The sequence below is a fragment of the Ammospiza nelsoni genome, chromosome 12 (assembly GCF_027579445.1).
Source record: "Ammospiza nelsoni isolate bAmmNel1 chromosome 12, bAmmNel1.pri, whole genome shotgun sequence".
In the NCBI taxonomy this organism is placed as follows: Eukaryota; Metazoa; Chordata; class Aves; order Passeriformes; family Passerellidae; genus Ammospiza; species Ammospiza nelsoni.
This window is the reverse complement of record NC_080644.1, coordinates 7,234,083-7,353,928: the sequence shown is the minus strand read 5'-3', so window position 1 is coordinate 7,353,928 and position 119,846 is coordinate 7,234,083. Positions and strand designations below refer to the sequence as shown.

The 119,846-nt window shown below is 58.4% G+C and overlaps 11 protein-coding genes across 13 annotated transcripts; 2 read left to right on the top strand and 9 right to left on the bottom strand.

The window, feature by feature from the left end:
* Nucleotides 1–1,102: 1,102 nt before the first annotated feature.
* REM1 (RRAD and GEM like GTPase 1) lies at nt 1,103–3,964 on the bottom strand. The gene is made up of 4 exons (XM_059480851.1): nt 3,549–3,964; nt 3,323–3,405; nt 2,145–2,349; nt 1,103–1,965 (listed from the first exon to the last, which is right to left on the bottom strand). Exons 1-4 carry the CDS (start codon nt 3,847–3,849, stop codon nt 1,688–1,690), a joined length of 867 nt encoding a protein of 288 aa, XP_059336834.1. The 5' UTR covers nt 3,850–3,964; the 3' UTR covers nt 1,103–1,687.
* Nucleotides 3,965–9,735: 5,771 nt separating this feature from the next.
* On the top strand, nt 9,736–11,260 carry SOX12 (SRY-box transcription factor 12). Its single transcript, XM_059480850.1, has one exon. It carries the CDS (start codon nt 9,736–9,738, stop codon nt 10,633–10,635), a length of 900 nt encoding a protein of 299 aa, XP_059336833.1. The 3' UTR covers nt 10,636–11,260.
* Nucleotides 11,261–15,388: 4,128 nt separating this feature from the next.
* TBC1D20 (TBC1 domain family member 20) lies at nt 15,389–25,888 on the bottom strand. Its single transcript, XM_059481050.1, has 8 exons — nt 25,742–25,888; nt 23,319–23,504; nt 22,119–22,202; nt 20,495–20,681; nt 19,632–19,733; nt 18,621–18,762; nt 17,867–18,054; nt 15,389–17,733 (listed from the first exon to the last, which is right to left on the bottom strand). The coding sequence occupies exons 1-8, from the start codon at nt 25,782–25,784 to the stop codon at nt 17,460–17,462; spliced, it is 1,206 nt and encodes a 401-aa protein (XP_059337033.1). The 5' UTR covers nt 25,785–25,888; the 3' UTR covers nt 15,389–17,459.
* A 1,311-nt stretch (nt 25,889–27,199) lies between these two features.
* CSNK2A1 (casein kinase 2 alpha 1) lies at nt 27,200–49,562 on the bottom strand. Of its 2 annotated transcripts, XM_059480857.1 has the most exons (14): nt 49,477–49,562; nt 37,781–37,974; nt 36,659–36,770; nt 35,671–35,772; nt 35,199–35,249; nt 34,472–34,531; nt 33,792–33,875; nt 33,283–33,393; nt 32,369–32,470; nt 31,372–31,472; nt 30,545–30,693; nt 29,181–29,267; nt 28,378–28,530; nt 27,200–27,539 (listed from the first exon to the last, which is right to left on the bottom strand). In XM_059480857.1, the coding sequence occupies exons 2-13, from the start codon at nt 37,879–37,881 to the stop codon at nt 28,415–28,417; spliced, it is 1,176 nt and encodes a 391-aa protein (XP_059336840.1). In that variant the 5' UTR covers nt 37,882–37,974; nt 49,477–49,562; the 3' UTR covers nt 27,200–27,539; nt 28,378–28,414. The 2 variants fall into 2 exon arrangements, with proteins under 2 accessions (XP_059336840.1, XP_059336838.1); XM_059480855.1 differs by lacking the exon at nt 49,477–49,562 and adding an exon at nt 40,224–40,592 and having other exon boundaries at nt 27,200–28,530.
* A 6,042-nt stretch (nt 49,563–55,604) lies between these two features.
* TCF15 (transcription factor 15) lies at nt 55,605–58,419 on the bottom strand. The gene is made up of 2 exons (XM_059480874.1): nt 57,819–58,419; nt 55,605–56,034 (listed from the first exon to the last, which is right to left on the bottom strand). Exons 1-2 carry the CDS (start codon nt 58,293–58,295, stop codon nt 55,960–55,962), a joined length of 552 nt encoding a protein of 183 aa, XP_059336857.1. The 5' UTR covers nt 58,296–58,419; the 3' UTR covers nt 55,605–55,959.
* Nucleotides 58,420–63,800: 5,381 nt separating this feature from the next.
* On the bottom strand, nt 63,801–67,061 carry SRXN1 (sulfiredoxin 1). Its single transcript, XM_059481124.1, has 3 exons — nt 66,985–67,061; nt 64,842–65,391; nt 63,801–64,699 (listed from the first exon to the last, which is right to left on the bottom strand). The coding sequence occupies exons 1-3, from the start codon at nt 67,059–67,061 to the stop codon at nt 64,496–64,498; spliced, it is 831 nt and encodes a 276-aa protein (XP_059337107.1). The 3' UTR covers nt 63,801–64,495.
* A 1,758-nt stretch (nt 67,062–68,819) lies between these two features.
* Nucleotides 68,820–71,813, bottom strand: SCRT2 (scratch family transcriptional repressor 2). The gene is made up of 2 exons (XM_059481087.1): nt 71,646–71,813; nt 68,820–69,526 (listed from the first exon to the last, which is right to left on the bottom strand). Exons 1-2 carry the CDS (start codon nt 71,767–71,769, stop codon nt 68,820–68,822), a joined length of 831 nt encoding a protein of 276 aa, XP_059337070.1. The 5' UTR covers nt 71,770–71,813.
* A 3,526-nt stretch (nt 71,814–75,339) lies between these two features.
* Nucleotides 75,340–78,321, bottom strand: SLC52A3 (solute carrier family 52 member 3). The gene is made up of 4 exons (XM_059480928.1): nt 78,227–78,321; nt 76,406–77,476; nt 75,896–76,019; nt 75,340–75,770 (listed from the first exon to the last, which is right to left on the bottom strand). Exons 2-4 carry the CDS (start codon nt 77,431–77,433, stop codon nt 75,558–75,560), a joined length of 1,365 nt encoding a protein of 454 aa, XP_059336911.1. The 5' UTR covers nt 77,434–77,476; nt 78,227–78,321; the 3' UTR covers nt 75,340–75,557.
* A 3,941-nt stretch (nt 78,322–82,262) lies between these two features.
* FAM110A (family with sequence similarity 110 member A) lies at nt 82,263–86,429 on the top strand. 2 transcript variants are annotated; one of them, XM_059480887.1, is made up of 2 exons: nt 82,263–82,349; nt 84,624–86,429. In XM_059480887.1, exon 2 carries the CDS (start codon nt 84,684–84,686, stop codon nt 85,683–85,685), a length of 1,002 nt encoding a protein of 333 aa, XP_059336870.1. In that variant the 5' UTR covers nt 82,263–82,349; nt 84,624–84,683; the 3' UTR covers nt 85,686–86,429. The 2 variants fall into 2 exon arrangements, with proteins under 2 accessions (XP_059336870.1, XP_059336871.1); XM_059480888.1 differs by lacking the exon at nt 82,263–82,349 and adding an exon at nt 83,444–83,531.
* A 2,393-nt stretch (nt 86,430–88,822) lies between these two features.
* ANGPT4 (angiopoietin 4) lies at nt 88,823–97,847 on the bottom strand. Its single transcript, XM_059480730.1, has 9 exons — nt 97,417–97,847; nt 92,841–92,996; nt 92,308–92,429; nt 91,779–92,011; nt 91,198–91,313; nt 90,665–90,766; nt 90,421–90,587; nt 89,485–89,615; nt 88,823–89,398 (listed from the first exon to the last, which is right to left on the bottom strand). The coding sequence occupies exons 1-9, from the start codon at nt 97,714–97,716 to the stop codon at nt 89,238–89,240; spliced, it is 1,488 nt and encodes a 495-aa protein (XP_059336713.1). The 5' UTR covers nt 97,717–97,847; the 3' UTR covers nt 88,823–89,237.
* A 2,231-nt stretch (nt 97,848–100,078) lies between these two features.
* Nucleotides 100,079–107,075, bottom strand: RSPO4 (R-spondin 4). The gene is made up of 5 exons (XM_059480964.1): nt 106,966–107,075; nt 103,884–104,072; nt 103,493–103,636; nt 103,223–103,408; nt 100,079–100,338 (listed from the first exon to the last, which is right to left on the bottom strand). The coding sequence occupies exons 1-5, from the start codon at nt 107,042–107,044 to the stop codon at nt 100,265–100,267; spliced, it is 672 nt and encodes a 223-aa protein (XP_059336947.1). The 5' UTR covers nt 107,045–107,075; the 3' UTR covers nt 100,079–100,264.
* Between the last annotated feature and the right edge of the window lie 12,771 nt (nt 107,076–119,846).

Below are 119,846 nucleotides of genomic sequence, written 5' to 3'. Positions count from 1 at the left end.
GCGCTCACCGTGGCCCCCCTTGGCCTCTCCTCCCACTCCTCCCATCCTCCAGCACGGCCGCATTTTTCTGGGTTTGAGCTCATTCTTTCCACTCCCCTCTCCGCCGGCTGCCAACTTTCCATGCCGTGGCCCCGCTCCCCCGCCTCCCGCCACAGGGAAACACCGGCTGCAGCTGCGGGAAGAAGCACAGCAGCCAGGAGCCCCCGTCCCCGGGGTGCAGCCCCCAGCCGGGACGCTGTGTGAACCTCGGCATCGCCTCCAGCAGCGCCAGGAACCGGGAGCTCCAGGGCAGAGCAGCAGGAGCAGAGCAGCAGCAATGCCATGGGCTAAGCAGCATGGCAAAAAAAAAAATTAAATCTGAGCACCCACGTCCCCATTTATGAGGGCAAAACTTGGGATTTGCACCTCTGGAGAGATCAGTTTCCCATAGGGACAGGGCACATTCCAGTGTCCCATCTGTGCCAGGCACTGCCAGTGGTTCCCCACGGTCTGCCCACAGAGTGAGTGGAAATTCCCGACCCGAGTAGGAGGCACAGCTGATCCTCCCTGGCATCGGGCCCGGGATGCTGAGCAGGTTCCCCCATGGTATCCCAGCTGCTGGATGGCAGCACAGCCTAAAAACAACAGGCAAAGCCCACACAGCTCCAGCATTGCCTCCCTGCGTGCCCGGGGTCATTCCCTGCTGGCTGCAGCCAGGCACGTCCCTTCCTGCTGTGCCATCCTGCCCCCTGCCCCTTCCTGGAGCCACCAAGCACCCACCTCCCTGCCCAGGCTGCGGCTCCCACGGTGCCCAGGGCTTTAAACTTGCAGCTCAGCACAGCTCAGCCCTTCCCACAGGCTTTTCCAGAGCTGGGAAATGCAGGGGGCTTCACAGTGGACAATGCTGGACCAGTGGGTGAGGAACTGGGACCTCCACCAAGAGTGGCCAAAGGAAGCCCTGGTCAGAGGTTCTCCTTGCCCCAAGATGGTCCAGCTAATGAAGGAGCCAGCCAAGGCCTGGCCCGAGCAGGAAGCAGATCCTCAGCCCTGGCACAGGCGAGGAACAGAGCTTCAATCTGACCATGTGGCTCCCCAGGGCAGGGACCCAGCAGAGAACAGCACCTCCCTGATGTGGTTTATTCTGCAGATCAAGGGTTTCCCCATCACACCAGTACAGAGAGAGCACAGAAACACACTGGTGCCAGTGAGACATGGCACAGAGCCCTGGCACAGCAGGGTCAGGGTGCCAGGTGATGCCGCTGGTGCTCCCCTGCCCCCTCTTCCCAGCCAGGCTCCAGGCTGTCCAAGGTGGACAATGCCACGGTGCCCCTGCCAGTCCCTGCTGCCCTGTGAAGGACAGCACTGTGAGTGAGACCTGCCACACTCCTGGCAGCCTCCAGCCCAGCTCTGGGGCACAGCCACCCCTCACCTCCGGCTCTGCAGGAGCAGCTGTGATCCAAAACCTCACCACTCCAAGTGCAGGTACCCATCCCATCCTCCACTCCACGGACCTGATCCCACTTATCCCCTCTCCTGGCGGGGAATGGCTGGATCCAGAGCACCTTCTCATCCCTCAGCACCAGTGAAAACAGCTCCACGTGCTCAGCATCACTGCAGGCCAGTCTGAGCTCTGCACTGGCCACTGGCCACGCTGCTGGCAGAGAGCAGAGTCCCAGCCGGCGCGCGGGGTGGGACAGGAGCGCGGCTCTCAGAGCACAGACAGGTCATGGCAGGACTTGGAGCGGACTTTGAGGGCCACTTTGCTGCTGTTCCTGGTCACCAGCCTGTCGAGGAAGTGCCGGGCTCTGCTGGCGAGGCTCTCCTTGTGCTTCTGGCCGGGCGGGGGGTGCAGGTGGGACTTTTTGCCCCCTTGGCGCAGGCGGATCTGCCGCACCACGCCCTCGAAGAGCTCGTCCACGTTGTGCTGCAGAACCGCTGACGTCTCAATGAACTTGCAGTCAAAGACAGCAGCACAGGCCTGGCCCTCTGAAAGGGAAGGGCAGAGAGAGGGCACGGCCCTGCTGGCACCTCAGGTGCTGTGGGACGGGCACTGCCACATGCATGACAGCAGCTGCACATCCAGGGACAAGGAGACAGATGAAGGGGAAGCAGCTGGGCACGGAGCCCCCTCAGGGGTCTCCACCAGAGCCTTCACCCTTACTCACCTTCCTCAGACACCTCCCGGCAGCGCACCAGGTCGGTTTTGTTGCCCACCAGGATGATGGGGATGTCCTCGGCCTGGCGCGCCCGGCGCAGGTGGATGCGCAGCTCCGAGGCGCTCTCGAAGCTGTCCCGGTCAGTGACAGAGTAAACGATGATGTAGGCGTTCCCTATCTGCAGGCAGTGGCTGCGGCGCTGGCTCTCCTCATCCTGTCACCACACGGGGAACGAGATGTCACCAATCCGTGGCCACGGCCACTTCCAGGGGACAGCAGAGCACCCCGGCATTGATGGGAACTGTCAGTGCATCCCATAGCCCCCACGCTGTGGTGAACAAGTGTGTTACCCTATTAATTAAATGCAGATTAAAAGCTCTTGATTTTGAGGGGAGTGTTTGGGAGTTTTCCTCTCTATCACCAACAAACTGGAGCTGTGGGCTTAGCCTGGTGGGAGGAGGTGAGGCTGAATCCCCTGGGAATGCCCTGGGACAGTGTGGTGGGTGCTGCACCCTGGCACTGCTGGGCAGTGTGGGAATAAGCCATGGTGGAAAAAAAGGGGGCTTGGTTGGGGTGTCACAGTGCTGGGGCACCTCTGGGCATTGCAGGTAAGTGCCAAACACAGCTCAGTCCATGTGGGTGCTGCACCCCTGTGCACAGCTTGGGCACTGACCCTGTCCTCAGTGCCTGGTGGCACCTACAGGAATGCAGGGCCCTGGCAGGAAGGGAAGGAGGGAGGCAGTGACAGCAGCAACTGGTATTTCTGCCCAGGAGATACCTCATGTTCTGGGCATGAGGAATGCCCTATGCCAGGCACTGTTCTGTCCATTAAAGTGTTCTGGCTGGCAATACTGACTCGTGGATTTACCCAGTTGGATCCTTCAGCCCCATTCCCAAACATTTCCATGCATTTTGAAGTTGGTTATCATATAAGAGCCCACACCAGTGAGAACATGGGGGGCAGCCTCCCATGCCTCAGGAGGGTGGGCACAGAGCTGTGCAGAGATGTGACCCCAGCCTGTCTTGCCCAGTGTGTACCCTGTGCTCCAAGGTGGTGAGCCCCAGAAATGAACAGGGGGGCACCAAGTTGCCCCTCAAAGCGCTCAGAGGCCCCAAGACAGCATTTGTGCCCATGCAATGTCCCCCGGGCACATCCCAGCTCTCTCCAACGCCCAGCCCTGCCGTACCCGCTGCTCTGACTCCCAGGTGTCCAGCACCAGCAGCGTGGTCTCCTCGCCATCCACGGTCAGCCTGCGCTCGTACGCGACCCCTGCGGGACACCGGGATGGAGAGCTCGGTCAGTGCCACCTTTCCCAGCCGGGTCCCGGGCTCCTCCGCCTCGCACATGGCTTTGTCCCACCACGGGATGCCCCGCAGGTGACCCTGCAGCAGATCCCCCCAGCAGACACCCACCTCCGTGCTGGTCCAGCGGGTCCCTCTCCTGGACGCCGGCGAAGAGGTTGACCAGGCTGGTCTTCCCCACGCCGGGGTCCCCCAGCAGCACCACCCGGTACCGGGGCTCCCTGAGGCGGGGGGAGCCCGCGGGGCCGGGGCAGCCGCTGCCGCGGGGGGCCCTGCCGCCCGGCTCGGAGGCGGTGTGGCCGAGCTGCGGGTGGAAGGGCGAAGCGGCCCCGGAGCCGCCCGGCCGCGGGAGCGGGGTGCTGGCCCTCCGCCGCAGCGGGCTCCTGCTCCCGGGCTGCGTATTCAGGGTCATCACCAGCACCGAGGGCACGGGGCCGCAGGGCGGGCAGGGGAGGGGGTGTCGCCCCGAAGGGCACCCGCACCCGGCAGCCCCGAGCGCGCCGCTGCCGCTCCTGGAGCCGCTCCGAGCCGATGGCAACACGGGCACAACTTTCCCGGGACACCCGCCCCGCCGTCCGCCCCGGGCTTTAAGCCCCGGGAGGTGGAGCCCCTCGCCGCTCCGATCCCTCCCCCGCCGGGCACATCCCCGCCCGCGCTGGCCTCGGTCCGGCCCAGCCGCCCTGGCCCGGTCCCCGAGGTCCCCTCGGGGCTTGCGGTGCCGGGGAACGGCGAATTCCCCCGGGAGCCGCGCCTCGGTCATGGGGAGAAGGGTTACATCGGGATGCTGCGGGATGCGCCTCCGCGGGCGGGGGCTGCACCACGCTCCGGGCCCGTGTGGAGCTGCATCAGCCCGGTTCCCGGCCCTGGTCTCACTACCCCAGGCTCAGTTCTGCCAAGAAAGGAGCGAGCCGAGCCCGGCCCGGTCCTGCCCTGCCCTGCCCAGGGGAAGATGTGCTTTTTCAGGACCTAGAAGCCCCGGCTGTGCAGCTCTGTCTCCAAGATGCAGTGGTGGAATACAAGGCTGGGGGTTTCCTGGCACGGGCAATAGCAGGAGCTGTTTTTATTTGAACCTGTCTGTAGATCCCAGACACTGGCAGCACTGTCCCAGTGTGGATCACCCTGGATCACACTGGATCACCAGTCCACCCACAGTGGGATATGCTGGCAGAGCCTCATGGCACCAGGGCTGGCCCCAGGACATCCCTCATGATCAGAGCACAGCAATGGGGAGGGCAGGAGTGACAGCAACACCTTTATTGTGCCATAAAACCACATCTGCAAATGCCCAAGGTGCTGAGCAGGATTGGGAGGAGAAGGAAGGGCTGAAGGCAATGGAGTCAGCTTGGCACCTCATCCAAGCCTGGCTGCTCCAGGCTCTGGGCTGGCATGAGATGAGTGTCCCTCCTCAGTGGGAGTGCTGAGGACAGTACCACAGTACCCAGCACTATTTGAGAGAGAGGAGAGGTATGAGTGGAAAGCACAGAGGGGAATAAGCCTCTGTGCTTTGGCTGTTCGGGTACTGGAGGAGCAGAAGCAGGAGCAGGGTGACTGCTCAGATGGACTGTGCTCAGAGCTGTCCAGTTCCCTGCGTGGCAGTCCTGTCATCAGGGGGCACAATGTGGCTGGAGGGAAGCCTGCCTTGTGTCAGCTGTGCCACCCTCTCTATGTCCCCAGGATCCTGCACTGGCTGTCAGTGGAGTCAGCCCAAATGCTTGTTCTGGGATCCAGGACCATGCAAGCAGTTAGGGGAGGAGGGAAACCCTTTTAAACCAAGCGAGGGTAGTGCCCAGCTCCTGTTTAGGGTAAACCAGAGCCAAACCTGATCCCTAGTAAACCCAGCAGTATTTTCTCATGCCTCATGGTCTGCCACAGTCACTGACCCCTCTGCCAACCACCAAAATCGATTCCAGCCCAAGCCCTGCTCCACCACCCTCTGTATGGCAGGCTCAGCCTTGCCAGCCTTCCCGGAGCAGCAGAGCTAGACACAACTCCTGGGCCTCTGAGAGGGAGAAGGAATGACTTCAGCTGCTCTTATTGTCAATCCTGAAAGACAAACAGAAGCAGAGCAAGCCCGCTGGAGCAGCCAGGTACATCTGCTTTCTCGCAGCGGGGACAAGCGCAGCAAGCTGAGCTGCCTCATCCATCTCCGTCTCAGCTGAGGACAAACTGTGCATCCAGAGTGTCCCAGCATAGGTCTCAGACCTACCAGCAAAATCCACCCAGGGACTCTGCAAACAGGAGGGTTTTTAAGGAGGGGAAGCTGAAAAGCAGATGGGAATGGATACAAGGGGGTCACAGCTCTTCTGGGCTCCAGCGACACGCAGGGACCAGCAGGAGCACTGTGCTCCTCTGCATCCTCACGTTCCCAGGATGAACAACTCGTGGCTGGATTTGCTCTTTCAGGATGCAAGTCCAGTGTCTGGAAGCAAAGGGTTAATTAGCAAAACGAAGGGCTGGTGATGTCGTGTGAAAAGTTGCCGGGAGGTCAGTGGGAAAGGGCTGAGGATGGTGGAGAGGGCTCTGGCACAGGCTCCCGCCTGTCAGGGCGGGTAAGCACCAAATGCCTGACTTGTGATGTTACAGAAACTTTCCACTTGGGCCTTCCTGCTATTTTTAACTCTTCTCCCATCCACCCTCAGTAACCCCAGCCCCACCAGCTGCCGAGGCTAATTAATTCCCCTTTTTTATCATTTTTTTTAAAACAGAAAAAAATGAAGTTCCACTAATCTATCACGCAGCCACTCGCCTCCTCCCTCCTGACATGTTCCAGGCTTTTCTCCTCCTTCAGCTTGTGCCTCCATAGCTACAGCCATACCTGTCTTGCAGCTAAAACCCAGACCCTGGTGCAGGAGATGGAGCCTCCTTGACACCCACACCACTGCTGCTCTGCTGGGTGAGTGTCTGCCTAACAGGGTGAGATTTTAATGAAAAATAAGCCCTGTGTGGACCTGGGATACACCAGGAAGGAATGATGCCATGAGCAGACCCCCCCGAGCACAGGTTGCCGTGTGTCACAGGGCTCTCTCCCTCCTGGCAGGCTGGTGGGAAGATCCTCCCCACAGAGCAAATGGGATTCATTCTCAGAAATGGAATTGTTTGACATTTATAAGATCAACACAGTGTCTTTAGCCGAGGATGGAAAGCAAAGGTAACATGACTGTATAGACTCATTTCACAGGGATGTGTGCAACCAGCTTCTCAGATTATTTTCCATTGTTTTTTCTATTTCCTGGAGTTCTGCCCTCACTGTGTCCAGCTGGTTCTGACAGCAGGTCTGCACCACTGCCTTCACCTTCTGCTCAGGGAGAAACACAGTCACTGCTGATTCCTCAGAGCTGGGAGATGTCCCCTTGCACCAACCCTGACCTTACCCTCAGGCGCTGCTGCTTGCACTGGCAGCACGGAGGAATCTGTCACCGTGCCTGGTGCCATTCCTCACAGGAGTGGCTCTGCGAAGCTGAGTGGTGTTCCAGCAGCCAGCTGGAGCCAGGGGCAGTATGGAGGAATGGATTTAGTAGGCTGTTGCAGGGGTGATACCGCTGCTGGTCTATGGAAACCCCTCCCGGCTCGCTCTTTTGTCCTTTTGGCAGATTCTGTGCCTCGCGGGACACCTCTACATCCCATTGATCCTCACCCTCCAACCCTCTGCCCTCCGGGCCCCATCGCCCTCCAGGAACCCCTGAGGTGTCTGGGGATGCCCGTGATCCCCGTGATCCGAGCCGGTGCCCGCGGTGACAGCGGCCGGGCTCGGGGCCGGGCGGGGCCCGGGCTCCCGGCGACGGGCGGAAGGGACGCCCCCTGCCGGCTCCGCCCCGCCACCGCACCGGGCCGGGATCACCGGGCCGGGATCCACCGGTGCTTCCATCTGCGTGTCCGGGATGGAAGCAGCTGTGGCAGCCCGAGCAGCCCGGCAGGACTGGCCCTGGGCTGCTTGAGGAGAGGCCGGGGCCGGGAGGGAGCAGAGGAACGGCTGTCGCGGGGAGCCCGGGTAGAGGCGGGCCCGGTGCACGGGACCAACGGGGATGGACAGAGTTGCTCGACGGCAGGGGCGTTCCGTGGTAATGCGCACCCAGCCGGTTCTGCCGGCGCGATGGCAGCTAAGAACGGAGGTGTTTGGGAGCGGCCGAGCAGGTTGTCCCTGCCAGGGCCATGTGGGTGACCCGTGCCGGGCATGACCTCCGGCTGTACCGAGCGGGAGCGGCTCGGGGAGGCGCCGCCCGCAGGCAAAGCCGCGGTGGAGAACTGTGCGGTGTTCTCCGCGCAGTGCGGCTCCGGGACGGCGTGGGCAGCGCCCGGGGCTGCGGGCCGGGACGGCGGGAGGGAAGGCCCCGGTGTCCCGGCTGGCCGCAATGCCGGGGCGGCCGGCAGGGTCGGGACAGGCCACAGTTCCCGCTCAGAGTGAGAGACGGGGAGAGCCCGCGGTGCCCGGTGAGCGGCAGTGCCCGGTGAGCCGCGGTGCCCGGTGAGCGGCGGTGCCCGGTGAGCCGCGGTGCCCGGGCGGGTCGGGCGCGGCCCCGCGCCGTCCCCTGTCACCACAGCAACTGCCGGCGGCGGCGCAGCCAATGGGCGCGGCCCCCGGCGGGCCCGCGCGCGGCAGCGACAGCCAATGGGCGCGGCCCCCGGCGGGCAGCCCGCGGTCTCCGGAGCAACAGCCCCGCCGCCGCTGCCCCATTGGTGCCGCCCAGCGGAGGGGGCGGGGCGTGACCGGGAGGGGCGTGGCCCCACCCACGGCACCGGGGAGCCGCGTGTCCGCCTCGTGGGCTGCGCGTTCCCCGCCCGGCGCTCCCGTCCCCGCCGGGGGCCGACCCACGGGGAGATAACGCGCTGCAATGAGTGGCGGGGACGCGAAGGCGTCGGTGTTACCACAACGCGTGGCGCGAGCGCTGCCAGCCCTAGCGAGCGCCCGGGGACTGTTCCGGGCCGGGGCTCTGCCCGGATGACCGGGAGCAGTGGGCGTCCCGGGAGCCCGGTGGGCCGGCAGGGCAGGGTTCAAGCGCATATTCCGGGGTGATACGCGGTGCTCCGGCCGGTCACACCCGTGCACAGGCTCCCGGCGAACCGCGAGGGGCGGGGGTGCTCCCGAGGGTGTGGATGTCAGGGTCACCGGGGACATCGGGGTGCCTAAACCGGGGGAGCGGCGGGTTACTGGCAGGAGCTGGAGCATCCTCGGGTGCGTGCCTGAGGGCGCAGAGCGGTACCGGCGTACCGGGATGCTTGTCTGAAGGTACCGGGTGTCACCGTGGGTGACTGCTCGGGTCGGGGTACTGGGGACTGCCGGGTTGCCTTTGGGCGGTATCCGGGATCGGTGTGCCCGGTTACCAGGGGGTAGCGGGGCGTGCCGTGTCTAGCGGGGGGTACCGGGGAGTACCGGGGTACCGGGGCGTGCCGGGTAGCCGGGCGGTACCGGGGGTACCGGGGCGTGCCGCGCTGCCATTCTCTCCAGCAACCCCTCTCGGCGGGCGCCCATTGGCTGAGCGGGATCTGCCCCCCCGCCCTGCAGCCAATGGGCGGCGGGGGGCGGGGCCGCCCATTGACAGACCCGGCGCGGCGGTGTTTACCGGGGGCGGCGGGGGCGGGGCGCCCGTGTCTATAAGAGCGGCACCGGGGGGCGTGCGGCTCCCGGGCTGCCCGCACCGCCCCCGCGCACCCCCGACCCGCACTTGGACCTGCCGCAACCACCCTACACCATTCCCGACCGAAGCATCTGCCGACTTAACCGGGGAGGCATCACCGGGGCGGCGGGGAGAGGAGCAACCCCGGGGCGGAGCCCTCACGGCGTGCAGCATCCCCCGAGCCGCTACAGAGCATCTCGGAACATCCTCGAGCCGGCGGCGAACATCCCCGGGTTGGTGTGGAGCATCCCCGAGACGGTACAGGGCATCCCGAAGCATCCTCAGACCGGTACCGAGCATCTTCGAGGTGCTACAGAGCATCCTCAGACCGGTACCGAGCATCCTCGAGGTGCTACAGAGCATTCCGGAGCATCCTCGGACCGGCGGAGAACATTCCGGGACAGAACCGCTGCAGAGCATCTCCGAGCCGGAGACCACCGGGCCATCCCGGGGCCCTTCCGGAGCATCTCCGCGGCCGCCGCCCCGGCGGAGCCGGCCCCGCCGTGCGCCCCCGGGCCTCGTCGCGGCCGCCTGCGCCCCGCCCCGCCGCCGCCCGCTCCGCACAATGGGGGCGGCGCGGCGCGGCGCGTAGCGGCGGGCGGGGAGGCGGCGGCGGCGGGCAGGGAGGCGACGGCGGGAGGGGAGGAGGAAGAGGCGGAGGGGGCGGCGGGATACCCGGCTCCGGGATGGTGCAGCGCGGCCCGCGGGGCCGGGGCGCGGAGGCTCGGCGGGAGCCCTGCGCCCCGCTGCCCGCCCGTGACACCGAGCCCGCCTGGTGCAAGACGCCGAGCGGGCACATCAAGCGGCCCATGAACGCCTTCATGGTGTGGTCCCAGCACGAGCGCCGCAAGATCATGGACCAGTGGCCCGACATGCACAACGCCGAGATCTCCAAGCGCCTGGGCCGGCGCTGGCAGCTCCTCCACGACTCCGAGAAGATCCCCTTTGTCAGGGAGGCCGAGCGCCTGCGCCTCAAGCACATGGCTGACTACCCCGACTACAAGTACCGGCCTCGGAAAAAGGGCAAGGTGGGCACCGGAGCAGCCCGCCCGCGGCTCCCAGTGAAGATCAAGCCCTCGGTGTTGGGCCGTGTCTCTGGCAGCCGCAGGCAGCCCGCCAAGCTGCCCGCCGGCCCCGACACCCCGCAGGAGCCCGCAGCAGAGGTGCCCGCTGAGGACAGCCCTGTGGTGCCTGGCACGGCTGCCTGGCACCCGGCACCCGACGGGGAGCAGAGCCCCCAGGAGCCCCCTGCACCCCTGAGCCCTACCACACCCTGCCCGGAGCCAGGGCGGTCCCCAGAGAGCGGGTCCCCCTCTCCCATGTCGGCTGGGTCCCCTCCCTCTTCCTTCAGCTCTTCTGACGAGGAGCTGGAGGAGGAGCTGCTGGGGATCATGCCCGGGCGGGCGCCTGCCAGTGCCACCTGTGGTGCCCTGGACTGGTCCGTCTTCGACAAGGACCACGACCTCTACCCGCGGGGAGGCTCCTCGCACTTCGAGTTCCCGGACTATTGCACGCCCGAGGTGACGGAGATGATAGCAGGGGACTGGCTCATGTCCAGCATCTCAGACTTGGTCTTTACCTACTGAGTCCCACGCTCTGCAGGTAACACTCATTTTTATTTTCACCCACAATCAGGTCATATCAAAAAAACAACCCAGGAAAAAAAAAAAAAAACAAAAAACAAAAAAACAAACCGAAACCAGCTGTTTACATGCAGGAATCAGGTATTTTGCCTTGAAGCTGCTGGAAGGCAGAGCCCCTGCTCCCCCCATCCCCTGGCACACACCCATTCTCCATCCGTCTGTCTGTCCGGCTCTCGCCTCGTGCCCGCAGGACGCATGGCCGCCCGCTGCGGTTACTTGCCCGTGAAATGCATCTCATCGGGTTTTCATTGTCACACCCGGCCGCTTTCCCCCACGGCCCCGGCGCTGACAGCCATGGCTGCTCCCGGCCGCTCCCGTCTGTGCCAGCACCGTGTGCCCTCCCGCTCTCCAGGAAGCAGGAGCATCCACGCCACCCCAGCTCTCGGTGCCCGCCCCACCTTCCCCATCCCTCGGAGAATGGCTGATTCCGTTTGCTTTTTGACTGCATTGAACGCATGGCTTCAATTTTCTCCTCTTCCTCTTTGCAGCCCTTGGGGAGGGATGCCGAGCCATGCCAAACTGTCCCTTCCCAACTCCCTGTTTTGTGAGGGGTCCCTGGTTTGGGGGTGCAGTGTCCCACAGCAGTGACTCGTTCCCGGTGGCGTGTGCTCCGCGCCACTCGCTTTGGGAAGAGTGAAGTTGCGCACACGTGACGAGCACGTGGGCGCGGGAGGCTGTGCTGTTTCTCTCGCCAGGCAGTTGTGCAGGGAAAGCTGTGCCACCGAGGGGAACCCCTGTCCGAAGTCACCCCGAAATTGTGCGGGGACCAGCCCTTCACTAAGCAGCCAGCCCTCATTTTAACCTTGGAGCCCGTGCAGGACCTGCTGCTGTGGGCTGGCTGACCTTGAACGGCAGAGCCGGGTTTCACCGTGCCCAGCCGGGTGTCACTGTGCCCAGCCGTGGCACCTGGTGCTGCCGGGATGGCAGGGAGCAGCGTGGAGGGGCTGGGTGGCAGCGAAGGGCAGCTGTGGGAAATCTGCCTTAAGAAACCACCCAAAGTGGTCCAAGAGCAGCTGCAGCCGGTGCTGGTGGGCGTGTGGGTGATGCTCTGGCACAGAGCTCCTCCACACAGCACCGCGCTGGGCTCCGCTGCCAGCCACGCCAAGAGCAGGGAGATGCTGGCAGGGAAGATGCTGCTGCAGCGGCTCCTCCAGCTGGGATTTTCTTTGCTTTTCCTAATGGCTCCTTCCTGCGCCAGCCGCCTCCTCCCACTGCCGGGAGCACGTGGCTGCAGTGCTGGCTCGGCAGCTGCCGCAGGCTGTGCTTGGGGGGCAGGGGCTGCGCTCTGGTACAGCTGTGCTGGGTGGGGACCCCACACATCCCCGGGGACGCGGTCATGGTTTGGGCTGGCAGCGTCTGCAAGAGCTGGACTGGGCTCGGCAGCAATCGCTGCTTGAAGCAGCCCCTGCAGTCCCCCACGGCCTCGATTCCCCAGGGACTCTGGATTTGTGGGGGCCCCTCGGATCCTTCCCTGCCAGTGGGGTGCTGGCAGCAGCAGAGCACCCGCTGCTTGGGGCTCTGCCTCCCTGTTTTGGGGCTGCCGGTTCCCCCAGTCACAGGCCACCCCGTGCCTGCCTCTTGCTGGCAGGCTGGACCGAGCCGTGACCAGGGGAAGGACATCCCTCCCTCCCTTGTTCTGGCATCCCCCGAGGGTGCCTCGGAGTAGGTGCCTGGCCCTGCTGCTGGAGCTGCTGCTGGCCCTGGCTCAGCCGTGGGGATGGGCCCTGCAGCGCAGGGAGAGGTGTGTCCCTGGGCCCTTTGCAGGGATGTTTGATGCCCCCAGCCCAGTCCCTGGGGACCCCTCGAGGCCCCCCGCGATGGTCAGCCATCAGCAGTGTAGATGTGTCGGTGTGTAGCGGTAGCTGTGCGTGTGTGTTGGCATTAGCCACGGTGTTTCGGTACCCCCGTGCGGGTGCCAGCCTGCGGAGCCAGGCGGGCATCACGCATCAGACACGTGTTCCCTGGATAGAGCGCGTCCTCTTCTCTGCGTCCCCTCCCTCCCCGGCCGTCCCCCACCGGATCCAGTCCCGCCCCCAAAGGTGGAAAAGCCAAATAAGCGCCGGGACAGCCGTGATTCTGGCAGCCTGCTCCCGCCTCACCGCCGCCTCGGGGGGACTTTGCCTTCCCACCCCCTGGGCAGCCCCGCTCCAGGAGCATCTGAAACCGCCTCCCATGTGTGAGCCGGGTTTGGGGTTCCCGTGGGGGCCGGCGGCCCCAGAGCTCTCTAACACACACGGATCTCACCCAGCACCTCGGTGCCTTCTTGGGGTGCACAGCCACCCCGTGCTGTGGCCAGGGCTTCTCAGGGAGGGCGCTGAGGCTGACAGTCACCTGCCCTCCATCCCTGTCCATGGGGAAGCCAAAGCCCCCAGGTACCAGCAAGGCCTGAGGCCACACTGAGGGTCTCGCATCACACGTGTGCTTTGCTGACCCTGCAGCTCAGGGCTCAGCTTCCGTTCCTAGGGGGGACACGGGTCCCAGTGGTCCCCTACGTGCTGTGCATCACCCTGGAGCCAGGGTGATCCCTCCACAGACTGTCAGGCGAAATATTTCCTCAGGAGCAGGTTCTGGGTCGCTGCCAGAACCGGAGCCAGTGCCGGGGTCTCCTGCCCTGGCCGCAAGCACAACATCATCCGCTTTGTCCCCGTCCTCACCCCTGTCCCCCTCCTCGAGTCTCGCCGGGTGTGTTTGTCAGGGAGAACCGTCGTGGACAGTGGTGGATTTTCTGTGCCGTGTGGTTGTAGTGCTTAGAGACCCCCCCAGCGTGCGGCCCCTCCCGCTGCGCCCCCGCTGCCCGGTGCTGGCTGGCGTGCGTGTGCGAGCGTGTGTGCGTGCGGCATCCCGTCATCACTCCAGACAAAGCGAATAATAATAATAATAATAATGATAGTAATAATAAATAATAAAAATAAACCAAACCTCTCTCAGGAAGCAGCTGCCCTGGCGGCGGCCGAGTGGGCCGGGGGTACCCGGAGCTGGCGGGGCCCCGGCGCAGCCTGCGGACGGGCGCCAGCGCTCGGGGTCACCTTTGTAGTGTTGTGTTAGTGAAGGGTCCCTGTGTCTGTTATCTTGGAGAAACAGGATTTTAGCCGAGGGGCAGTGACGACCCCATCAGGGTCTGTCTTGGGGGTGTGTGACATGGCTGGCCCTTGCTCTGCAGAACCTCGGCTAACAATGATCCTGACTGTTGTGATTATGGAATAAAGTGTGTTGGTCTGCTCTCCACGGCTCTGGCTCCTTCTGTGCTGCCTCACTCCTCCCAGGGGAATTTGGGCTATGTGAGGTCTCCAGGGAGATGTGGGATTTCCAATGGCCAGCATCCAGCTTCCAGGCATATCAGTTCCCACCCTGAGCCCGGTTCCTACGGGCTCTCCTGCAGCCGGGAGGTTCACCCTCATCCGTCGGAGTGGGCTGGGCGTCCCTGGGAGCAGTGTGAGCATGTGCACGTATGTGCACGTATGTGCTGCGCACATGCAGCCCCTCGCCCCACCCGAGTGTGTGTGGGCAATCCCGGCGCCGCCCCCGGTTCCGTTCAGCCGGGGGAGGGGAGCGAGGGTAATCGGGGAGGGGGAACTGGAGAGGGAGGGAACCGGGGGTGCTAATCCAGACCCACAGGAGGGCCCGGGGGGGCCGGGGTCACGCGCCACTTGCATCACACGCAGACCCCCGCCGCCAGTCTCACCGCAGCTGTTGCCACGGCAACAAGAGGAGCCCAGAGCATCCCCGGGTACCGCCAGCCCCTCCCGCTGCCCTGGCGCTGCCGGGGACCGGGCTGTCCCCGAGGGAGGGAGAAGTGCAGGGGTTGCCCATGCCACGGTGACCCCCCAAGTCTGCAGGCTGCCCCCAGCACCGCCCAGGGCTGGGCGGTACCACAGGGGCAGCAACGTTCCAATGTGGTGTCACTGCAGCCCCAGCAATGGGATTCCTCTCTGTGCAGGGCACTGCTGGGAGCAGGGAGGACCATGGGACAGCCACAGTCAGAGCTCACTGGCCATCACCAGTGCCCCCATCACTCTGGTAAGGTCAGGGCCACACGGGGCTCTTGTCTAATGTCCAACATGGCCCACACAGGCACATGCACCCATTGCCACTGGCCTGCTTCTGTGTCACATGAGGCAGTGGCTTCTTGGCTACCCCAAAGGTGCCACATACCTCCTGCCACCACTCTTCCAAAGGATGTTCCTCCCAAAGGGATTCAAGCACTGTTGAGAAAATGGTTCCTGGGGAAGCCACAGGCAATTAAAATCAGCCAGCAGGACTGCCAGCCTTGAGCCATCCAGACAAAACCACTTCCAGCCTGGCCAAGGCGGCTGCACCACCCCAGCTCAGCAGAGCGTGCCCTGGCAGTCGGGCACCGTGCCCGGGATCTCCTCCTGAGCCGGGCACCCAGCCTGGGGTACAGGGCAGCCTGGCAGGTCAGGCTATTTCCAGCCCCACGCTGCTGATGGGGGGGACACCCTGGAGAGCCAGAGCACACACAAGGCCTGGCACTGGCCCAGAGGGAGGCAGATGGATGGAGAGCAGTGACCGGGGCACGCACACACCCTTTGGCTCTGCTCCTGCTCCTCTTCCCACGAGGCTGCTGGGTGTGAGGCCACACTGAGCTGGCCTGGCCACTGCAGGGAAGGTGCCAGTTCTGGGCCCCAGGGTGCCACAAGAGCAGATCTGGCAGCCCTGGTCTGTGGAGGGCAGGAAGTGTGTTTAGTAACTGTTTATTTTACAGTTTTAGGGCTAGTAGAAATCTGCATTTACAGGGGGTGTATAAGTCTTTGTACAGAGTAACTGAAGCACCCTGGTCTCCTCCCAGGCCTTTCTCCCCCCACTGGGGACAACACAAGAACTAAAGTGCATCATGGCCAGGGAATGAAGGGGCTGCAGGGGCTCCTCTGGGGAGCTCCAGCCATCCCATCCTTCAGTGTAGTGTACAGAGCAGTCCTGGGCCCTCCAGCAGCATTCCCAGGTCACCACACTCTCCTGCACCAATGGTTTCTAAAGTGCTAAGTGGCCCAGCCCCCAGTCCTGTTCTGCTGCTCTGGGGATGCCAAGGGGCCAGGAACGGGCTCTGCCTTCAGCCACACTGGGAGGAGCCCCTGAGCAGCCCCAGGTCTCTCCAAGGCCACTGGCACCACTGAGGAGAGGAGGGAACAGGTCTTGCTGCCTGCCTGGACGAGGCAGTTTCACCCACTGCACATTTCACCTGCAGAGGCAAAGGGAACTCCTGCTCAGAGCTTCGTGGGAACACAAGTCAGGAATGAAAACTGCCCACCTGCCCTCTGGCCAGAAAGGCACATCCCTTCCATGAGCAAGGGCCTGGGGGCAAACCAGAACACACCCAGGGCGGTTATGGACCAAGATGGGTGGGAGTGGGGGGTGCTGAGCTTTGCAGGGCATGAGTTTTCTTCTCTATCCCAAAATCCCTTCCACCAACACCTCCTTTTCAGGTGTGCAGCCCCTGGGCATGGCACAGATGGCTTTGGGCACAACAGAGCAATGGTGGGGCAGCGGGAGGGAGATGTGAGGGACAGGTAAGGACACTTGAGGGAGATTTAGCAGCTTGGGGGAGAGGTAGAGGCATAGAGTGTCTATTGGCTCTGTCTCAGTGGGACACTCAGTTGTCTAGAAGGATTTGCTGCTTAGCTTGGAGGGCAGGGAGCGCTGGGACTGCCAATGGAACTGGTGGGGAGATGGGAGCTATGCAGGGGTCAGGGTGCCCTTTCTGGGAAACCCCTCATGTTATTTCCAGAGGTCATGCTGAAGCCTGATCAGCTCGTGGGGGAGGTTTTTGTCACATTTCCTAGTGCAACAACTTCTATCCTGTGTAAAGTGTTTCACAAGGTGGAGAAAGCCTTTCTCGCCATGGGCATGGTAATGTCCACTTCCAGAGCTGTTAAAGAAGTCTGCAAAGGGTGTTTACAGTGCCACTAAGGCTTGTGGTAGCATAACCTGGCACATGACACTGCACACCTTTGGCAGGGTGACCACACTCGTGCTCACTTTACTGACCCCAGATATGGTCACAGCACTGCCAGCACAGCAGTGGCAGTGCCTGAGAGCTGGGGGGAACTAAGATCTGCTCCTGGCCCCTACAAGCAGATCAGGCTGCAAAAATGTGGGAGCAAAAAGAGCCAGGGAGTGTTACACACTGAAGAGAAGCTGAGAGCATTGTGCTGGCCAGGGTGTGGGAAAGGTTTGGCTCTGCTCAGAGGGTGCTCAGAGGACAGGGAAGAGCTGGAGCACCGGCAAAGCTGAAGGCAGATCGTGGGGCACACTGGAGCAATGAAGAGCCAAAGGGCTGCCCTGTTCCTCAGGAGTGCAGTGCCCTCTACCCTCACACACGCAAGCACCCAGAACAAACCCTGTTGGACACTCCTGCAGGCAAAGATCTGCTCTCACTCCCACTGGTTTTCCCCAGTGGAGTACACAGGATCATTTGGGCACAGCCCACACGCAGCTCTCCCTCTGTACAGTCACCTGAGCACAGCCTGAACTGCCAAACTTGTCCATACCTCTGGTTCCTCAGGAGACAGCAGGAGTGCCTGTCTGCTCACCCTTGCACAGGGAAAGGGGAACAAGGTGAGCATGGTGTGGGGAACCGTCCTGCTGGGCTGGTTCCCTCAGCCTCTGTCACAAAGGCCAAAAGCGTTACTGGACGCAGTAAGAATAAAAAATAATCTTCAGACAGGTCGTTTCTGGGCACGTCCTTCATCACACATCAGCCCTTCCTGCTGGGGGTGGATGCAGTGACAGCAAAGGCCCTTCCTCCGGCTTCAGGGGAAAATCTGCAGCTGAAACTTGGGTGCCCACTCCAGTGCACTCTTCACCATGGCCAGGGCAGCTGCTCCCAGGGCCACCGTCAGCCCCATCACTGCCAGCTTGACAAAGCGGTTGGTCCGGGGCTTTGTCAAGAAGGATTTTGTCCTCTCCTCGCCCCGGAGCCGCTCCTCCCCTCGGAGCCGCTCTCTGAAGCGTTGCCTCAACACAGTGTCTGGTCTCTGCTGCACTGATGCCAACTCAAAGTCCTTAAAAGTGGAAGCCGCAGTTCTGCAAGAGAAGGAACAGGTCAAAGAGTGTCCCCTGCTCACCCCTGGGAGCAGCCTCTGGTCAGGAAGATCCCCACAGGGAGGCCAGGCCTGGCAAGGGGATGCAGGGAGCACACGGGCTGCCCAGCACTCACCGTTCCGCCTGAGCTGCCTGAGCTGCCTCCTTGGCGAGCTCGGATGGTGGGAACTGGACAAAAAGGTCCCCGGCTTTGCTGATCAGAGACTCATAGGGAAGGTCCTGTGGGATCTGGGACAGGAGGTGGTGCACAGAGGCCATGTCACACTCACAGTCCAGAACTTCCTGCTCCCGGTGCAGCACGATCTGCAGAAGAGTGAGAGGAGGACAGACAAGGAAGTGGGGACAACTCCTAGGCAGATGCTGGCACTTGTTTCAGAGCCAGAAGAAAAAAAAAACACTTTACTTCCAGCTGAAAGACCTTCTTCAGGAGGACACACTGCAGTGAAGCATTCAGTGGGAAGACAAATGCCAAACCCCTTCTGAGACTCTGAGGCCATGGAAGCCTCTTTCAGGGCACTTAGGTCTGTCTGCTGAGCAGAGCCTGCTATTGGCAGGTTGGAGATGGGGGCAGAAGCTCAGCAGGGTTTGACTTCATGACTTGCCCTCTGCTATAGGAGGATGGGCAGGATGGAGGCATGAGAGGAAACAAAACCACTGTGTCCTGCTGCCTCCACAGTACTGAACTGGTAAAGCCTGCACATTTGGACACCCTCAGGCTGCCCTGAGTTCCCCTTGATCCCACCTGCCCTTCACCATCACCAAGGACATCAGTGCACCAGCACTGGGTTTGCCAGCCTCCCTCTGCAGCCCCAAACTCCTACCACCTCAGAACAGCTCATTTAATCCCTGACCATTCCATCAATACCTACCACAGCTGCAAAATAAATGGGCATCAGCGGGTGGCAGGCCAGGAAGAAGTCATATAATCGCACAACGTGCCTGAAGTCAGACAAAACGTGGCCAAACCAGGTGATCAGCCAGCTGAGAGCAAAGATGGTTCCCACCTCCGCACTACACACAGAAAGAGCCATTAGGTCAGCCTGGAAACAGAGATGAAATGCTCCCAAGCCAGCCCTGTGCTGCACAGCCATGCCTGGGGAAATAGAGCTGGCTGTCAGTGGAGCACTGAACCCCCCCAGAGCAGGAACTGCACCTCTGACAGAAAAAATTGTTTATCCCCTGTGCCACCCATGTGGCAAAGTGCTGCCACTATTTGTGTCACATCCAGTGGGGCCACAGCAGAAGCCAAATGCTGCTTTCAGGAGACCCTGAATTTGTCATGTATCATGGCACTGTCTGGCTTGCTGGCCTGAGGGCAACCAAAGTCCTGCAGCACAGACTGATGTGTGGGTTCCTTCCTACCCTGAGGGCTTACTAATTCTGGGAGTTTGCAATCAGGGTTGGTACCCAAGGACATTCTGGCTGTGAAAAAAACCACACACCTGCCCGAAAAAGGGCTCTGAACTGACTCTTCCCATTCACCTTCCTGCTTCTGGTTTGATCTTCCCACACCTGTGTGTCCCTAATGCAAAACCTGGGAATTATCCCCAGAACTAGCAAGGTCCCACCAGCCACACAAGTGGTCACATGAAGCAGTTGTAGCATTTGTACAACACTGTCCCCAAATCCCCAGCCCTCCCAACACAGACTGCAGACAAATGGGCTGAAGATGGCACCATGTAACACCCCTCCAGACAGGCATCACAGGGTTGAGTCTGCTCAGAAATGAGTGCCACATGCCTTTGGGGTGCCACCATCAGCTGTGGGACAGCTGTTGACTCCCTGAGGAAGCCACTGTGGTGCTGGGGATGTGTGGGTGAAAATGGCCCTGTGAACAGTAACCAGGAGAGCCAGGAGGCTCAAAGGGAACATCTGCATACCTCTGCATGAAGTCATGCACCTCAGGGTTCACCTGGTCTATGATGGGCATCAGGTAATTTAAAATGTGCTTGGTATTATCCATTGTTGAGTCCATAAAATCCCTGAGGAAAGATTTAAAAGAAGCTTTGTCAACATCAGCGAGCTCCCCCTCTAGGGAGACAGCAGAGGTGAAGCACATGCAATAAACAGCCTTGCTGGCAGGGTGGCCCCAGCCCCCAGGAATTCTGTCCCTTTGGAGCAGCCTCCTTCCAGCTTGTCTGGGACACACAGGGCTGACCTGCACACAGAACCCAGGCCCAGACCATCACACTGCTGTCAGCTGACACTTCTTATTTTGCTGCAGTGCACACAAGAACTGTAAAGCCTTTCCAGTAACCAAAATCTGACTCCTGCCTGGGAGAGGAGAGATAATCCCTCCAAAACACACAAGCTGGAAGCTTGCTCTTATTTCAGTGCACAAACAGGAAAGACTCTTCGTGTGGGGTACAGGACACTGGTAGTACAGACCATGCTGCCCAGGGCTATGCAAGGACAAGAGAGAGGCAGGAGCTGAGCCAGCCCAGAGGACTGGAGAGGCTCTGACAGCCACACAACCATGGATAATGCATGTGAGTTGGCTTTTCCAACTCCAAGAGATGCTATAAATTAACTGACAGCCTTCAATTATCCCTTCCCCAGGGCACATCTCCCTGCAAAGCCACGTGCTGTTGTGTGGTCAGGCTGCTCTCAGTCACCCTCTGGGTACAGGCATGACAGGCAGCTGCTTTAACCCAAGGCTCTGCCTTCCCAGCTCCCCTTCCTCTACCTGCACAGGCGTCCCCACAGCCTGAGGACACAGAGCTCCTCTCCTCCCACTGAGTACCTGAGATGATGTGTTGAGAGCTTCTCCACCAGTGCTGTGGCCAGCCTGTCCCCCACCACCAGCAGGAAGGTGACCACGATGTCATGGTAGCCCTGGTAGTAGTGCAGCTGGGGGTTGCGCTGCAGGACGTGCAGGATGATATCGATGAGCTCCTCCTGCAATCCTTCCCTCTGGTCATCTGGCATCCCTGTGGGAGGAACAGCAGAGGTGGCACAGCTGTGGCACCTACCAGTGCCCGCTGTGGTGTGCAAGGAGAGCACCTGTGCATTTACTAACCTGCCTGATCCCAAGGGATGTGCTGCATAAGGGGAGGGTGGTAAAACTGGCAGAAAAAACTATCCAAAGCCCTAACTGTCCTCCAAAACTCTGCAGGGCCAGGGGAATCTGGCCAGTTGCTGAGAGGTTTAATATTTAGATCTGCAGAATCCTTATCTGCAAGGAAGCCACTGTGGAGGACAGGAGCAGGGTTTACAGATGTTTGCACAGTGCTGCTGTGAAGAGAGAATTGTTCTACACATGCAGCACAGATGAGGATGTTTTAGTAATTTTTAATTTCCCGGGAGTTCTAGAAAAAAATTCAACAGGACCCATTTTCACAGAAACTATGCCAACTGCATCAGACTGCGAGGCCTCCACCAGCACAACTTTCTATCAGTCCCCTGCTAAGAGCACGTGTTTAGGGACAGGATGTCACAGGGAACATTGTTCCTGCCTTGCACAGCTGCAGCCAGCTTCTGGCAGCTCTTGTCAACAGATAAAACACCCAAAGGCCAAGCAGAGAGTCCCAGCAGAGATCCTGCAATGACAAAGTTCTCCTTTTCCTCTGCTTCTCTAATGCGGCTAAAAATAGGCAGGAGGCTGCCATTCAAGGGCAAAAAAATCCGTAGGAGCAGAGCCTCCAGGAATCAGGCCTGCACACAGCATCCATGCCTGCAAGAATCAGAGTGAATCAAGTGTTTATACAAAATAAAAGTGGCAGAAGGGGGAGGCAGATTCTGGCCAGAAATAACGACTGCTCTACACAGAGAGCTGCTGGATTTAGCATTTTATAAATAACACAAGGCACCAGCCTCCCATTAGAACTAAACAACTGCAAAACCATTTTGCTTCTAAATATTTTAAGTTCTGTTAAATTTGGTGCAAGAACCTGATTTTGAGACTGTTTTATACCAGAGGTTGTTCTAAGCACAGACAAACCCGCCTTCCCTGCCCCTGAACAAGACCATGGACTAAAATAAACTGAAGCAAATGGTATGTTTCTCAAGCTTTCCATCTGTCCTAATCTCAACAGGTCATGGTGCACCAGATCCATGCAGGATCCATCCTCTCTCTGCTGCAACTGCCTGCCAATAGCAGCCTCCTGGCAGAGGGGCACAGTGGGGCAGGGGAAGTGGAACGTTGGAAAAGCCACATCAAAAACCATCTGTGCAGAGACAGCTGAAGGAAACTGATGGCTGCAGAAGGGCTTCACTGCAAGAAGCAGCTGCTGGGAGCTCACATGGAAAATGTTTTCTAGAGGTCGGGCCCTTGGAGTAATAATGGAGTGTCACCTTCTGCAGTGTCCCAGGGAGGTGTGGGCCAGGAGAGCCCCATGGCAGAGAGGGAAGAGCAGAACCCCCCTCACCTGGCGGGAAGCGGCGCAGGGATCGCCGCACATCCAGTAGCACCTGCTGGTAATCCTTGTTGTCCTCTCGCAGCTCCTTCCTGGCTGAGGAAAAGAGGAACAGGATTAACATGAAGCACTGCAATGGTCCTGGGAAAGAGTGAGGTGAGGGAGCTGGGAAGATCCCTGCTCAATATGGATGTGAAGCTGCACACACCCCCTACTCCATTGCATATCCCCTTTTTCATGTCACACCTCAGCCCTGTTCCTGCACTTTCATTGCCACACACTGACACTAACAGCAAATGAGACAATTATTTCTTTAGACAACACATGCTAAAATGCTTAAACTGACAGCAGCACTCCCAGTACTCCTAGAAACATCTCTGCTCCACAGTTTTGCTGTGCAATTCAAAGTGTACTCAGCAGCAGCACTGGAGGAGTGCTGCGGAGACCATAAAGAATCCTTTATAAAACAGAAACAATTCAGAGGCAAATCTCACCCAGGGTTAGCTAAGGCAGTTAAAATAGAAAAGTTCAGTGGGGCAGCAAATTCCTTCTATGTGATCATGCAAAGTTAAACCTTGTCTTCCAGCAGCTCTGGTAAAGTCACATCACCCTAATGCCACCCAGCTCTGGACTGAGGTGGGGGGGATGCACATTTCCAAACAACCACAGAATCAAGAACAACAAAATCTGTCCTGGGTGACTCTAAAGCTACAGGACCTAGAGCTCCTGCATTGCTAAGGTTTAACAACCATGTGGGTACTTCACCAGGAAGGTTGTTGTCCCTGTGCCTGTTCTGACCAAAACACCACATGTGCTTCACACAACAAACTGCTGCCTAGGAGAGACACATCGGGAGAATTTTGGCCACACCAGGGCTCAGCACAGCCACCTCTTCATGGGAGCAAAACAAATCAAGTCTGATCCTTTCTGCTGCATGTAAACTTACTAATGCCCAGGGCCACACTGACTGCATCCACAATGAACTGATTCCATGACTATCACTAAAGAAAACAACAAATGTTGTGTTTAGAAGTCGTGTATTGTTTACATACAACCCAGTACTGGTGCTGCAGTGAGTCCCCTTTGTACACGAGCTTAGTGGGAAATACAACACACACAGGGAAAAGACAGGTCAGAAAGCACGTCCCTCCTCTAGGGACAAAGTTCACTGAGCTGTTCCTCCCAAGCAGGTGAGCCCAGGCTGTTCCATACCTGGAAGAGGGGGCAGGTCATCTGTGTTAACACTGAGCAGCTTTGGCCACACTTTGCGCCGGATCTCGTCGGTGAGCAGCCCGCCCTCGCTGATCGCCATCCGCCTCAGCTTTGCCACGTTGATGGGGTCGCTGTTCAGAGCCTGGTAAATCTCTGCCACTTTTCTTTTCTTCTTAGCATCAAAGTCTGCAAAAGGTCACAGAGACATGAGCTGACAGGCAGGGGCAGCACACAGTGGGGGCTAGCAATAGGCACTCACAGTGATGTCACACAAACACACACGGGAGATGACACAGGACAGTCACCGCACTGCCAGGACAGGGATGACTCTGGTGGGGACCCCTCCAGCTGAGTGTCCCCATTTCTGCAGGCTCAGCATTGGGAGCACCTCAAAGGGCACTCTCACTACTTCCCTATCCTGGGGGTCCCACTGTGGGGGGCACATGCTGCTCCTCCTGACACTGGAGCCACCACCAGTGCCCAGACAGAGCCCTTGGCTCCTCTCCTTCCCAACGGCTCACGGCTCCACACAGGATCAAGACAGCCCTGCAAACCCATCCTGAAACTCTTTGCTCTCTGATGCAACTGCCAGCTCAGATGTCAAGTGTTTCCTAAGATCAGCACTTAGGAAAGTGTTCAGAAAAAGTGTTCCCAAAACTGTGTTCCTACCGACTCCCAGGTGCAGCCGTCCTAGGAAGAAGCCTGAGTATTTCCACTGACAGCAACAGACACAAGAAAGGACATAATTATACCAGAGTTAAAGAATCATAAGCACATTGACTTCTCCTACAACAAACACATACCTGCCAGCCATCAGTACACACACAGCTCAGCCAGTAGGAAATAATTCCCACTGTTTTGAGGAGCACAGGAACTCAGGGCAGGGAGGGAAGGGGTAACACAAAAAGCACACAGTGCTCGGGTTAGACACACTTACAGGACACCAGAGAGCTTCCCAGGGAGCGGAGAAGGGACACTACTTCACACCACATGGTGGAATTTGTCACCGCTGCCTCATGTGAGGAAAGAGAGAAGCAGCCGAGAGCCACTCGATATCCCACACTGGAGGAGTTCCCAGTAAGGAGGCTTTGCTGAGCAGCTGTGGGAGCGGAGTGCAGGATGAGGCCACAAACACTGCCTTTCCCTAAAGGCTTTTCCCATAGATGCAACAACTCTTGGGATCCAAACAGGATTCGTTCTACAAGGGACGTGTCCAAATAGGATTTGGGGTGGGAGGAATTCAAAGGATTCCGATGGAGAAACAGCTGTTTCCCAAGGCCCTGCTCTCCCGGCAGATAGGGGAGCTCGTTCCTCTGCCCACGTGGCACCTCAGCCACTGCCCCGGCCCTGATCCTGCGAGCTCCTGGCTGGAAGTGCCGCTCTCAGCGAGGTCTGAAGGCAGCCGGCAGGTCGGCAGGCTGTTCACACACACGGACGCTAAGTAGGTCGAGCAGTGGATGCTGTTCCTTCTCAAAGACACTTTTAAAACACTTCTTGGATCAAAACAAGCTGTAACAGCCTAGGACAGAGCTCCACCTCCCTCCGAATTCCAAGATCCTGGTAACATTAAATCTCCTATCGCTCACACAGTGACTACAGTTTCTTTTATTTCCTTTCCGGCCCCTTGTGCAAGCAGAGTTATTTGCACAACAGAAGGCAGCTCTGCTCAGCCGGTTCCCTGTGCCCAGCCAGTTCCCTACCCCCAGCTGTTCCTGATCCCCTGCCACACGCACACACTGGGCTGTCACATACCGATGCCTGGGGAAGGAGGAGACAAAGCCTACGGGAGAAAGAACTGTTCAACACAAAGAACTTAAGGACTAGTGGCAAGGAAGAAGCAAATCTTGCGGGCTCCTCCTCTCAAACTTACTAATAAAGACCGCAATATTTACACTTTTCAAACACACAGGGGACAATAGCTGCGAGTATTACCAAAACCAGTGCATTGTAAAAAATGTTTTATGCAACCACAAGACTTAACTCGCAGGTTCACCCTAGGAAGAAGAGACACAAACGCAAGGTGAGGGCGGTCTAAAACCCACATGAGTCCGTGGGGGGTTCTGCACCGCTGCAGGCACCGGGCACGGACACACGGCCTCGCCAGCTCTGGCCAGCCCGGCGCTGCCGCAGAGCCCCCGGTCACTGCCGGGGACCGCCCTGGGGTATCAGCCGGGCCCGGCTGGTTCCTGTCCGCCCGAGCCCGCGGCGGCCGCACAGCCGCAGGGTGGGCCGGGCCTTTCGCTCGGTGCCGGGACCCCCGGGACCCTCAGCGCCCCCGGCCGCTCCCGCGGGGCGCCTTCGAGCGCAGCGCCGGCCCCGCCCCGCCGCCAGGGGGCGCCGCCGCGCCCGCAGGGGGCGCTCCAGCCCCCGCCCCCTCAGCGGAACCACCGCCCCCCGCCCGCCGGGCCCGGCCCAGCCCGTACCGTGGCCGCCGACGCCGTTGCGCGGCGGGCTCTGCCGGCCCATGTTCCCGGGCGCTGCGGCGCATTCCGGGCCGGACACCGGACCGGACCGGGCCGGGGCTCCGCGCTCCCCGCGCCGTCCGGTCCCGTCCCGCCCCCGCCCGCTCCCCCCGCCCCCCGCCCGCCGGCGCGCGGGCGGTACGTCACGGCGCCGCAGTGCGCAGGCGCGGCGCCGCTAGGCGAGTCACACGGGCGGAAGCAGCCGCGCATGCGCGAAAGGGGGCGTGCGGCCCGGCTGTGCCCGCCCCGAGCGCGCCTCAGGGGCTGCTTAAAACCCACAAAAACCAACCCCGAACCCTCCCGATGGCCGCCGGACGGGCCATTCCCAGCGCTGCCGGGGGCGGGTAACGCACCCACAATGGTGCTGCACACAGGGGCTGCTGCCACCACGCAAAAAAACCCGAAAACCCTCCGAACTCCCTCGTCAGTGCTTGCAGGGCACTGCTGTGAGGGCTTGTCCAGGCCACAAAGCTCCTTCCGTGCACAGTCCGTGCAGGGCCTGGCAGGCACTGGGGCCATCCACCACTCCCAGCTTCCTCTTCCATTCTTATCCTTATGCAAACCTCCCTTGCTTGGAATAACGAAAGAACTGGGTGCAATGTCCTGCATAGCTCAGAACCAGTGCAAACAAGCTGTATTTTGTCATACTGGGTGCTTTTACGGTACAGCACATTGAGGTAACAGTCAACACAGTCCAACTTTCACATCACTTTAGGATATAAAAGATTAAGTACAATGGATTTCCACTGGATGAAGGCATGGAGGAGAAAGCTATCCTGGTGTATGTGAAAAACCTCATCTCCCTGCTGGCAATCCTCACAGCAAGGGGCAGTGTTCCATGTCCCACAAATCAGTTTAATCCAGCCCACACGCCCCATCCTAAAATGAACTAAGCAACGTGGAAGCACATGTCCATCCTCTCCAAAGAACAGATGAGGGATGGGTGCCTGGGACAGGCAGGAGCTGCAGGCCAAGGCATCAGCACCCACTGAGGAACGCGAAGATCACTCAATGTCCACGGGAACAACTGCTGCAATGGCTTTGGGATGAGGGGTCACTGAAAGGGACAGGTGCCACTGTGCCTGCAGCCACACCAGCTGAGCCAGCCTAGTGTTAGGTGACTGAAAACAAGTCACAGAAATCCAGTGAGTTGCAACAGGCAAACAACTAATAATTGGTTCATCATCTCAATTCCCCACCATCATGGCTGAGACAGAAGAGGGTTTTTTTGTTATGGCAAAAGATCCTTCTCCCAGGAGATACTTTGGCTTTGTGACATCTGTGTAAGGCTTCTCTGCACTGCTCCCCATGGGTGTGACAGGGACATGGCCTGCCCAGGGCACATGTGGCTGTCACCACTCCTGTGTCAGTGTATGACCACCCCAGGGAGGCCTCTACACAGGGAACTTAAATCTAACCTCGATAAATAAAACCAAATGTTTATTTACACCAAAGAATTCCAACACTGGATCTTTCACATATGAAGGACAAAGTATATATACACAGCAAGGGGTAGCAGGGCTGTAACAAGGGTGCTTTTCCGTTGTCAATGATAATATTTGTCCACAATTACTGATCTACCATTTCAGTTTAAGTTAACGTCTCCTGGCTCCTTCCTCTCAGTGCATATTTACAAGACTGTGAGGTAACTGGTATTCTCACCACATGGCACGTGAGGGAGGGGATGGTGGGTGAAGATGTGGGATCGGACTTGGCGCAGTCTGATTTTTCCAGCTTTAAGTAGCCACCAGCTCGAAACCTATAGAAACAATTTAAAAACAATATACCCAATAACAAATTAATTCCAGAGATCCAAGCCAAGCAATGGCTGGAAGAACCCTCCACGAGAAAGGGGCTGATGAGAGCAGGGCTTACTCTACAGGAGCACCTGTCTCAGGAGGTGCCAAGGACTCCAACTGGATCAGTAACTTCATTTTTAAGACTAAAATTACATGCAAGGGGTGAGTTAGCATTCTGGTTGACTCCTAAGGAGACATTATCCAATCCAATTAGGGTTTTGGATGCTATCTGCACTTATTCCTTTTAAGCTTATCCCACCTCTCCCTACTGGAATTGTCTCCTCAGTGTACCCTGGCTGGGACATATGCAGGACATGGGGTTCAAGTGAGTGGTACTTTAAGAATCCCCTCCCCTGCCTCATGAAGACTTGGTTTGGTAGTCTCTGGAGAACAGCACAATCCCCCAAGGCTTGTGGAGGAATAATGGTGGGAACATGAAGAGAAGAGATTTCCAGCAGGATGCAAGAGCTTGGAAATGCTGTTGATTCATCTTTGTTATTACATGAAGAGTTGTTTTGTTGGTGTTTTTTTTTTTTTGGGGGGGGGGGGGGGGGAAAGAAAAACTGTCCAAGAAGTATTCCATCTGTAGGTATTTTCAGGGAATCCCCTGAGTTACGAAAAGTTCAAGTAAAAAAAGAAAAATCAGCCTATAATAATTTTGTATATAATGACTGAACTACTATAAATCCACAAGCAACAGTTCAGACACGGTGTCTCCAAAGCGTTCATCCCCTCCCTTCCCCTGCCAGGCACGAGCTGCGTCCTGAGGAGAGGTGGAGGGGGAAACCTCTTCCCCACCTGACTCAGCTCAGGCAGCAGGAGACAGAGCCCGTCACTACTGCTGGGCGCCCGCAGCAGCTGGAACCGGCATCCCCAGGGTGGTGGTGGCAGAGATGACGGGGGAGCCTGCTAGAGGTCCAAGGGGTGAAGGTGTTGGCACTGAAGAAATCCCTGAAGAGAGACAGGTAAGCAGGAATTAGAGTAAAAACAGCACACTGCTATCCAGGACAGCTTTTGAAGTCAAGCGGGAGCTTTGTGGGTCAGTTATGTTTTCAGAGCTGCCAAAATAATTAAAGAGAGAAAAGATCTGTCACTGTTCTCTGCAGCTCTGGGAAGGGCACAGATTTGCACACCCCTGAGTGTCACTGATGGGCAGAATCACAGAATGCTTTGGGTTGAAAAGGTAACCTTAAATCTCCTCTTGTTCCAACCCCTCTGCCATGGGCAGAGACCTTCCACTAAACCACGTTGCCCCAAGCCCCGTTCAAGCTGGCCCTCAAACAATTCCAGGGATCTGACAGCCACAGCTTCTCTGGGCAGCCTGTGCAAGTGGACTGTCCTTCAAGATGCTGCCAGAAAATCAACTGCAAAGAACTTCTTAAAATGAGACCAGAAAAACAGGTCAGGCTGCCCACGGCCTTACTTATCAGACTCTCCCACCCACTTTGCAGCTCTCCTTGCCCTTGTCCCCAATCCTGGGAGATGACCCAACACCGCCCTCCCTGCCTGCTGAACTCTCCCTCCTGGGTCCTCCCACCCACCCACCCCACACACAGAAAAGCTTCAGCAGCCCAAGCACCAAGAGAGTTGGCAGAACTGACCTGACATCATGCTCGCACTGCTGACAGGAGTGCTGCCACCCGCCATGTTGGACGAGCCCATCCGAGCCTGGTCTTTCACAATGGGGTCTAGGAAGAGCACACTACCAGTGAGTGCTGTGCTGCCAGAGAGCTGTTGAGGCACACACACTGCCTGTGGCCTCTGTGCTCAGCCAGTCCTGGCACTCTGCCTGTGCCAAACAACATCAACCACCATCTACTGAAATACAGACATTTCCACCAATGCCAGCGGGAAGCACTCAAGAAGGTACCAAGGTCACATTATATCAGGGAAAATCAGCTAAATGATGTGATTTGGGGTTCAGCAGGACTGTCTGATAGGAAAAGACAAAGGTTATTATGGCATAGTTGATCTTCCTGTGCTAAGCAACTGTGTAATTGCAGAAAGCCAAACCCAGAATATGGGTGCAGCAAGCAGAAAGATTATCACTGATTACAATCGTGTGTCATGTCTCTGTACACATCTTACATCTCTGTGAGCTGCCAGGTGTGTCACTAGAACCTGTCATCCATGAGATGATCACAACTTACTAACTCTTGATTTTCAGCTGCATGTAAATAAGGCTCTCATCTGAACAGGGACAATCCCTTCCTGCCTCCCAGGCCTTCTGTGTCAGACAAGGGAATTCCAAACTTTGCTGAGCTCAGCACTACGTGTATCTTTTTGTGAACACAAGTTAATGAACTGTTTGTCCAGCTCTCACATTCCAAGCTGTTGGCTTTTCTAATGCTCATACTTGCAAAACATTCCCCTGGGATTTTTCCAACAGGTGTAACACAGATCAACAGTCTGTTAATTACAGAGGTCCCCTCAGCAGCAGCTAAAACAACCCCAAAACCAAACCACCTGATCAAATATTGACATTATGCATTGTTGCATCTGCTTCAAACCCCCAGATATCAGTATCTGTGAAGAACAGCAAGCACTTAAAAGCATTTACTAGTGAAAATAACATTTTTGCTTGCAAAATCAAGACCTTAATATAGCAGTAGCTAAGCAATTTAGCAACAGAAGGAGTGAAAACATCTGTTTATCAACAAACCAGAATTCTCTGGGTTTATCCAAACAGAGGAATCCATGCACACCTGCAGAAAGCAACCCCAAATCACATGAGTTAGGTGACTTTCCTTGATATCACGTGCTGATTCACGGGCCTGACACAGGCACCCAACACTGATTCCTTGGCTGGTGGAGGTGGCAAACAGAGAGCAGCAGCCTGAGCTCCAACACAAATTATTTGCAGACCAGGCTTATCATTGTTGCCATTCTCAGCTTCCATCCGCACAAGGCATGGGAACAGAGATTTCCCAGAGGCAGAACTCTCAGGACAGCAGCTGATACTTACAGAAGTAGGGGTGTTCCATGGCTTCTCTTGCTGTGAGTCGTGACTGGTGATCATATCGCAGCAGCTTGTCTAAGAAATCCAGAGCTTCTGGACTCACCAGGTGTTGGTTCTCACTGTGGACAAAGCGCTCCCATCGCTTACGGGAGTGTCTGCAGGGAAACACACCCAGATCAGGCCAGCCAGGGGACAGCAATGCCAAAACTCACTCTCTTAAGGAGCAAGAGCTGTGACAGATGTCTCCCTGAGGGAGGCACAGGACTGAGACATTCCAGAAGATGAAGCAGTGTCACTGTGTTTCCACGTGGTGGCACAGCAGACACAGCCCCAGCACAGCCACCTCAGCCCCTGCACGGCCCTGCCATGACCCCAGACAGCAGCAGGACTAATGCTCAGAATGGATTACAGGCCTAGAATTGCAGGTTCTGTCATCTCTTTTGCACCCAACGTGAGTTCCTTTAATTTTAGTCCCACTATGAGGGGAAAAAAACATATAAATGCCATTTTTAGCAGTACCTGACTTTCTGTACTCTAATGCTAAGAAACACCATTTTGTTTTTTCCCCTCCAGACTGAAGAGAGCATTTGCCCTTCATGCTTTCTGCTCCAGTAGCTCCTTTATTGCCTGAATGACATTTAAAAATCTTTCCTCAGGTCCATTTCCATATAAAGGACTATGGAAAGCACTGGCAAAAGGGACCAAAGGCACAAAGTGTCAGTTCTCCAGAATCCTGGCTCTGATTTCTTGCACAAATTTTTGTTCATTTCAAGGTCTGTTGACAAAGCTGTAACTGTCTGGATCTACCAAAGAGACTCCAGACCTTGGCTCACCTGCCCAAAATGTCATTGAAACGTGGATCCAGCTCAATGTTGTATTTGTCAATGTAGTCATACAGATCTTCTGTCCCCAGAACCTTGGCTATCCTCACCAGCTGGGAACAAACACAAAAACAAGTCACTGCTGTGAAGGGATGATAATACCAGAGCCTGCATGAAGATACAGCAGCACATTCCCATGGGAGCTGGAACCTGATCCCAGCAGTATGAATCAGAGGCCACAGGGTCAGCCTGTGGCTCTGGCTTCCCCAGCCACACAGTCCCAGGCATCAGGAACATGACTGAACTCACAGCTGGAGCTCAGTACCCCAAGGCAGCCAGGAGGGAGCCACAGACCCTAAAATCTCTAAACCTGAGACCCTACAACACTACCTTCCTTAGTAGCATGAAAATACTCAAATCCAACAGAAGGGAAGGCAAGAATAACTGGTCAAAAAAGCAGAAACTCTGGATCTTGCATATGAAAGGTGAAGCACCACCCCAGAGAGCTCCAGAATAAAGGTTTGAGAACAGAAGGTCCCTGTTCCAGAATATTTGCATGGCAGTCACATGCTGAGCATGTGATAAAAGTTTAAAAATAAAAATTTTGGCCCAAAGGCAACATATCAAAGATTCCAGAATCTGTATAAACCTGTACCTAATTCACAGTTTCTATACAGGGGGGAGAGTGAGTAGTGGCAGGGGCTTTCCACATAACATAACCTCAGGAATAGTCAAACTACGTACTAGAACACACCAGCCTTAATATAACTATTTCCACAGCTTTTCCCAGACACCTACTGAGGAGCTCCTAAGTACAAAGCTCTATAAATCCATTTCTATTTAATTGGTTACATAATCTTGCACACTTGAGAAAAGGAATGTGGCTTCAAACTGAGCTAAGAAGCCATTAGAAAAAGGCTTAAAAATTCTCTGGATGACTTGATAGAAGCCTAAGCAGGAAACCTTCATGGTGCTAAGAGAACAGACATTGTACATGACCAGCTCTCACCTGATCATAGTTGTCATGGCCATGGAAAAATGGCTCCTTTCGGAATATCATACTAGCCAACATGCAACCCAAGCTCCACATATCCAGACTGTAATCATACATCTGTACAAAACCAGAAGGACAATTCAATTTCTAATGAATTAAGCAGAACAGACCTCCAAAACTAACAGGGTTCCCCCACCCCACCAAGGTGATATGAACACAGCCATGTCATGTTGGAAACAAATTGAACTATCTTCATGTATCTTCATCCCTAAACCAGTGTTCAGCTCAGTGTTCCAGTTACTCAAACTGGGATAGAGCAATTAGCAGGACAGCAGGTATCCTAATTCCATCCCTGTCTGCCAGGATATTAAAAACCAGAGCTTTCTTCTATTTTCACTGCAGACTCCAATGTTACAAACCATAGAGAAATGTGTGCTGGGAAAGGAAGCATTGGAACAAACAACAAAAGGTGTGGAGTCCCCAGGGTCTGTGGACAGGTGAGGATGTGTTTTTTTTCCAGAACCAGCATGGTCTGAAAGTCACCAGGAACACTGTGATTTCCATAATGCAAACTGCCATCAGATAAGGGGATGCTTTTATGGCTTAATTTAGTTCATGCAGTACTTGCTGTTCCCACAGGGGCTTTGTTTCATTCCTGTACCTTACTGCAAACACAGCCTTGCTAAAAAAATATTCAACATTTGTATTCCAAGATCCATAATGACAGTTCTGCAGCTCTTCCTCAGGTCCTGAGACTACTCATTTGTTTCCTTCATTCAGTGGCTTTATGGCCACTGCTTTCTGCCATACATTTTGGAACAGACTGTCTTTAGCTTCAACTCTCTAGACATCTGAATTTTGGGTTTATTACCTTGAAATGGCACTGACTTTCCATATCAAAGTCAGTAAGAAGTACTGGTAACTCTTACCTGATAATCTACAAGAAGTTCAGGTCCTTTGAAATATCTGGAAGCCACTCTGACATTGTACTCCTGGCCAGGGTGATAGAATTCAGCCAAACCCCAGTCTATTAGTCTAAGCTAAAAATGGTAGAAAACAAAGAAAAAAGGCTCAAGGGATGCTCCAGCTTACCACTGGCTGAATGACACTGGTGAACTTAGCATGAACTTAATTTATAAGTCTTCCATTTTCAATTAATTTGATCAGAGTGTCTGGTTACATATTCTCCTCAAACCCATATCACCAAGCAGAGTAAATAAAATATCTCTCCTTACAACCCTGCCTGAGGGTTACATGTGACCAAGTAAAGCCTCAGAAAGCAGCACAATATTCTCATTTTACATTTGTCCACACCATTAGAGCAGAGTTCCCCTCAAAGAGGTCTGCTAGTACCACTACACAGGAGTACCCAAAAGGGATCCCAGTTTGCCAAAAGAAAAGCAGAACCCCTCCCTGCCCCCCAGCCACCCCACACTACCTTTCTGTGCTCATGGTCAATCATGACATTGTGAGGTTTGACATCTCTGTGCATGATTCCCATGCTATGGCAGTAATCTAGAGCCTGCAGGTGAAAGGAAACAGATGCTGGAGTCACAAGAATGGGTCAAGTTAACCATATTCCAAAGTATTTCCACACATATCAAGTCTAACTAGATAACAGGACTGTCCAGTGTTAGATCCTGGACTAGACTCACTGATCACAGAAAATGCTTCTAGAGCCCCCTCCCAAAGGGAGGCCCCAGCAACAGAAGTCTCTTGACTTTATTTAATGTGCTTCCTCATAAAAATTGGAATTTCAGAGTCTCTAAGAGAATAGTTACTAGGCACTAATGATCACACAAGCCCCCTTTCTCCAGACTCCTAAGGAGAAATTACTTAGTTCAGAAGAACGGATGAAGACATTTGACTCACATTATACCTGAGCACAAACTCAGCCAGTAACAGCTCACAGTTTTCTTTTTTCAGAGGCTACATGTACTCTTGATTTAGGATTTTAAGGTACCTCAATGTACCAAAATGCTGTAAAACAGATACTGACTTGGTATTTTTCTGCCCAATTCTTCCATGGACTCTCCTTCCCTTAGTGATATGATGTCACTATCATCAGTGATTAGCTGAGAGCAAATAAACCCACAAAACAGCAAAGCACCAACTTACCTTCAAAATCTCATACATGTAGAATCGAATATCATAATCTGTTAATGTCTGGTATAATTGCTGTGGGACACAAACACATCATGTCAGTGTTCAACATCCAAAAAACCCTGTTCAGGGCTGCTGGCATTCTCCAAACCCATCTGAAGGTACAGTCCAAGTTTCTCAAGTTACTCTGATCAGTCTGTTCCTCTCCCTTTGCAAATCCCATACATAGTTTACTTCCAGCTCTGCTCAGACAGCACATCCTGGTTCCTGTCACTTTCTCCCTCTGGTTGTACCCACCCAGCACAAGCATGATGGATGGCATTGCACAGCTTTTCTTCTTTTGAGGCAGGTCAGTATGAAGGGACAAAGAAACATTTAAATCCCCATTCCCAGGAGCATGGAAGGCCACAGAAACAGCTGTCCACACTTAAAGTGGTTTCAATAAATAGTTGTACACATATAAGCCAAATGCCTCAAAAACACAGGCACTGATGGACCACAAGGTAACAGATTCATTTGCTCTCAAGGTTAAATGCCTCTTGGAATCTGCATTCTCATCTTGTAACTTTTGTGGCAAAATGGTACTGATGGGCCAATTACAAACTTTTGTCCCAACTGCATTTACCTTTAAAAGCATTTCCTCTGCTGGAAGGAAATACCTGTCCTATGTACTTGCCCTTCCCCAGAAAGTATGAGTGGTGTTCAAACACAAAAAAAAGAAAAGTTACATCTCACACTGTACCTTAAAGTCTGTGTTGTTTACATGTTCAAAAACCAGAGCGGGTGTTCGAGACTGAAACAGAAAAAAAAGTATTCAGCCATGTAAAGTTATGTTTCCACTTAGAATAATGAATTGCATCTTTTTTTTTTCTACTAAAACTGCACAAAATCCCTCTGACTTAGACATATTTATGATTCCCCTCAGACAGAGAGAGCAGAGCCTGAGCCCACAGCCTCCAGCAGCACTGTTTGCAGAGTGAATTAACTTGACTCAGCTTGCTGGTATCTCTTCCTCACAGAGTGAGGGGCTGGAGGGACCTGTGGGGGAAGGGCCCTCTAAAAGAAGTTTATCAGATTAAGAGCTGATCTGATCAGTCAATTCAAAAGCAGGATTTAAGAGCAGGGGAAAACAAAAAGCCAGGTCAGAGCTGAAATCAAACAGAGCAACTTCACCCTTAACCCCAGTGTACCCCTTGAGTTTCTCCCTTACTCACCACAGGATCTTTTACTATATCTGCAAGGGTGATTATATTGGGACCGCCTCGCAAGTTCTCTAAGATCTTGATTTCACGCTTGATTTTCTTCTTTTTAACAGGCTGAAGAAGAAAAACCCAAAGTGTAAGATAAAGCCCTGCAGTAAAGTGAGGCTAATAGCTCAACAGCCAGATGACAACACCCAGGTGACTGCAGATCAGCAAAATATATTGAAACATTTGAAATTTAACCTGAGTATGCATCACACCAGTAAGGGCTCAAATATCTGCTGTCTCCTTTCTAACCACACAACCCTGACAGCTACAGACAATAATTCCAAGTGAAGGAGAGGCTGGAAGATGGCATTTTTTTAAAAAAGCTCTCTGAACATAATCTGATAGGCCAAGAGGAAAAGGCCTCAAGTAATGCCAGGAAAAAATTTCTTCACAGAAAGGGCTGTCAATAGCTGGAACAGGCTGCTCCAGCGGTGAGGACACCATCCTTGAATAGATTTAAATGATGTGGCACCTGGGGACATGAATGCTGGGGTGTTGCCTGGACTTGATGATCTTTGAGTGCTTTTCCAACCCAAACAGTTCTGTGATACTCCAAGACTTCTTAACTGGCATGTGGCAAATGTTTAACTATGAGAAGTCTATGGGCTATTGGAGGGTCACTAAATGAAGGCCAAGGCCATGACAGCCTGCCAGGACACCAGCACTTAGAGAAGCTGAGAATTTTGTAGTCACCAGCTGAAATGCTGTTTAGTTCTAAGTAAAAAGGTGTTGCACATCAGGGCTTCTTTAAGACAGAGCCTAATCCCTTACAGGCAGAGATCTGACTTAACTGCAGGGCTTATATCAGCAGGCTCAAACCCATGCCCTGTTTCACTGAGTGACACTCCAAAGCTAGGCTTTAAGGATTTCAGTTTTAGAACATCAAAAAGCCCTTTCTGGCCTCCTGATCACCTCAAGACAGATTTTATCTTTTGCCCAATCCCCAGCTCACCTTGAGAATTTTAACAACTACTTTTTCGTTATTTGTAATGTTGATGGCTTCAAATACTTCACTGTATTTGCCTCGGCCTAATTTTCGAACTAGCTGGTAGTCATCTTGATTTCTGTGGAGAGAAAAGGTTAGAGTTCCAAAGGGCTCAGTCATTTCCATCACAATTTATAAACTGCTCCTTAACACTCAATCACTGCCTAACTTCACAGACAAAGGGGATTAACTAGTGCCTTACCTCTCCTGAACCAGATGATTTAAGAACTAGGAGAGAAACAGGGAACTTCTATTTGCCCAAGATTCAATCCAAAAGTATGGATTGAAAGCCTAACTATGTATTTCAGCATTAGCAAACTTGAACTATCCCTTCTCTCTATATTTGGAAGCTCCATTTTTCCTTGTATAATGCTGGTAAAATTCAACAAAGCCAGTAGGAGGAAAAATCTAAGTGCAAGGCTGTTTAAAAACAGTCTGGGCACAAAGCAGCACTTATGCTCAGACGACTGTGTACATTCCAGAAACTGGGAACTGCACAGCTGAGGGCAGAACTCTGTCTGGGCCCTCCATATCCCAGCAGGAACGCAGAGCTATGAAGCTGCCACCACTGCTGTCTGATTCTGGGACACTTTAGTCATGAGCTCAATTTAGACACCTCCTTCCTTCAAAGAGAGGCAGCCATGTCTTTTCCGGGCACTTGGAGAGAGCTGAGCAACAGGTCATAAAATAGCATGTACTCATTTAAGTCCGTGGAGTTTCTTCACTTATCCAAGTCAGCAGCAACTTCAGCTTGAAAGTCTTTTCATTTCTTTTCAGCCCTGCACTCAAGGACTGTTTGGATTGTTTCAGAAATACATTTTCTTCCCTCTGAAAGGGGATGTTTCTCGACTACCTGGCAAAACTTCTTCAAACTTTTAAGGAAGCTGCTATAAATGTTCTTTCACAACTGGGAATTTAAAAGTTTGATAAGAAACGTTTTTCTGAAGAGAAGTTGTGATCCTTTCCCTTGCCATCTGCCAAGAAGCTGCCATCACGCAGCGCAGTTGCCTTAACTCCCCAAGTACCACTATGCAGGATCCACAGGGACTGATCCTGGTGCAGGGACATGCAGAGGCAGCCCAGACTTACCCCCACTCAACCACGTGAGACTCATAGTCCCAGTACTCCCGGGGTCTGTGTGTGTTCACATCCGTGTAAACTCTGGCCCTGCTCGGCACGGGTCCCGACATATCAGACAGCTTGGCAGGCGGAAGCGCGATGTGAAATCAGAGGCGCCCTGCTCTGCAGTGCTGACAGAGGAGAAAGGCCTCAGATTCCTCCACCTGCAGACAGAACAGAAACCAGAGGTTAAATTCTCAAGGTACTTCAAAAGTATTTAAGTTAATCATTAAAAGCTGCTGCAAAAGCTGGAGCCTGCCCAGCCATAGGCCTGGGATTTCTTGAAAGCCATTTGTCTGCTCTCCCTCACTCAGGACTGGCCCATAGCAAATCAATGTGCTGACCTGGTAATTTTCGGCACCTTGTTTCCAGCTGCTGGCTGTAGAGGTAACTTTCCAAAAGGAAAGAATGCCATGTGCTCTGTATCTGCAGACTGAAAGCAACAGCTACAGTCTCACCCCTATCACAAGTCTTGGGCCATCCAATGTAACAAAATCAATTCTGCTGGGATGGAAACCAGCTTTAGTCACAACTTCCTACAGTCAAAGCATTAAATCTGACTGTCCAAAAGACAGCAGCATCTGTGTTGGATTATGCTTTATTCAAACATGAAAGAAATGCACTGCTGCAAGGGTCTGAAGATATTCCTTTGCATTGTGCTTGCCCAAAGTACCTTCAATCCTTCCTCCTTCCAAGGCAATTTTTGCAAATCTTCTGATTAGTTTTATCAGTATTGAGACTGGTCAAAACCACTCAAAAGAAAGTTACTGTATGTCAGAGACAAACACTGTATCTTTATCCTATATGTCTGAATACTTTATCATCCACATCTGAATATTTAGGACAGCAGTAACTCACTACAGTTCTGTATCAATATTGTCCTACCCAAGACAAATATGGTGCCTTTACATGTCTCAAATCCTTCACAAGGGGAAGATGTTTAAATACAAGAATCCCCTTGTTAGCTTTCAAAATAACTTAGAAGAAAGGGAGCTGTATTGGAGCAGGGACCAGCACTGTTTGGTGTAGCAGCACATGGCAGGGTCATCCAGCCCTGGGTTTGTGCCCCAACAGTGGGCAACACTGTTATCTAAACTAATACACTTATTTGTTGTGCCAATCTTATCCCTTCAGAGAAAATGGGCAACTGCCAGCCTGCAGAAGGAAGTAACAGCCCCATTAATCACACATTAATGAGAAAGACCAAGAAATCTGCTCAGAGCAGTTGGCTTAAGCTACTAAGGCACGTCACAACAGAGAAAACTCCAGAAGCAAAATCCTGCTCTACAGGCACAGTCCTGTTGTTTATTTGAGGTCTGCAGCACTTCAGCTCCTGTGAGGACCCACTGGCTGTGGAGGACCTGGGGGACACAGGTCTGATGTCCCTCGCTGTGTCACACAAGCTGACCAGCAGCTGGTCCTGCTTCCAGAGGCAGGAGAGCGTGCAAGGGCTCTCTGACATGGGCAAAGCCTCCTTGGGTGGGACAGAGATCAGCACTGGGACATTTTTTGACCTACTGACACACAAATGGTGTTGGTGGCAGCTTCAGGTAGACAGGGGTGCAGTGATCCAGTCCAAAGGGTAAACAGGGACACAAGCACTATCCCAAAATCCACTATGGAAGGGTGACTGAGGCCTCAGACCCACAAAAGGATGATGAGGCACTTCAGTGTCCAGCTAATGGAAGAATATGAAGCATTCCTCAAAATATAATAAGTCTATTCCTAGATAAAATTCTAGTCCTCTCACAAAATACAATTTCAGAAGATGAGGCAGCAATCATCTAAGACCTCAAAGCATTTATGTGGCATGACTCAGACACTTAGAAATTAGATGTCCCTAGGCATTACTAGAGCATGCAAGTTTACTAGAACAGTTTAGTACAGTGAAATTTATTAGATTTCAAAGTTCAATCACTGTGTTTGTGTTTCTTCTCACTCCCTGTCCTTCTGGCAGGAGATGCAGTGGCCCATTTCCTCTGCCCAATCCTCCTTGTGAAGGAATTAACTGAACTTATACATGTCTCAGATGACTTAGCAATTTTAATTTTTAAGCACAATCCAGTATAAATAAAGCACACGTGACTGCTCCCCTCACCCAGCTCAGCAAGATCAGTTTCAGCACAAAAAAAAAGAAGAAAAATCAATCACATTATCTAAAGATAGATCAAATTTCATAGTGGCTATTTTTTGTCACGTAGCTCTAGCCTAGCTCAAGCAGCACATTGTAACAGGCTGCTCAGAGAAAGGCTTTTTCAGGAAATCATCAACTGCAGCTTCTAAGAATGGCACACAATGTCTATTTACAAGGGTAGGTATTATTGTCAACTACTCTTTACACAGGAAGGGGAGAGAATCTGCACAGATAACTAAATTTTAAAGCAAACAGAGTTACAGACATACGCAAACTTACCCTGCCTGAAAGCTGCTCACTCTCTGCTCAAAACTGCCAAGGAATTTGTATAGATTTTTGCCTTCAGTGCCCCTGGAGGGGGATTATTTTGCAGTGGATCCAAGCTCTTTGGCAGAAGGGAATGACACAAATAAGGACAGATAATGGGGACAGGTGTTGACATGCAGGCATCAGTTGAGCCTGCAGTTTTAAAGCAGAAAAATCTACAGCAAGAGCAGCGATTGCACCCAGAGAACAGACCTGAGTCTGTTATAAAAGAGGAGTTCTATTTCTGCAGAATCCAAACAATTTTTTTCATTTGTTAATTCCTGCATTGATGACAGAATCATAGAATAATTTATATTGGGAGAGTCTGCTCAACATCACCTAATCAAAGTAGATGTGGGGAGATCAGGGTCCAGTGCAGCCTTGAGCATCTCCAGAAACAACATTAAAATTTTAATTTCTGTGGTAGAGAAGTGTTTAACTGGGAAACAACCATGAGCTTTTAGGCAATGTACCAGAGGTCACAAGGAGAGGAAGACAAAGCTCCCAACCACAGTCTGACAGGCTGTTCACTGTGCAAGGACACAGAGCAGGGCTTCTCAATCAGCCCCTGTGGTGGCATCCCTTGGACAGATAGCACCCAGAAGGGCTCACATGACAGCTACAGCAAAGGAACACCACCCCAAAGTCTCACTGCTGGCTTCTCCCACACAGGCCTGGCCTCAGAAATGCCGTTGGAGCATTAACAAACTGATAATGAGCTGATTTCTTACACAGCAGCCTTATCAAGAGGAACCCTGCTCATCCCAGGCAAGAACAGAGCCAAACACAGTCCTGTCCTGCTGACAGACTCCAGGGGAGTACCCAGAGCCCCAGCCCAGACATAAATAATTGTGCTGCTACCATATAGGAATTTTTTAATTGGAAGGCCTACTAATTAAAAAAGTTCAGTTCTTAAAAGTTTGAATTCTTTTAACATTAGCCTGTTGTCTAAACAGCTTGGCAAGCTTAGACATTTTGTGCCTAAAGTTCAATAAAATGGTAAAAAGCCTCTCAGTGTTCTCTCTTTGACTCTTTTACAACATTTAAATCTAAACTAGTTACAAACCCCCTTATTTTTAAAAAGGGGGTTTGTAACTAGTGCACTCTAATTCTAAGGGCAACCATGTCCCCATAAAGAATTTGATATTTTGTGATGGATCCATACTTCCAGCACCTACTCCAATTAGTACAGGAATTTCCTACACCCTCTGTCCTTCCAGATGCATGCACTTAGAGCAAGTAGCAACAAAACAGAGTTAAGAAATCCATGCAGATGAGTTTCTGAGAAACACACCTACTTTGCCCCTAGTAAAATTTGCCTTTTTTTTTTAGTCCAGAATAACTGAGATACCAGAATGATTTTTTTCTCCTTTTAAATGGAAATGTTCTTGGCATGGAACCTCTCTCAAGCAGTTACTCATTCAGAACTTAAAACCTGTGAAGTTGCCCCAGTATGATGCAGCATTTATAGAGGCTCCCAGTGAGCTGAAAGCCAAGCTTCCCAGAAGACTGGTGTCCCAAGGAACTCACAAGTGCTGTCCAAGTGATGACCTTTGTGGATACGGTTTGGAGTATAAATAATGTACCCAAGAACACAAACACTGCTTGACACTGGCTTCCCTGTGGACTGCTGTTAACAGCATGCCTTGCCCTCAGTGTGAACACTCTACTGCCAGGAAGATCCAAGTTCATGCAGAGAGAGTGGAGTGAACCCAGAAAACCTTGTTCAACACCACATAAACCTGGTTATTCCCAATGACCCACCTGAACTCTGCTTCAGTGAGCCCACAGCAGTTCCAAGGGAGCAAAACAGGCCCTGAACTGCAGCAAGCTGAACTCAAAGAGCCAATAAAACATTTCTGCAGCTTTATGAATGCCAGAGAAGCTCACCTTCCTCTGGAGGAGAAAGCAAAGTGGACAGATTGACCAAACAGGTCTAGAGACTTTCCTCTCACTTCTACTTTCCCCACGTAAGCTCATTACAGTGTGACTGTGCCAGCCTAAGACTGTAAACAGGCTGAGACAGCAGCGGGTTTGTTGTGAGAGAAGAAAAGCTCTGTCAGTGGAGAAGAGCAGAATTACAGCACAGAGCCTGCAATATAAAGGTTATTCCCCTCCTTTTATCTCCAACTGCAAGCAAGATGTTACCTTTCATAGCAGAAAGCTTAAAGCCAGCCTCTAAAATCATGAGTGTAAAATGTGATTTGGTAGGGTGAGCAAGAATTACAATTATCAGATAAAATTGTTGATGATTTCCTTCACATAGCCCTGTAATCCTCCCAGGGAAATGCACTTGCTCCTTCAGAGTTTGGAGAATATCTAATACCAGAGAAACACTGAAATTAAAAAATCAAGGCATGCCTAAATATTACAGTACTGCCTGCTGGCAGTCAACATCAATCAACACTCAGCTTACTTTTAAAAGAAATAATAGTAATCATCTCCATTAAAAATATGCTCTATCTCACAAAAGAAACCTGATTTCTATATTCTCATGATGCTGAAACTTCAGCAATACAAGTACAGAACAAATGACCTCCAGAAGTCCCTTGCAACCTATATTTTTCTATGATTTTACAACTAAAATAGAAACAAGCCTGGATTAACAAAATTGACATTTTATATCCTTTCCTGAAGATCATTCCCCTACTAAAGGGACAACATCAACAGAAAAGCAGATTTTAAAATTTGAGTTTAAAAAAAAAAGCTTAGGTTTGAAATCAAACTTTTCTCTGGGTATTGTTTTGGAACAGCACAGTCTGATTTAACTGCAGTTTCCACTAAAATTATTTTCCAGATTTCTTTTAAATAGCTGGTTGTGTCCGACTGTAGAGAAATAACAAATGATAATGTAATGACCTCAACATTCCCTTAAGAAAGAAACATGAACTGTTGTGATTAATTCAAAACAAGACATGGCCAGTCTGCAGAGAAAGCAGTTGACAGGTTTAGTTATACTGGAAGCAACATCTTGGAGTAATTCTGCATTAGAAACATCCTAAATTTAGATTGGCTCTTCCTACATCAGCTCCACTGATTCCTCTCTGAATTCCTCATGATTTTGCCAATGAAGAAGTCATCCTCTGTAATGAGGATCACAATCTATATGGAAGCCACAGGAATGGTTTTGCTGTAACTCCCATGTTTGATGATACTCTTCACAGTCTTGGGGAAAACTTCACTGTCCCACTTTCCCACCTCGGGAAGCAGAGTGTAACATGTCTGTCACCCTCCAGGGTGCCCTGGCAGTGCCTCTGGTGCACACACTCTCCTGGCAGAAGGTCTGTCATGCTTTGTCTTCCTTTTCATTCACATCTCTAACAGCTGAATTTTAGCAGAGCTCACACGAAGCCTCTATGGGTCTCCAGCATCCCAACCTGGTTGGACACCTGTCCTTTGCCAAATATCAGTGCTGGCAACAGCACATGGACTGGGGCAGAACACTGGGCTCTCCTCCAGCAGCAGTGACAGGCATTCTATGCAGACAATTCCCCAAGATCAACACTATTATTTTCAGAGCTAAGTCAGTCAACAGCACATGGAGCAAAGGGAAAGACCCCAAAACACCAAAGCTGACCTTGGATAGGGCCATGTAGCCACAGAGGGCAGCAAGACACCCAAGCCCCAGCAGCTGAGGGCAGGCTCTGCCTCTTTCCCATGCCTGCAGCTTCTGCCACCACTCCCAGCACCCATAAACCCAGAGGATATCCTCAGTGCCAGTGCCAAGGACTCCTGACACAGCCTGATAAAAATGGCTGCAATATAACCAGGCACTGCCAAATCACCTTGTCTGTGCACACACCAAACAGAAACCAACGACAAAACTCTGCTTGCACCTCTTCCCCAAAGTGCCAGTTCAGGCTGAGCAGGCAGTGCAGGAAAGGCAGGGGGGATTTTCTTTGGAGGAATATCCCTCCAGGTCTGCCCTAAAGCCAAAGCAATACTTCAACAGGAAGCAGTTCCTTTTTCTTCCAAGAGCACTAACAAAACTAAATCTCCTACTGCTGGAGCTTTGGACAGGATTCCAGTTCCCAAAAGCACAGTTTCTGAGAGTCCAGCAACACCAGGGAACTCTTCCTGGAGGCTCACAAAGGGGAATGTTTCAGCAGCACTATGGCCTGACATCAGGTTCCACTGGCAGCATCCTCTGGAAAGTTCTACCTCCCTGATTGCTGCTAAGTGACACAGTTGTTTTCTTCATTAATTAGTAGGCACAGAGTACTGCCAGGACAATCATTCAGCTGATTTGACTCTTATGGGTCATGTACAGAGAGGGATTTAGGCAGAACTCAGAAAACTGACCCGTACCAACCATCTGTAAAAGTTACACAGTTTTAATTGATCCAATCAAGCAACTCCTAGAGGCAGGAGGAATTACCAAAGAGCACTGCCTGTAACTATTTCTTCAGGAAATCCCTGTGATCAGCTGTTCCATGGAGCAGGCAATGCACTGCAAACCATGTCCAACCCTCAGCCAGCATCGAGCAGGCTCAGCAAGAGGCACCCAGTGCAAACCCCTGCCAGCAAGTGAAGCTCTGACATAATTCTGTAAAAATTTATCTTTATTAACACAAGATGAAACTAGCTACCACCATTCCAAGAATCAAATGGAAAAACCCCCCAGCTCTTAAACTCCAGCAATCAGCACTCTCCTTCACACCTTGCAAGCCCCCAGTAAAGCCATTGTGCCAAAACTTGTAACTTCATTTGTAAGTTCAGATGAAATTAATCTAGATGCTGCAGAGCGAGGAAAAAGCCCTCTAAAAAGCCCTCTTTTTCCTTCTGGAGTACAACCAAGCGTGGAAGAAAGGCTGGAATTCAACAGCACATTGGTAACAGACAGAGAAACCTGTGAAAAAGGCTGCAAGAGAAGGAACACTGCAGGAGCTCTTGCTTTTCTAGACTGGAAATTAATTTGTTGTGCGCGTCCACGCTCATCCATTTTCTGAACACTAAAAATAAAGATTTTCTGACAACTCACACGCACATGTGCAAATATGCTCTGAGAAAATGCCTTCTCCAAAGGCTTTGCTAACAACAGGGAGAGGCACCTTTGCAGCTCCCTGGACACACAAGAGGATTTGGGGCCACTTCTCCCTCCACAGGAAGACCTTTCCCACCCAGGGAAAGCAAGTTCTGGCATGTAAGGCTGTATTAGCACGCAGGATTCTCCCTGAACTTGGCTTAATTAAAAGAGGACTAATTTAGCCTTTGGTTGTTCCAGAAGGTGCAAGGGCAGAACCTACTTCTCTGCAAAACAGAGTGAGTAACTTCAATTTTCTAGGTCTGCTGTTAACACTTGAGACCATCCAGTGGGAAAGCTGCAGCCAAACTCTTGCCTTGACTCAAAGCTGTTTTCCATCTAGCACACAATTTATTCAGCACTCACATGAAATAAATAAACTGCCATAATATGAAGCAGCCATTACACAGGCAGGAGCTGGGCAGCCTGCTTTAGAAACCACCTCCCTGTACATGGTAATATTAATTAAAAAATAGAACTCAGTAAGGAGGACATAACCTAAATCTCAGAACTCAACTCCAAGGAAAATTAAAATTATTGAAGCTGTAACCTTCCAAACGTGAGTCTATGGTGGTACCAAGTCCACAAAGAACTCCAAGCTTCCCTTCTGCTCTTCAGCCTCCCAAAGCAGCAGCAAGAAATGGGTAATAATAAAACCATTTGTCCAGAACAGTGTGAAAACAGGAGCAGATGAGACTTGGGCCAGGCTCACATTGCTGTTTCTCTACTGGACTCCCAACCAGAAAATATCCATGAACCACATCAACAATCCCACTCCTCATCAATCTTCCCCACCAATATGTAATTTGGCACCTTGATGGAAAAAGGGGCCAAAAACCAGCTTGGAAAAACTCTACATTCAGCAGAGCACAAACAGCAGCTCAAAAAGCTGCAGCCTCCTCTTCCAAGCAGTTTTTTCAGGTTCAAAGGAGAACTCCCTTTCTCCAATTACATTCTGTAAATTCCAGGGAAGTCAGCTCTTGGAAGCCCCTGGAAGGAGATATCCAAGCTTAGAAAAATTATCCAAGAGCTGTCTTGCAACAAATGTTTGTAGCCAGACTAAGTCAAGGCAGTGTTTCCTGATCTTAAAATCTTATTTTTTTTCCTCACAAGACCCTTATGGGACAATAAGATGGCAACAATCTCATGCAAAGAGTTCTAAACAGATATTTTAATGTAAGCAATTCCATAATGGAGGAACAGTGGAGGTGACAGGTCTGGTAGCCCAGAAATAAATCCCTGCCTCTTCAGAAATGTGACACTAAATTAATCACACCACCACAATGTCACCCATTTGCTTCTCCTGTCTTCCTTTCCCTTATCCTCAGAGGACATGAGGAAAGACAAAGAGAAAATGAGTTCTGTAAGGAGAAAATGGAGAAGAACTGAAATGGAAGTGTAAGGACACCCACCATTTACCAAAATTGGGAAAAGCTGGGTACATGTCCCTTTCATCAGAGCAGAAAGTTTCTTTCTCTACAACTCCACAAATCTGTAACCACCTTTCAGCATCCTTTATACCCTGAGATTCCTACTTCCAACACATTCCATGCTGATGAACCCAATCTGCATGACTTGAAAATGCCCCAAATACCAAACTCTAAGTCTTTCCATGTCTCACTGTCAGGAAATGGCATTTTACCAAATCAATTCCCAATCCCAGGTTTGCATCTTCATTCTCACATCTCACCAGCCTTTTTCAAGCAAACAAGTTCCATTAACTGCCCCTGCACAAACCTCAACAACCTTAATGCCATGCAACATCCCATGATCCAATTTCCTCCACATTTGCTAGAACCTACTGCCAATTTTAGCATCACTTTTCCAAAGAGCCACATTCCCAACATCCAACAAGTCTCACTTTCCCTCCATCTATGAAGCCAAGAGCCCTGCCAAACAAAGAAAACCTGCTCTGACCCTCCCACTTGCAAGTGTCTGCTTTCTCCTCCAGCATCTCCCTCTCACCACATCTGCCCATGCTCTGTGCCTCATCCCCTCACCCAGATCTTCAGCTGCATCAGTTTTTGCTTCTTTGCAGCAGCCAAAGCCAAGATTATGTTCCCTTCCTCAACCCTCTGTAGGCAGCAGCTGAACAGGCCAAGCTCTGAGTGCAGGACATGCACACCCAGCTCTGCCACCACACACACGGGGAACAAGACAGGACATTTCACTAACAACAGAAATTATCTTACCAGGTATTGACAGAAATCACTGGAGAAGGGTGAAATAATGGAAACTTCTCCCCATTGGCAAGATGAAGGGAAAGGATCACTGCCTACCACCAAAGATGGACATTCTTCATGCTCAGGCCCATTACAATTGCACAATGTCTGGCCCTTTACAGTTACAATTTACCTCCCCTGTCTGGAGCCATCCAAAGAGAACAGGGATTGCAGCCACAAGGCACAGGCAGATCTGCTGAGGGCAGAGGCTGCCCTGATCCTGGGATCAGACATCCCAATCCCAATTTCCATCCTCCAGTTACAGACACAGTGCCTGTGCTCTAGGAAATGCAACATTACCCTAATCCCAGTTTTAGGGATAATTAAGGAACTGATAAAGCTTCACACTTTCCCCAAATCTTGCCTTGAGTCTTCCCAAGATCACTCCCTCCTCTCCTAGCAGAAACTTTGTCCTTTTCTACACCACACCAAACCAGCAACCACAGGATGAGTGACTCCTCTGCCCCAGCTGATGATGCACCCAGAATCCACCCTGGACTCACATCCAACACCCAGGCTGGCTGGCAGGATGGCACAAGCCCCAACTGAGTCTGAATAATTTGAGCAATTCTGTTTCAGAAAAGAGAGTGTGCACAAAGAAAAAAGAAATCACTCCCAGCCCCCAGCAGAAATGCTGGGTGTCCACTTGCTTTCCTCTGAACAGCTGCCACTGTGCCCAGTCCCCTCTGGCAGGGGCTCTTCCCAACTCCTTTGTGGAGGGCACCCATGAGGAGCCAGGTGAGCACATGGCACAGCCCTCTCCAGGGACAGTGCCCAGCCTCAAAGCCTGGCACCAGGGTCAGTGCAAGAGCAGCTGCCCAAAGCTCCAACCCAGGGTCAGGTTTGAGCAACACAAATCCCAAACCATGAGAGACCCCTCTCAGGGGTACCGGGGCTGGAAGTGACCCGCAAAGAACACGGAGGCAACTCCTGGCCCTGCACAGGACAGCCCAGAAATCCCACCCTGTGCCTGAGAACCTTCTCCAAGCTCCTTGAACTCTGTCAGGCTTGGGGCCATTACCACTGCCCTGGGGAGCCTGTTTCAGTTTCCATCCCCCCTCTGGGTGAAAAACCTTTTCCTAATATCCAACCTAAACCACCTGCACACAGCTCCATGGAGCCCCCCAGGTCCTGCAACCGATCACCAGAGACCACAGATCAGAGCCTGCCCTTCCACTTTGCCTGAATATTCACAATCCAAACTTTATTGGTTTAACCCAAAAACCTCAGTAAGAAAAAACTAAGCGATCTCACACACATAGGGTTCCATAATCTTATCTTACTCCTCTCTTACAAACCACATTTTACCAACAGACACGCTGCTCCCGGTCCCAAGGCACAATTAACTAAATTACAGCGGGGGCAAGGCTGACCAGCGCTGCTTCCACAGACTGGCGTGCACAGCCGTGAGAACGACCTTCCCTCCACCCAGAAAGGCCCAGAACGGAGTCCCTGCGCAGCCGGGGGAGGCACCGAGCACGAACAGGCCTTTCCGTGCCCCTCCGCATCTCCCCGCTTCTCCGGGCAGGGCGGGGAAGAGGCAAGATCGAGCAATTGAAATCAGTAACACCTCCACGGCCCGAAGGTGCGAGCCGGGAGAGCTGGGGGAGGGGACGGCTCCCGTTCCGCGGGGCTCTGCCCTTCCTGCGCGGCCCCGGGCGGCCCCGCACCGGGCTGGGGGCAGCGGGGCGGCCCCTGCACAGCCCCTGCCCGCTCCCCCCGGGCACTCGGAGCCCCTCCGAGGGCAGAGGGCGGCGGGCCGTGCCCTTTCCGCCGCACCGGACCCGCCCGCTCTGCCCGCTCCCCCTCAGCGCCGCCGCGGCCCCACTCTCCGGAGGGGCAGCCGCGGCCCCCCGGCCCACACCGCGCCCGCGGCGGGGGGGGCGGAGGAGCTCAGGAGGCGCAGCGGCGCCTCCCCCCCGCCGCCCGCTCCGCCCGCCACCGCCGCGGGGCCCCGCTGGGGCGCCGGAGCCGCCGGTACCTGGCGCGGCCGCTACCGCCGCCGCCGCCGCCGCACACAGACAATATGGCGGAGGCACAAGGCTCGGCCGCCGCCGCAGGGACCAGAGCGAGGCGCGCCGGAAACGGAAACCGCGCGGGCCCCGCCACGCGCCGCGGGGGCGTGCGCAGGGAAGGGTGGAGCGCGCCGCGGGGTGCTATGGGAGTTGTAGTCCACGGTGGTGGCGGCAGTGTGCGAAGGGCGCGGGTTTGTTCCCGTTCCGTGTCCAGGTGTGTCCCCGTGAACCTCGGGAAGGTGGCGGGGTCCGTGTCGGCCTCCGCAGCGCCGGCGAGAGGCCCGACCGTGAGCGGTGGCCGCTTGGGCCCAGTCCCTCTGCGGGGCTGTGCGCGGGACCCGCCGCCAGGGGGCGACTGTGGCCTGTGGAGGTGCCCCGGTACCGGCGCTGCCCCGGCCCCTCCATCGGGCCCGGTACCGATCTTTGCCCCGGTCTTTCCCACGCCATTCCACGGTCCTGTCCTGGCCCTTCCACAGCCCTGTCCCCGCCGTTCTTCAGCCCTTCTCTGGCCCTTCTATCAGCCCTTTCCCAGCCCTTCCACCGGCCCGGCCCCGGCCCTCCCAGACCCCGCGGCCGCCGCAGAGCGCTGGGGTCCCGCCGGCCTGCGGGGTCTCGGGCGCTGTTCATGGAAGGGGCTCATCCCTCTGCTGAGCCCGCAGCCGGGCCAGCAACCAGGCCAAGCCTTGACCTAGTCCAGCGCCCTGTGACCTTCTCTCCCTGCCTTTCACCTTTTTAGCCCAATTTCTTGCCGTGCAGCTCAGGACATCACTTTTTCCCCAAAGTGCAAGAGAATGGTCCACCGAGCCATCTGGCACAGGCTGAGCTGGAGGAGACCCCGAGGTGGGAGGAAAAGCATCCAGGTTCAGCCTGAGGATGAGCAGGAGCCTGGGCTCATGGCACACTAAGACCATGGGGACATGCAGCTCCGGGCTGGTCACCGTCCTCCCACCATGTCCAGCCAGCCTGGAGGGGAAGGGGTTGTGCTGAGCTATGTCTGCACCCCTTTGACCCCCCCAGATCTCCCCATGCCCTTCAGCAGAAGGGAGCCAGCCAGGCCCCCCCTCACCTCGACCTCAGGGAAAGCCGAGCACGGCCAAGCTTCACCCCACTTCCCTCCCGGTGTGGGAGTCTCCCCCAGGGGAGGCCGCTGGCCCAAGGCTCGCGGCCCCTCACCCCGGGTCACTCCCATTAGGTAAAGGAGCAGCTCGTCCTGGCGGGGGTATCTCCCTCTCGCGCTTTCCTTGTATTGTACGGGCCTGGGTCATCGAGGAAATCTTACAGGTCCTTCTGCTGCCGAGTGGTCACGGGGGAAGCCCGGCCCCCTTCCCCCCATTGTCAGCGGCCGGGCCGTATCCTCGCTCCGAGCCCCGGCCCCTAAAAATAGCTCTTTGTCAGGCGATTGTTCCGACACCTTCGCGGCGGCATTGACGTGGGCCGGAGCGGGAGAACGGTGGGGTAGGTGGAGGGGAAGGGCTGGAGGTCCCCCCTGGGAGCACTCGGAGGATTTGCCGCTGATAAGGGCCCCTGTTGTGGGGAAATGGGCTCCCGGCGCGAGGCACGGTGCCGAAGGCCTTCCCGAGCCGCTGCTGCCTGCTGGTCACCTCTGCCCCAGCTGCCCCAGCCTCCTGCCAGCCCCACACCGCTCTGGGGCACCAAGCAGGGGAAGGGTCTCCCCAGGGCATGGGGGGGATGGAGCCCTCCCAAGACCCCAGCTCAATCCTGCAGTGTGGGGTCAAGCCCTGACCCACCCAAGCCGGCTCCCTTGTGTCCAGCCCTGTTCACCCCCAAACCAGCACCATGGGGTCAAGCCCTGTTCCCCCCACACCAGCTCTCTGGGGTCAAGCCCTGTTCCCCCAAACTGGCTCCCTGGGGTGTCCCTGTCCTGTTCACCCCATTGGGGCCAGGGCAGACAGGAGCAGCCCTGGGGGAGTGGGGATGTTGGTGTATGGGATGGCCACATTTTGGAGGGTTCAAGGCTGTCCCTGCAGCACTGTTCCTGACCTGAGCATGTGCAGTCATTCCCTGCAGTGAGACCTTTTCCCAGCCCCTCTCGGAGCCCCATGTCCAGCCACGGTGCCTGTTTGACTGAGTGTGGGCCCTGCCGTGGGATCCCAGGGAGGCAGCACCACTGCAGGGCTTGTGCTGGGAAAGGGGCTGTGCAATGGAGACATCCTGGGACAGCCCCTCCCTTGTCATCCACTGCCACCCACTGCCAGCTGAAGGTGATGACCCCCCCGGGCCCTCTTCTGCCCAGCCACCCCAGCTGCAGAAATAGGATTTTATTTCCCATGAAGAGGTTTGGATTAAAATAACCTCCTGGCCCAGATCCCTTTTTTCTGATGTGGCTGGAGATGTTTGCCCACAGCCCTGCTGGGTATCCAAGCCTTGACCCTCCAGGCTGCTGTCCCCATGGTGGGGACATGCCTGTCCTCAGCCTGCCCTTCAGGGACGTGTGCCTCTCCCATCCATGCCTGGCCTTACTGACTCAGAGCCTCTGGCCCTGCTCACCTGCTGCCCACGGGCTGAGCTGAGCCCCCAGGGCCGCTGGCCATGGGGCAGGGCACAGGGCCAGCCCTGCTCTGATTACCCCCAGCGTTTTTTCCTTTTTCTTCCTTAATTTACTGAGGGCTAAATCCAAATATTACAACTTCCCCTCCGCGCCGCTGGTTACGCAGGCGGCCCCGGCCGGGCATTGTCTTATTGTTTGCAGAGGGAAGCTCCAGCGGGAGATTAACCTGGCGTTCACCCCGCGCCACGGCCTCACACCCTGTCCCTGCTGCGGGGCCCGTGTCCCCAGGGAGCCCACCTGGCACGAGGTCCCAGCAGGGAGAGCAGCTCCGAGGGCTCCTGTGCATGGGGGGGACGTGGCGGGGTGGTGGCAGCCCTGCAGCAGTGCCCACTGCACCCCTGGGATGTGTGAGACCTTGGGGCATTCTTGCTGTGCATCCCTTGTGGTGGGGAGGACCTGGCAGGTGTCTTGGGGGTCTCAGGCAAACCCTTTGCCCATTTTCTTCCCAGGGATTCTTGCAGGATGCTGGAGGGTCAGTACAGTCTGTGTCTGCTGGCACAGGGAAGCTGGGACTGCCCAGCACCCCCACCTGGAGGATCATCGTGCTGTTCCTTGGTCGTCCCATCCCATCCCATCCCATCCCATCCCATCCCATCCCATCCCATCCCATCCCATCCCATCCCATCCCATCCCATCCCACCCCATCCCTCCATGATCCTTCTCTCCACCCTGCCCTGGGCAGCAGAGATGTGTCACCCTGTCCTCACTCAGTGCCATCTGGACCTTGGGAGTCCCTTCTCAGTCCTTCGCCCCCAGGTCTGACAGGGCTCAGAGTGACCTGTGACACTCAGTTGATGGCTGTCACTGTCACAGGGAGGATTCCCCAAGCAACAAGCAACTGAGCTTTGCTCCAGGAAACACTGGGGGCTTTATCATGAGCCTCCACTCTGGGGAAAACCCAGGGAGGGTCAGGCAGCACCCAAAGGTGTTGCCAAAGGACAAGGAATGAGTGGGGCTGAATCCTGGCCCCAAAATGTGTCTTTGTGTCCTCTATCCCTGTCTGGCTCCTCTTGCTCCGCTGACTCAGATTCAGACATGGTTTGACTCCCCAGCCCCATTCTGGGGGCGGTGGGTCAGGGTTAGCAGCACTGCCCACGGACTGCAGGCTCTGCCTGACGCCTGTGCCCTCTGTCTTCCCACACCCCATGGCCAGACTGACCCTCCTGTGTCCCTGCTTGGCCATGGATCCCTTCCCAGCAGCACAGCAGCACCAGGGGCTCTCAGGTCCTGGCCCCTGTCACTGGGGGTGAGCCCCAGGCTGACCCCTGCCCACAGCTCCTGTCAGACCAGACCCAGCCTCATCCGTCCCACCACAAGGCAGCTCCCGGCACCCGCGGGTGCAGCCCTGCTGCATTCCAGCCTGGCTGGCCAGCCTGCGGGGAGGCTGAAATATTTGGGAGGGGAGTGGAGAAGGGAAAGGGGAAAAAAATAATAAAATAAAAATCTATAAAAAGAAAGTTTAAAAACACAAGTTAAAAAAAAATAAAAATACCAGGCGCGGAGTGCAGCTGCGGTTCTGGTTCCAGTTCCCAGGTGATGTCAGGCCTGGAGCCTCTCCAGCCCTGGCCCCTCAGAGACGGTCTTTGTGGGTTCAGCACTGAGTGTTTTTCCTTCCTGAGACTCGGGGACACCTTCCTGTCTCAGAGAAAGCAGCCAAGAGCCTTTCCAAGGGTGTCTGCACGCAGGAAGGGGAGAGGATGGGAGGGGAGCGTGGCTGGGCTCGGCCGGGGCTGCTGGGGAGCCGGCGGTGGCCACAGCACTCACCCCTCACGGGGCAAAGGGGCACCCGGCTCCCATCGGCCCGGCAACTCTGAGTCACTGCTTCCCCTCTCGTGGTGCTGGGAGGGGCTGGAATGTACTGGGACCCACAGGCTTGTCACTGGGACACGCTGGGAGCAGTGGCCCCAGTGCTGGGACATGCTGGGATCCATAGCCTCAGCTATCAGTGGGATGTGCTGGAATCCACAGCCCCAGCACTGGATGTGTTTGGGTGCCCAACTTCTGGACCAGCACATGCTAGGACCCAGGGCTGTTACACTGAAGCTTGTCCTGGGGTCACTGTGCCATCCTTGGCACTGGGGTGTGGTGACATCCATGGCCCTAGCACTGGGACATGCTGGATCCTGCAGCCTCGGCACTGGGATGTACTGGGATGCATTGCCTTTATACTGGAGCTTTCTAGGGCCCCAGTCTCTGGCACTGGGACCTACTGGATGCACAGCTCCTGTGCAGGGATTCACTGGGGCTCATGGTCTTCATATTGGAGCTCGCTGAGGCTCCAATTGCTGGCACTGGGACATCCTGGAACACTGGTGCTCAGCCCTGGGACATACTGGGACCTCTACGCTCATTGCTGGGACCTGCTGTGCCCCCAGCACTGGGACCACCAGCCCTTGCTGACCCCCTGGGGGCTCCAGAGCTGCTACTTCATGAGCACAGTCCCTTTTATGTGCGGGTCGGGTTGTTTGCAGAGCACAGCATCCCCCACGGCCCCTGCCCCCCGATAAACCCGGGGGCAGGGTCTCTGTGTCCCGGGCTGTTTGGAGAATCTCACGGCTGTTTATTGGGGTCTGGGACACATTAGCCACGCTGAGAACAAACCTCTCCCACCCACCCCGGTCCCTGCTTGGGACCAGCTCTCACAGCTGCACTGCACTGTCAGCTCCATAAATCAAACCCGGGGGAGGGAGCCTGGGGCAGGCTCACCTCGGTGAGCCGGGGGCCAAGAGGTGCTGTGGGCTCTCAACAGAGCCCCTGCCTGGGGCAGGCTCCAGTGGGACCCCCAGCGTGCTCCCCCTGCTCCATGCTGGCTCCAGGACCTAGGGAGACAGGGCAGCTCCAGTTCTGCAGCCCTTGGGGGAGCCCCCAGCTGCCCCATCCACAGCTGCCTCTGCTCCGTGGGACACGGCGGCCCCTGGGAGCCGCCAGCCCCAGCACTGCACCATTCCCAGGCTCAGCTATCTGCACTGGCCAGCCAGTCCAGCCCCTCAAACAGAATCCCATGTGGGGATCTGGCCTGGGAACCCCCCATGTCCCCATCTGACCCCGTGCAGAAGCTGCTGCTGCCTGCAGCCCCACTGTACAAGGCTCTGCATGGTCATCGTGGTGGCAGTGGCAATCACAGTGGGGACAGTCATTGTGCTGGTGGCAGCAGCGGTGATGGTGGCAGTGACATCGTGCCAGTCATGATGTACCAGGTGGAGGGCAGGGCACCAAAGCAGTTACACCAACCCTGACCCACCACTTGGGCACTCATGGCTGCAGCACGGGGCTGGCACTGCCATCCCCATCCCATGGCATGGCACTGACCCCCTTGGGACTTCTGCAGCCTTTGTGGGGCTAAAGCTGTCATCAGGGCCTGGGGACACAGGGACAGCTCACCCAGGGGTCTTACCCATGTGGGTAGGGCTGAGATGATCACACTGGTTCCAGCAGCACAGAGCAGCAGTGCAGGGCTGGGGCTCCAGAGCCATCTTGGGGACCCCACCTCACCCCACACGGGGGTGACAGGCAGGCACTGGCCCATCAGAAAAATAAGGCTTTATTTTCCAAGCGGCTGCACGTGCACAACCAGCACCCCCAGGGCCACTGTCCCCCCGGAGCGCCTCGACGCCGGCCGCACACCGGCCCCTTCCAGTCCAGCCCCGGGGCGCGGGGACCCCTCCCCGGGCCTGCCCCGCGTGGGCAGCCTCGGCCACGGGCGCGTCCTCCCGCCCCCCTGGCGGCTCCAGGGCCAGTGTCGGTGTGGGGCCAGCCTGGGCTCGGCCGCTGCCACCTCAGGTGAGCAGCTCCCTCCCTCCCCGCTGCGGTCTCTGGGCTGGCGTGCGCGGGCTCCGTCTGCCTCCGCCGCTGTGTCAGGTGGGCGCTGCCGGAGCCCGGCTCATCTCCGCGACACTCGCAGGGGCGTCACCCCTCGCACCTTCAGGCAGTTGCCCCCGAGGTCCCTCCGACTGCCCTGCGGAGAGAGGAGGAGGGAGAGCTGCAGGTACTGTGGGGTGTCTGGGTGTGGGCGCCCCGCTCCTGCCCGCTGCCCACCACACCGACCCCTCCATGGGGACCCACTGTGAGATGGCTCAGTCCTGGGGTGGCTCTGTGCTGCCTGGAGTGGACAGACAGACAGATGGGGCTACGCCTGACAAGTGGTGGAGTGTGTGGCTGAGGTGGGTGCTGTGGTGGAGCCCTTCAAGGTGGGTCCCCCTTGGCCTTGTCACCCTGCAGGACACAGCCCCCATGGCCGCTCAGCACCGCAGGGCTCAGACCTGTGGCAAGAGCCAGTAGCACCCCAGGACAGACACACAGCCCTAGACAGATCCACAGCCCTGACAGACAGAGTCCAAACTGGGATGGGGAGATTCAGCTCTACCTTGCAGTTTATGAAAACATCAGCCCAGTACTGCCCAGTATGATCCAGCACAGACCAGCATGGTCCAGATTTAGCCCAGAACATTCCAGTATAACTCAGCATGGATCAGCAGAGCCCAACAGAGCCCAGTTCCAACCCAGCCTATTTCCAGCCTTGCACAGCCAAGCATGGTCCAGTACAGCCCATTTCCAGGCCATTTCCAGCACAGCACAACCCATTTCCAGCCCTGCCCATTTCCAGGCCTGTACAGCCCCTTCCCAATCTCAGGGCTGGGATGCAGAGTCAGATCCCAACTCAGCTCCCCCATTGCCCTCCAGCAGGAGCTTCCCAGCCCCAGTGCCTCCACAGGGTCCCCTGGGGATCCAGCACTGTGCCAGACCCCTGGATCCCGCCCCAGGAAGCAGCTCAGGGGATCCCAGCTCTGCCAGGGACCAGGGCTGCAGGACCCCAGGAGGGCTGGAGAGGCCGCTGAGGGGGCAGCAGGAGCAGGGGAGCAATTAAAAATGGAGCAGCAAAATGTGAAAAAGCTCTGAGGGCTGGAGTGTGACCCATGGCTGTACTGCTTGGGGGCACACATGGGACAGGGGACAGCAGCAAGTACAGCAACCCCTGCTCACAGCCCTGCCAAGGGATGTCCAAGAGGTTGGGCAGCTTCCAGCCCCTCACCCGGCACCCCAATCCTGCACAGATGTTCCTGGGTCAAGCACACCCTGGCACGGGCAGCAGCGTGGGCTCACCACAGCAAAGGTGTCCCTTGAGCCACGGGGTGCTGGGGGGAATCAGCTGGGTGAGCAGGACAGGGGTGCTTTGCCATGGCCCAGCTCAGCCATGTGGGAGCTGTGCCAGTGGTGCCAGCAGACCCTGCATGGGAACACTGGATGGGGAACTCTGGGTTCCCTCGGGGGTGTCTGCTGGGCTCTTCCCGTCCTCATCACATCAGGGAGCTGCTGGAGCAGCCCTGCTGCAGTGCTGGTGGGCTGGCAGGGCTGGGTATGGAGATGGGGATGGGGATGAGGATGGAGAAGAGGTCAGCCAGCGAACTCAAGCCCCCCTGGGACAACCAGTGCCGCCAGCTCCGGGGTGATTGTTTAACCCCTGAGACCTCCCAGCCCGGATGGACGTGGGGGAGCAGCCCAGCCCTCTGACGTGAGCAGGAGCTGTAGGCGTGTGGCTACAAGCAGGATTTGGCCAGGAGCAGCCAAAACCTCCAGTGGGAGCTGGAGCCAGAAGCTGTGGTTCTCACTGAGCCATGCCAAGTCTCCTGCCCCGCTCAGGCCAGGCAGGGTCTGCTGCCCCCCATTCCCTGGGCACATGCTGAGCCTCTTGCCCCGCTCAGCCCAGCAAGGGACCCTAACCCATCCCGGAGCCCCGCTCACCCCTTTCCGCTGGTTGCTGAGGCAGAAGGTGCAGATGCTGCGGGGCTGTTTGCTGTCCAGGTCGCCCTTGGCGCCATAGATGGCACTGAAACAGGGCTGCCCGTCCTCGCAGCCCTCGCCCAGCAGCAGCACGTTGGCCAGGTGGGAGATGTAGCTGGAGGCCAGGCGGAGCGTCTCGATCTTGGACAGCTTGCGATCCACGGGCTCGGTGGGGATGAGGGTCCGCAGGGCGGTGAAGGCCGTGTTGACGCTCTGGGTCCGGTCCCGCTCCCGCGCGTTCGCCGCCTGCCTCTGCTTCACCATCACCATGGGGCCCGGCTTCCGCGGCAGCTTGCGGCGAGCCTCGGCGCCCTCGCAGCAGCCGAACGACTGGTCCGACGTGTCGCTCTCGCTGCGGTTCTCCTCGTCCTCCGAGAGCATGCTGAGGTCGGGGTAGAGCACGCGGGCGGCCACGGGGCGCAGCATGGTGAAGGCCATGTTGGGGCGCCCGCCCGCACCCCCGGCCCCGCTGGGGGCACCCCCCGGGCTGCGGGGAGCCTTCCCCCGCCGGCACAGCTGCGACGGCGGCTCCGGGCGCCTTCCCGGGGCTGCTCCGCCGCGGCTGAGCAGGGCTGGGACGGCTGTCTGCAGGGGGAATCGGGATTTATACGGCCGGGGAGGGGCTGGCTCCGGAGCCCACCCCCAGCCGGCCCCCCGAGCTCCGGCCAGCGGCCAGCGGCCAGCGTCCTCACCCCAGCCCTGGCTCTGGCCACTGGCCTGGCCCCGCTCCGGCACGCTGGCCTGGCTGCGGGCACTTGACCCCGGGTCATGCCCGCGGTGTAACTGAGCCGCGGCAGTGCCCGGGGCACTGTCCGACAAGTGCTCCCTGTGCCGTGGCCTCTGGCACCTGCAGAGCAATGTCATACACAGGCAGCGTGTCCCCAGCCCCTGCCTGGATGTCCCTTGCCAGCCCTGGGTCCCACACAGGGTGGCATGAGAAGAACCTGGGGCACAGGTGCTGGGATGGGGAAGGCATTCAGGACAGGGTGGCACTGGTGCAGTGCCAGGGTGTTTATCAGAGGAATGCCAGAGGGGGACATGCTGCTGCCCACACCCTGCCATGCCCCCTGGGACAGGGGCTGTGCCCAGGAGGATGCCCGGAGCAGTCAGGGAGCAGCAAGGGCAGGCAGCCCCGCAGAGATGCACTCCTTGCTCCTCTGTTCCGTGCCTGGGAGGTGACAGGGACACACGGAGAGGCAGGGGCAGCACTGCCGGCAGCGCTGCCAGGAGCATTTCCTCCCGCTCAGGAGGAAGGTGTGTGCCGGCAGTGGAAACACGGAGTCTTTTCCTGAGAGGGGAGCGATGAGCTGGCAGCAGCGGGAATCACCGGTGTCCTGGGAAGGGCTGGGGGTGCCCCCAGCCTCACTATCGCTCCTTGTCCTTCCTTGGCACTCAGTACCACAGACAATGGCCCTGCTCCTCCTCACCAGAAGGGTCTGTGCGGGTCCCACTCTGCCCTCAGCCCCCCAGCCCTGAGCCCAGCCCTCCCAGGAGCAGGCAGGGGCACAGCCAGCTGAACCGAGCAGGCAGGAGGCTTCCTGCCCGCCTTCCTCCCCTTCCTCCTCCTCTGCGGTACTCCAGGCGCGATGAAGGTCAAGCGGCAAAAACACGTGGAGGGCAGGACCTGGCTCCGGGCAGATGGCCCAGGGCTGCTGGGGATGTGGCTGGGAGACTTGGCAGTGCCAGCTGCAGCCCCCACTGTCCAGCAGCTCCACAGCCAGAGAGGGATGCTGGGGAAAATCTTGGAGGCTTGCCAGGGCTGAGAGAGTGGCCATGGGATATCACAAACACCCCAGTGGGGTGCCCTGGGGGCCACAGGATGGGGTGGCATCATGTTCCTCGGTGTTCCCTGGGCAAAAGCAGATTGCAGGACTGCAGCTTGGGGTATGGCTCCTGGGGTCTGGGTCCCTCCATGGGCTCTCCTACTGCTTCCAGGGCTTGTGGCTGCTGGGCCATGACAGAGGCAGCTGTGCTGGCTGGCACAGGAGCCACTTCACTGCCTCCCACCCTGCTGGCTGTGAGCAAACGGCCCCTCTGCCCCCCGCAGGGCACAGGCAGCCCTGGCTGGCGGGACCCCCTGCCCTGTTTTCCTTCACCATTTGTCTGCCTGTGCAGAGCCTGTAAATCACGCAGTGGGGGGCAGAGAGAGGGCCTGGGGGCTGGTGGTCTGGCTGGGGCTGGGGACTTCTGGGGCTGCACCAAGGGCCAGGGGTCCCACTGGAGCAGGGGACATGCAGGGCCACACCAGGGGCTGGGCACGTGCAGGGCTGAGCAAGAGGGCAGGGACCTCCTGGGGATGAGGATGGGCAGAGGTCTGCACTGTGGCTGCAGTGGCAGCTCCACCATGCATCAGTCTCCATGAGGGACCCCAACCTTCTCCTGTAGCAGCTGCCCAAGTGCAGAACCCCACAGAAGGGGACGTGCAGCAGTGCTAGGGGCAAAGCTGAGGATGGGCCAGCTTGGCATGGCAGGCAGGGCTCAGGCAGGTGGCTGTACCCCCACTCTGCCCCCCTCTCACCCCAGAGCCTTGCTGAGCCATGGCTGGGGGGCCACGGCAGCCCCTGGCCCTGACAGGTGCTAAGACGGATGGCAGGGGCTGTGTACTCAGCTGCACGTCCCACACATGGCCACCAGCTGGCAGGGACAGGCTGGGGGGGTCACCCAGTCCCCACACCCAGCCAAACTGCCCCAGGGCTTTTCTGAGGGGCACGGCCATGTGTGGGGTGCTGGTGGCCTGTGGAACATAGCAGGGCACAGGCAGGGAAGGAGCAGCAGACAGGAGATGGCTCAGTGTGGGGTGGGGACAGCACGAGTGTGTGCCCATGAGTGTGTGTGGGGGTGTGCAGCTGCACACATCTGTGCATCCCCGCATGCATGGACGTGTGCACAGGGATATGTGTGAGTATGGGGCTGTGTGCACGTGTTTGTGCAGTTGCACATGGCTGTGTGCCTGTGGGTGCCACATAAACCCCAAATGCCACCACCTCCTGCTGCAGTGACGCCTCCGTGCTGGCACAGACGTATGTACGTGTGACCAGATGCTGCAGACAGAAGGATGGATGGACAGGAGCTGTCATGCCTGGCTGGGAGAGCAGCAGGAGCCATGGGAAGCAGGGAATGCTGCCGCCTCCCTGCCTGTGCAGCTGCCTGTACAGGCTGTGGCTGTGGGGCAGGAGGACGTGTGGCAGCAGCCAGGTTTTCCTGTGCTGTCTGGCAGGCATCTGGTACAGGCCATGAGTCCTTGTGCCTGGGCCCCCCCAGCTCCCCCAGCACTGTGGCCTGGGCCCTGACTCAGCTGGGCAGTGTGAGGTGCAGCTGAGGCATCACAAACCTTCTGCCAGGACATGGTGTGGTTTGGCACCACAGCTGACCCAGCCAACTAACCAACCCCCGGGCAGAGAGCAGCACCAGGCAGTGGCTCAGGCATTCACGGGACCCTGCATGGGACACAGAGCCTGGAGGGGACATGGCCTGAGCACGGGGATGCAGCCCTGACTCCATCCAGCCAGGCTTCTCCTGCTTGCTGGGCATCATGGGGTCAGGGTGCTGGGCACTCTGAGGGCTGGGCTCTGCCTCTGCTGCCAGGGAAATGCCCCTGCCCCCCACACCAGGGAGTGTTTATCTTGGAGGTGATACTTAAGTGTAAGAAAATAAACAGGGAGCAGATGGGGCAGGGGCCAGGGCTGCCCCTGGCCCCGCGGGAACGCTCCAGCCCTGCTGGGAAAACACCACGGCCAGCGAGGCAAATGGATTCCAGACCCAGGGCAGAGCTGGAACATGTGGCCACCAGGGCACTGGGCCTGACCCTGCTGAGCCCTGGTGGAGCAGTGCTGGACTGATCCATTCAACTCCACCCCACCCCATCCCATCCTACCCTGTCCCATCATGTCTCATCCTATCCCACCACAACCCATCCACGCCATCCTGCCCCATCTCATCCCACTCAGTGCCCCGAATCCACAGCCCCTGACCATACCTTGGCTCTGGGGGTGTCCAGGACTGCCCCCTCTGCCTGTGACCCTCCAGTTTCAGGGTGCTCAGGCCAGTGAGGACACAGATCTGGGAGCTGCCCCATCCCAAATGCAGTCTTGTCCAGCTGAGCCCAGTGAGGCAGGGGTCTCATCCCAGGGGAGTGTATCCCTGCTCCCCAACACTGGCAGACCAGAGATGGCAAATCGGGGAGCCCCCGGAGCCCCCTGGGTGGGGAGCAGCAGTGAGTGCCATGGGGATTGGGCACTGTGGAACATTTGAGGAACAGGAGATGGATCAGGGCTGTGTCAGGGTGACCTGGTGGGTCCCCAGGCAGTGTGGGAAGCCCCAGCCCCCCCTGCCCCCGGGCTGTACCTGAGGGCTGGGGCTGCTGGTCTGGAAGGCATTACACGCCTGTCGCGTGGGGAAGTCTGTCCCAGTTCCGGAGCTGGGACCCCTCCCCACTCAGCCCGGGCTGGGGGGAGCCCACAAAGCTCCTTTGTTCCTGCCCTGGAACGAATGGATTGGAGGCAGCCGGATCGGCTGTCAGCCAGCGACACCAGAGACCCCGCGGGTCAGGCAGAGGGAAGGGGGACAGGTGGAGCACGGATAGATGGAGGCAATGCAGGGACCATTCCTGTGCCAGCCAGGGGCTTGTGGCACCAGCAGCCCCTGCCCACACCATGCCAGCCCCATGGATGCAGCAGTCAGCCCTGGAGGTGCTCACACAGCACCTCAGACCCAGTTCTGGTGCCAGGGAGCTCTGGGAGGGATGTCAGGACACCCTGGGACTGGCACGGACCTTTGGCACTGTGTGCAGGGGATGGCAAGCTGGAAAAGCAGATCCTGCAGCAGGCTTCTCAGATGGAAGAAGCCTCCATGGCTTGCAGGAAAACGAGCTGCAGGATCTGGGCAGCCTCAGTTCATTCCCACTTTGGAATTCCCAGTTCTGCCGAGCTGCCTCTTATCCAAGGGATGAGGGGCACAAGCCTGGGAGAGTGGGGCAGACAGCTCTCATGTGAGATGCCCAGCAGTGGGGGCACACAGGATATGGGCAGACATCAGTCCCTGCCATGGGACTTCCATTTGGGAGCACTCTGGAAATGCCCACATTCATTGCCCCAGGAGCTGCCGCAGGAGCTGCTACCTCCTGCCTCCACACCCCCCCCCCCCCCCCCCCCGGGCTCTCTAACAAGAGGAAACTTTTTAGCACGCCACAATTCTGAGGAGAAATTTATGGCCCATCAGGGAGCCGCGGGCCAGGGCTGCTCTCGGTGAGTGCTTGCAGGGCTTCCTCCCGGCACACAGCTGCCTTCATGCGGCGCATGCAGCTCTGGAGTCTCCCTCCCGGCCCTTCCCCTCGCCCAGCGCCCCCAGCCCACCCTGCTCCTCCTCCCCAGCACGAAACGTGGAGGCAGCAGGAAATTGTGCCCTGTCCCATGCCAGCACTGCCAGCTCCTGCCATGCAGAGGAATCAGCCGTGCCCTCCTCTCCCATCCCTAGGGGAACTGGATCCCTTCAGGAAGGAGCGTGGCTGATGGGGCAGAAGTGTCCGGCCGCAGTTCCCATCCTTCTGCTGACTCACGGCGTGCTGAGTGAGTCAGTGGCCTTTCCCCTCCCTGGATGGAGGCTCTCGACTTAAGAGGGATGCTGGGATGCCCAGGGGATGCTCGAGGCGTTTTTCCAGGCTGCACGTGGGGTGAGGACGTGGTGCTTGCATGGCAGGACCACATGAGTCCCCACAGCTGAGCCAGAGCTGACCCTGAATTCAGCTCCATGGCAGAACATTGTCCTGTCACAGCATCCATCCCCCAGCCCAGCATCCATCCCCTCACAGATTATTCATCCCCTTGCAAGGCCTCTGTCCTTTTACTCTGTGCCCACAGGTGTCAGGCCACCATGCTGTGCTATGTTGGGCCACTGCATCCCTGCTCCCAACCCCAGCACCCTCTAGCAACACACCAAGGAGCTGCAGAAGTTTTGATAATCTTTATTCCAGGTGCAGCAGCGGCTGTCCCCACCACAGGATTTTGGAGATGTCCCCCATGAAGACTGGGACACTGGTGAGCCCAGAGTCACTGAGGGAGGGCTGGGGACTGGCCATGCCAGGTCTCTTCCCTGTGTCCTGATTCTGTCGTGTCCCAGTTCGCCTGTACCCCTTCCCGGTTCAGCTGTGCCCCGAATGAGCTGTGACTCGTCCCAGTTCCAGTGTGCTCCGGTTCCGCCATTCCCGCTTGAGCCATGCCCCGGTTAAACCCATTCCATCCCGGTTCAGCTATTCCCGGTTGAGCCGTGCCCCGGTTTAGCCTGTTCCATCATGGTTCAGCTATTCCCGATTGCGCCGTGCTCCCGTTTATCCCACCCAAACCAGTCCATCCCGTCCCGGTTCGTCCCGTCCCGGTTCGCGCGGTCGCTCCGGGCGGCGCAGCGCGGCACAACAGCGCCACCTGCCGGCCCCGCCGGGCGCCTCCCGGTACCGGCGAGAGCCCGACCCATCCCGGCTGCCGGGACCCGGGGATCTTCCGAGTCTGGGGACCCTGACCCATCCCGGCTGGAGGGACCATGGTGACTCCCCAGGGCTGGGGACGCCGACCACATCCTCATAAAGGGCTCACGGGTCGGAACCAACAGGGATAGAAGGGGCTGCTGGGCATCCTCGGGGTGCTGGGCTAGCGCAGGTGAGGCGTGGAGGAGCCGAGGTAGGTACGGAGGTCGCTGAGGGTGGAGGGGATGATCTTGGCGGGGATGGTCTCCCGGCGGAGTGCCTGGTGGGCAGCATAGCGGTGGCAGCCCCCGAAGGAGTAGAAGTAATCGCCGCCCTCACTGCCTTTGATCCAGAGCACGTCGATGGGGGGCACCCGCTCGGGATCCTCCTGGGAAGGGGAAGAGACATCCAAGAGCAACACACCCCGGCACCCCCATCCTGCCCTGACACCCCCCGACTGTGCCAGGGCTTGGGCGCTGACAGCTCCCCAGCAGCGCCCTCTGAACGGGTGCAGGAGGGGCTGTGCTCACCTGCAGGGTCTCCATCAGGCTCTGCACCTTTCCCGGCTCCAGCTCTGACGGGATGGGCCGGATGAGGACCCGCATGGGCACGTTGTGCACGGCCGAGATGTGCTGGGTGTGGATGCTCCTGTCCTCGGCCTCTGCCATGGCTGTGGCTGCCGGCCGGCCTTTGCTTTCCTCCGTCGTGCTCAGCCGAGCCCTGCGCTCTGCCCCGAGCAGTGCAGCGCCCAGCCGTACCCCTCTACTTCCTCCTTGCCCGGCCATCGTCATCGTCACGGCCTCCGCCCCGGTGTTTTGCAGAGTCACAGTGAAGGGGCAGGACAGAGTTCCGGGCCGGGTGCCAGAGCCGGCTGGCCCGCTGCCTGCTCCGGAGAGCCCGCGGTCAGGGCTGCCCTCGGCTCCTCCCTCCCCTGGGACGCCCATGGGCATGCGGCAGCTGAGCCCCCCCCAGGTGTGCTGGGGGTCCCTGTCCTGTCCCCTGAGGGTCCCGCCTGGCCGGGCCGGGGCACTGAGGATCATCCTGCAGCTGAGAGCTGGGATGTGCCCCCCACCTGCCTGGCTGTACCAGGAACACATCCCCAACCCAGAGCCCCCTCCCTGCTGCGCTGACACCTATGGTGTCCACAGCAAGGAAGATGAGGCATGAAATAACTGCAGAGCTGAGCGGTGATGCTGGGATGCTCCACAGCTGGGCAGGCATGGAAGAACTTCAGCCCTGAGTCTGTAGCCATGATATTTTCTTAGGATCCTTAGGATTTTTCCTCCTGAGAAGCTGAGAGGCCTCAGGAACAAAATGTAAACATTGATTATCTGCTGCTGTGGAATGCAACAGGTGCATCTGTGATTGGTCTCATAGAGTTGTTTATAATTAATGGCCAATCACAGTGAGCCAGCTTGGACTCTCTGTCCAAAACACAACCCTGTGTTATCATTCTTTCTTTTTCTATTCCTAGCTAGCCTTCTGATTAAATCCTTTCTTCTATTCTTTCAGTATAGTTTTAATATAATATATATCATAAAATAATAAATCAAGCCTTGTGAAAAGTCAGATCCTTGTCTCTTCCCTCATCCTCAGACCCCTGTGAACACCAGCACACTGAGTCTTTCTAGGTCGTTTCTTCAGACCAGTGCTCCAAACGGGGAGAGGCTCTCGGGAGGATCAGGGTCTCCCACCCCTCTGGCTGCTGCAGGGGACACCCTGAATCCACAGCAGGGACACGATGACAGGGGATGGCTGCTCCCAGTGCCCTCACCCTGGCTCTCTGGTGGCATGGAGGGTCCTCAGCCCCAGAGCTGACTCAGAAGCGTGCAGATGATGGGCAGGGATGGTTTTGTGAGGCTCTGGAACTAGTTTCTTGCAAGGTGAACCTGGCAATGACTTTGTGGGTGAAGGATTGCACTGATATCACTGGGAGCCCGGGGCTCAGCTAGGTCTGTGCTGACAAGCTGCATGCTAGAGATAATTTGCCTTTCTCCACTGGCACCCACATCTGGGAAAAGATGAGGAGAGAGGGGTGGGGAGCAGGAATGCCAGTCTCCCCTGGGAGCGGGGGCTCTACGGGGTTGTCATCACTGGCGAGTTCAAATAAAATGTGCTCACAGAATCCTCCCCATCCGGGGTGTGTGAGCATCACCGGCGCCCTTCCCGGGCTGCCCGCCGGGCTCCGCGCCGCTGCCGGGATTCACACGGGATTTACTTCCAGGTCAGCGCCCCGCCGCTCTCACCAGCAGGGTGGCACCGCAACCCCTCCTTGTCACAGCAGGGGCTGTCTGGCTGCTGCCCACCGGCTGAGGGGCTGGCAGGGCCATGTGGGCACCGTGGAATGCTCTGGGTGCCCAACGGGCTGCCAGGACATCGCCCCTCCATTTGGGGCAGTTCTGTCCAGGATGCCCCAGCCCAGGAGCGGGCACAGGGCACCGTCGATGGGCAGGGTGGCAGCTCGCGTGCCACCACCCGCCACCGCCGACACAAATCCCACAAGACACATGGTTAGTGGCAGAAATCCCTTTTATATCCCTGAATTGCATTACAAGTAATACTGCGGGTGGCCGGATCTCAGTAGACTTGTCATACTGGGGCTGGCGAGTACAAAACCTGGCAGAAAAAATCTATCATGCACGGAAAATTATTGCTGTAGTATCTGCTATTTACAGGAGAGAGGGGCAGCAGCGCAGCGCTCCAAGCCTGCCGGCCTCAGGACACCGCGCCCCGCGGGACGGCGCCGGCATCGCGGGCAAAACCCGGCGGGTGCCTGCGTGGCCAGGGCGATGCTCATCCCCTCCGTGGGGTGCGGATGTGTGGTCACCGTGCCGTGGCAGCGAGAGGACCATGACAGGGACATCCCCACTCAACCCGTGACCAACACAGGCACCGAGGCAGCGGGAGGAAGACGGTGCAAGGGAGGAAGACGGCGCAGGAAGACGGTGTGGGGGTGCGCGAGTGCGGCCCCGCGGGTGCCGGGCTGAGTCCCCGAGTGTTGGGGACCGGCACGGGCTGATGGGGCTGTGGCAACTCGCGGCCCGAGGTAGGAAGCGGAGGCGTGGGTCGGGCCCCGCTCCGGGATGCCGTGCGCGGAGCTTGCTCCGGGGCGGGGGCGCTCCGCCGGGAGGTTGCATAGAGTGGCTGGTGTGTCCCCGCTGGGCTGGCGCGGGGCACGGAGCAAAGCAGGAGCCCGTGGAAGCAAGGAAGACAAAAGATAAGGGCTTTGCCTTTGTGGGTGGCTTGCAGGACATGCAGCCTGAGCTGCCGGGCCAGCTTGCGCCCTCCTGCCTCCGTGCCCGCCGCTCTGGGGGTCCTGTCCCCGTCCGTGTCACCGTGGCTGTGTCCTGGGCACGGCAGTTCTGCTGCAGCTCTGCCACCTCCTGCGAGCCAGCGCTGGCATGGCCCGGCCAGTCTTGACAAATAAATAGTGAAAAGCATAAGTTATAAATAATATAAATAAGAACATTTAAATAGACTCACCCAAACTTTACAGCTACTCTGACCCCCTCCTCCTGAGTGCAGGTGGGGGGCAATGGCGAGGGAGCCGGGAGCCGGCTGGAGAAGGGGCTGGGGACACATGGGGGGGTGGTTGGGAGTTTGGGTACTACCTGCCCAGGGCTGGGTCTCCAGCCCAGCTGCCAGCCCAGCCCTTTGCATGGTGAGGGGGCTGCACCTGCCTGGGTGCATCACCGTGGCAGGGGCCAGTTGTGCCTGGCCAAGCTGGGAGCTGGGAGCCAACGGAGGTCGTGTCCTGTGAATCTCTGCTGGAAGCCCCTGGCTCCTCCCTTGGCTCTTCCCCTGACTCCAGGGCTGCGGATTTGCAGTGCCAGGGTGAACGCTGTGCCACGGGGCAGAGGGGCAGCCGGGTGCCCTCTGTGGTGGGCTGTAGGGACCCGGGGCTTCAAGGGTGACTGGTAGCCCTGCCCTCTGTCAGCCTCAGTGGCCATCAGTCCTGCTGAGCTGGCAGGAACACCAGCCCGTGGTCTCATCAAGATTAGGGTCAAGGAGAGGGTTTGCTCCTAGCGGGGAGCAGAAAAGTGTCTTTTCTCCCCCAGGATCCCCTGGGAAGAGAAGCAGCAGCTCTAAATAAATAATAGTAATAAATTAAATAAATAGAGGTGAAAGTCACAAGCTAGGGGAGGGGAGGGAAGTCTCTCCTGGGTCGGGAAGAGGTCCCCAGGTGAGTCCCCCGCAGAGAGACCTGCCTGGCTGCGGGGGGGCTCTGGGACCCAGGGGAAAGGAGCTGGGTCCCAGTGTGGGGGGGACCCCCTTCCCAGGGAGCAGATGGGGAGTGAGTCTGTGGGGATGTGTCCTCCAGACTGAGCACAGCAACAAACCAGCTGGCTGCAGCTGCAGGAGTGCTGGCACGGGGACTGGGATCAGGATGGGGACAGGATGGGTTGTATAGGGGAATAGGGATGGGCACGGGATGAGATGGGAACGGGGATGGGGGTTGGATAGGAGGATGAGGTTGGGAAAGGGGATGTGCCACAGGGCTCGGGGGGCTAATTCCCTATTGCACAGCTGTGTTCGGAGCCCTTGAAGCAGGCGGACTCGTAGTGCTTGTTGAGGTACGACTTGAGGGCGAAGGTCTTCTCGCACTGCTTGCACTTGTAGTGCTTGAAGGCGGAGTGGGTCTGCATGTGGGCGCGCAGGTTGGAGCGGTCGGCGAAGGCTTTGCCGCAGTGCGAGCAGCCGAAGGGCTTCTCCCCGGTGTGCGAGCGCATGTGGCCCTGCAGCAGCCAGGGCCGGCTGAAGGCTTTGCCGCACACGTCGCACTTGTGCTTGAGGTTGTGGGTGAGGACGTGCATGGCCAGGGCGGGCATGGAGACGTAGGCCTTGCCGCAGGTGGGGCATTTCCTCGCCATCTTGCTGTCCAGGCTGCGGTGGGTCTGCTTGTGCCGGCTCAGGTTGGAGGAGGTGGCGTAGGTCTTGCCGCACTCGGGGCAGGAGTGGCGGTGGCTGCCACGGCGCTGGCTCTCGCTGCGCCGGCGCGAGCGCCCGTCCGTGATGAAGAAGGCATCCATGGAATAGCTGTCTGTCACTGCCGCCTCCCCGTTGAAGTAGCGGGCGGAAAAGCTGGACTGGGGGCTCTCGGGGTCGCTGTACTCCTCGTGGCCGGGTGCGTAGGCCGGGTCTGCTGGCGGTGGTGGCAGGCCTTGCTTCTTGTCAGTGTCATAGCCGGCTGGCGCCAGGCAGTGCTGGAGGTACCCTGTGGGGACAACACAGTGGGGTCACTGTCCCTGCAGAGCAGCCACACCAGGGACAGGAAAAAGTCACAAGCTAAAATTTCCCATAGAAGGTGCAAACCCAGGGTTGTACCCCCACAAACTGGTTCCTGTCTGTGCTGAGCCACTGAGCACCAGAGCTGCATTGTCCTGCCCTGGCTCCTGCCTGCATGTGTTAGCAGGATGGGTCCCATCCCGCAGGGCTGCCTGAGATGGGAACTGGGGATGGAGCTGCGGATGGTCCAGCTGCGCCTGCCCGGGCTGCGGGCAGCCCCCAGGGGCTATTAGCTGCCAGACAGCTGTCGGTGCCGGGAGCTCATTGTTCACCGGGGCCGTGCCGGTAATGAGCTACGCTCGTGGGCAGCCGGGATGAGGGGGATGAGGCTGCTCCAGGCTCCCCTTCCTCAGCAAAGGGGCTGGGAAAGTCCCCCACCTCTCTGCTGTCCCCACAGGGCCTATTCCTTGCAGATGGGACAGCACCAGGAGGGCAGCAGCATCGGGTCCCTGGCCTCCTGCCAAATTGAGCGATGCACAGCACCCCAGATGTGGAGCCAGGCTCGGCTACCACTCCACTGGCGTCACACACATGTGACATTGGTGCAAGTCAGCTCATGACTTGCTCCGTATGTGGGTCTCTCAACCTGTGTCAGAGCGGGCACTGCGCTGGCATCCCGGTCCCTCTGAGCTGTCACACAAAGGTCACAGCAGGAGCAGCAGTGCAGCCCCCCTTCCCACCAGGCCAGCAGTCCTGGGGATGTACTGGCATCCCCCAAACTGGTCCCAGCAATCCCCTGCCTTGTGCACACTGGTCCTTGCAAGCTGTTTCAGAGGGCTCATCCCCACTGATAGTGGCAGAGGGGCTATTGGGGGCCTGGGGTCTGCACAGCTGGGCTGACCCATGCACACCGTGGGGCACAGGGACATCCCACCACAGCTGCAGCTGAGCATCCCCTAAATCCACACAGCCCCTGGCAGCACCCACGGACCCCTTGGCAAGCAGTGCTGCCGTTTGTCCCGTGGTGGCCAGGGGTGCCCATTGTGGGGAGGGGGCTGTGGGGCAGGGGCAGAGCCGGGCCCCCCCGTCCCCCGCGCCGTGCTGACAGCGCGGGCTGTGCAGAAAGCGCTCTGCTCAGCAATTTCTCACGCTGCCTCCGAGCATGCAGCAAGGTTATTTCCAGGAGAGCAGCGTCGGCAGCTTCTGCCCAGCTGCAGCACATCCCTCCCCCACCGGCTCCTGGCTGATGGGGGGAGCAGAGGACCCCCAGACCAGACAGGCTTGGTACCCCGGTCCCTGGCAGGGAATGCCCCCCACGGGCCGGGGAGCACTAGAAAAGGGGGGACAAGCGCCGCAGCGGCTGGGCACTGTTAGCTTGTGCATGGATCAGGCCCATTCCCGCATCCTGCTCCGTTTCCCAACCCACGAGCAGCCAGGACTCTCCATCCTATGCAACAGAGCCCCCGACCCACGGCCAGCCCCTCTGTCTGGGCTGCCCCGTTGTGGGGCTGTGCCAAGCCCGGGGAACTCCGAGCCCTCCCCAGTGTTCCCCCGCAGGAGGACGGGATTCCAAGGACCACGGGCACCCCAAGTCCAGCCTTTTGCACCCCTCCCGCTGCTGGGGTACCCCCCAGTCTCCCCCCCGCTCCCCGTGTCCCGGACGGCGCCGGCCCCCCCGCGCTCCCAGGGGGGCTCGGGGCACCGCTGCGAACAATGAAACCCTCCGGCACGGCGAGGCTGCCGCCCCCCGCCGCCCCCCGCCGCCCCCGCAGACCGCTTGCTCCTCACCCCCCAACTTGCCGTGGGAAGGAGCCCACCCCGGTGTCCCACGGGCGGGGGGGACTCGGGGCTGCCCACGGGGCTGATGCTGTCACGCAGGGGATGTTTCCCCAAGGACCAACTTCGGCAGCGGCCGGTGGCCCCGGGGACAAGGCGACAGCGAGGGATGACACACCCCACCCCGCACCCCTCGCCCGCCCGCGGGACACAACGCGGGGACCCCTCCCCGTCCTGCCCCGCGTCCCCCCGTGTCCCCCTCCCGGTGCCCCGCCGGGCGCACAGACAATAGAGGCGGGGGGGCCCCTCCGGACCCCCGGCCCCGCACTCACCATCGCCGGCGGCGGGGCCGGGCAGCGTGTAGGGGGGCTCCAGGGGGGCGTAGGGGGGCGCAGGGGCCCCGGCGGCCGGGAACGCCTCCGCTTTCAGCTTCTTCACCAGGAAGGAGCGGGGCATGGCGGGGCCGGGCAGCGCTGGACACCTCCGGTACCGGCACCGCCACCGGCCCCGGCCCCCGCACCGGCGCCGGCCCCCCCCGCCCCGGCCCCGGCGCTCGGCCCCGGCGGTGCGCACGGAGAGGCGCGGGGAGGCGAGTGCGAGGGGCGGGGAGGTGGCAGGGCGGCGAGGAGGAGGAGGAGGAGGAGGAAGAGAAGGAGGTGGGGAAGAGGGGGAGGAGGAGGAGGAGGAAGGCAGGCGGTCGGGGGGGGAGGGGGCCGCTTCGCCCGGCCGCGCCCGGAGCCCCCCCAGAGCCCCCCGAGCCGCCGGTAGCGCGGGGTGCCCCTGGCATCACGGCACTGTGGGGTCCCTGGTCCCTCCCCCTGGTTCCTCCCCCCACCCCGGCCACGGACAATGGGGACACAGGGGGACGGGGGAGACGGGAGGGGGGGGCACATGCCTCTGCCTCCCACCGCCTTTGTCTCCCTGCCGTCAGTCCCCGGGGCCAGGGAAGGACGGGTCTGCCGGGCGGGAGTCCTCATCCCCATCCCTGTCCCCTGCCCCATTCCTGTCCCTTGTCCCTTGTCTTGTCTCCATCCCTGTCCCTGTTCCTGCTTCTTGTTCCTTTCTCCTTTCCTTGTCCTTGCTCCCTGTTCCTATCCCTGTTCCCTGTTCTCATTCCCATCCATCTTCCCTGCTCTCATCTCTGTCCACAGACCCTTTCCACTGACCCCTTTCTCTTTCCCTTCTCTTTCCCCTGTACCTTCTTCTCTGTCCTCAACCCTTTCCCCTCTTCCCTGCTCTCATCTCTGTCCCACCTCTGTCCCACCTCTCTCTTGTCCCCATCCCTGTTCGCTTTTCCCATCCCTCTTTTCCCACCTTCTCTCCCCTTCCCATGTCCCTGTCCCAGTCCCAGTCCCCAGGAAGCACCGTGACCTTCGCAGCCACAACAATAGCCGGGCTCGTGGCAGTTCATTGTTCCCGGCCAGAGCCCCCACTCCTGCTCCCCCCTCGTCTCACTGGAGCCCCCACTCGCGCTCCCCCTCCTCTCTGCGCTCCGCTGCAGGCAGCTGCTGCTCCGGGGCTGCCTCTCCTGCAGTGGTGCCAGCTGAAGGCCGAGTTGTGCCATCTGAGGGACAGTGGGTGACACGGGGACCTGGCAGGCAGCTGGCTGTGCTCTCTCTGAGCCTTGTGCAATGCCCAGAGTGTTGCAGCACTTAATAAGGATGGTCCCTCTGCTGTCACCGCAGGCAGAGTGCTGGCATGGCTGGCACGGGGCAGCCCTGGGCACACCAGCCCCTTTGGCCAGGGATGTGGCACTGGGTTTGGGGATCAAAAGCAGCATCCCCACAGGCAGCACCACGGGCCTGCCTGCTCACAGCCATGTCTTCTCCTTCAGTTGTGCCTAGAGCCACATCTGGAGTCTGCATCGCAGTGTCCCTGCTCACTGCTTTGTGTGGTACTGCACAGCCCAGGGCATCCCACAGCATCCCACAGGATCCTATAGCCCAGGGCACCTCACAGCCCACATCCTAGAGCATCCCACAGACCACAGCATCCCACAGCATCTGATACCCCACAGTATCCTACAGCATCTGACAGCATTCCACAGCTAAGTGCATCCCATAGCTCACAGCACCCCCCGTCCCAAAGCATCCCATATCGACAGCACCCCATACATCCCACAGGATCCCAGGGCTGCTCCCCACGTGGGCTGGGGTCTCTCCCCTTGCTCCCGCTGCCCTTGGCCAGGGACTGCCGGCAGCACCACGAGTCCCATCTGTCCCTGCAGCGCTGCCCTGACGTCAAGGCTCCGCCAAGTTCAAGGTCACCTCTCCCGCAGGGCTGCGGCCCCGAGGGGACATCGCCTGCCTGCCGGGCCGCTCGCGGCGTCCCCCGCACACACCCCGGGCTCCCGGCCTCTCCCTGCTCCCTGATTTATCTATCCGTGCGTGTGCCTGCTCTCTCCTGGAAGGCACGCTTGCAGAACGGGCATTACTCACGCCCTAGTTGGGCCTGCCTGCCCGCTGCCCGCCCGCTGCCCGCCCGCTGCCTGCTGCCTGCCTGCCCGCTGCCCTGGGATTTTTGTCTCTCTCCAGGCTGCGGTGTAATAAGGGAGGTAATTAAGTGTAAAAGGCAGGAGGAGGGAGGGCTGGGAGGGGGGAGCAGCCCCGGCTCCTTTCGGAGGCAGGGGACTGCGATAATGTATGGTAATAACCGCAGCCAGCCCTGCCGAGCTGATAGCGCTGACGGCAGCGCCTGGGCCCCCCCAAACCTGCCCCCGCCACTGTGGGGAGGGGGAGCAGCGCCAGAAGAAAGGCTCAGCCTTCCTCCACCGGGTTTGTGCCTTCCTGAGCAGCTGTATGGAAATAATTCCCATCGGAGGCAATTGTTTCCCCGACAAGAGGGAGGGGGCTGCGGGGGTACTGTGGGTGAGGGGTTTTGGGGGCTCCCAAGGGCAGGATCATCCTCTTGAGGGGCAGGAGGAGAGAGGTCAGGTCCCTACTCCAGCTCCCAGTCTACCCACAAGGGACATATCCTGCTACTGGAATGAGACAAGCTGCCCCGTGGTGCCCCCACATCTCCCACTGGTCCTCAGCTCCCCCATCCTCCTTGGATCCTGGACACGGGCTCTGGGGTCAGCCAGGATCTGCCCGAGGATGCCCACTAGTGCCAGGAGGCAGAGCCCCCACTCCTGCCCTCCCTGCTGCCTCAGCTGCAGGACCCCCCCAGTGCCAGCCTGGGGGGCTGCTGGCCATTAGGAATTCCAGTCTCGTTCCTCCCAGAGGCGGCCGGGTCGCAGCCGGAGCCCCGAGGTGGCTCCAATCCGTGCTGTGGTGCTGCCGCCAGCGCAGGGAGCAGATGCCAGACAAAGGGCCGGGGACAAAGGCCCGGCTGCCTCGTGCCCCAGGGAAGGGGCGCAGGCGCGTGCAGGGCACGGGCGCTGTCCCACCCTGGGGCTGCGCTGCCCTGACCTCCCGTGCCTGCCACGTCCCAGTGCCACCCTGCTGGCAGGGCTCGGGCACAGTGAGGTACCAGGTGGGCCAGCCCTGGCACTGGTGCTGTGCCAGCCCTGGGCACTCTGCCTGCACTGCTCTGGTGCGAGGCTCTGCTGCGGCTCCCCTCCAGCTCTGCCCATCTCAAGGTGCAGCGGGGCTGAAATGGGGTGCAGGGGGGCACAGGGCTATGGGGATGGGAACACAGCAGAGGGTGGCAAATATCACACGTTGCTTCAGTCCCACTGTGCCTCAGTTTCCCCAGCTGCTATTGGGGGTCTTGTGAATGTTCCGTGTTGCCCCACCATCCCCCTCCCCATGGCCGCCTTTGTCCCCAGTCCCCCCAGCTGGCTGCAAACCCCCTGTCTGGGGGCAGCTGCCACAGCACAGGGCCAGGAACGCCACCGGTGCAGCTGGGGCTGTGCCCACCCGCAGAGTCCAGGGGGGCTTTAGGGCACGATGCCAAACGGTGCCAGACCCCCCAGGGGAAGGGGCTGGGCATGGCCCCAGTTGAGAGGTACCAAGATGGGGGGCAGTGGCACAGACAGCCCCCTCAGCATGGGGGGTGCAGGCAGCAGGGAGGCAGAGGGCTGAATAAAATAAAGCAAAACACCTTCTATTGTTTTCACAGGATGGGAACACCCCGTGCCCCGGCTGGGAACAAAGCCCTGGAGATGCTGCGCCCTGGCAGAGTCCATCAGGGAACTGTGTCTGCAGCCGTCTTGGTCCCAGCGCTGCTTCCCAGCCAGCCAGCCTTGCTGGTTCTGGGAGTTCATGCTGGCAAGAGCAGCGATCTTGGAGCGTCCACCCCACTCATGCTGGGCACGGCAGGTTGCAGTAGTCAGCAGATTTGAAAAGGCCATAGATGTTGACAAGGGGGAACATGAGCAGCGCCCCCAGGAGGGAGCCCAGCTGCTCCAGCACCCCGTACCACACCAGCGCGCTGCGGCTGCGGCTCCGCAGGATCACCCCGGCCATCACCTTCATGTAGGAGAGTGTCCCGGTGAACAGCACCCAGGAGAGGACCTGGTGGCACAGGTGGAAAAGTGGTCAGGGCCAGGGGTTTCCCACTGTGGGGACACCATGGTGAGGTCAGGTCCAGGCGTGGTGTCAAAGACCTCCCTGAGTGAGAGGGGAACACTGTGACTTACGATGATGACATCACCCCACTGGGACTGCTGGAGGAGCGGGCAGGGACTCATCACTGCAATGGCCATGTTGTAGGCACCAAAGCCTGTCCCTGCCATAGTGAGGAGGACCATCAGGGTCAGGGACCTGCAAGGGACATGTGAGTGTCACTGGAGAGCACTACCTTTCCCTGATGAGCAGCACAGACATGCAGCACATTCCGGCTCCTTGTATCTCAGTTAAAGATATAGATGCAGCTATTAGCTTTATACTGCTTCTACTTATCCTCCACACAGAAATGTTGCAGCTCTATTTCTTGAAGTTTGATATAAAAGATAAGCACTGAGAAGATGCATGAAAGGAAAGAGGCTCCATCTTCCTTTCCTGAGGTGTCTGTGATGCCAGGGCATGGTCACCCCACAGGCCCTCTCCCAGCCTACACTCCCAACCCTTGCAAAGTAGGGCCCCCTCTTGGGGCAGAAGCCCCTGCAAGGTGTGCACCCTGCTGCAACCCCCAGGGCCCTGCAACTCACCTGCTGGGCAGGAACATGGCCACGATGCAGGCCAGGGGGTTGGCCATGGAGCTGAGCGTGGCTGCCAGGTGGTAGGTGGTGTGCCCGTAGGGGAGGCAGGAGTAGGACTGCACGGATGGCAGGACCCCGTTTGTCAGGGCGCTCACCCAGGCGATGAGGAGGTAGATGAGGGTGAGCTGGGTTAGGGAGTAGGAGACCTTCTGTGGCAGGATGTCCCCAGGTCCCTTGGGATCCTTTGGGCATGAGCAGCCTCTGCTGAGGTGCGAGTCAGCTCCCTCATCAAGGATCTGGTCAAATGAGCTCAGCACAATATGGCTGGGAAAGAGGTGCTGCTGGGAGAGCTCCCACACCTTGGGCTGCCGGGTGAGGAAGAAGAAGGCCAGCAAGCAGGTCAGCATCATCGCAGTCATGAGCAGGAAAAAGATGAGGGTGGAGAAGTTGGGTGGGAGGTAGTGTGTCTCCAGATGGAAGATGGTGCTCTCCACGGTCTCGTTGCCAGTAGTTTTGTTGACTTCGTAGCTGACATTGGTGCAGGTGGAGATACCAGAGCCCTGGCCCAGGGCAATGAGAGAAGGGATCAGCCCACTTAGCCCTTCACCTATGAAGAAGGTGTTCGTGTACTGGGGCTGCAGCTGCATCATGAAGGGCAGGAAGGTGACAGAGGAGGTGCAGTCCACCAGGGCCAGGAAGAAGGTAAGGATTAGGAAGGAGATGCTGTGGGATGTCCCAGCAATGACGGACGTGTGGTTCCAGAGGAAAGCCAGGAGCAAGCAGGCCACGACACCCACGGACACGATCGCATAGATGACAGCCACCTCCTTCAGCAAGCCAGGCCGAAAGCGATTCATGAGGGTGACGAAGAGTGGTCCCACGTTGGCCATCTGGATGATGACGGTGATGTAGGAGGGGAGGTACCACTGCTCCGGCAGCACCGTCACCAGCAGTGGCACCTCCACCCACAGCCCGTTGATGGCCACCCAGGAGCCCATGCCGAAGGCACAGGCCAGAAGGTGGGTGAGCAGTGCCATGGCTCAGGGCTGGGTGCCTGGGCCTGCGAGCGACGCTGCTGTGCTGTGGGGAGAGACTTTGATGAGTGCTGAGGAGAGATCTGACCCTTCCAGATCCTGGCCCTGTCCTCCCATGACCGCTGCCTGCGTTGGCAGAACAGCTTCCCTCTACGTGCCGTGGGGGTGTGGGGCACACAGCCCAGCCCAGCCCAGCCCCCTTTGCCCTCTGCAGGCCCTGTGGACCCCTCTCCCCCCTTGAAGTGATGACACGGTGTCCTCCTGCCCTGGGTGTGGATCCTGATGAGCTTCACCTGGTCTCATCCCCGAGCACTGGGGCTTGGCAGCAGCAGGTGCGCTACCCAGGAGGGCATTGAACCTGTGCCAGCTCACGTAGCAGCTCCGTGTCGCCTGCGAGGGCTCGGCACGGCCGGGTGCAGGGGGAAAGGGGCTCTCACCTGGGGGCTGAGTGGCCTGGGCAGCTGCTCTGCAGGGAATGGACGCCTCGTACCTCCCACTGCATCTGCAGGGCAGGACGACACCGCGCCCGTCCCCTTCCAGTCAGGACCCGCGCGATTCCCACACGCTCCGGTGGCCGCGGGCGCCAGGCCCAGCAGCCCAACCTGCAGCCCAGGCTCTGCCCGTACCGATCAGCTGAGTCAGCCGGGCTCCGGACTCATCCCTCACCCGCTCCCATCCCGCTCCTGGCAGGAACTCTCACGTTCCGAACATGTCCCTACGCTTCCGTGCCCCCCCAGCGCCGCGGAGCCGAGTCCAGCCCTGCCCCGGGGCGCTGAGGCCGCCAGAGGAAACTCACGGGGCTGAGCCTGGCGGGAGCACCGACCCCGCCATGGCCCCGGCCCCGCGGGAGGCGGCGGGGCTGCGGCGGGAGCCGGGAAGGAAACGGGCTCCGGTCGGGCCGGTCCCTCGGCAATGTCCCAAGGGAAACTCACTGCGCTCTGGGGAACCGGCAGCACCACGCGGGCGGCAGCCAGTCCCGGCTGCCCGAGCAGTGACGTGAGGCGGGCGCGTCACCACCTCCGGATGCGGACCGGTGACAGCCTGGCCCTGCTCTGCTCCTCGTCTTGGTCCCGGCTGGCAGAGTCCCCAGCTCAGGGGGGTTATTATTCTTGGCGGTGTCCTGGACTTTGTCCTTGTCCCTGCCTGAACTGCATCCCACCTATCACAGACTCTTCTTGCAGGTGCAAGTGTCAGCCGATGACGGTTCCTGTCCCCATCAGGATCTCTGCGGGGTCACGGGCTTGGCGTGGGGCGCTGGGAACCTCCGAATGTGGGAGTTGTCCCACCTCGGGACACTGCGGGGACCAAGCCGCGAGCCAGCGGATGAGCCATTTGCACCGGCCGGGAGGTGACACGGGTGAGGACACGGACCCCAGGTCACCCCCAGCAGCCAGCCCCCCTCTCCCAGCCCGGACCCACCGCCCCGGGATGCCTCATGGCGGCTCTTCCCCCAGCACCCACCGGGTGTCGCTGGGAGAGCGGGCTGCAGCCCTGCAAAACCCGGGGCTGCCTTCTCCCTCCGGCTTCCCCGCCTGCTGCCCTGCCCTACCTGTCTGCAGCGCTCTTACTGTCCCTGTCCCTCCGGGGGACTGCAGTTTTCTCCTCCACCCTGCCCTGCGCCTGTGGGAGCACCCATGGCAGCCAGGACCGTTGGGTGTAGCGGGGACAAGTCTTGTCCCCGGGGCTGCAGGGACACTGGGTGACAGTGGGGGGGATGGTCACGGTTTGAGGTGCTGCTGCGATTTAATCCCAGCACGTGGCTCAGACCCCCTCAGCTGCTCACTCACACACACCCGGTGGGATGGGGTACAAGATGGGGAAAGATAAAATGGTAAAAGGGACTAAACTCACGGAGCAGCTTAATAGAAAAATCAAGGATATCCTATAGTCTGGGGTATACCGGGGCAGGGGGGGAAGGGGGAGTGGCAGAGCTGTCCCATCCACGTCCCCTCGCAATTTCTATGTCCCCCCAGCGCTCTTACTCACTGGTGAGGCAGCGGGAGGAGCAGAGAAGTCCTTGGGGGTCTGTGTGCAGGGCTCAGCCAAGATCAGACACTCCTGGGTCATCAGCACTGCTTTCAGCACAACTCCAAAACAGTCCCGCCCTGGCTCCTATGGGCAGAATGACCTCTATCCCAGTCAAACCAGTACAGGACTCCAGGGAACCTGGAAGGTGGGGAACAGTGCAAGGTGCTGGGGAAAGCAGGCACAGGGAGCTTGAGGTGGGCAGCTGAGGTCATGATGTGTCCATGGGTATGGGGACAGGGAGGGTACGGCAATTGTCCTGTGTTTAATTTGTCGGCACAAAGAGGCGGCTCAGCCGGCAGTGAGACCCTTCCCAAGGGCTGCGGGGCAGAGGCAGCGGGACCCCCGTGCTGCCCCTTCACGCCGCTCACCCAAATGCACCGGACGCGTGCTGCCCGCCCCGGCTGTGCCTTCTCCGCCCCCTGCCCGCCCCGCAGCTGAACTCCCGGCCCCGGGCCCCTCGCCCCTCCGCAGCCCCGGCAGATGCGAGCCAAGGCCCCGGAGCAGATGGCAACATTTGGTAGCCGAGCGGTCCCTGCCTGCGGGACTTTGCTGGGCTGTGATGACCACCCCTCCAGGTAGCCCCCTCCTCACCCAGCCAGGGCTGGGGAGCCCATCGCAACTGCAATGCCAGGGGGTGCAGAGGGGATCCCAGGGTGGGCACACTGCCCATGCCATGGGGGTAACCGGGTGGCATGGAAAGATCAGCAGCTCAGCAAAGCAGGGGTCTGTACTTAAGCTCAGCCCTAGCAAGACCCATTCCCTAATATCTTCTTCCATGTGTGAGCAGTGGGGATGGACTGCCAGGGCAGAAGGTGGCTGCTGCTCCATTGCTGGGGGACAAGGGGACCCCTTCACTCCAGGGACTGCTGGCCACCGTATTTGACAGGGTGTGACCCCCAGACTTGGGGACCTGCTGGCAGCTCTCAGCCTGGACTCCGGCAGCCCCAACCTTATTTGCATTCCATTTCCATGTGAAAGGAGCAGGTCAAGTTGAAAGTGGAAAGGCTGGTGGGGGGCAGCGGGGAAGGGGCCTCTGCCGGAGGTGAGACCCCAACAAAAGGGCCGGATCCCCAGGGCCCAGCGCTTGCCTGGCCATGGGCTGCGGCCACGGCCCCACGGCAGCCGCCATCTGCGGGTCTGTGCCGCTGCCACCACCGGCCAGACAAAGGCCTCGTGCCCAGCATGTCCCCATCTGTCACCTCCCTGGCTCCCGGATCCCTGAACACAGACCGAGTGTGAACATCTGGGTGCAGGCAGCATCCTTCCCTCTGCCCACAAGGAATGGGGGAATGCTGGGTGCAGTGGGTGCCTCCCCATTCTGTCCCCATGTCCCTTCTGGAGCAGCTCTGTAGAGCTCTTGCTGGGGAAACTGAGTCAGGAGCAGGTGGTGGCTTATCCTGGGTCTGGGCATGGCAACAGGCTGGAATAAAACACTGGGAGTTAACACCCAAGATGAAGGGGCTGGGGACCTCTCAGCTCTGGGGGTGCCTGTGTGTGTGGGGGTGCCCACACTGCCGAGCCCCAGCCCTGCGGCTTGGCAGGTGTTGCCAGGCACCCGTAGCTGCCTCCACCCAGCACTTCCAGGGGGGAATTGGCTGCTGAGTGTGTTTTCTGCTCATTGGCAGCTTAATTTAGCATCCAGGAGGTCCTGGCAGCGGCACGAGGGTGTCTGTAGAAGGTGAGAGCAAAGGCACTGCCAGCACCTCCTTGTCCCTGTGTTCACAAACACAGTCCACGTGTTCCTGGGGCAGAGTGGGGATGCTGCACCGGGTGCTGGGGGAGCATTCCTGCAGGAGGCTGCCCTCCCAGGGCATGTCCCGGGATGCTCCCGGGGAGGGCGAGGCTTGGGGCGCTGCCTGCATCCAACGCCCCGCTCCAACGGGCCAGACGTGCCCAAGCAGCTCCTGCAGCTCCTGCCTGCGCCTCGGCACCCGTGGGGGGACGCGGCCTGGGGCTCTGCCCTCGCCCACCAGCTGGGATTTTCTAGCTGAGCCCGTTGTGTGAATCTGGGCTCAGGGCAGCCCTCTGGCTCCCAGACTGTGTGCTTTCCCTGGCCCTTCTCCCTCCACCAGCTCCTTGTCTTGCTCCAGGAGCCGTTTGAACAATGCAGGGCTGTAACTGAGCTCCACAACATGAGCCAAATGCTCGTTCCCTCTGTGCAGAGCTGAACAGAGATGCCTGGACCATGGGGCAGGAGTCACCCTGGGGCTGGGTTCAGGCCAGCAGGTCCAGGTGGCTGCAGGCTTGGTGACCCTGTTTCAGTCTGTGACCTCTCCTGCTATCCAGTTTATTTTCCTATGTTTTGGAGTTTGTTGCTGCTGGGTGAATGGGGAAACAAGATGAGATTTCCAAATGAGACCAGGCCCTGCCAACTGACCATACCAATGATATGAGGAAATCTGGGCGCCCACAGCAACGCTGGGAATTTCCCCTGTATCCCTGAAGCCCTAACCCAGCACTAGCACCCTCTGCCCACAGCGAGCAGTGACATCCAGAAGAGTTTTGGATTTGTCACTGTGAGCACCTCAGGCCGTGTGTGCACCCAGGCTGCCCAGCTGGCACCGCGGGCTGAACCGGCACCCGGGACGTCACCGGGCACCGGCGCGCTGCGTGACGCAGCCTGGCACGGAGGAGGAATGCCCTGTGCTTTCCATCCCATGGGAGCGCTGATTTGCCTCGGAGGGCGTCCTCGCCCGGCGCTGACTCAGCCGCAGCAGAACCGCTCCAGCACCCTCCAGCCTCCGTCAGCGGGGAGACGGGGAGGACGGGGCTGGGGAGCAGGAGGGTGGGGACAGCAGGACACCATCGGGACACCCTCGGAAAGACAGCACGGAGAAGGAGGTGGCAGCTGATCCGGCCGACGAGGCTCCCACGCCGCAGGGCCAATCCAGGTGGGTGGCAGAGGTGGTGCTGGTCCCGTGCTGGTCCAGTGCCAGCAGAGCGGGGCTGGGTGAAGGGGTCACAGCCGTGTACCCCATGTACCTCTGGAGCAGCTCCTCCAGGCTGGAGGTGGCCTGGTGTGCCATGTGAGCCTGGCTGGACTGCCCACCCCAGGAGGGAGAGGAGCTGGGGCCACACTGGGCAATGCCCAGAGCTTGGATCCCTGAACTCCAGATGGGTTTGGGGTAGGGGATTGTATTGCCGAGTTTTTGGGGCTGTTTGGAGGGTGGCTCCGCTCTCTCTGCTTGGCTCGGTGCAGCCCAGCTCGGTGTGGCCGTGCCAGCGCCGTGGCTCATCTCTGCAGGAATGTGGAGCAGCAGGTTGTGCCCGGCCGGGCTGTCCGTGCCGGGGACGGGTCCCCACTCCGGCCACTGGTGGCTGTGCTGTGGCTCCCGTGTCCTTGTCCCTGGATTTCACAGCCATCTCCTCTGTGGCTTGGCTGAGCATCTGGTACAAGGCTGAGCTCCAGTGCCTGACATGGGGACATTTTATCACTTTGCCTTTCCTGGGGGACAGTTTTGCACCCCTGTGCTGAACCGGGGAGCCCTCCCTGTGCTGGGCACAGGTACAAGGGCAGCGAAGCTGGCCATTGGCACAGGGGCTGGGCAGCACTGCACCCGAGGGGTTGGGCAGAGGGGTGCAGAAAGCTGCCCCAGGAAGGAGGCAGGAGGATCTGTGACAGTGCTGGGACCGTTCCCAGCTGTCACCACGCCTGGCCGCCCCCCTGCAGACATTTTCCAGGTCAGGAGGCAGCATGTCCCCCCAGGCAGGGGATGAGGACGGGGAGAGGGGCAGCCAGCCTCCCCCATGGCCACTCGTCTGTCACAGCGTGTCAGGGGGATGCACCGTGAGCTGTGCAGGGATCCTGATCCTGCTGGGGTGCAGATTCTGGGGAATCCGGCACCCGTGGGCTGGTAGGGGGTGCAGACATGGCTCAGCTGTGGCTCAGCCACGGCTCGGCGGGGCTCTGGGTGCCAGGGCTGGCTGCTGCCGCTGGGACAGGCGCTGGGCTGCTCCCAGGAAGTTTGTACACGCAGGTGAGCGGGTGACGGTGGCAGCTGCCGGCTCGGGGCTGCCACGGGAGCAACTGAGGCCGCAGCACACCGGCCCTGCCCTGCCCACCTCTGCAGCCGGTGAGTGCTGGGGCTTGCTGTCACATCCTCGGGCTCATCAGTGCCCCGAATCGGGACCCTCAGGAGGAATCTCGGAGCAGCTTAGGAAGGGGTTGGGGGAGAGGGTCTGACCCACATATGCTCCTTTGTGCCCTGCCGCTGCTGAGCCCCTCTGGGTATTGGGGGTACTCTGGGGGTGTCCACCTCTGGTCAGGGAGCTGCAGAAGGGTGTAGGGCTGGTTTGGGTGCCCTCCCCCCCCTTTTCGCTGTGGGCGGGCTGGTGCGACCGTTGTGGCGGCTGCGCTTGTTGGGGTTGGCAGGGACCCAAGGACACGGGTGCACAGGGCCTCACGCTGCCCCGAGCAGCCGGGGAAGCACGAGTGGAAACCCCCGTGTGCTCCACTAACTTTCCAAGGAGCTCCAGGGTGAGAGCAGGGAGCCTGCGAGCAGCCTCGGAGCTTGCGAGAGCTGAGGGAACAGCAGAGGGAGCGGAGCACGGAATCCACCGGCCCGGCAGGGTGGTGGGTGATGGAACCCTGGGCATGGGGGATGCACTCCTGGGGGCAGGCAATGCACCCCTGGGCATGGGGGATGCAAGGATGTAGATGAGGCACCCATGGGAGCAATCAGTGCTCCCCTGGGAGTGGGAGATGCACGCCTGGGTGAAGGAAATGCCCCCCTGGATGTGGGCAGTGCACCCCTGAGCACGGACGAGGGGCACATTCAATGCCCCCCTTGAAGGGGGAGATGCACCCCCGGCACCTGCGGCTCGGGCAGAGCATCGGTGAGGGGCGCTCGGCTCTCTCCGCCCCCCTCTCTCCGCAGGGCGCCCCTCGCCGCGACCGGGGCGCCCTCCCCGGCGGCGCCATTGGCCCCGGTGCGGTTTGAAGCAGGCGTGCGGCGCGGATTGGCCGGGGCATTGTCGGGGAGGCTCGGCGGCGGCGGAGGCGTGGTGACCGCCTTCAAATAGGCAGCCCGGAGCCGGGGGCGCAGCGAGTGCGGTACCGCACAGCCGGGGCTGCCTTTGTCTGCCGTGGGGCCGGGGCGCGGGCAGGGGCAGCATCGCCGCCGTTCTCACTCCGGCCCCGCTCTCACTCCGGCCCCTTTCCGCAGCCCTGAGCCCCTCGCTGCCCGTGGCGGCCGCTCCGCCGTGTCCCGGTGCCGGCACGGAGGATGCCCGTCGAGGCGCTGCAAGCCGGTGACACCATGAAAGGGGTGACGGTGACGGCTCCTTTCACCTCGGCCATGCCCGTCCGTATCCTCCGCAAAGGTCCCGCGTATTTCCGCCGGCACGCCGAGCCGGGGGCCGGGAAGCCCAGCGCGGTGGAGAGGCTGGAGGCCGACAAGGCCAAGTACGTGAAGAGCCAGAAGGTCGTCAGCACCAGGCAGGAGCCGGTGAGGCCGCTGCTGCTCAAGCAGCCTCTCTTCACCCCCGGGGTGCGCCGGGCTGTGCTCACCCCCAGCCGCAGGGCACCCCCGGGGCCGCGCCGCGCCGATGCCGCCAGCCCGAAGACCTCCCTTGACCTGGAGATCCTCAACAACCTCATCAACCTCTGTGACAGCCCCTTCCCTAAGGCGGAGAGCCCCCTGGGCAGGGAGTGCCGGTGGCGGGCGGAAGCTCCAGCGGTGGAGGGGGCTGTGAAGCCACCGGAGAGCCCGGCCACCCCCAAGCCCCCCGGCAACGTGGCCGTGCGCAGGGTGGACGTCCGTCCCTGCGGAGCTCCGCGGAGCCCGGTGACACCGCTGCCCGCATCCCCCATCCCCGGTGGGCTGCCTGTGACCCCGTCCCGGAGCTCGCCCGCCTGCCCGGAGAGCGCCCGCCGGCAGCCGCTGCTGCACCGCTCCAAGTCGGACCTGAGCGATCGCCTCTCGCGGGCCACCGCCGACCTGGAGCGCTTCTTCAACTACTGCGGCCTCGACCCCGAGGAGATGCAGGACATGGGGGCCGAGCGCTTCGCCCGCGCCAGCTCTGACATCGTGTCCCTCAAGTTCCACAGCGTGAGCACGGCCAGCTCGGAGGGCGGCCGCTCGCCGCCCAGCGCCGCCACGCCGGAGGGGCGGCCGGCCGAGCGGGTGCCCTACGGCATCTCCATCATCGAGCGCAACGCCCGCGTCATCAAGTGGCTCTACGGGCTGCGCCAGGCCAGGGAGCCCCAGCAGGTCTCCAATGTGTAGCAGTGCCGTGGTGGGCACCGGGGCTGGGTCACTCATAAGTGGGCACTGCTGGGGACAAAGCGCTGGCTGTGCCCTGGGAGGAGCAGGGACCTCTTGGTGGTGACAGGACCCTGCTGTGCCACAGCATCACTGGCCTGATGTGGCCAGGGATCCATGGTCAGACCCCTGTGCCAGCACTGGAGAACCAGAACCAGGTCCCCCAAGCCCATGGGAAGGCAGAGGACACGTGTCCCTGGGTGTGTGGCTGGTCCTCAACACCCACAGGGCCTCAAGTGTGGCTGCCCTGCCTGTCCTGCTGGCAGCTCCTGCCTGTCCTGCTCCTCACCAACATCCCAGGGTGGGGTGCAAGGGGCTGGGTCCCCTTGCACGGAGCAGGGACACTGTATCCGTGAAGGAGCTGCCCCTTGCAGCCTCCACGGAAGGAGTCCCACTGCCTGGGGTGGTGGCCACATCCTGGTGGTCCCATCTTATTGCTGAAGAAAAGCCTGGTGCTTTGAGGGGTGAGGGGCAAACCTGACCCCCTGCTTCAAGCTGCCCAGGGCTGTGTGTCTGTGTCAGTGTCTGCAGGTCCCTGTGTTCTCCTTCCCGGCTACCAGTGGGCAAGAAGCCCCCACCATGCTGGGCCTGGTATTTATGAAGACAACAGTTCCTCTTTTCTACTCTTTTCCTTATGTTTGATCTGTAAATAATAATAATAATAATAATAATAATGCAGCCAGTTTTATTAAATGCCTGTGTTTTGGAGGCTGTGTGTTGTCTCTTGGGGCGGTGGAGGTTGGGATGGTACAGGGACTCTTGGGGTGCCTGTAGCTGTGTGGGGCTGTGGGTGCTGAGTGGTGGTGGATTTTGGGGTGGGACAGGGACTCCTGGGGTGCTCTGCAGGGCTGTGGGTGCAGAGGGGATGGGTGCTGGGAGGCAGTCATGGGTTCCATGGTGCAGCGTGCCAGCGCGGGGCCCGGCGGGCACGGCAGGGCGGAGGTTGGGTCTGGCAGGTCCCAGCAGAGCCCCAGCTGCTGGGATTCCCCTCTGTGCCACGCACCCTCCCCTGCCTCCTTCCCTCCCTGCTGCAAAGCTTGGCCCGGTCCCGGCTCTCCAAGAACTGGAGATGGGGGCGGCAGTAGCAGAGAGCTCCCAGGTGGGCTGGGATGAAAGCGGGAGCAGGGAGAGCTTTGAAGATGAAAAGCACCCGTGGTTCTCCCAGGGCAGCCTCACAGGGCACCACAGCTCTCATGGCACGTGTGCCCTGCAGTCACCGTGCTCCTGATGTCCCATGCAGCCAGGTGTCTGCTGGGGAAGGTGACATCAAAGCCACCAAAGCACCTGCACCCAGGGACTCCACCTGGAGCTGGACCTGCCACTGCGTCCCTTCAGTGACAGCCCCCAGCAGCTGCAGGCCAGGGCAGCACCATGGGCCCCTTGACTGAGGCTTCCATCCAGCACCGGGGGTCCCCAAAAAAGCTGCCATAAAGAAGAATTTACCACCCCAGCTTGATTTCTGCGCTGTTGCGTGTCCGCACAGATCCCCTGCTTAGGGTGCAGGATCCACGTGACTCCTGCTGGGTTATTGTCAGGTCCTGCTGTTGGGAATGTGGAGGGCAGGATGTGGTGTCAGGACGTGGTGACAGGACACGAGGATGGCATCTGGCTGTGAGTCAGGCTGATGAAGTGACACGCACACCCAGGGGATCCTTAATGACGGCACATGGGGCACTGGGTGCCTCCCCAGGGAAAACACCCCAGAAACCAGAGGGTGACAGGGACCCTGGGCAAAGCCTGGGGACAGGCTTTGCCCTTGGGGAAATCTCTGAGGGAACCAGATCCTCACTGGTGGCTGGGACCGGCTGTGCTGCCGGATTCCTCAGCGTGGTGTGTCCCAGGGCTTGGTCTAAATTTGTTGCTATTGCTAAGGAGAAGGTGGGGGGGCCACCAGTCCCCAGCCAGGCAAGGACTGAGCTGCCACATGTCCCTCAGGTGCTGCCAGTCCTTGGTGTGGCTCTGGTGTCCCATGCTCTGCATGACTGGGACCTGCCATGGCCATCCAAAGCCCTGTGTGCTCACGTGTGCATGCAGGATGTCTGTGTGTCCATGTGCACACGTGTTTGTGAGCAGTATTTTGATGTGCACACGCAGATGCACACACAGCAGCCTCGTTGCTGAACCAGGAGTCTCCATCTGACCCCCACCCATGGGACTGCCAGCGTGAAACCCTGGCACAGACATGTTCAGACACACGTGTCTCCCCCAGAATGCCCCCCCGTTGCATGTCCCCACTGGGGACAGCAGGACAGCCCCACTCTCCCTATCACTTTCCCTGGCAGCTGCTTCCTGGTGGCTCAGGTTTCGTGGGGAGCACAGCTGAGGCCATTGGTTATTTATATTATATTATTTCCAGGGAGGAGGGACAGCCGGGGAAACGTCCATCACCCTCACCCTGTGCGCTGAGATTCCCCACGGGTGCCCCATGAGCAGGCAGGAGGTGCAGGCAGGCAGCCAGCACAGAAGGAAAACCGGCAGCACCGCCCCCCGTGTTTTCCATTTTTTAATTATTCCCCACTGATGAGCATCTTCAGGAAGCGCCAACAGCGTCACGTGCTTTAATCAGCGTTAATTAGCGGGTGCCTCGGGACAGTGATGAGGGCAGGCAGCAGGAGCCCCCCCCTGCTGCGTGCACAGCCGGTGTCAGTGCCAGCACCCAGCACCCAGCACCTCCCACCCCTCTAAGCCACAGCCCCCTCCCCATCCACGACCCCCCAGCCCCTTCCTGCCAGTCCTGGGGCCCTGCCAGCCCCTGCCACTGCAGTGTCTGCTCCCAGCAGGGCCTTCCAGAGCTGGCCATTGGCCATCCCAGGTCCCCATGGAGGTCCCCAAGGGCACCTCCTGCTCTTCCTGTCCTCTCTAGAGCTGGAGAAGCCCAGCTCCATCCTGTGAGGAGCAGTGCCTGTCCTGCCATACATGGGGACAGTGGCTCGGGCCATGCTTGGAAGGGGACAGCCTGTGGCCCTCTGCATGCCTGTGTCTGGATGAAAGGGGAAGGAGGAACCACCAGCCCCCATGCTCATCAGGATTCCTGTCCCATCCAGCTCCTCTAATCCTGCAGGAAAGTGGGATGGTGGGGGATTTACAATATCCAAAACCAGTGAAAAGGCAAAGCCCCCATCATGTCCGGGGTCCCTTTGAATGCACATGGTCCCAGGGGTTCTCAGAGCCCCTTCACTGGGGAGGGTCTTGGAGCCCTGTCCCCAAGATCAAACCCTGAGGCCCAGCAGAAATTCATGGAGAGAAGCTGAGGTGAGATCAGGGGGTTTCCATGTGCTGGAGCCCATTTTGGCTGGTCTGGCCTTGTCCCACTCCTGCAGCTCCTGCAGCTCCAGCTCCAGCTCCTTCACCCCTGCCCATGGCTCCTCCAGCATGGCCATGGTGACACTGCAGACTTCTGAAAAATGGGATAAACAAGAGTAAAAAATAAACTCATGGCAAAGGTTCCCTGCAGCAGCTGGGACATCTCAGCCCCAACCATCCCTTGTCTGTCAGTGTGGCACTGCCGTGGGCACGTCAGAAGCTGGAGGGTCGGATCATCATGCGGGTGCCCTTCAGGGAGTAGCTGGGCCCCTGGAAGTGGTGCCAGCGGATGCCGTTCAGCTTGCGGATGTTGTTCCGGGCTGGGTAGTAGATGCCATTCAGGTTGGAGAGGCCACAGGCATCAAACCACCATCCTGTGGGAAGAGACAAGGGCAGGGAGGTGGCACTGCAGGCTGGCACCCACGGGTGCTGCACGGGGGTGTCCCCCTGCTCCACTCACCTCCCGAGAGCATCTGGGCACACTTGCACAGGCAGTTGTCGTTGTCGGCATCACGGGTGCTGAACTGGGTGCCCTGCAGTGCCAGGCCACTCTGCTGCCCAGCTGTGCCACTGTAGTCCTGCAGTGACAGCCTGTGCCCATGGGACACAGCCACTGTCACTGCCGGCTGCCAGGGGGTCACAGAGCCCAGCACTGCTCAGGGGCTGCCATGAGCTGGACACAGCACAGAGGGATGGGCAGAAATCCTGCAGTGCCAGCCTGGCCTCCTGTCCTTGGCCCCCGAGACTGGGGTTGTGGAATGCTGGGGCAGAGAGGGCCCCCCAAGTCTCCTCCAGTCCTCTTGCTGGGGGTCAGCTCGATGCATGCATGGCATGGATGGTGCATGGCATGGATGGTGCAGGGCATGTCTGGGGGCTGCTTCCACCTCCAGCCCAGCAGTGAAGGCCCCCAGCTGCTTTCCACCCTCCTGCCCATGGCCAGGAGCACATGGTCATGGCAAGATAAGCATTAGGAGCACAGCATCTCTTTGTGGACATGGACAGCCTGGGGATGCCCAAGACCCCGGGAATGCCTGGTGGCCGCAGCTTTGTCACCTCCCTCAGTGCAAGTGCCCAAGTTGCTCCCACTGGGATGGCAAATCCCACAGCCTTGATGCAATTTTGTACATTAAAAATCTACTTCTCAGAAGCCCAGGGAGAGATGAAATTGTCACAGCAGTGTGCCTGGCACCTGGCACCATAACTACACCAGGACAACCCAGTGAAGCCCCAGGTGATCCTGCACTTCCCACACCCAGCCCTGCCCCCTGGGCACTGCTGCCCGCAGGGCTTGGGGACAGTCAGGGATGGGGAGTGCTGGGTGGCCGTTCCCACAGGGTTTGGGGACAGTCAGAGATGGGCAGTGCTGGGTGGCTGTTCCACAGTGCCTCTCCCCTACCTGTAGAACTGCCGCTCGCTGCCCAGCTGGAATTTCCCGTAGTGGGCATACACCTGGCCGCCCTCCCAGTCCTGCAGCTCCACCCGCAGGGCGTAGGGCACCCGGCTGGTCAGCAGGTGCACGGCCTCATTCCCCAGCCAGTACTCCCCCGACGCGTCCCCAAAGCCCTGTGGAGCAGCGGGGCGGGTGAGTTCAGGGTGCCTGGGGCCCCCAGGGTGTCCCCAATCCCCAGTTAGACACACACCTGCTTGTACTCCCTCCAGCTCCTCTGGAAGCTGAGGCTGCCATTGGCACGGAGCTGGATGATGGTCCAGCCCCCTCGATCCGTGTCCATGTCACAGAATGCCTGCAAGGGAGAGAGGGACAGCTGGGGGTGGCTTGGAGTGGGGTCCAGGTGCATCCCTGACAGGCTGGGCAGCTCAGTGTGGGTGCTCTGTGGGTGCTAGAGCTGCCTGAGGGGTTGACGAGGGCGTGCTGTGCCCAGTGCCTGCTGAGGGGTCTCTCCTCCCTCCATGGCCGTGGGCAGGGGCTGGGGTCTGGTGCTTATAAAACTGCCTAAAATCAGTTTTCTGCCCTCATTTGGAAGGCTGTGCCAGCCCTGCTTTCATCCTGTGGGTGCTGCCTTCACCCCTGTGCAGCCCCCAAGGCTGGAAGGGGATGGGGTGGGGAAACTGCCCCAGGATGTGCCAAGCAACAGAGGGATTGGGGTGGGGCTGGTGTGCTGGGTGGGCAACACTCCAGGGTGCAGCAAGGGAGACCTCTCTGGGCTGTGCTCACCTTTTTGGGCTCGCTGAGGTTGGCAATGTGCAGGGTGTAGATGCCACTGGCATGGATGCCCGCCCGGTGCACCTCGGCACAGTCCTGGAATTGCTGCTCCTGCCCAGGTGACGTGGCTGTGACAGGGGGGACAGTGAGAAGGCAGAAACCGTGATGGCCCTGCAGCCCTGACTGATTTTGCTGCTCTTCCCTTTCCCTTTGTGCTCACGGATTATTTTTTTATCTTCTGTGCCATCTCCTGAGGGCTGAGCAAGGCAGCTGTGCCAGCCTCATCCCTGGGGGTTTGCCATGGCTGGGAATGGCATCAGGCTATGGACCCAGCCCCTGGGGCTCCAAGCTACTCCTTGGTTGAGACGAGTGGATCATTTTCTAGCGGAAGGTGCTCCTGCCCACGGCAGGGTGTTGGAATGAGATGAGCTTTAAGATCCCTTCCAAACCCAAACCATTCTACCACTGAGTGATTCTGTGATTTTGAGGTGAAGTCACTCAAGCTGAGCAGACCACAGGGGGCACCCTGGCTCGCTGCTGCGAGGACACGGAACTTTCCCAGTGCCCCCGCTGTGCCCGCACACCCCGCTCACCTCTGCCCTGCGACACGAGGCGCACCAGGCTCTGGACGGACTGGAGGAGCTGGAGCTGCTGCCGCTGGAGCAGGCTGGTGTTGGCACTGGCAGCCAGCAGCGTCTTTTCCATCTCCTCGATAGCGCCGCTCTGCCGGCTCAGCAGCCGCTGCAGCTTCTCCTTCTCCGAGTGGGCCCCCGCCAGCTCCGCCTGCTGCTTGGTTTCCATCTCCAGCACCCGCCCCTCCAGGATGCTGGGAGTGGGATGCAGCGGTGATGGGGTGGCAGAGCGGTCCCAGGGTGTCTGCAGGGACCCACTGCTGTCCCCATCCCCTGCTGCACCCCCTGAATTGCACCCTCACTTCTGGGACGTGCCCAGCCGGGGGAACCCAAAGCCCGGTGGCCGTGCTGGGGCTGTGCAACCCCCCAGCGACCACAGCCAGCACCTGGAGGGGTTCAAGCCCCTCAAAGTGCAGTGTGAGGTGGGAGAGACCAGCCTCCCTGTGGGGTCCAGGGGCTGTGGGGGTCCCTGAGCCGCCCCAGCCCCTACTTGTTTCTGTTCTGCAGCTTGTGGATCTCATTGGTCTGCAGCAGCAGCTGCTTCTCCAGCTTGGTGGTGGACAGGAAATTCTCCTGGAGCTGCATCTCGATGCGCCACGTCTGATTCAGCACCTGCCTCGGGAGCAGAGGGGACCCTTGGCAGCGGCACCAGGGCCACACCACACCCGAGGTGTCACCAGGCTGGCCAGTCTCGGCCACACAGCCCTGCGCCACACCAGTGGTGCATTAAACCCTGGTCACCTCAGGGCATCGCTTTTATCTGCAGACAAACCGTGCTACCCACCACGTCTCAGGGTGGCAGGGAAATGGGGGCACACGTGCTGTACCTCTCAGGGTGGTGGGACATGGGGACACACGAGCTGTACCTCTCAAAGTGGCAGGGACATGGGGACACACAAACCATACCTCTCAGGGTGGTGGGACATAGGGACACACATGCTGTACCTCTCAGGGTGGTGGGACATAGGGACACACATGCTGTACCTCTCAGGGTGGCAGGACATGGTGACACCCCAGCCGTACCTGTGCCTCCACGTCGGTGAGCTTGCGGCTCTGCTCGGCGCTGCGGTTCAGGAGGGAGCTGCCCATCTCCAGCATGGCCGCCGTCTGGTTCTGCACGGCCGCCTGCTGCAGCTCGGCCACCTCCGGCTTCACGCTGCTCTGGATGTAGCTCTCCAGCTGTGCAGGGAAGGGAGGGTGCAGGGGTCATTTGGGCACCTCTTTGGGTTCTGTCTCAGCGTCCCAGCTGAGCCTGGCACCGCTGGGCACAGCCCTCAGGCACAGCCCTGTGTCTCCGCAAGGCTTGACCCACCTCGGGGCCCTTGGAACCTTATCAGAGGACAGAGGGAGCTGAGCTGCTGCAGGGGAGGCTCCTCAGGCACCGGCTGCCAAGATTCCTGGGCTGTGGTACCAGCTGGAGCCTGGCATGGGCTTCTGTGTGCCCAGGTGTGCTGGCGAGCGGGGGCTGATGCCCAGCCAGGGTTGCCTGTGCCAAGCAGCCGGGCAGGGAGTGGCTGGCACTGCCATCAGCACCAGCTGCCAGCCCCAACCACTGGGATACAGAGGGTGAGGGGACACGGTCAGCCAGGGAAGGTCAGTGTCCGGCACCCCGTGCTGCCCCACGGCGTGTGAGTGCTCGGGGCTGGGAAGAAGCTGCGGCTGCGAACACGGCTCGGACACAGCTGAGATGACGCTTCCGCTTTCCCAGCCCGCGGGGGAGCCGCCTTTCCCAAAGGCTTTGCTATTTCTGGCAGCCCCGCCATGAGGTTCCCATTGAGCCCCTCCCCAGGGCGATGGCCTCGCTGGGGGCACGGTCCCTCGGCGGGGCCGCGGGCAGCGGAAGGGGCCGCCCACGCTGGGAAAGCAGCCCCGGAGAGCAGGGGGGACCGGGGCTGCCCCGCTCCCTGCATCCCGCAGATCCTGCTCCCTGCCTGAGCTCCCCGTGGTGCAGGCAGAGCCCCTCATCCCCCTGCATCTTGTGGGGTTGTGGAGCAGAATCAGCAGGGTTGAGATGCTGCTCTATCCCCCTGCATCTTGTGGGGTTGTGGAGCAGAATGAGCAGAATCAGCAGTGTTGGGATGCTGCTCTATCCCCCTGCATCTTGTGGGGTTGAGGAGCAGAATCAGCAGGGCTGGGATGCTGCTCTCTGGGCAGTGTGGAAAGCAGGCAGGGTGCTGGGATGTTCTGCAGCATGGTGGGAATGCAGTGCTGCTGGGATGTTTGGCATGGTGGCAGGCAGGCAGCAGTTCTGGGATGTTTGGCACCATGGAACACCATGGCAGGCAGCAGTGCTGGGATGTTTGGCACCATGGAATACCAGGCAGGCAGGCAGTGCTGGGATGTTTGGCACCATGGAATACCAGGCAGGCAGGCAGTGCTGGGATGTTTGGCACCATGGAATACCAGGCAGGCAGGCAGTGCTGGGATGTTTGGCACCATGGAATACCAGGCAGGCAGTGCTGGGATGTTTGGCACCATGGAACACCTTGGCAGGCAGGCAGCAGTTCTGGGATGTTTGGCACCATGGAATACCAGGCAAGCAGGCAGCAGTGTTGGGATACTCAGCGTGGGAGTGGGGCCGGCAGTGGGCCAGGGCACAGGGCTCTGCACTTGTCTGGCATGATGAAATCTCACTGCTCCCTCCTCCTCCTCCGCACCAGGCAGTGGCAAAACCATCACCCCACGCTGAGCATCCATGTGGGGCAGAAGGGTCTTGGGGCAGGAAGGTCCCAGGGCTGACCATCCCAGCCCTGCCTGCACCCGTTTCCCTGGGGATTTTCCCTCGCAGGAACGTGCTCTCAGGGAGGAAGCAGGGAAAGGTCGGGAAGCCGCGTCTGGAAAACATTTCCCCGAGCTGAGGGATTGCTGGAGAGTTTCCCTTTAACCACGTCGTTAATCTTGTTGCTTCACAGGGCTTGGGGAGGCCTTTTCTCCCTCCCAATCTTGCTTTTTTTTTTTTTTTTTTTTTAAATAAACATATCTGTGAGCTGAGGGCAGAACATACCCAGAGAAAAGGTCAAGCTGGCATGGGGAAGCTGAGAGCCCTGGAGATGGAGCCCTGGATCCTGGCCCCAGCAGCTCCCTGGGAGCTGGAGTGGGGCACAGTGTCTCCAGGCATGTCTGGCATAGGGGACACAAGTGGGGCAGGCTCTGAGCCAAGGACAGGGAATCTGGGAACCCCCCTCCTTCATCTCATGGGTGCTGCTGTGAGCTGGGCTCTCCTGGCCTCAGACTCATTTCTGCACCATAAGGGCAGAGCTGCTGTGGGAAAAGCTGTGGTGCTGTTTTGGCCACCCCAGGAGGAAACTCAGCCACTCTCTGTGCCCATGCTGGGATCCCACTGCCCACAGCTGGATCATCCTGTGCTGCCTTCTTGCAGCCACATCCCTCCCCTGTGCCCCAGTTCCTATCCTGCCCTGGCATTTCTAAATATTTCACAAGCACCAGCTCAGGAATCCTTGAGTCACAGGTGGGTGGAAAACCCTTCACCTGCTCCCCACACTGCTGCGCACATCCCAGGGTGAGCAGCACCAGCCCCTCAGGCACTTTAGAGCTGCCAAAATGCCCCCGCCCTACTGGAGACCCCATCCCACCCCGAGTCCCCCCCTAGACCCAGCGGCACCATCAAGTGTTTGTGTTTGAACTAAAATTAATTCCTCCTGAGACACAAGTGTCCTTGTGTGCTGGGTCCTGGCCATGTCCCCACCACGGGGTGCGTAGTGGGGAGGGTGGGCCAGCCCCAGGGTCATGGATGGGGCTCCTGAGGGAGGCCCAGGAGATGCCTGAGGGGACCTGGAGAACCTCTTGGGTACCAGGAGATCTCCCAATTTCTCAGCACCCTGCAGGGCTCCCCATGCCAGGGCAGAGCAGGCAGGGATGCAACGTTGTTTACGAGCTGTCCCTGAACCCAGTGCCTCTTTTGAGCCCTCGTTTGTTTGTTCAGGACTGGAGTCTGACCAAAACAAGCGTTCTTGGGCAGCTCTGCTGAAATTTGGGAAGCTAAGGAACAACAGCAAAAAACAGAGCTGCAAACTGCCTCTAAAAGGAGAGAGCCATGCTGTGGGATGGGATGGGATGGGATGGGATGGGATGGGATGGGATGGGATGGGATGGGATGGGATGGGATGGGATGGGATGGATAGAACAGGATGGGGACGGGGAAGGAATGGGGTACTGGCTGCCCAGTGCTCCACTGCTCTGTGCTCCTTGGGGCTGTGGTGAGGGGCATTGCTGCCCACAGCTGTCCAGATGTGCAGTCCCACTTTGCCTGTGGCTGTCTGCTCTGGACAGGGCCATGTGCAGCTGTGGTGGGACCCTGATCCCCTGCCTTGCTTGGCCATAGAAAAACTGCCTTCATCCTGAGAGGGCACAAGGACACCAGAGCACAGGGACCCCAGGGCACAGGGACCCCAGGGCACAAGGACCCCAGGGCTCGTGTGCACCCAGCAGACCCAGCAGGTTCCACAGTGACAGAGATTTGGTGCCACCAGCCAGGTTGTCACTGGCCCTGCTGACCCCTCTGCAGCACTCTGGGCTGGCTTCCAGCAGAGCCACGGTTCAGCGTTTTCCCAGCTCTTGAGGAATTTGTTCTCTAGGATGGCTGAGGGGACAAGGGAGAACGTCCTGCACGTCCCCACTGCCTGCACTGTCCCGCACAGCCAGGGTGGCTCCCCAAGCAGTGTGGCTGGCACAGGCCATCCCCGGGACCCCCACTCAGTGTGTTGGCCCCATCCTGATCCCTGAGTGCTGCATGGGGACATCACCCAGGAAATGGGACTGCAGAGTCACACAGGTCCCATCGCAGCCTGGTGGCACAGCACAGGACAGGCATGTGGCTCTGCTGGGTCAGTGACAGCTGGGGACAAGCTGCTTCCCCTCTTATCAGTGCAGGTACCCAGTGTTCCTGGCACGGGCTGTGGGGCTCAGGGCCCCCGGGGATGTGTCCCTTGGGATGAGCTATTCCTGGGTCTGACGCAGGCAGCCACACTCAGCTGGGGGGGGCTCCAGGAAGGAAATGCTGCTTCCTGCCTCGGGCATTGGGGACGGGGTGAGCCAGTGGGGGCTGGGGGTGGCAACCCTGTGGGTACACAGCCCCTCTGGGGTGGCACCCCACTGCTCCCACACAAAGTCTCACCAAGTGCTGGGAGCTTCTGCAAAGCCTGTAGGAGGGAAAACGATGAAGCTGGAGAGATTTTGGTGGCCCCTGCGCTTGGGACCCTCTCCCTACCACTGGCCAAAGCCCTTCCCAGTCTGCTCGCCCAGAACGTGGAATGCTGATCCCTGAGGGATGCTTGGCACAGCTAACCCAGCCAGGACCATGAGGAGCCCTAAGGCAAGGATGGACAGGGAATACAGCCTCAATGGGGGGGAGTGCTCTGGGCGAGTGACCTGCAGCACCTGCAGAACCCACAGCAAGCATCCCCTCCGTGCTGCTCCAGCTGCACACCTGCCGAGAAAAGCTGACCTGGATGCTCAGGTGGGCACAGGCCCCAGTGCCCAAGCTGTGCCCCAGGGATGCTGCACGAGCGGGCGCTGCACCCACATCGCTGCCCACACCGCCCCTCTGCTTGTCCCCCCGCACCCCCATCCTGCCCCGTACCTTCAGCAGCCACTGGGTGCTGTTCTCCAGGATCCTCTCCAGGTGCCGCAGGCGCTGCGCAGCCCCGGCGGTGCCGGCGGGCGAGTCGCGCTGGAGCAGCCCGCTGGCGGCCCCGGGGGCGGCGGGGCACGGCGGGGGCTCGGCCTCGGGCAGCACGAAGGTGTAGCTGCAGTGGCCGTGCTGCACGCGGTGGTAGCGCCGGCGGCCGCCGCCCTCCAGAGCCCGGCGCTGCGCTCCGGCAGCGCACAGAGCCGTGGTGGCACAGGTCAGCGCCACCAGGCCGAGGCTGAGCGCCCGCATGGCCCTCACGGGGGTCCCCCCGGGGCCGGGTGACACGGCCGGGGATGCTCGCTCCGTGCCGGGTGGGTCAGTGGGCGCTGGCCGCCGCCTCCGACCGCGGCGATTTCGGCATTTCCTCCCTCTGAGCCAGCGCTGGCCGCCCCGGCCTTTTATCGCCAGCCCTCGCAGGGGGAGAGGGGAGGGAAAAAAAAAAAAAAAAAAAAAAAAAAAAAAAAAAAAAAGAAAAACAAAGGAAAAAATCTGTTTAAAAACAATACTTCTATCTTTTTTCTTTCCTCTGGGTCCACTGCGGGGAGATCAAGTTTCACACGTGATCTATAAATGTCTCTCTCACACACACACACATATACACACACACTCAGTCGCGCACGCAGCCCCGTCCCTCCCCCGGGCGTTCTCTGCACAACTCATCGCACGTCCCGGGGTGGGTGGATGGATGGATGGATGGATGGATGGATGGATGGATGGATGGATGGACAGCGCCAGGGCAGCACCGAGCGCTCCCAGCCCCGGCCCTGCACTCCGCGAGTGCCCCCGATCACCAACCCCGGCACCCCATCCCAGGCTCCTTCCCGAGCCCCGGCTATTTATAATGCCAGCGGGAGCCAGGCCTGCATTTCGCTGCTCTGGCCGTGGGATGGGCCCGTGGGGAGCAGGAGGAGGGAGGGCTGTCCGAGGCAGGGCTTGGCAGGACACAGACACAGCCAGACTGTGCACGGGGCTCGGCGTGCCCGATCCCGGCTGGGTCTGTCGGAGGCTGATGACCCCAACCACAACTGGGGGCCACCACCTCTGGCAACCCAGGGACTGGGAGGGGATCTAGGCTGTGTCCCCAGGAGGAGACAATCCCGGTGGTGGGAACAGGCTGCCAAGGGGATGTCCAAGCATCTTAGCAGAAGGGGATTTTCTCCAATACCCAGAAAAAAAAACCCTGGTGTTTCCCAATCCTGTGGAATGGCAGTCCCAGTGTCACACTTGCCGCTTCCCCCACAGCTGGCTCAGTCAATGTGCAATGCTCATTAAAAACTTGAACTAAAATTTTTCCCCAGTACCCCAGTGCTGGGGGGCCAGGGCAGGGTGTCCCCCCACAGCGACCCGAGCTGCAGAGCTGTGGAATACGGGATTGCATCGTGGCCATCATAGCCAGCATCCCAAGCCCCCGGGGGCAGCAACTCGTGGGAACGGGGAAAACAGGGACGCAGGAGAGATGCCGGGGGTTTAATCCATTTATTGTCATGAAGCGATCGGAGGCGATGCTCCAGCAGCTTTGTGCCGGCCCTGGGGCTGGCTCGGTGCTGACACCCAGCGCTCCCGTGCTGAAGGGTCTGAGCAGCCCCCGCAGCCCCGACACCCCCGGCCAGCCCCGGCCTCCCCCCGCTCCCACTCTGGGCGGGGACGGGGAGTTCGCACCCCGGCAATCCCCAATGGCAGAGCTGCCTGCGGCTGGACAGCGACTGGAGCACTCACACGGTACATATCCCGACAGAGCCCTCTGTGCCTGGGACACACACAGCGTGACAGGGACGGATAGACTGGGCTCAGCACCCCACGGTCACGCCCTGGTGATGGCTGGGAGGGGGCTCAGCACCCCACGGTGATGGCTGGGAGGGGGCTCAGCACCCCACGGTCACGCCCTGCTGATGGCTGGGAGGGATTTGCAGCGCTGCTTCCAGCACATCCCAGTCTGGGGTCACAGGATGCAGCAGCATCCCCTGCCTGGGCTTGCACTCACACTGTGCCTCTCCCTGTCTGAATACAGACACGGTCCCCCCAAATTTCTGTGCCCACATCCAGCTGGGAGAGAAGCTCTTTGAGCCTCTCTGTGAGCCTGAGGATGGCAGGATTTGGCCCTTGAGGGTGCTGAGTGCTGGGATGGCATGGCCCCAAGAAGAGTTGTCAGTCTAGAGGTCCAGCTGCCCTCGGAGTCCCAGGAGAGCAGGATTTGTCCCTTGGTTGTGCCAGTGGGGACACTGAGCACCAGGCTGGGCTGCTGTGAGCAATGGCACAATCCCCAGTGGGGCCCCAACCCAGGAGTGCTGCTGCTTCCCATGCCTGTGGCCGAGGATGGGGGACACTATCCAGCACCTGGAGCAGCTCAGTGCTGCACTGTGCCCCCTAGCCCTCCCATAAAATCAGGGCCCCGTGGAGCCAGGGCATCTCCCAGCCCTGGGGAACACTATCCAGCCAGGCATCAGCTTCATTAGCAGGGTCCAACCCCAGTCTCACCCCATCCCACCTGTCTGGAGGAAGGGATGGAGCAGGCTAGGGCAGAGGGAAGACCAGAGGAATAAAGGAGCCACCCCCTCCCCAAGCCCTAGGGCTTTGCTTTGGACATTGCAAATTAGATTTTCTGAAAAGGAAATGTTTTACAGGCCATAAATTGTCTCGAAAGAAAAGGGGGATGGGGGGGGGGGCAGAGAAAATTGTGCAATTTTTTTTCCTTTTTTTTTCTGTGGATGGAAAACCAGGGGTGATGTGGCTGGAGCACCGTGGCAGGAGTTGGCTGGGAGCTCCTGCCATGGTGCCCCAGCTCCCGCGCTGGTGCCCGCTAGGTGCCCGTGTGCCTCTCTGTCTTCGGCTTCTTCTGTCGCTTTTTGCCTTTATTTTTGGGTTCGGTTTTCTCTGTAACAGAAAAAGGAGAAGAAAAGGAGCACTCACTTGTTGGCCAGGCAACATGACCTGACCTGAACCTCATCCATGGGATGCTGATCCCATATCCTCCCTCAAGGTGTTAGTGCTGGACCCAGGTTCTGATTTTGGGGACCCCAGAGCCCCCTCCCAGGCATGAAACAGCAGTGTGGGTCTGTGTGTGCTGATGGCATGGGCACAGGGACACTGGCGTGTTGTCCCCACATCTGCCATGGCTGGACTCTCACTCCTGGTACCCCCAAATCCCCAGGAATGGGGTGGGGCAGCTCAGCCCAAGTGGAAGCTGCCTGGAGAAAGCCCAGCTCCTCCCTGAGCAAGGACTGTGGGTGCTGGAGGGGGGCAGTGGCTGCACCCACACCCCACAGCCATGGCACAGCCGTGCCCAGCTCTGCCCTGATGGGGAGCCTGCCCTCCACCACGGGACCCAGTCACCCCTGGGGGGATTTGGGCATGCTGGGGAGCAAGGTGGCTTTGGGGTGCATCCTTGCACAGCTGCTAATTCTCTCTCCCTGTGGATGCCCTCCATGTGTGGATGGTCCCCATCCCAGTGGCACAACCAGGTGGAGCCTGGCTGCATCCCAGGTCAACCCTGTGTCAGCTTTCCAGGGTCAGGCTGTTGTGGCACAAACCTTTGCTCACCCCAAGAAGCTGCCACACACCCTCCAGCTGGCTGAGACACCAAAAAACCAGGGATTCAGGATAAAACCTGCTGTGCCATGGGCTCCATGGATCAGAATGGTTGCCCAAAAAACTGGGCAGCTTTGTGGGTCCTTGCCCCCTGCTCCCACTCCAGCTCAGTGTTGTGAAGGGCACAAGGGACCACGACTGCCCCTGGTGCTGCGTGTGCCAGCCCTGTTGTCCCCATCCCTTCTGAGGGCTCCAGTTCTTGTCCTGGCTGGCTCTGAAGCCCTGTTTCTCAGCTCTGATCTCCAGACAGCTGCCACCCACAAAGGAGAGGGCACGGCACGCACGCCAAGCGTCTGGAGAGCGGGACAGACACCCAAGGCAGATTTACAGCAGCGCAAGGGGTTTGTGCCACGGCCAAGCGTGGCGGCTTTTCCCTTCCAGCCGCCTGGATGGCTCAGAAGTGGTGGCACAAATCTCTCATCACACGGTCGGGTTCGGCCGCCTGCCCTGGCTCGGCCGGGCTGGGGGTGCCTCAGATGCATCAAGTGAACTCCTCGTCCTCCTCCAGCATCTGGATCCCATAACCCAGCACTTGGCCAGGCGGGCAGGAGCCTGGGAGCGAGGGCAGAGACACGCTCTGCCGTGGCAGGGACTGCAAACAGCCTGCCCAGGAGAGGGGGGACATGGAGGGGCTGCTCCCTCCTGACGGGGTTGCCTGGGGGGCACTCATGGGATTCCTTCTGCTGGGCAGGGGACAGGCCTGTCTCTGAAGCTGATCCCAGACAGCAGCCTCAACAGTAGAGTCCTGCCAGTTCCTGGCCCACCACTGTAGCCCCACGGCTTCCAGCTTGCAGGAGCACAGGCAGAGGCAGAAGGCCAAGCATTTTTCTGAGGTGCCAGTGCCTTCCCAGTAACTTCACAAGACGAGGTGTCCCTGAAAGACAGGCACAGCACTTCCTGCCAGTGAGATGCACTCTTTGCCAGGCAGGGCAGGGCGCAGGCATGGTGCTCCAGGACACAGTGCTCTGGAGCAGCCTGTCCTCCCACACTAAATTTCTTGCATCAAATTGTCACCAGCTCTGTGGGTCTGGAGCTGCCACACACCAGCAGGGAGGAGAACATCCTTAAAATCAAAGCCACCTGGCACCCCAAAGACGTGAGCTGAGACCTGGGTGGGGAAGGGAATCAGCTCCTCTGCACTGTCAGCAGGAAAATATTACTTATGATTGATGCTGCTGGGATGAAACCTCTCTCCTGGCTCCGTGGCCCTCGCCCAGCACGCACATCCTCTGCTGCTGCCCCCCTTCTTGATCCTTTTTCTCTCCCCCCCCAGTGCTGTCCTCCCTGATCCCTGCCACGCTGGCGGTGCCGGCCAGCTCATCCCAGGGCTCAGCGATCCCGCAGCTCAGAACCGCAACCCCGGCTGGCTCAGATCTGCTGCCAGGCACTTCACTTCGGTATCTCATGCATCCCCTTTCTGCCAGTTATTAAGTGGAGATTTATTAGGGTAGCTCCAGTCCAGGCGCCTGCATCCAAAAATGACATCAGCCCCGTCCTGGTTCCCAGCGCCAGCCCTGCACCCGTGCACGCACCGCCCGGACAGACCCTGCAGCCCGTCTGGTGTGGGAAAGGTGGGGGGATCCCGGAGCCAGAGAGCCCCCAGCCTGGCAATGAGGTGGGGGAAGTGCAGGAGCATGAGTGAACATCTGGCCAGATGAGCCATGGAGGGGCACTGTGCCCTGGGGTGTCTCCCAAATCTTTGGCCATCAGAAATCCCCTGGGTGATGCCCTCCTGCTCCACGAGCGTTCCAGTTTTTAGGGAGCTCAGAGGTTTTTGCAGGAACCTCCCCTGTGTGTCTCAGCCCTCCTTACCCACAGCTGCAGTACAGAAAGCCTCCCTTCACGTCGTGGCAGGATGGGAGCTGGAGCTTGGCAGCCTCATCCCGCCACGGCGGTTCGTGCCAGTGCCCAGCCCAGCCCAGTCCAGCATGGAAGGGGACAATGGCTCGTCCCAGGCAGTCCCGGGGACTGCCAGGTGGGAGCAGCCAGCCCTAGGGCTGCTCAGCACATGTGCCTGAGATGACGGCTTTACCCAGAGTTTCAGAATGCTTGGGAGATGACAGCATGGTTCGCCGGCCACGGCCAGACCCCTGCTGCCACCGTCCTCCTGCAGCGCCCTCACTTTGGAGGGACGCGGAGCTGTCCCCAGCCCCGGCGGCACGGTGCTCACCTCCGGGGCAGTGCTTCTTCATGCGGCACCTCCTGGTCTCCAGCAGCGCGGGGCAGGCGGTCCCCTCCTCCCGGGCAGCCTCGGGCACCTCCCGCACCCGCGTCTCCACTCCCCACTTGCAGCCGCAGGTGCGGCTCTCGTGGGTGCAGGCGCTCCATTCGCTCCACGGGCCCGGCTCGCACGTCTCTGCAGGGATAGGCACGGCAGGGATGGATCGGTGACCCCTCGGAGCCCGGCACATCCCCGGGCACGGCGGGCAAGGCTGCTTACCTTGGCACTCGCGGGTGCCGGGCTGTGCCGCGGTGCCGGGGGGACACTGCCGGAAGCACTGGCCCTTGTACAGGTAAAACTTGTCCTTGCACTTCATGCAGAAGTCTCTGCTGAAGCAGCTCTCGCAGCTGGGCGACCTGCACTCTGCCGGGAGGGACGGCGGTCAGCGGGACCGCCCGGGGCACCCCGGCACCCACCGGGTACCCCAAACCTGCGGGCTCCGGGCTGCGGCTCTGGGCGAGGGAAAAGGGGACGAACCCCCCAACCCGGACTCCCTGGATCCAGCGGCACCAGAAATGCCGTGGGAAATGAAGCCACTGCCCTTCCCGCGGCACTGGGACCCGCAGGGTGCCGAGGGGAGCAGGGCAACCCCCGCTGGATCGGGACGTACTTGTGCATCTGTTGACCTCCAGACCCCGCACACCGAAGTAGCCCGGGGGACAGGTGTGGACGCACATCCCGTACTGGCGGATGCCGTCCCTCCAGATGAGCAGGAAGAGGCGGTGGTGGCAGGTGATGCAGCCATTGTCCTCAGAGCACAGGACGCAGCCCGTGCAGTTCTCCAGCAGGCCAGCACTCGCTGCGGGGACAAACGGAGGAGAGGGGCTGTGACACAGGCGCTGAGGGGGGCCCCAGCCCCGTGGCCTCTCTCTGACACACCAGGGGGACAGCGCTGTCCTGTCTCCCTGCAAATGCCACCCCACCTCTCTCTGCTCCTCAGATCCCCACCTCTGTCCACACTGCAGCCAAGGGACACACGGAGCCATCGCTCCCAGCTGGGTCAGCACTGATGGCCTCCAGCACTCCAAGATCCAGACTGAGGGTTTGCCCGTGCCCAGCACTGCCCATGGGTGACAGCCTGAGCCACACCCCAAGCCAGCCATGCCCGTCCCGTGGGAAGTGGAACAACCCCCGGGTCAGCGGGTAGAAACATGATCTGACCTGGATTAATCAGTTGATGCCTCTTGAGTGTCAGAGGACAAAGGGCATTTTGGATGCGCTCAAGAGGAGCTGAGAAAAGAATCTGTCTGTTTGCTCAAGAGGCTCTGCTGCCTCCCCGGCTGCCTGTGCTGCACTCCCAGGCTGTGGGAGGGTGACTGACCCCAGCGTGGGTGACCTCTGTTCCCAGGGACAAGGACAGGGTGCCAACATCCACCAGGCCTCAGAGACACCACCAACTGCTCCTGCTCTCTTTTTCTGACAGAAAAGCCACAAAAGGGAGCACTGAACTCCTGCATGCAGGCATCCAACACCTTCACCATGCCCCTCTGCTGGGAGCTGTTTGGCTCTGGCACTACAGCCTGACAGTGCCAGAAGCCCTGGTACAGCATTCTTGGGACCTGGGCTCTACAGAACCACAGAACCACAGAATGGTTTGGGTTGGAAGAGACCTTCATGACCATCTCAAGCCCCCTGCCATGGGCAGGGACCCCTTCCACTACACAAGGTTGCTACAAGCCCGAGCCACCTGCCGGGTGCTGCCCAGCACAGACAGAGACAGCCCTGGGAGCACTGCCTGGCACTGGTCCCTCTGACCCCAGAAGCTGCACCAGAAGGGTCCCTCAGCTGTGGGGCTGGGGCAGAGGTGCTGGGAGGCCGGGGGGATGCTGGCAGAGGATTCTGTCAGACGATCATGGTGGGCAATGCCTCACAGCCCCGTGTGCTGGTCCCTGGCACGAGCCAGTCCACGGTGCTGTGGTGCCATCAGCTGTCCCCAAGCTGGCTCATGCCAGTCCCTTCTCTGGGACACCCTGTCTGGATGGCAGCACTGCCAGGAGCCCTCATTAGAGCTGCATCTGCTGGGAGCACTAATGAAGCACCTTGGATCCATTAAGTTGTTATGGTCTCCGTTACATATTTACCAAACGCTGACAACATTTGTGTTCCTGGCTGCAGCTGGAGTGGCTTCCCTGGAGACCCGTGGATTTACGAGCCTCTTTCCCTTCCCTAATTCTTTTTGATATTTAGTGGATTTTGCTGCCCTCCTTCCACCTCCAGCCAGGCCAAAGAAGGTGGGGAGCCCTGGATGGGCTCCGGGGTCTCCTTCCTTTCACTGGCTTTGGAAATAATCCCATGGTATGGAGCTGGGAGAAGTGGGCGATCCTCCTCCACTCCACAGTGCTGCTGGCATGGCACACACGTCTCTGCCACCAAGGGTGACACTGGGAGCCAGCACAGAGAACACCAGGATGTGGCTCACTCCAAAACCATGGGCTTGGGGATTTGGAACAAGAGGGGTTCATCTCCTCCTGTGCCGAGGTGATGGCAGAGGGCAGGGCTGATCTGGGATGGGCACTGGGCATGGGGCACAGTGGGTACCTGAGTTTGCTGGGCATAGGTGTGACATCCCCCATCTCTGCCCGCCCTGTGCCCAGTCCTGCTGGGAACCACGAGTCCCTGGGGCACTGGACTGCCCAGACCAGAGCTCCCAGTGGCAGTAGGGAGGCTGTGGGGTGTTCCAGCATCTTTCGTGGCTCCTGGACCCTGTGCTGGCTTTTCTGTGCAGGTTATCCCAGGGTATATAACATGTCTGGGGTGTGAAGCCACATCCAGACCCCAGGCTGCCAAGACCTGAGGCCTTTGGAGCATTGTGCTACCCAGCATCAAGCAGTGGTAGCTGGAGCCCCTCGTGGTGCTTGGCTGTTTCCCATCAGGGGTGTTTTGGCCCCCAGCCTGGCCACCCACATCATCACCCACACCTACTGCCTCCGCATGCCTTTAACATGGAACAACTTCAAGGGAAGCTCTCCAGGCTCCAGCCCTGAAAGCCCTGGTCCTGGCAGGTCCTGCCCCTACCCTGGCACATGTTGGCCCCAAAACCAAGGCATTCCTGGCACAGAGCTGAGAACCAGCCCTGGACCCACTGCACACAGCCAGCTGGCACTGCCTGGCACTGCCCGGTGAGGGGACATGAGCCAGTGCCCAATGGAGGGGGCACATGCCTTGCACAGCCCCAGCACACCCTGCCCTTGCCCAGGCACTGAGCAGGGGCTCAGCTGGTGCCTCTTCCTGGGGAAAGGATGGGGCAGGGGACAGGGGACAGGCAGTGCCTGCCGTGCCTCTGAGCATCCCTCCAGGGGGTTTTACTCCTAAGGCACTTAGTGTGCCATGCAGAGAAATGAATTATCAGGAAATCAGCCCATTTTGCGCTATCCCCACTGTGTCTGGCTCTGCTGGGGTTTGCAGAGCTGGTCCCAGTGCCAGCCAGTGTCCCTTGTCCCCAAAGGCAGGGCTGGCACCGGGCAGGCAGGGCTATGGGGCTGCGCTCTGCATCTTCCTGCCCTGCCAAGCCAGCGCCGTGCCACGCACCCAGGGGGGAGCACAGACGTCCCCAAAGGGCTCAAGGTGAGGGGTTGGGGGCAGGCTGGTGGCTGGCACCTCCAGCCCTGGTTCACAGCTCCTTCCTGGCAGGACAGGCAGCCCTGTGTCCCAAAGCCACCCCGCAGGAGCCGAGCGCGCTGCGCACACCGTACCTTGCTTCTTCCACCGGTTCTGCGTGAGCATTTCCATGGAGCTGATGAATAACAGCAACATGAATATTATCCACTGCATCTGGGCAGGAGTGGTGTCGGACAGGGGAGGAATCAAATCATCCAAGCGGCTGGAGGGCTCGGCTCCTGCCAGAGCCGGTGAGGGTGCTGGGAGGGCGAGGAGCGGCTCCGGGCTCACACCATCCCAACCCGAGCTTCGGACACACAGCCACACTCCAGGGCAGCTTCAGCCGGCGACAGTGGGACAGGCTGGGGCTGTCAGGCCCGGGGAGTGCTCATGGTGACGGGGAAGTGCTGGCTGCTCCAGGGAGCTCTGCCTTTATAGTGAGTGTCAGCCCCCTCTCCTCACCCTCCCTTTCAAAATAATAATAATCCTAAAAAAAAAAAAAAAAAAAGTAAAAAATCCCCCAGCAGCAACAAAGCGACTGGCAAACGCCCTGGCTGGATCCCCCCGGAGCGCTCCAGCCACCACCTCGGCTGGGAACCGTCCCGCCGTCCCGCCGCGGTCCGACTGTCCCGCTGCCATCCCAGCGCCGGGGTCACAGCGGAGCCCCCTGCGATTTTGGGGGGGTGGAGCCACGAGGGTGACGCTGCCTGTGCCGGCCCCCCCTGCTCAGCCCCCCCAGCTCATCCCCCCAGCTCAGCTCCCCCCGGATCAGCCCCCCAACTCATCCCCCAGCTCAGTCCCTGCGGCTTAGCATCCCGCTCCGAGCCCCCCAGTTCAGCCCCCCAGCTCATCCCCATGGCTCAGCCCCCCAACCAGCCCCCTGGCTCAGCCCCCCCGGCTCAGTCCCCCGGATCAGCCCTCCAACTCATCCCCCCAGCTCAGCCCCCCGGCTCGCCCCCCCAACTCATCCCCCCAACTCATCCCCCCAACTCATCCCCCCAACTCATCCCCCCAACTCATCCCCCCAGTTCAGCCCCCCGGCTCAGTCCCCGCTCCGAGCCCCCGCAGGGCTGAGGGGCCAGTGCCACCCCCGGGCAGGGCTGAGCCCCCCGGTCCCCGGGAGCCCTGGTGGGTCTCTGGCAGCTCCGGCGGCGGCCGCGGCTCTGCCCCGGCTGTGCCCAGGATCGCAGCTGACTCTGATTTTCCGAGCGCTTCTTAACTCACCTCCCTCCGAGCTGCGGGAGCGAAGCTGAGCCGAGCCGAGCTGTGCCAAGCTGTTCCAAGCCAAGACGGGCTCACTGCTCTGTTTTGGGCTCCCATGTGGCTGTCCACACCCCTTGTTGCAGGCTGTGCTCCCCAAAACTCACCCTAGGGGCTGTGCTTGAAGTGGGGTGCAGGACAGGAGGGGGACACCTCACTGGCCAGGTACCCAGGTGACCCTACAAGCACAGGTCCCCATCGTGGGAGCCCCACATACTCGTCCCATCATCCCAACCCTGTGCCAGGAGCTGCACCCTGGAACAGCCTGGGGACCTCCCAGCCAGGGCTCCAAGGCCACCGGCCACCAGTGACAGCCCCAGCAACAGCACATTCACTCCTGTCATCACCACGTGCAAACCAGCACATGGTGCCCCTCTCCTGCCCCCAGAGGGGGCACAGAGAGACTTTCTGGGCACACAGGATCCCCCTGAGGACCCTGGGGCAGATCATCATCCACCTGCTCATCCCACACGCCAGAGAGCTGCAGGGCTTCTTTCCACCGGGGATGCTCTGGGTCTGCATTGCCTGGGATGCTCTGGGTCTGCACTGCCTGGGCTGGGGGTGCTGAGAGCCACCAAACTCATTGCACCAGAGGGAACCACCCATGGGGCTGCAGAGGATGTGTCCATCTGTGTCCTGGGGTGTCCAGCCATGCCTGGGACAGTACACTGGGGTTAATCTTCTCTCTACCCTCTTATTTCTCCCTCCTGTTTCCCTTCTTTCCCCCAGCCCCACTGAACCTCCCTCCCATCCAGCACTGCTGCATTTCATTCCTGAAGGGTTAATGATCAGACAACAAAGGAGCCATTTCAGACCCCTTTGGCCTCAGTGTAGGAAACCAGGAGTAATAACTGAGGAAACCAGGAGGAATAATGGTTGGGATCACTTCAGGTGTTTTTTTTTTTTCTAATTATGAAATAAATTGAAAAATTACACGTAAAATGCATAAATTGCAGCATCTGGCTCAGACGAAATTTCCATAAACAACCAAACCTGCAGCATGGCATCACCATCAGGAGTTTGCAAGGGCTGGGGCCCATGTGGACATGGGGATGGTGCTGCCATCCCAGCACAGAAGAACAGGGACATGGCAATGGCACCGGGGATATCTGAGTGTGTCCAAACCCTGGCTGCAGGCAGCTGCATCGGTGTGGATGGCAGTGACTGGGATGTGACGTGGATGCCACAGGGCAACGAGCTTCCACAAGGAGCTTCCACAAGCCCTGTTGGGTGCCAGCACAGCTGCCCTGGAGCCCATAGGGAATTTCCTTGTGCAGACCTGGAAGGCAAACACTGGGCAAGGGCCAGGGAAGCACCTCATTGCAGGTCACGCTCTCTGGCTGCTGGCACAGGTGAGCGGATGTGGCACAAGCCGTGCCAGGGTGACCTGTCACAGGAGGACGCACTAATTAGGCATCTCTTGTTAGTGCTGGATCCTGGGGGCACCACGTGGCCATTGCTCAGCTCATCCCCAGCTGTTTGGGGTCAGGGAGGATTTGCCAAGGGTGGCAGTCCCCATGCCCCTGCTGCTGTGTGCCAGGCATCCCTGAGAGAGCAGAGAAACCCACACGTTTCCTTTAATTTGTCTATTTATGACAAATCCTGCCGTCGGTGGGAGGAGAGGTGGTGTCTGCTGTTTAACCGGGCACCTGGCAGCCCTAGGGGTTGTGCTGGGAGGGGTTTGGGGGCTGCGGGAGGGGCAAGCCCAGCCGATGGTGCCGGGGCTGACTCGGGGATGATGCCGGGGAGAAGCGAGGCTGAGCCGCGGGTGCCGCCGGCAGCTCCCGGCTCCTCACGCAGCCCCGCTCCGCGCCAGCACGAAGGGAATGAAATGTTCCTCCTCCGTCTTCCAAAGCAGAAGGGAGAAAGTGTCCAGAAAGATAATTTGGAAAGCTTGTTTGACACTTGAGCACACTTTCATCTTCGGAAAAATCTTGGTGACCTTCCAAAGCTGCACCGCCTGCTTCCCGGCACGGCAGGCGCCCCAGGGCACACGCCCATGGCACCATCCCAGGGGCTGCTTTCGGGATGCTCTGGGTCTGGAGGGGACAGCGTGGTCCCCCCGGGCCCACAGGTCAGCAGGGATGCAGTCACAGGGGTGGTGGCACAGGGATGCAGGTGCTGGGATGCAGGCAAAGGGATGCAGGTGCAGGGATGCTCCTAGGAAAGGTAATAAAGTGAAAATAAAACGTCTGGAGCTGGCTAGGAAGGGGCAGGGGGATGGAGGGAGCCCCTGGGTGAGGGCGGGGTTTTCTCCACAGGTGCCATGAGCCCTCAGCAGCCACGAGGGATCTTCCCCAGTGCATCCCAGGCGATGAATGTGGGTTTGATCAGGGGAGAGTTTGAGCGGATGGTAGTGGATAAGGAAGAAAAATACTTGGCATTCCTCTCCCATCATAACAAGCCCAGATGCTTGGACGGTGGCAGCCCACTTCCCACAGGAATGGAAAGTCACAGCTGCTCTCGCGCCAGTTCGGCAGAGGCCCTTTCCCTGCGCTGAAGAAAAGCCAGCTCCACCTCACGCTGCACCACAGCCCTCGCTGGCACCCCGTGACACTGCTCCCTCCATCAGCCGGGTGCCTGGGGGTGGCACTGCCCATGACCCCGCTCCAGGAGAGCTTGGAGCAGGGAAATGTGGTGGGAAAGGCCAAGTATGGATTTGCTGCTGCTGTGGCTGGTGCTCCTTGCCACATGCCAACACGTTGGGAATACCTGGACTAGCACAGCCCTGCTGATGCCGTGGGAAGCATTAATAGGAAGCAGCTCCTGTCTGGTCAGAGCTGGTGGGAGCAATTCCAGCCTCCTGGCAGCCCAACTCACCACCTCCCATGCCAGCACAGAGCCAGTGAGGTCCCTCAGTGCTGGGGTGCCATCAGCTCTCCCAGATGAGAAGGAGGGCATAAAGGTGGCTGATTTTAGTGCTGACATTGCCAAGTGCAGCCCACAGCATGCTCATGGCACATTTGCTCTTCCCTCCTCCTCCTCCTCTTCCTCCTTTTCCTTCTCCTTTTCCTCCTTCTCCTGCTCCTCCTTCAGCCATTCCTGGATTTGTGCCACCCGCCATTCCTGCTGTTCTCAGGGAATGTGGCATCCCAAGAGGCTCAAGATTTGCCATAAATCACATCCTTCATCCCAGAGCGAGCTCTGGAGCTCCATCTCTCTTCTTGGCTCCTCTGGTTTGCTCCAGTCCTGGATGCCAGCGTGGCTGCACAGCCTTCAAGTGCTCCAGCTGCCAAAACAGGAGCAAAGCCCAAAGAGGGAATTGGCATCGAGTGGCACGGAAGGCCAAGGGGCAGTGAGAGTAGGAGAGAGAGCCGGGAGGAAAGGGAAGACGAGCAGTGAGATGGGAGGGAAGGGCTTGGTGTGGAAACCGAATTCCTGGTCCATGTCAGCAGAGCAGATTTCCAGTGTTTATTTTATCTCTTTACTTGAGCCCCTTTGAGGCAGAATATATTAAATGGCCTGACTTTATATAATGGAAATAATTGAAACAATACTCCTGCTTCCAGCCGCAACGTGCCGTGATTTCAGCCAAGAGTGGCCAGCCTGCTCGAGGTGGTGGGGACAGCCGCCGCCGCCGCCGGCAGCGCTTGTTCGCTGGTTATTGTTGACACATGTCAGCGTCGCCTTCCAATTTCCGTCCAGCTGTCAGAGCGGGGAGAACGCCCGCGGCTGGCGCGGGGCGGGCTCGGCGCCGGCAGCACCGACGGGCGCGGGGAAGGACAGCGTCCCCGCGTTGGGATCTCCGCTCCATGGGGCTGGTGGTTATCCCAAATGGAGGCAGTGTTGGGGCAGCGGTCTCAGGTAGCCAGGTGAGGATTGTGGAACGTGGAGAAGCTTGGGAGGATGGAGGGTGTTGACCTGTTGAACTGGGATCTTCAATTCGCTGGAGGAGGCGAAAGGAGGAGGTGAATGTGAAGGCTGGGGGTTGTTGAAGGTTTTATCCAACTCCGCCCCAGCAGTGGGTGATGTTGGGGCAGCAAAAGGCCCCCAGGATCACTGTGGGAAAGCACTTGCAGCAAGCACCATCCTTGAAGCCAGCATCAATCTCCATCCCACGTGAGCCACTGAAACTCTGTCACTGAAAATCTGTCACTGAAAATCCGTCATCGCTCCTTGAGTGGAGCTGAAGGGATGAAATGAGCAAACATGGTGGTGAGAGTCACCAACACTGAGCCAATAAACCAATTCCCATTTGTGGGCACTGCAGGGTTCCAGGGAAAAGCTGGCAGGAGGTGATAGTGAGAGCAACAGCAGGCAAGGTCTTCGAGGAACTGCAACATGGTGTGAAAAGTGCTCCAGAATCTCCTCTCGCCATTGCAGCCACTCTGGCTGTGCACAGTGGGGCTCAGGGAAGGTTTCTCCAAAGAAAGGCAGGAGATGGGGCTTGCAGTGTAGGACAGGGAGCCTGGGGTTTGGGGCAGCTGGACTGCAGATTCCTTTGCTGCAGGGAGCTGGAATTCCCCAGATGGGTTGGGTGCTGCTACTGTGCTCAACAGGACCCTCAGCCTGGGCAAAGCCTGCTCTCCCAGCAAAGCCAAAGCATCAGTGACCATGGAGCATCCTCCTCTGGGCCAGATGTGCCTCTGCCTTCTCTGCAATGAAAATCATGTGTTTGTTACTGGAAGGGAGCGAGGCAGCGGCATTTTAGTATCTGGCCCTCTTCTATTCTCCTAAGAACCATATATGCCAAATTCCAATAGATTTTTTATTTTTTTTAATATTTGGACTATTTAAGGAAGCTATTGAGAAAGACAGATGGAAGCATCAGTCAGATGGATGTTCCTGGCTCCACGTGAGACAGCTCTCAGAAGTCCCATTCTTTTTCAAATAATTTTAATGTGACTACACAGTTCCCTCTTGCACATCATTCCCCAGGAGGGTAAATCCTCTGACTCTGGTGGATGACTCTCACCAGCTGGAATTCAGCAGAAGACAAAGGCTTTGAGCAGGCTGCTGGTTGGGGATGGGGAAATTCCCCCCTGCAGCCACAGAGCCCAGGGAGGGCTGTGGAAGCAGCCACTGCAGTCGTGGCTCGGGTGCCCAAGGCCAGCACTGTCCATGCCCTGCCACAGCTGCAGCTCCCAGAGCATGTGCTCTCACTCAGGGGATGTGGTGAGAGGCTGAGGTGATCCTGGGCAGTGGAAGGCAAGCAAGGTGCCCATCTGTGTGCCCTCAGGGAAGCAAAACTTGGGATATGTGGCTGCACCTGCACCTCAGCTTGTGCCAGGGCTGAGAGCCTGATGTTGTTGCAGGCCTCACTCAGCTGGGACTTGGCCACCGAAGGCTGTGATGGTGTCTCTGTCTCAAAGTTTACTTTTAAGCCATTTTGCTGATAATCCAATCCCAGTGTCTCAGCTCTGTGAACTGCCCTGGATCCTCTGGTTGCAGTTGAACGTGGGCTTTCGCAGCATCCCAACTCTCACGGACCCTTCCTGGCAGCAGGATGTGATCATTCCGTGACAAAAGCCAGCGGCTCCTCAGCTCCCGCCTGCCCTGGCCAAAGCTGCAGCAATGTGCTCATGCTTTGGACACCAAGCCAGGAGGAAACAGCGTGTCTAGGAGCTTTGTCCTTTGATGGACCCTGCTGTGCTGGCACGGGGTTGGGAAACACCCAATTTCAGTTCATGGTCCACAGGAAATGGAATTTGGGTCTTCCACAGGGACATGGGTCCCTCCTCACCCTCCCAGCCTCAGGATCCATCCTCAGTCCTGCTGACATCCCAACTCCTGGCTCTGTCCCTGGGTCTCTAGGGCACTGCCTCTCATCCCTCCCCTCCAGAACAATCCAGGAACGTGGCACAGCAGGGCCAGCCTGGACTTTGGTCACCAGCTGTGGCTGCCAGCACGCCAGGGCCGGCGGCCGTGTGCCATGGTGACTTATAAAGGCTTTTTTTCAAAATTAATAACAGAAGAAACACAAACTTTAATATTTCTGAAGTGAAAATGGAGTGATAATTGTATTTAGCCGACATTCAGGAAAATTATTACCACCTGGCAGCCCCATTTGTGGCTGACGTCAAAGAACACCATAAACCACCGTTAGTTTGGAGAACACCAGGGGAAAAAAAAGGAAAAGAGCAGAAATAGTGACCTTTGTATTAAAAAATCCAGGATCAGGAGTGTCCTGGGATGCTGGACAGAGCAGGTCCCCAGGGCCTGTTTGTCATCAGGAGTTTGCCTAACACTCAGGAGTGTCAGCAGATATGGTCCTCAGAGGTTGAAGGAAAAGGCATGGAGAAAAATGTTCCCCTCTTCTTTTTATTTTTTCAGTCTTTTATATCCTGTTTATGCCATAAACAAATTCAATTTTCAGGAGCTGGAATAAAGACAAAGCCTGAGCTGTTTAAAATGGGTTGTGGGTAGCTCCCACTCGAAGCACACAGAGAAGGTTCATCACCTCAAAAAGCACCAAATTGCAGGAGTGTGGAGAAAAGGGGGTTGGAGTGGGATAGAGGAGCTGAAGCAGTGATGCAGAGGCGCCAATTGGGTGCCCTGAGCCTCATGCCCACTTCTGAGCATCCCATGCCCACTTCTGCTGCAGTTGGAGGAGGGATACAGGGCATGGTCTCCAACTGGTCCCCAGTGCCACGGCCGGGCACAAAGCCGTGGCAGCAGCCTCTGGCTCATGGAAAGAATTCTTCACTTGGGAATTTGAGCAAAAAAAGATTAAATGAAGTAAAAAATGCATGTCACACTATGAAAGCAGAAAAAGAACGTTTCCAAACATCCCCAGCCTCCTCCGCACCCCGCACACACTCCAGGCGCTCTCAGCTGCCTCCTCTCCTTCCCACGGCATTTTGTTTTGGGGGTTCATGGCTCCCCACCACAGGGGAGAGCTCTGTCTCAGCTCTGAGGCAATCACAACATGGAGAGACATCATGGCCTGGTGCCCTCGTCTCTTTCCATCCATCCCCCCTCTTCCCTGGCTGTCTGGGAGGCTCCCAACAGAACCAACCTGGCCATCCATTGCAGTAGGGAGGTTCCAGCACCTTCCTGCAGGCAGAGTTCCTCCTGCTGAGGTCCCAGCCCTGGCCTAGGGGTGCTCTGGGGTGCAAAGGGTGATTCCAGTCCCAAGGGAACTGATGCTGCTCAGAGTTCCCTGGAGACAGGGAATAAACTTGCATCAGTTCTTTGCTGGAGGATATTCCTGTGCAGGAAGAGGGGTCCTGTGAGGATCACAGCAGTGCACCCCATCGATGGGGATTTCCAGGGTCCTGGCACAGCAGTGCTTTCCCACTGTGGGCCTGGAGCAGGGCTGATTCCAGACATCAGCACTGAGGAAAAATCTCATCATACTGTGGCGAAAGAGCAATGTGTGGCATGGCCTCCCCAGGTGCAAAATGCCTCCTCCCTTAGGAAAAGGGGATAATTAAAGGGTACTGATGTTTTGAGCTGTTTAACAATGCTGGTTTGTTAATTTGAGCCCTCCTGAAACACCGCACAAGAATCCCTGTGCTCCCACACTCCCCCAGCCAGCCTGACAGAAGCAGGGCCAGCAATGGTTCCATCAGCCAAAGCAGTTCTGGCTCCAGTGCTCCCAGTTCCAGTGGAGCCCCTGGGATGGGGATGTCTGTCTATCCCCACATGGGGATGAGCCCCAGCTCTGCTGACAAGGGCTGGGAGCACCTGGGCTTGCAGCAGGTGTGGAGTGTCCCTGTCCTTGGCCATCCCAATGGCATCTCACTGAGCCTCAACCAAACAATGGGAGATCCCTGAGACCACAAACAAACAGCATTTGATTAGATTACTTTGTTTTTCACATTTCTTTTCTCCTGAAAAAACAAAGAGAAGAGGAGAATTCATATTTCCTGTTCTTGTGAAATGAATTTGCCAGCATGTAGCAGGGAAAGCAATGCTGGTGGCCTGGAAAAGTCACCACCTCGTGACTCTAGGGGCAAAGAGGAGCCAGGAGGTGGCTGGCATGGAGTCTCCACACCCAACACCTGCACAGGGGCACAGGCCAGAGCAGGGAGCTCTTGCCAAGGCTGCAGCTCCTAACACAGGGTGCTGGGAAGAGGCAGGATGGCATGGCCAGGCCAGGCTCAAGCCCCAGTGCTGCCAGGGTCTGAATGTCTCAGCAAAGTAGCAGCAGTGCCCAGCCAAGGCTTCAGGAAGCAATTTCAGAAAGGGCTTGGTGTGGCCTCTCTTTTCCCAGATCAAAAGCTGGGATCTGCTCAGCAATCCTCCTCCACCATTTTGCCAAATTGCCTGGAGGGGTCAGAGGAGCAGAGTGAGGCTGATCTGAGAAGGCCTCAGCACCCTAGGGTTAGGGAGAGGATCTGCATGGGCAGAGGAATGTGATGGGCAGAGGGATGCATCCCTGCATCCCCACAACCCTGAATCTCTGCATCCCTCCATCTCTGGGACCCTGCATGTCTGCTTCCCCCAAATCCCCACATTCCTGCATCCATACATCCCTCTATTCCCATATCCCTGCACCCCTGCCTCCCCACAGCCCTGGAAGGCTGTTCTGTTCTCAGCTTATTCAAACATCCTGTCATTCTTCCCAGACACTTGGTGCTGCTGCTTGTCCAGCACATCCTACTGCACTGGACAACTCTGCAGCCCTGGCATCTTGCTCTTGATCAAAGTTACACATTCACTGAATATTTTTTTTCCATATTAATAATGGCTAAATTGTGTTGCATAATTATTTTCCACATCATCTCTCTTGCCTGGTGCTGAGAGGCACCAACCACCCTATAGATCCCTGCATAGCTGTGGTAAGGGTTGGGCACCCTGGTGCTACAAGGGGGAGTCCTTGTCCCTGGTCCCTTGAGGCTGGAGATGCTGCTGGGTTTGAGTTTCCCAGTCCCTGGATGTGTTCAAGGCCAGGTAGAATGGTCTGATGGAAGGTGTTCCTGCCCATGCCAAGAGAGTTGGAACTGGATGATTCTATCATTCCCAAAGCTTCCAGTCCCCTCCTCAGTGCTGCTGAGGCCCCAGGAGCTCTCAAAACACTGGGGGGTCTCAGCCAGACCTTCACCAGACACCGGCACAGCCCCTGCATCCTCCACCACCCCTCAGGCAGGCTGCAAAGGGGAAATTATGCTGGAGAGAGGCAGGATGCAGCATGCCAGGGGTCCTGTGCCAGGCAGGGACGTGGACCAAGGTGCAAAAGTCTGTGGGGGACTGGCAGCAGGATGCAGCACCATCTCCATCCCTGGAATGGGCCCTCCTGCTGGTTCTGGGGACAAGAGCGGCTGCGGGCGAAGGGAGCAGCAGTGTCAGTGCACGGCCAGTTCCCAATTTGCACCAGCCTAGAACAATGACAATGACAATGGTAGAAATAAAGAGATGAAAAATGTGTCTGTGATTTGAAGAAGCTGGAAACATCCAGCACAGGGGACAGAGGGCAGGAGAGTGGCTCCTGACTGGCCATTGCCCTGGCAGAGAAAGGGGTCCCTAATGCCTCCAAGCTGTGCAGCCCTTCATGGAGGGCAGCCTGGCTTTCCACAGTCACAGCTTGGGAATAATTCAAAGATTTTCTTGTCGGGAATTTCTTGCTGGGAGTGGCTGTGGGCTTTTATGTCTGCACCAAATGACTGTGAGGGGTTGGAAAGGCAGGCAGGGGCTCAGTGGAGCCCCATGGCCTTGTGCAAAGCATCCGTGTCCTGCTCCCATATGGAGAGCAAAGGAAAGGGAAAGGCTGAGTGGTGGCAAAAACCACAATCATCCAGGCCTCAGCAAATGGCAGGTCCCACTCAGGCACCCGTTCTGAGGCAGCGGCCACATCTCTGCCAGCCTGGTTTTCCATCCAGGATGAAGTGGGAGCAGGAGGGGGCATCAGTGCCAGACCATCCCCGGTGCCTGCCATGACAGCACCACCCCACAGCTCATCCCCTTCTTGGGCTCTTCTCCTTTCCTCCCTGGAATTTTGCCCTCCTGGTTGTTTTTTCTTTTTTTTTTCTTTTTTTTAACTTTTTTTTTTTTTTTGTAACATAAATTTTTTCATAGCCTTTAAACACTGTAAAATTTAATACAAAGGAAATTAAAAAACCCAGAGGAACTATTCTCAAAATAATTTCACAATCCGCACACATCCCTCAGCAAATTGAATTTGTAGGAAATAAAGAACAAAATATGACAATAAAGGGCTTCTAAACAAGTCCTAATGTGTCACATATGGAAGTGCAAATGCCAGCCTGTGTGCAGGCACTTGGCAGAGGTGGGTGGCATGTGGGTCTGGGGGGCACAGCTCTGCCACCCCCCAACACTGCTGGGAGTCCCTGCACTCCTGGGGGCAGCTTGAAGGAGCCAGGGGGGTTTTGCTGCCCCAAACTTCACATTATGAACCCTGGCTGAGCATGTCTTTCTTCTGTCCCAGCAGCTTCAGCTCTGGTGGCAATGCTGACAGCATGTCCTGCTTCATCAGCCTGGATCCTGACCAGTTTGTGGCAGTTAATGGGGAAAACTTCAAAGGATCTGAATTAGCTCTGCCAGGGTCCCACAGGGTGAGCTGGGAACCTCCTGCCTCAGAGCAATGCCCACACCATGACTTCCCCATGGCCACTCTGCACCCTGGGGGCTTGGTGGTGGGGGGACATGGGTGCTTACTGCACCCCCCTCCTCACACCCCCATCCCACACACACACCCAACCCCATCCACCCCCAAAAAGCTTATCCTTCCCAGATGTTCCTTGTCCAGCTGTGGCTCTGCTTCTCCCCCTTGTTTTTTTCCTCTTCTATTAATAAACCTGGCACCTGAAGAGGAATTTTCCCTGTAAACACCCAGCCTCACACTTTAGTGACTTTTGTTCCGTGTTTTAATTAATGAACTGGAAAAAATGTCAATTGTTACCCACCACGGGCACGTGTGTCCTGCACGCTGCCAGAGACAGGTCCTCCTTGCTCTGTCCCATGCTGTGGTCACAGGGCAGAGCCACCCTGCCCTTTGCCAAAGGGAAAATAGGGAAATATCTGGAGGGTTATACCCAAATTGCTGCTCCACTGCTGCATCCACACATGGCACTGCTTCAGGGGGATCTCCCTTGCCCAGATGCCCCATCCCAGATGGTCAATGCTGCTGGTTTACCATGGTGCAGCCCAGCCCACCACGACTGAACCCCTTGCACCCCCTCACCATCCCCAGCCCCACTGGGCAGCATCTTGGACCAGTTTCACCAAGGAATACTCCCCATCAGCCGGGAAGCCAATACTCCCTGGGAACATTGCCTCATCCCAGCCGTGCGTGCCTGGGATGGGGAGAAACGCTGGGGAGCTGCAAAAGGCATCCAAAAATTAATGTACTGTCTGCAGCAGCGCTGGGGCTGCAGCCCGGGGGAAGCGCCCGCCGTGTGGCATGGAAGGAACTGCAGAGGAAAGGGTCTTGTGAGGATAGCGGGAGCTGCGCGGCAGGAGCAGCCTTTGCTCTGCAGCCTTCCCGCAGCTCCAGGATAAGCTTGGCATGGGGCTGGCTCTTCCCCCATATGCAATGCCACCTCCTGCTCGCCCCTGCAGAGGGAAGGCGCTGCCAGCCCTGGAATGCTACAGCGGTGTCCCCGCATCCATGCACCCCCACCTCTGGTGCTCTCTGCGGCCGCCGTGACCTCGGACATCTCCCCCGGCACTCGGAGCAGGGAGCAGCGCTGCATCCCGGCTGTGCTGCCGGGGCTCAGGCAGTGAGCAGAGGCCAAGCCCGTGTGGGCAGTGCAGACAGGCAGCCCGTGGGCAGGGCGCTGCCCGTCTGGGGCTGGGACACCCCGGCAGCCAG

Excerpts from the sequence above, each read along its gene's own strand:
- SOX12 (XM_059480850.1), top strand. The coding sequence starts at position 9,736 with ATGGTGCAGCGCGGCCCGCGGGGCCGGGGCGCGGAGGCTCGGCGGGAG.
- SCRT2 (XM_059481087.1), bottom strand. The coding sequence starts at position 71,769 with ATGCCCCGCTCCTTCCTGGTGAAGAAGCTGAAAGCGGAGGCGTTCCCG. Across the intron at positions 69,527-71,645 it reads CGGCCCCGCCGCCGGCGATG|GGTACCTCCAGCACTGCCTG; the intron begins GTGAGTGCGGGG and ends TTGTCCCCACAG.
- ANGPT4 (XM_059480730.1), bottom strand. The coding sequence starts at position 97,716 with ATGCGGGCGCTCAGCCTCGGCCTGGTGGCGCTGACCTGTGCCACCACG. Across the intron at positions 92,430-92,840 it reads TCACCGACGTGGAGGCACAG|GTGCTGAATCAGACGTGGCG; the intron begins GTACGGCTGGGG and ends CTCCCGAGGCAG. Across the intron at positions 91,314-91,778 it reads CCTCGTGTCGCAGGGCAGAG|CCACGTCACCTGGGCAGGAG; the intron begins GTGAGCGGGGTG and ends CCCCTGTCACAG.
- REM1 (XM_059480851.1), bottom strand. The coding sequence starts at position 3,849 with ATGACCCTGAATACGCAGCCCGGGAGCAGGAGCCCGCTGCGGCGGAGG. Across the intron at positions 2,350-3,322 it reads CCTGGGAGTCAGAGCAGCGG|GATGAGGAGAGCCAGCGCCG; the intron begins GTACGGCAGGGC and ends GTGTGGTGACAG. Across the intron at positions 1,966-2,144 it reads CCGGGAGGTGTCTGAGGAAG|AGGGCCAGGCCTGTGCTGCT; the intron begins GTGAGTAAGGGT and ends CTTCCCTTTCAG.
- TBC1D20 (XM_059481050.1), bottom strand. The coding sequence starts at position 25,784 with ATGGGCCGGCAGAGCCCGCCGCGCAACGGCGTCGGCGGCCACG. Across the intron at positions 23,505-25,741 it reads CAACGGCGTCGGCGGCCACG|ACTTTGATGCTAAGAAGAAA; the intron begins GTACGGGCTGGG and ends GACCTTTTGCAG. Across the intron at positions 20,682-22,118 it reads CCTGCGCCGCTTCCCGCCAG|GGATGCCAGATGACCAGAGG; the intron begins GTGAGGGGGGTT and ends TTCCTCCCACAG.
- CSNK2A1 (XM_059480857.1), bottom strand. The coding sequence starts at position 37,881 with ATGTCGGGACCCGTGCCGAGCAGGGCCAGAGTTTACACGGATGTGAAC. Across the intron at positions 32,471-33,282 it reads AACTTCTTGTAGATTATCAG|ATGTATGATTACAGTCTGGA; the intron begins GTAAGAGTTACC and ends GGTTTTGTACAG. Across the intron at positions 31,473-32,368 it reads GCCATGACAACTATGATCAG|CTGGTGAGGATAGCCAAGGT; the intron begins GTGAGAGCTGGT and ends GTTTGTTCCCAG.
- RSPO4 (XM_059480964.1), bottom strand. The coding sequence starts at position 107,044 with ATGCAGTGGATAATATTCATGTTGCTGTTATTCATCAGCTCCATGGAA. Across the intron at positions 103,637-103,883 it reads GGAGGTCAACAGATGCACAA|AGTGCAGGTCGCCCAGCTGC; the intron begins GTACGTCCCGAT and ends CCCTCCCGGCAG. Across the intron at positions 103,409-103,492 it reads CGGCACCCGCGAGTGCCAAG|AGACGTGCGAGCCGGGCCCG; the intron begins GTAAGCAGCCTT and ends CTATCCCTGCAG.
- FAM110A (XM_059480887.1), top strand. The coding sequence starts at position 84,684 with ATGCCCGTCGAGGCGCTGCAAGCCGGTGACACCATGAAAGGGGTGACG.
- SLC52A3 (XM_059480928.1), bottom strand. The coding sequence starts at position 77,433 with ATGGCACTGCTCACCCACCTTCTGGCCTGTGCCTTCGGCATGGGCTCC. Across the intron at positions 76,020-76,405 it reads GCCATGTTCCTGCCCAGCAG|GTCCCTGACCCTGATGGTCC; the intron begins GTGAGTTGCAGG and ends TGTCCCTTGCAG. Across the intron at positions 75,771-75,895 it reads AGTGGGGTGATGTCATCATC|GTCCTCTCCTGGGTGCTGTT; the intron begins GTAAGTCACAGT and ends CTGTGCCACCAG.
- SRXN1 (XM_059481124.1), bottom strand. The coding sequence starts at position 67,061 with ATGCCGGCGCCGTCCCGCGGGGCGCGGTGTCCTGAGGCCGGCAGGCTT. Across the intron at positions 65,392-66,984 it reads CGCTGCTGCCCCTCTCTCCT|CCAGGCAGGTGGGGGGCACA; the intron begins GTAAATAGCAGA and ends TTCCTGGTACAG. Across the intron at positions 64,700-64,841 it reads GCCTGATGGAGACCCTGCAG|GAGGATCCCGAGCGGGTGCC; the intron begins GTGAGCACAGCC and ends TCCCCTTCCCAG.
- TCF15 (XM_059480874.1), bottom strand. The coding sequence starts at position 58,295 with ATGGCCTTCACCATGCTGCGCCCCGTGGCCGCCCGCGTGCTCTACCCC. Across the intron at positions 56,035-57,818 it reads TCAGCAACCAGCGGAAAGGG|GGCAGTCGGAGGGACCTCGG; the intron begins GTGAGCGGGGCT and ends CTCTCTCCGCAG.